We start from the raw sequence: 144,179 nt of genomic DNA, 5'->3' as shown, positions 1-144,179 counted from the left end.
AATTCTCTGCTGGTCTCATGTTTGCTATTGCTCCACTGACTAAAACAAGTCATATGGCTAAACTCGACATCAGAGTGGATGGAAACTCAGAATTACAAGGGAAGGTAAAATGGATACAGAGAGGGCAATAATTTGTGGCTATTTTTATAACTTCTCATACGTGTTAAACATGTCAGTTTAACACGCAGAACAGAGTACTGACTGGGTTTACTGGATGTTTACTAGAAACATGGCTAAAAGCTCAATTTTCAATAAGTTAAAGATTTAGATAAGTGCTTTAATATACAAATTTAACACTTACATTTATTGAGCTTTTCTGTGTACTATATATCAGCATTTTACCTGCATTATTTCATTTGACTGGGAAAACACCCAACGAGGTAGCTGAGTATGTTATTCACCAGTGTAGACTTGAAGTCAGCTAGCCTCTGTTCACTCCCTGTGTGTGGACTACCTATTACTTGTGGGATTTTGGTTAAATAATCAACCTCACAGGACTTTTGTGTTTTCATGTATTACTAGATACAGAGTCCCCTGGAACTGTGCCTAACATACCACAAGTGCTATATGAGTTATCACTATTATTATAAATTAGGTACCATTAACATCTCCATTTCAGTAATCACACAGCCTAGAGAAATTGATTAACTCACCGAAATAACATAGAGTCTACATTCAACTTGAAGACAGTTTGATTCAAAATTCCTTGGTTAATCTACTTAACTCTATCTTGTGCAATGGGAAAACAAATACAGGAAAGGTTTTTACACATAACATTTTTAGGATTGTTAAAGGACTTTAACAATCCAAATCATGGTTTTTCTTTTTCTTATTAACATGACAAATATTTTGACCTGAAGAATTTTGAATAATTGTCTCTATTCCAACATAGGAATTCATAATTAATAACTCCTGGGTTATATTTGTTTAATTAAATTACTATCTCAGAAAATAACATTAGTTTTTAACTTTCTTTCTGGTAGTTACACTATATAAATAGTAGTTATATATATAACTATTTTATATTTATGTATATATATATTTTATATATATATATAAAACTTTGCTGTGTTCCAATATTAAGGACTAACTAGCTTATTGAAAGGATGCTGAATATAACAATGGCTAAGAACATTTGAGTTTAATTTTCAAATCGTCCATTTATATGAAGCCTAGACAAGCTATTTGCCTTCTCTAGGTCTTGTTTACATACATAAAAGATAAAAATATGATCTATACCACAGAGAATCAAATGAAATAAAGGACTTTTAAAAGCCAGAACAGTGGGTAGTATATAGTGAAAGTTTGATACATGCTGTGATTATCAAGAGTTCTAATACTAATTATTTTATTAATATAAACAACTTTTTGAGTGAACTTTATATAATTCACAAATAAAATAACATTTGAATATTAGATTATGTTATTATTTCAATTCTAATAGTTCTGATGAAGCTGTTATGAAAACATGTTTTAATGAAGCAAGGAACATTTTAAAATCACTTGTTTAAAAAATAAATAAATAAAATAAAATCACTTGTTTAAAGAATAAATAACTTTCTGAGAAGGCATTAGTAATGGAGAGTGATTTCACAGTGCCTGTATATTATGAGCATCAACTTACTGGTACCAGGTTACTAGAGGAGGTATTTAAAAGCCTGGAATTATAATGGTTAGGGACATGAACTCTTGAGATAGGCCGCCTAGATCCAAACACCATTTCTATCACTTTCCCTGACTATGTTATTTTGGACGAAGACCAAACTAGTCTTAGTTTCCTTATCTGTAAAATGGAATTAATACCCAACACATAGTTTATTGTAAGAATCAAGTGAGATCACTTAAAGTGGAATTATATGAAATCGTTAGTATTTCCCCCCTTTCTGACCTACAGATGTGATTTCATGTAACTTAACTTAGTACAGGAACTTAACATTGAAAGCTGAATAAATTCTAGCTATTATTATAATTATTATTTTTTAAAAGATTTTATTTATTTATTCATGAGAGACACACAGAGAGAGAGGCAGAGACACAGGCAGAGGGAGAAGCAGGCTCCATGCAGGGAGCCTTATGCAGGACTCGATCCCAGGACTCCTGGATCATGCTCTGGGCTGAAGGCGGGCACTAAACCGCTGAGCCACCCAGGGATACCCCTATTATTATAATAATAATAATTATTATTACTATTTCTGGAAAGGATGCAGTTTTTTGGTTTATATAACCAGATATCTCCTTAATCCATTAAACACATGTGGATTTTAATTAATGTAACAACAAAGTACAAATTAATTGTAATTAGTAGAACTCAACTTATGGGACGCCTGGGTGGCTCAGTGGTTGAAGCATCTGCCTTTGGCTCAGGTCGTGATCCCAGAATCCTGGGATCAAGTCTTGCATCACGCTCCCCACAGGAAGCCTGCTTCTCCCTCCGCCTATGTCTCTATCTCCTTCTCTATGTCTCTCATGAATAAATAAATAAAATCTTCTAAAAAGATAGAACTCAACTTATGCACAACATGGAAATATTCTAAAAGAAAAACTATACCAGTGGATGATACAAATGGAGATACATTATCTTCTTCTTCAATATGCCATAGTATGATATCAACTTCTTGCTCTGAGCTGATCTTGTTTTACTTTGAGAAGGCTGTTGTTTCTATCAAATAATATGTTAACCTTTTTTTTTTTCCTAAAGAGGGACAGAAATTCAACAAAAAATAACCAAAGAGGCCTATTCTTAAAGTTAGTATCTGTTAAATCACAGTTCAAAGAAGCCAAAAATTTATCTTAAACTGGACTTCTCCATAGAGTAATCAAAACAGTTCTTATGTTTATATAGTCTATATTAGCAAAATTCTACATTTTCCACATGACATAATAAAATTTCATCCTATATTGTCTCTATGTGTTTCAATATCAAAACTTTTTCTTGGCTGTCACACTTCTGAATTGTTGCCTTCTTTGTTATTCAGCTTCTGTGACCTCTTATTATCTACTCCTGGCATTGCAACTATACCTCTTTAATCCTCCTGACCACCACACTGATACCAGTGTCCTCCAATGAGTGGAGCTCGGTGAGATAACATCCCTGCTTTTAGTTATTTATATCTGCCAATTTATACTGGGACTGATGATTCTGCTGGATAAATAACTTGAGCTAATGTGACTACTATGATATAAATCTATTAAAATATTTTCAAGGACTGGTTTTAGATCCGTGGAGTTCAGATTGCCTGGAGCAAGAAAAGGGCTTCCTAAAGAAAACTCAACCAGAGGAAGGAATCAAGATAGCGAGCTAGCTGCAGACACAGGAATGGCGGGAGACCAGAAGAAGTCCAAGTATAGGTTCACGAGATATGCTAATTCCAACTCAGCTGCCTTGAGTTATATTTCAGAGCTAGAAGACAGGTTCTCTGCATATTTGAACAATCTGCACAGAGCTATAATCTTTTGAAATAGAAGCAAGTTTGTTTTATTATGCTATCCATCACCTTGAGTGTTACATAGGAGGGCTGTTTCCTTACCTCATTAGGGCAGAGATATTGCTTATCTGTATTAAGGTCCAAAGGTAGTTTTCCAAATCCATTCTGGAATGACACATTTCCAACTTTACCCACTTCTAGGTGGTAGCAATGGCCTCAGAAGATGCCTGGAAACCATGAACATTAGTTTGTAAAACTAGAGTGCCTGTGCAGTTCTGGCTCAGACTTCCAAGCAACCATTGAAAGAACAGTTTTAATAATTACTGCAATTTAGTTTTTTTTTTTTAAGATTTTATTTATTTATTCATGAGAGACAGAGAGAGAGAGAGAGGCAGAGACACAGGCAGAGGGAGTAGTAGGCTCCATGCAGGGAGCCTGATGCGAGATTCGATCCCGGGTCCCCAGGATCATGCCCCGGGCCAGAGGCAGGTGCCAAACCGCTGAGCCACCCAGAGATCCCCTAATTTAGTTTTCTTAAGCAAGCTTTTGTTGGGTGTCTTAAATGGGCATAACATGAAAAAAAAAATATGCTCTTTTTTATTTTGTAAGACTAGAAAGAAGTCAGGAGAGTGGTTCCCCACAAATGACCAATACCCAATATCATCTTGGGGATACTCTTAAAGAAGCACCTTACCTCTGGTTCTATATGGGACTTGTGCCTCCCAATCTCAGTTCTGCTGCTTCCAAGGGCAAACTGCAATTCAAAGTGATGGATTCATGGAACCAGTATTCTTGCAGGCAAATGAGGTGGATCTTAGAGAGTGGACATTTGTGTATTAATGTCAACATACTATATTTGTGGTGCCTAGATAGTGAGGCCTGACCCCATGTTCCACGGGGATCAAGAAACAGATCCATGTCACAGTCCAAAATTAAAAATTATATTCATAAAATTTTATAAAACAACTAAAAACCTGACATTAAATGTATAAAGTATTACTGTATTATTATGTAGTATCACTCCAAATTAACTAACACTCTTAGAGATGGGTATCTAAATGTCAGTGTAAATTGTTACCAGATTTTTCTTCTTTCTACCTGGAAGAAATAACATAAAATATGCTTTTTAAATGCATACAATATGGCTTAATAATTTTTTATTCTTCCTCTATTCTTTCCCTTCCCTTTAGCCCTTGGCTGACCTACTCAGGACTGGAGCCACTCCCTTCATTTTTCAGCAGAGAATGTATTCACGCTTCTCACTTACAGTAGCCTGATGTTTCTAATCAAGTCTAAGGACTTGGGATTTAGCTTAAAACATCAGCATAACACATTTAAGTATAGATAAGTAACTACGAGTGTTACTCTCTGGTTCTTAAAATACATTAATAATAACTAGGCTATCTTATCCAAGTTCAGATTGTTTTAGCAGTTTCGACTAATTTAATCAGCCAAATACTATTTTTAAAATTAGGGGTTTTTTTTCTATTATTTAGTATTCATTTTTATCCTTTTTAAAGTTAGCATGTACAAAGATAAAATTCCTTCCACATGGCATAAAATCAACTCAATTTGTTGAACAAATATGGAGACTCCATTTTAGAGGAGACAGTGTCAAACACCACCAAGAGGGAATTGTGTTGACTTCCCATTTCTCTGCACTAGAATGTCTTTTACATACAGATGCCCAGTAAGCAGTTACTGAACTAAACTGAAGCATATGTTTTATGTTTTAAAATCGTGAAACCAGTAGATAAGTTTAAATAGGCTGATAATTTATATAGCAATAGTACAGGCTCCAAAGGAGGTGTCATACTAGAGATTCAGTGGCTGTAAAAAAGAGAATTTCAGGATTTTCCTCCTCCTGTCAGACAAGAGAGGGCACATGCTAGACATAAAGAAACAGCTAGTGATTCATTGCTCTGGTGACAGATTCATGGATGTTGGAATACAACATGTAAATCTGGGACCAGATGACTCCTCAAGAACTGTACAGATGGTACAGAAATTTTGTTAGCTAGATTAGCCAATATTTAAATATTTAATATATCATATTTAATACTGGAGGAATTTGAACTGACAATCAGAAGTGAACAGGTAAATGGTACTAGGAAGTTGTGAGACTGGTTGCAAGGGTAGGTGATTCAATTACTATTTAAGATTACAAGGCAAGGGATGCCTGGGTGGCCCAGCAGTTGAGCATCTGCCTTCAGCTCAGGGCATGATCCTGGGGTCCGGGGATCGAGTCCTGCATAGGGCTCCCTGCAGGGAGCCTGCTTCTCCCTCTGCCTGTGTCTCTGCCTCTCTCTCTGTCTCCCATGAATAAATCAATAAATCTTAAAAAAAAAAAAAAAAAAAAAAGCCTACAAGGCAAAAACCAGGCTACCATAGCTAACATTAACGCCCAGTTTCCGAAGGAATCATGGTAAAGGAAAACCCTAAACATAAAAATTGTGAAAAGAGCACAAGCATTAGAATTAGGCAGATTTGGAATCTAATCTTGGCTGTGGCTTTCAGTACATTCCTTAATATACTTAATCCTCAACTTATCCTGACAGTGAGAATAATATATTAAATATATGAAATATCGAGGACAGTGCCTGCTACATAGTAAAGGCTTGATGAGTGTTAACATATGTGCCCTCGTGAATCCATAACGCATACATGCCGCAACTATGACACTGCTCCACAGAGAATCGAGGTAAAAGAAAACTCTTCTCTGACACACAAGTGCAGAACAATTTGTATCCTATTTGCCCCAAGACTGACTTGAATTCTAAAGAACCAGGAGCAGCAAGGCCTATTCACTGCTGAGATAGAGATCGATCAGTCATCCTTTCAGACAGTTTAGGATGGTATATAAGTTTAGGATGGTATTTATTCCTCCCCCTCTTTAAATATATCTTTTTATATATCCTTTTATATAGCTTATTACAATTACAATTATTTCTTTTCATATTTATGATAGCCTGTGAATTTATACCCTCTTTTCTTATTCTCTTTTCCCGAGGAGGAAGGTAAAGTTCAAAGCATCTAACCTTCCCAAGGGTACCTGCAATCTGTTGATTTTTCTTCATTTCATTGTTAATACCCTCATCCAGTCCACTCTCATTGCTTGCCTAGACTACTCATGGACCCCCCAGTTAGAAGCCTAAAATCTATCATCTCTTCCTCTAACTAACCTTTCACACTATTTAGTAGCACTGTATTACTTGATGTTGAGATTTATATTTAATAAGTTTTCAATTTTGAAACCTTCCAGTAGCTTCCCATGCCTTTAAAGCAGATACCTACCCACCATCACGAATCAAATGACCATGGGGCACCTGGGTGGTTCCTTTGGTTAAGTATGCAACTTGTCCTTTGGTTCAGGTCATGGGATCAAGCCTGTGTGTCAGGCTCCATGCTCATTGAGGAGCCTGCTTGGGATTCTTCTTCTCCCCTTTCCCTGCTCACATGTGTGTGCACATTCTCTCTCTCAAATACATAAATAAATCTGTTAAGGAAAATAATCATATGACCCCTTCCAAACCCATGTCTCCATTTGACCCACAGTCATCATGCCTCAGCCAGACTGCTTCTCTTTCAATTTCCTACTACAAGAACTTGGTTAATGAAAAGTCTGAATTCTTGTTCTTTACCTTCTCATCCCCCAAATATCAATCTAAATTCACTTCCCCAGAAAGAACTACCTTAACTGTTCAATTTAAATTAGATCTCTGATTGTCTCTTTTACAATATATTCATTTTAATTTTAGATCTTTATTTTTTAAGACTTTATTTATTTATTCACGAGAGACATGGAGAGAGAGGCAGAGACATAGGCAGAGGGAGAAGCAGACGCCCCCTGGGAAGCCCAGTGTGGGACTCGATCCCAAGACCCTGGGATCAGAACCTGGGCCAAAGGCAGATGCTCAACCACTGAGCCACCCAGGTATCCTCAATTATAGATCTTTAAATTTCAGTTTGCAATTATGTATTTATTTGGGTGATTACTACTTATTGTATACCCTGTCCTCTAAAACTTTAAATGCTGTAAAAGTCATGACTCTATCTGTATTCACAATTGTCTATCTGTCCAGTGGCTAGCACTGGACATGAAGCAAAGAGGTACTTGATAAATATTTTTCAGTAGAAGAATAAATGAAAGATCACATTTAAACAAATAGGATGACTGAAATTCTGAAAATCATTATACTATGCATATACATGAGATCATACCATAGCCAGTTTTTCTGGTAAAACCAAGATGGTGGCTTCAAATAACAAAGTGCTGGCTGTAGTAAGTTAAATAGTGAAGCTGTATATTTCCTCTTTGGAGTTACCATGAATATCAAGCTTTTTTAGATACCATACCATACCATACCATGGTATCTAAAGTTCAAATTCCATTTTTATTTTAGTTCAAGAGGTTACATTCCTCTTGAATTTCTTTCATGCGTTTTTTTGTTTTAAATTTTCATAATGGTTTAATCATTTTTCTTCCCATAATCCACTTGAAGTCATTATAAAAATGAAAAGCAAAAACTAGCTTCAAATATTTAGCTAAAACTAAAATATGTCCTTAAAAGAGTGCAAAGGTTCTTTTTTTTTACATCTCTCAATATGCTTCTTACAAATGGTACTTTAATATATCAATGTGTTTACTGATTTTATCAAAAGATAAGAATCATCACATAAAGCTCTTAAGGTGCTTACATTTTGACATTAAAAATAGCTTGTTCAGGGACACGTGGGTGGCTCAGCAGTTGAGCGTCTGCCTTTGGCTCAGGTTGTGATCCCAGGATCCGGGATCAAGTCTTGCATCCGGCTCCCTGCATGGAGCCTGCTTCTCCCTCTGCCTGTGTTTCTGCCTCTCTGTGTGTGCATCTCTCATGAATAAATAAATAAAGTCTTTTTAAAAAATAGCTTATGCAGGATCTTCTAGACTTTTATTGAAATCTGACATAGACACAGAAAAGTGCACAGATCATAATTATGCACTCCAATGAATTATTATAAAATGAATATACTTATGTAACCATCAGCACCTCTTAATCATTACTGCTTGCACCAAAGATAAGCACTATTCTAACTTCTATCAATATAAAGTTATTTTTTACCAGGGGTACCTGGATGGCTCAGTCGCTTAAGTGGCCCATTTTTTATTTTTGGCTTAGGTGGTGATCTCGGGGTCCTGGGATGGAGCCCTGGGAAGGGCTCTGTGCTCAGTGGGGAGTCTACTTCAGGATTCTTTCTCTCCCTCTGCTACCCTCACATCTAAAATAAATAAGTAAATAGATCTTTAAAAAAATAAAATGATTTTGCCCTTGTTTGAACTTAATGTAAAATAAATCAGAGAGTATATACACTTTTGGTTCTGTTCTGGCTTATTCCACCCAACAGTATGCTAGATCCTACCTTGCCCTTGGGTGGAAACTTGGAGTTTTGTCTTTCTTTCTTTCTTTTATTTTTACTTTCAACTGCTATATTTGCTACAATTTATTTATTAATACTAGTATTGATGAGCATTACTTTTTTCCCAGTTTGGGGCTGTTATGAATAATGCTTCTATTAGCATCTTTGAATACGTCTTGCAATGTGCATATATATGCAGTTCTGCAGAGTATACATCTGGGCATGAAATTCTTGGGTGTGCACATGTCTAGTATTATAAAATATTGCCAGTTTTTTAGAGTGATAGTGTTCCTTTATATTCTCATTGGCAGTGTATAAAAAGTCCTGTAGTTTTGAATTTGCATCAACACCTGATATCGTCTTTCAATTTTAGCCATTCTTTTAGATGCCTAGTGGTGATTTATAGTTTAAAATTATCAGATGAATAATAATGTTAAGCACTTTTAAAATATTTCATTTTTAAAGATCTTATTTATTTATTTTAGAGAGAGAGAGAGAGAGAGTGCACACAGGCGGAGGGAGGAGCAGATGGAAAGGGAGAGAGTCTGCTGAGTGTGGAGACAAATAACGGTCTGCATCACAGGACCCTGATCATGACTTGCCCCGAAATCAAGAGCTGGACGCCTAACCAGCAGAGCTCCCCAGGCGCCTCGTTTTTAAATATTTTAAAGGGCATTTGAATATCATCTTTTATGATGTTACCTATTCAATTTTTTATCTTTTCTTCTTTTTTTTTTTAAACTGGGATTCTATCTTTTTTTATTTGATCGTAATTTTTTTTCTGCTTGTTTATGTGCATTCTGGATACACGTTCTTTGTCAGATTTTTCCATTACGAATATCTTCAACTCTGAGACTTGCTTTTTCATTGCTTAATGTTACCTTTTGACAAACAGAAATATTTAATTTTAATGAGGTTGAGTTTATTTTTTCTTGTTAGTGCTTTCTATGTCCTGCTTAAGAAACATTTGCTTTTTTCAAAGTCAAGAAGCAATTCTCCTATCTCATCTTTCAGAAAATTTATTCTTTATCTTTTACATTTAGGTATACAATCTATTTGGCACTGATTTTTATATATAGTATAAGTTGGATATACAGTTTATTTATTTAACTTTCCACATAAACATCCAAATATATGGATGTCATGTATTGAAAAAAGACCTCTTTCTTACTGAATTGCAAATGGCACATTTTCAACCGAATCCATATATATACGTCTCTTTCTGAATTTTATATACTGATCTATTTGTCTTGCATGTACCAATAACATGCTATATTATATTATCTGCCTAGATATCCAGTGTATCATTGAACTTTATTCTACTTCAAGTAGAATTCTACTATCCTTGACTCTGAGTTTTCATGTAAATTTTAGAATAATCTTGTCAATTTCCATTCATATATATATATATTATATATAATCTTTTGGGGTTTTGATTGAAATTGATTATCTTTTTCAATTTTGGAAGAACAAATATTTTGACAATAATGAGTCTCCAAAATGCATGGTATATACATTCTCTTGTTTAAGCCTTCCTTTAATTTGTCAGTGATATTTTTTAGTTTTCTCTTTAGATTCTTATATATCTAGCATTAACTTATTCTATGTTATTTGATTTTTTCATCTTATCATAAATGGCATTTTTAAAAAATTTCATTCACTATTGTTATAAATATATACACATTAATTTTTGTACATTGACAATGTCAATATACTTTGTTATGTTTATTTGTTAGCTCTAATTTCCTTACCTATGGATAATTTAGAATTTTCTATATCTTATCACCTGCAAATTATGACAGTTTTAGTATTTTCACACTTTTTATACCTTTTATTCATTTGTATTGTCATATTAAACTGTCTAGGACTTCCCATAAATGGTTTAATAGAAATGATAGTATTTTACTTCTGATCTCAAGAGGAAATCTTTCAACATTTCACAATACATATGATGTATGCTTTTATTTCTGTAGATGTCTTTTATCAGGTTAAGAAAGTTCTGTTCTGGTTATTAGTTTCTTAGATTTTATTATTATTTTTTCAGAAATTTTTTCTGTATCTCTTAACATTATCCTTTGATTTTTCCTCTTTACTAATATGCTGATTTGCTTGAGGTCTATTTGGATCTTTGGCTTAATTACTTTTGAGTATTAGATACCAGCTTTTCAAATATTGTTTTGCCTTATGTTTTCTCCTCTACTTTTGGGACTGCAAACATACAATATATTTTTTTCTTTTTATAATGTCTCATATTTTTCTGATCTTCCTTTCTTTCCCTTTCTTCTCTTCCTCCTCCTCTTCCTCATCTCCTCCCTTTTTCCTCTTCCTTCTCCCCTTCTTCTCCTTCTCCTTCCACTGGTGCTGCTACTGCTGCTGCTTTTCTTTCTTTTTCTTTCTTGTCCTCTTTGTACTTCACCTTGGATATTTTCCAAGAACTTATTTTTCAGTTTACTATTCCTCTTTCTGTGTCTAACAGATGTTAAAAATCAACAATTAAGTTTTTCATTTTAATTACTGCATTTTTATTTATTATTATTTTTTTAAGATTTTATTTATTTATTCATGAAAGACACATAGAAAGAGACACAGAAACATAGGCAGAGGGAAAAGCAGGCTCCATGCAGTGAGGCCATTGTGGGACTCGATTCCAGGACCATGCCCTGGGCCAAAGGCAGATGCTCAACCACTGAGCCACCCAGGTGTCCCTAATTACTGCATTTTTAAATTCTAGACTTTCCTATCTGATTCTTTTCTCAGATATTCCATTTACAGAAACTAGATTCACATCTTTTTTCTTTTCTTTCCTTTTTCTTTTTCTTTCTTTTCTTTTTTCTTTTTTCTTTTCTTTTTTTCTTTTTTTTTTTTTTTTTTGCATATTAATACAATCTGTGGCTGCCAACTTGAATAACAGGGTATTCTCTGAGTTGTTTCTGATTGAACACTGGCGCTCTCTAATGAAAATATTATAGACATTCTAGGTCATGTTATCTCCAGAAAGGGTTTATCCTATCTTCTGGTGGAGACTCAGTTGGGAGGAAGATCATAGTAAATCAGAGCTTAGTTTATGTAGCCAGATTGCAATTTTTGTATGGCTCAGTATATATTTGTTTTATCCACTGCTCCTAGATTGTTATTCTTTGGAAGCACAACTCAGAATCTAGGGGTATCTATTGGAGTCCTTCCTCTTTAATGGGTTCTTATTTCCACACATTTTCTTGGCACTAAGAAGCTTCCAAACACCCATCTCAGCTTTTAAATGCTTTCTACTTTCTGCTTAGTTGTTTTTTTTTTGTTTTTTTTTTTTAGACTTTTTCTGTTATAGAATTGATCGAATGCTTCAAGGAGAAATACTGGTCAGTGTAAGTTTAATTATTTTTGCCTTCCTTACTTAGTAGATTTTACTTTTTTTTTTTAAGATTTATTTATTTATTTGAGAGAGAGAGCAGGGGGACGGTCAGAGGAGACAAAGAGAATCCTTGAGCAGACTCCCCACTGATTGTAGAGACCAACACGGGCTTGAACCCAGGACTCTGAGGTCATAACCAGAGCGGAAGTCACTCTAGAGTCAGATGCTTAACTGATTGAGCCACCCAAGTGCCCTTAGATTTTGCTTCTTAAATTCTGAATGCCTCATTCTAATTTTGTCTCTCAATCCTACCATATTTTCCTTACATACTTCTTATGTTAATCAAAACTTTCTTCTTATCTCTCAGCTATTATCGTCTGCCTGACTTGCCAGTCCCTCTCCCCATTCTAAGAATCAGCAAATGCTCTGAGAATGACAGTGGTTCATAGAATGTCAGCTTACATTTTTGTTCACTTCTCTTTGGTATCTTGGCCCCTCAAGTTCTGATAACCCCAGCAACTCTCTAATAACTCCATACAAATTCCTTCCTCCTTTGTAATTATTTTTAAAAGATTATTTATTTGAGAGAGAGAAAAGAGACAGAGCACAGGGCAGGGAGGGGTAGAGGGAGAGAGAGAAGTAGACTCCCCACTAAGTGGGGAGCCCCATGCGAGGCTTGATCCCAGAGTCCTGAGATCATGAACTGAGATGAAGGCGGACACTTAACTGACTGAGCCACTCGGGTGCACCCCCTCCCTGCTTTGCAATCTTATCTGTCTGTTCTAGCTCTTAGTAGGAGTGTTAGCCAAAGCTACTGTATTATAAGTATGGGGAAATTCCCAGTAACTTGGTTTTCATAGGTCAAGAGTTACATACATTGTTTTGAGTGTTAGAATCTGAGTGATTCAACAAGCATTGCATAAACTTAAATAGAAAAAACATTAAAAAACAGGAAAAGCATATTTGCTATGATATCTGTGAAACCCTTTAAATAATCAACCCAACTGGATAGAACTGAACATCAAAGGAATGGTTCTCCTCATTTCTAAAAGAAGAATTGAACTGGAAATAAATCTCAGTTTTTCAAAATCTGAGAACAGACTGTATTTGAATACAAAATGCTAAAAAAAATACACCCCCACATGTGACTATATAGTCACTTGGTATTTAGAATGGAAAGAATATACCAACTGCAGTACATAGGAATTTACTTTGCAATCCATAGGAGACCTGAAATATTATTACTCACTAGTTTTCCAACTAGAGCAAAGGTAAGAAACAGGGTTGTTCTGTAGTTAGATGAATAGTGAAAGCTTAAATGGCAAGAGCAGAATTCCAGAAGTTGAAATATTACAGATTATCAGGTTTAGAAACTGTTACCATTGGATAGACTGTTTCAATTTTATTCTACCTAGAGACATTAATATAATAACCAGCTGGTTGTTGCCTAAAAGATTAGGACAGTGAAAGGAACTTATTGAAATGATTTTAAAATCTTGTAAAATATCCGGATGCCTGGGTGGCTCAGCGGTTCAGCATCTGCCTTCAGCCCAGGGCATGATCCTGGAGTCCTGGGATTGAGTCCCACGTCAGGCTCCCTGCATGGAGCCTGCTTCTCCCTCTGCCTGTGTCTCTGCCTCTTTCTCTCTCTCTGTGTGTCTCTCATGAATAAATAAATAATATCTGTAAAAAAAAACCATTTTTTTAAGGAAATTACAGCTTATATTTTTGTTGTCCAGCTTAAAAACAAACAACAAAATGGTTTCAGGGGTGCCTGAGAGGTTCAGTTGGTTAAGCATCTGACTCTTAGATTCAGCTCAGGCCATGATCCCAGGGACCTGAGATCAAGCCACACTGGGGCCCATGATGAGTACAGAGACTGCTTGTCCCTCTCCCACTGCTCCTCCCCCTGCTCTCTCTCTCTTATAAATACATAAAATATTTTTAAAAAATGGTTTCATAAAGTATTTTCAGTGAGAGACACATTACTTTGAAATTGTGGAGAAGGGACGCCTGGGTGTCTCAGCAGTTGAGTGTCCGCCTTTGGATCACGGTGTGATCCTGGGTCCTGGGATCGAGTCCTGCATTGGGCTCACTGCATGGAGCCTGCTTCTCCCTCTGCCTGTGTCTCTGCCTCTGTCTGTGTCTCTCAGGAATAAATAAATAAAATCCTTAAAAAAAAAGAATGAAGTTGTGGAGTAAACATTTTTAAACTAAAAAATGTCTAGTATATAAAATCTCATATTGCTATAATATTTTTATTATGAAGAATGCATGTATTCATGCTCTAATAATTAAATGTTGGCCACAAAATCCTATATATCTTGGAGACATTGAGAGCTTTGTTAGCATTGTAGAAATTCATAGATGTATCTCAAATAAGAACACAAAATCTAAAAATAGCAACAATTGGGAGCATCTGGGGAGAGAAAGGATTATATTTCCAGACATGACAACTTGATTACTATTATGGTTTGTATATGTTGAGGCTGCTGACTCACTAGTGACTTACATACTCATGACAGAGTAAAATTATGACTCGATAATTACATTTCTTACTCACTCTTGTTTATAACTTGATGTAACTTACTCAAATCACTATTTTACATAGTTTATACACACTCTTCTTCAAGTCTTCCGTGGAATTAAATCTAATCTCTTATCGACTTCTTTATGTTTCCTGTACTATTTATTTGAACCTTTCTAATGTGCTAAACTATCATCATCTCTGTTATTCTACAATTAATTTCCTATAGATGTTGTATTGTGGTGGAGAGAATCTACATAAGAATAAGAAAACTCAAAATCTAATCCTTGCTGTCTCATTACTCCATGGTTTGGGCTGGGTAAGACAAGTCTAGTCTTTATTAGTTCTTAGAATGAATGGGTTACTATATATAGTCTCTGATTTTCATCAAATTATTTGATTTGATCCTACTTTTCTTCCTTTCATTTAGGGTAAACTTAAATTATAACTTTCTATTATTCTCAACTGGGTAGAGTTGTACATTTATTTCATTTAAGTTTTCATTATATCTAAAATTTTCTAACCTCTTAAAATCTGATCACCTATTTTAAAGATTTTGGACATTATCATCGCCCTCATCCTCATGTGTATTTCTGGTGAGTTGAATGTCCAATAAAACATATATATTTCTCAAAGAAAACTCACTTTCAAAAATCTTATTAAATGGACGGCTAAAAGCATCATTTAAAATGATCTGCAATGATCTTCAACTTCAGCTCTGTCAAAAACCAAGTTTCTATACTTGTGCCCGCCTGTTTTAGGGCATGATACTCTGTTCTATTTTTTCCACTGTTTCACTGACTTAATTATTATAGTTTCAAATGAAGTCTTGATATCTGGTAACACAAATCCAGGCAGTTTTCTTGTCTTACAGGAGTGTCTTGACTTCTCTTGACCTTTAAAATTCTGCATACATTTCAGAATTTACATCTAAGTTCCATTCAAAACATTTTCATCTTGATTGGGATGGCACTGAATTTATAGATCAAAGTAGGGAAAATGACATCTTTATAACATTGAGTCTTCCAATCCACAAACATAATGTGCCTCTCCATTTATTTAGGTTTCTTAAATATTTTACTATAACTTTATTTTTTAAATTTTTACTTTTTTAAAGATTTTATTTTATTTATTTATTCATGAGAGACACAGAGAGAGGGAGAAAAAGAGAGAGGCAGAGACACAGGCAGAGGGAGAAGCAGCTCCATGCAGGGGGCCAGTCGTGGGATTCAATCCTGGGTCTCCAGGACCACGCCCTGGGCCCAAGGCGGTGCCAAACTGCTGAGCCACCCGGGCTGCCCTTTACTATGGCTTTATATGATGTTCCCACAAATACTGGGTGCAAATATTTTGTTGGCTTTAATTCTAGGTCCTTTACATTTGTTTATCTTATTATAAATTATACACACACACACACAATAGTATAATTCAATTGCATATATTTTCTACTGATTCTTGCTCATGATGGGTTATATCTTTGTATGTATATATTGTGACTTTTGAATACAATCTGTTCATTGGAACTGTGTCTATGAAAATACATTTAGCCTAGGATAATGTTGGACTCGTTCAGAGAGAATTTGTATTTACTTCTGTCAGTTATCTGGGAGCACCTAGTTTATGATATTTTAAACTAAATTCTTGGCTTGAGGTTTTTTTGGACTACCTTATAATGTAAATTCAGGCTGTCAAACTTTATAATAGTCAATTTGTAGTTACAAATCATTCTCAAGAGTGATTTGTTTTTAATCCTTTGTGCCAAGTTTCAAATCTGTCAATTGCCTAGCAGTACTCAGTTTGAGTAAAGGGTATTTTTAGCTCATCCTTAAAAATCAGGTGAAAGCTTTTCGTGGGATATCAGCTTTATAGCAGTCTTCAATTATACCCATCGATTCAGGTTCTGAAGGTGAATTCTTATCCCAAGTTCTGCACATTTGCAAAAACCAATACTCAAACTCACTGAGTTCAAAAGAATTCCTCAAGGAAAGCCAAATTTAGTGCAACTTTTTAAACCCGAGTTATTTTCTTGCCAGATCATGGATGCATTTAAGATTTTTATATGCTAAACATTGGGCCAACAATCAAATATTTGTCAGTCCCTTTATTTTGTGTAAAAGGACATGGAGATCAATCTGAAAGAGATATTTTCCAAATATTAAATAATTTGAACATCAAAGAATGATCAACAGTAGTTACATGAAGCACACTAAAATTGTATTCTGAGTTTGAGAGAATTGTGAAAGAGAGGTAAAAAGAGAGAAAGAGAGATTGCAAGGGTAAAGAAACCCACTGAACACCCCTAAAAGTTTAAATGACAACAAAAGATGCAAATTAGAGAATTTGGAGACATTATTCTAACCAAACTGTCTCAAGTTTTTTTTCAACAAGCAAAAGGTAGAAAATAAATGGATAGAGGTGCTTTGTAGAAGATAACTTAGGGGGTATACAAAATTAATATCACATATGAATATTGTTTGGAGACTTACTCAAACAACCTGTTGTACAAAATATATTTTTGAACCAACAGGAAAATAGGATTACATATTTGAATATTAAATTTCAAATATTCAGATGTATGCTAAACACTTTAGAATCTTTTTAAAACTGAAGATTCTTTTTTTCCCCAAAGATTTCATTTATTTATTTATTTGATATACATATATAGAGAGAGTCCAGGGAAGGAGAGAGAGAGAGAGAGAGAGAGAGAGAATCTTGAGCAGACTCTATGCCAAGCAGAGAGCCCAATGCAGGGCTCGATCACATGACCCCAAGATCAAGACCTGAGCCAAAATCAAGAGTTGGGCCTTCAACCAACTGAGTCACCCCTAAAACTGAAGATTCTGATTCAGTAGTTCTCAGTGAAGCTGAAGTATCCCATTTCTAACAAAACTATCAAATTCTGCTGCTAGTTTGCAGACTATGCTTTGATAAGCAAGATATTAAATAATATTAAGGAGTAATTCTTAAGTTTCTTAGATGTGATCATTTTATTTTAACTATATAAGAAATTATCCACTTTTAAAAGGGTTGTTTTATGTGATTAGATATGGATACTAGAATGCATACATTTGAATGAAAGATGCTTAAATTTGCCTTAAAATAATTCAGCAAGGAAAGAAGTAAAAGATGGAAAACTAAGAAGATGCAAGTGGTCAAAATTTTTATGATTGCTAAATCTGACTAATGGCCATGAAAGTCACTGAATAATTTTCCTTATTCTTTTGGGTATTATAACATCAAAAATAACAAAGTAAAATACTGTGTTTTTAAATGTACTGAATAAATTTAAGAAAAAGTCACTTTCTGTATTTATACCATGATCAGCTGATGACTATATCAGATAATATGTATGACACATATTTTTTTATATCATACAAGTTAAAAGTCATAGCATCCCCCCCCACATACACACACATTTAGAACTATTGTCTGGAGAGGTCAAATCACTACACAGAAAGGTGTCTGCAGGGTTATATTATCCTGGTATCATGTCATTGCTCATACCAGTAAAATAAATAAAACAGAGGTTCATCTCAATTGGTTCAAGAAAAAAATATATTTGACAAAACTCAATACTCATAATAAGAAACTCTCAGTAAATGAAATATAAAAAGAAGCTTGTCATAAGGCATCTATATTAAGAACACATAAGGCAATTTTAAAGCTAACAATATTTATAGGTAAAAACCTGAATGCTTTCCCTCTAAATTATGAATAAAGTGAGGATATATATTCTCATCTCTTCTTGTATTAGAGATTTAGCCAGTGCAATATAGCAAGAAAAAAATAATTAAAGGCAAACAAGTTAAAAAGGAAGAGATATTGTTTATATTTGTAGACAACATAATCATTTACATAGGAAGTCCTAAAAAATTAACAAATGGTAACTAGAACTAATGACTGAGCTGAGCAATTTCACAGCATATAAAGCCAATCAATAAAAATCAATTACAGATTAAAGTTTAAGGACCTCAACTACTTGACTTCAAGTCTCTATCTATATAAAGCTACAGTAATCAATATGTGTTGTTTTTGGCATGGTGACAAACACATAACATAACAAAATAGGATACATACACACATGTGGCCTATTGAATCTTGACCAAGTTTCCAAGACAATTCAGTGGGAAAGGATCATCTTTTCAACAAATGGGACTAGAACAATTGACTATAAACTTAGACCTTTCAGATCATTTTGTTAATTTTAACCAAAAATATCTAGAAATTGAACATAGGATGAAATTTGAAAACTGAAACTATAAAATATCTAGATAAAAACATAGGAGAAAATCTTGGTGATCTTAAATTAGATGAATAATTTTAATAGGACAAAGTACCCCAAAAACTACAAAATAAAATTGGATAAATTGGTCTTTGTCAAAAAACATGTCATGTTCAAAAAGCACTGTTAAGAGGAAATGGAAAGGCAAAGACTAAGAGAAAATTATTTTCAAAAAGTAGTTCTGATAAGAAATTGTGTCCAGAATTTATGAAACAAACAAAAACTTCTTTTAATTCAATATCAAGAAGGCAGATAACCTAATTAGAACACAGGCAAAGAATGAACAGATGTTTAACCAAAGAAAATATGGACTGTGAATAAGCACATGAAAAGATGTTCAAGATCGTTAGTGCCAGGGGAATGCAAATCAAAACCATAGTAAAATGCTTCTACATACCCATTAGAATGACTAAAATTCAAAGTGATAATATCAAGTATCAGCAAGAATGTGGATCAACTGGACATCTTGTACATTTCTAGTGGGAACTGGCATAGCAGTTTTGAAAAATAATTTGGAAATCTTTAGAAAATAAAGCAAATAAGAGAGAGATATTAGATTATTTAGTTATGTCAGATTGCTATTTAATTATATAAATATTTAATTATGTTGTGAGGACTTCGAAAGCCACATCAAAGTGAATACAACCTACTATTCAGTAAGAATAGCTTCCAGTAATAGATAATAAAATTCATACCCAATATACTACATATTTAAGTAATTCCCAAGTGATTGTATGCTAATTAATACCATAAAACAATCAGGTCTGTTTCCACAAGTCAATTCGTGTAAAAGTCAGGATATCACTGGTTTTAATAATGCCAAACATTTGGCTAAAAAAGAAAATGAAATTATCTACTTATTTTTAAATATTCAGATGTCATTCACATCAAACACATAGATGCATGATGAAATTTATTCTTCTTTAATACTAGATAAATACATCTGAATGCAACTAATTAGACTTCTGTACATCAAACTCCATAGTTAAAATATGAAAATATTACTATCTGGAAAAGAAAAATATATTTTAAAGTTTGCAGTAATGCAGATGAAGGACATATCACTAAAATTAGTATTTTCAAAAATTGTTTTGAACATTTTTTTTTATATTTATTTATTTATTTATTTATTTATTTATTTATTTATGACAGTCACACACAGAGAGAGAGAGAGAGAGAGGCAGAGACACAGGCAGAGGGAGAAGCAGGCTCCATGCACCGGGAGCCCGATGTGGGATTAGATCCCGGGTCTCCAGGATCGCGCCCTGGGCCAAAGGCAGGCGCCAAACCGCTGCGCCACCCAGGGATCCCTGTTTTGAACATTTTTAAAAAATATTTTTAATTATTTATTTGAGAGAGGAGATAGCATGAGCAGGGGAGGGGCGGATAGAAAGGGAGAAGTAGACTCTCCACTGATCAGGGAGTCCTAGGTGGAATTTAATCCCAAGACCTCAGGATCATGACCTGAGCCAAAGACAGATGCTCAACCAACTGAGCCACCCGGGCGCCCCTCAAGAGTTCCTTTAAATATCATTTCAATCACATGATCTCAATCAACTAAAATACTTTGATCTGGATCCTATTAATGTATGTTTAAAGGTGTAGAAAAATAGCAGTACATTATTCTAATCTAATTCTCAATTCATCAACGTGTTATTCACATATTATATGCTTCTTTTCTATCAAATTGGATCAAAAGGTTATATTTATAAATTAAAATATTATCTTAGCTTATTCAAAAGATATTTTGCTAATCCCCACATGAATAAAAATAAGATATAAATAAATAAATATGTAATTAAATTCACCAATTATTTGTGCTCTTTCACATTATTCTCATTCTCTTCACCTTTCTACTTACTGAAAATGAAGTAATTACTATTTAAGGTCTTAAAATGCAAACATGGATACAACTAAGAAATAAAATAATCCTTATGCCAAAAAGTTCAACCTTTGGTTAGAACTTCCTAAAATTTGGACATAACTATTTGTACTTCCAAGTTAACAAAATATGGAATATAAATATTCATAATAAATGGATACAGAATATATCTACCATAGGTTCAAATTTAAGCGACCATCACCTTAATATAGACCACTATAGGGATCCCTGTGGGGCTCAGTGGTTTAACGCCTGCCTTTAGCTCAGAGCATGATCCTGGAGACCCGGGATCAAGTCCCACATCAGGTTCCCTGCTTGGAAACTGCTTCTCCCTCTACCTGTGTCTCTGCCTCTCTCTCTCTCTCATGAATAAATAAATAAAATCTTAAAAATATATATTTATAGACTGCTATATGCAGATGTTATATACAAATATAATATACAAACCACAAATCAAAAACCACTAATAACTATGCAAGAAATAAAGAGAAAGAAATCTAAGTATATCACTAAAGAAAGCCAGCAAACCATGAAAGAGAATAAGAGAAGATCAAAGAATAACTACAAAAACAACTTAAAACAAGTAATAAAATGGCAATAAATACATATCTATTAATAATTACTTTGGATATAAATGGACTAAATGCTCTAATAAAAAGAGACGGGGTAACAAAGTGGTTAAAAAAATAAGACCCATAAATGTGCTGCCTACAAGAGATTCATTTAGACTTAAAGACACCTGCAACTGAAAGTGAGGGGATGGAGAAACATTCAACATGCAAATAGATATCAAAAGAAAGCCAGAGTAGCAATACTTATATTGGACAAAATAGACTTTAAAACAAAGGCTGTGGGAAGCCTGGGTGGCTCAGCAGTTTACACTGCCTTCAGCCCAGGGTGTGATCCTGGGGTCCCAGAATCGAGTCTCACGTTGGGCTCCCTGCGTGGAGCCTGCTTCTCTCTCTGCCTCTGTGTGTGTGTATGTGTGTGTGTGTGTGTGTGTGTGTGTGTGTGTGTGTGTCTCATGAATAAATAAATAAAATCTTAAAAAAAAAAAACAAAGGCTGTAACAAGAGTCAAAGAAGGATACTATAGAGTAAGAAAGGGGAAAATTCAACAAGATGGTAAAATATTTATAAATGTTTATGCACCCAACATGGAAGCATCCAAATACATAAAATGTTAATAACAAAGTGATAGTAATACAGTAATAGTAGAGGACTTTACCATCACACGTACATCAGTGGACGGATCATCCAAATAGAAATTCAACAAGGAAACAATGGCTTTGAATGATACAATGTACCAGATGGACTTAACAGATACATTCAGAACATTCCATCCTAAAACAGCAGAACACACATTCTTTTCAAGGGCACATGGAACATTCTCCAGAACAGATCACATATTAGGCTATAAAACTAGACTCATTGAACTCAAAAAGATCAAAGTCATACCATGCATCTTTTCTGACCACAATTAAATTAGAAATCAATATCAAGAAAAATTCTGGGAGCACCTGGGTGGCTCAGTTGGTTAAGCATTTGATTCTTGGTTCTAGTTCAGGTTTTGATCTCAGGATTGTGAGACTGCATCCTGCATCCAGCTCTGCACTCAGTATGGAGTCTGCTTGAAATTTTTTCCTCTCCCTCTACCCCTGCCTTTGTTCCTCCACCTTTTCATGCTTTTTCTCTCTCTCAAATAAATAAATAAAATCATAAAAAAAGGAAAATTCTGGAAATATCACAAATACGTGGAGGTTAAATAATATCTTACTAAGCAATGAATGTCTCATCCAAGAAATCAAAGAGGAAACAAAAACTAATGGAAACAAGTGGAAATAAAAACATAAGGGCCCGAAATCCTTCAAATGCAGCAAAGAAGTTCTAATAGGGAAATTTATAGCAATATAGGCCTACATAAAGAAGCAAGAAAAAAATATCTCAAATAAACAACCTAAGATCACACCTAAAAGCAATCTACAGATTTAGTGCAATCCCTATCAAAATATCAACAGCATTTTTCATAGGACTAACACACACAATGCTAAAATTTGTATGGGACCATAAGGACCTGAATAGCCAAAGCAATCTTGAAAAAGAAAAACGAAGTTGGAGGTAGCACAATTCCAGACTTCACATTATACTACAAAGCTGTAGTCATCAAAACTGTATGGTACTGGCATAAAAATAGATACATAGATCAATAGACCAGAATGGAAAACTCAGAAATAAACCCACAATTATATGGTCAATTGATCTTTGAAGAAGGAGGAAAGAGGATATAATGAGAAAAAGACTGTTTGTTTAATACATAGTGTTGGTAAAACTGGACAGCTATATGCAACATAATGAAACTGGATTGCTTTCTACATCATTCACAAAAATAAATTAAAGAAGGATTGAAGACTTAAATATGAGACCTGAAGCTATAAAAATCATGGAAGAAAGCACAGGCTGTAATTGTTCTGATATCAGTTGTAGCAACATTTTTCTAGAATGTCTTGTGGGGTTAGGTAAATAAAAGCAAAAATAAAATATTGGGACTAGATCAAAATAAAAATCTTCTGCACAAGAAGGAAACAATATTAAAAGGCAACTTAGTTAATGGGAGAAGATATTTGCAAATGATATATCAGATAAAGGGTTGGTATCCAAAATATATAAAGAAGTTAAAAACAAATATTCCCATTAAAAAATGGTCAGAAGACATGAAAAGACATTTCTCCAAAGAAGATACCAGATATACAACAGACACATGAAATGATGCTCAACATCCCTCATTAGCAGGGAAATTCAAATAAAAACACCAATGAGATATCACCTTACAACTGTCAGAATGGCTAAAATCAAAACAATGTGGATGGAACTAGAGGGTATAATGCTAAATGAAATAAATTAGTCAAAGAAAGAAAAATACCATACGATTTCACTAATATGTAGAATTTAAGAAACAAAACAGATGAACATGGGACAAGGGAAGGAAAAATAAAATAAGATGAAAATAGAGAAAGAGGCAAACCATAAAAGACTCTTAATTGCAGGAAATGAACTGAGGGTTGGTGGAGGGATGTGGGTGAGGGGAAAAGGTAACTGGGTGATAGGTATTAAAGAGGGAACTTGATGTAATGAGCACTAGGTGTTATATGCAACTGATGAATCACTAAACTCTACCCCTGAAACTAATAATACAATATATGTTAACTAAATTGAATTTAAATAAAAAAAATTTAAAAACCCCTCAAGAAACAAATGTTGACAAGAATATGGAGAAAAAGAAATCCTTACGCACTGTTGGTGGCAAAGTAGTGTAGTCACTGTGGAAAACACTATGGAGCTACTTCAAAAAGTTAAAAATAGAACTATCCTATGGTCCAGTAATCACACTAGGAGGTATCTACCCAGAAAGTACAAAAACACTAATTCAAAAGGATATATGCACCCCTAATGCTTACTGCAGCATTATTTACAATAGCTAAATTATGGAAGCAGCCCAAGCATATCTCAATAGATGAATGGATAAAGGATATATTATATATATATTAATATCATTTAGCCATAAAAAGAATGAAATCTTGCCATCTGTACCAACATTGATGCATCTAGACCTAAAGAGTATAATGCTAAGCAAAACAAGTCAGTCAGAGAAAGACAAAAATCATATGATTTCATTCATATATGGAATTTAAGAAACAGACCAAACAAGCAAAGGAATGAGAGAGAGAGAGAGAGAAAGAGAGAGAGAGAGAAACCAAGAAACACATTCTTAACTATAGAGAACAAACTGATGGTTACCAGAGGGGAGGTGGGTGGGAAGATGGGTTAAACAGGTGATGGGGATTAAGGAGGGCACTGTGATGAGCAACAAATGATGTACAGAATTGTTGAGTCACTATATTGTACACCTGAAACTAATATAGCACTGTATATTAACTACACCTGATTTTAGAAACTTGATAAAAAAGAAGCTATCCACCCAACATCAATAGTAATAGATTTAAGATAAGAATTTTTGCATTGGTCATAAGATGACAGAAATTATTGAACAATGGGTTTTAGTTTTCAGTGTCTGAAGTTCAAAAGAAGAAAGGTCAACTTGTATCACAAATCATGTGTTTCTACCCAAATCATCTTTATACTTTATTTGGAGTTCATGAGTGAGAGGATATATTTTCCTGTCAGTAACTAATTAACTCCCCAAAGATCGAGGTTGTGGGTATTTTTATAAAAATCTTGTCTAGCTTTTATTTAATGAAATATTTTGACCTAGGATTTGACCTATTCATTCTCAAATGCAGACTCTTCCCACCACCACACCCTTTCACCACCAAGGCTCCAGTCAGATTCACATTGAATATCAAATTGTTTTCTTTTAAAAATATTTTCTTAATATGGTTTAAGATAAATTTGATACTAAATGATTATTCAATTTTTATATTTTTCAGGCTCTTGTTCTGTGTATCCCCGAGAATAAAGTATGTGAGAGCAATAAGACAAAAATAATAAAGTATTAAAATAAATGCATTCAATTCCTATTAATATCCTATAAAATATTTATAAACAATATTAAAACCTATAGTCAAATTATCATTCAAAAATCATCTTTCATTGTCCTCATGATTAATATCTATAATATGGACAAGGGTAGATATTGCTGACGGCGAATCAATTACAATTCTTGGGACCAAGTAGATTTTTTTACTTCATCTGAAATGGTATCAGATTTCAGTGATTTTCTTCACTGATTTTTCTTCTTGGATTTCCACAGGTAACCAAACAAATCAAATTATTTAAGGGAACAAGCCCAGAAGATAGTATAATTTATTCATTTATTCGTTCAACAAATATTTACTGATTGCCTATTACATACAAAGCACAATTATAAGTATGGGAAATATTACAAGAAGCTAAAGCCCAATCCCATGGATCACATATGATCCAGTTGTAAGGTACAGACAATAGACAAAATATAATGTGTTGGAAAATGTGAATTAATATGAAGAAAAAATAAGGCGGGTGAGGAGTTAGGAAATATTGAGGCATATTGCAATGTCATATAGGATAGAGAATGAAGGCCTTTGTAACAGATGGTATTTCAGGAAATAGGTAAAGTAAGTTTTTGGATAATCTGTTCAGGTGCCCTGTCAGGGAGAGCAACGTAATGGACAAAAGGGAGCAATTTACACAAGAATCCTGAGGAGGAAGCATGCCTGGCACCTATGAGGAATGTGCAAGAGTCCTGAGCGAGAAGGGCAGAAAGACAAAGGGGTGAGTCATAAGAGAGATGACCAGAGATGTACTGCTTGAAAGCCGAGTGAGTAGGGATATAGTAATTTTAAAGGTATTGAAAAGTTCTCTATGAACGTTATTCATGGTAAAGATAGTGATTTTAAAACTGAATTGCACTCAGCGAGAATTAATTAATGCTTCAGTATCAACTTGGAAAATGAGCATTATCTCTATTCTTTCACTCAAGCTATCATCTTTCCACTTAATGCCATTTCCAGGCAATGGAATTCCACAGTGCTCTGTTCTTGTCCCTCTTATAAAAAAATGTATTGATAATTTGAGTGAAAGCATAAACTAATACATATTACATTTAAAGTTTAAATACAACCAGAAAATGGCTACTACGAAACACTGAGCTAAAAACACTAGGATAAAATTTAGAAGGATCAATACGAGATTTGCATTTAATTTCAAAATAACAAACTACATAATTTAGGAAACTTCTGTTAACAAATCCAGTAAAATTTCCAAAGTATTTAACTTGATCAAAACCTTCCAAAGATGTGACCAATTAAAAATATCTATCAAAGTCTTAAAATGTAGCATTAGAAAAACAGTATTCATATTGTGAGAGCTAATTGTCTCCTGTACTTCTTTTGTTGCATCATCTGGGGTATTGTGTTCTATTTTTGGAGCCACATTTTAAGAGGGATACTTGTAAACAGGATCATGCCAAGTAGAGGATACAGTGAAAACTTAGGATGATAAGGGTCAGGAAACAATTGTATAAACCATACAAAGTAATGACTATAACTCCATGCTTTTATCCTACACTCTACCCCATCCCCTGCTAAATCTATTCTCAATATTTCAGGGGAATTTAGCTTTGAAAATGTCAGAAAATTTCACTTCTCAGGCTCTGCAATTGCTCCCCAAAATCTTCTAAGGGTATACAAAGCTGTGTCCATCCTTCTCCCTCACTGCCTCGATCTCCTTGTCTTCAGCTCTACCCTTCCTTGCTTACTTTGCTCCAGTCACTCTGGCTGCTTTGTGGTACCCTTTGCCCAACCTGTTCTTTTTCCCTGGAACACACCTCTAAACAGCCACATGGCTAATTCCTTTACCTGTTTCAAGTCCTTGCTCAAATATCACCTCAGTAAAGCCCACTGATCAATTCTATTCAAATTACAAACCACCCTTATGCTTGAATCCCAATCCCCTTACCCTGTGTTTCTTGTTTCTACAGGACTTATCAATGTTTACAACCAAATATTTTTCTTGTTTAATTACAATTACTGTTTTGTTTGATTGGTTTTTGGCTATATATCTCTGCTAGGATGAAAGCTCCATGGGGACAAGAATCTTTGTTTGAGGGGTTTCCTGGGTGGCTCCGTTGGTTGGGCATCTGCCTTCTGCTCTGGTCCTGATCCCAGTGTTCTGGGATTGAGCCCTGCATTGAGCTCCCTGCTCAGTGGGGAGCCTGCTTCTCCCTCTCCCTCTGCCCTTGTGCTCTCTTGCTCTTTCTCTGTCAAATAAATAAATAAAATCCTTAACAACAACAAAAAAAGAATCTTTTTGGTTCACTAGTCTACCCTGAATTCTTAGATCAAATAGATCATGATGTTGATATGTTTTAATTAATTAAAGTGATTTTAAACCTGACCACTCTTTTTTTAAAAATCTATTCATTTATTTGAGAGGGAGAGAGTGCAAGTGGGGGAGGGTCACAAAGGAGAGAAACTGAAGCAGACTCTCCCCTGAGCATGGAGCCCCACATGGAACATGATCCCACAACCCTACTAAGATCATGACCTGAGCCAAAACCAAGAGTCAGATGACCAATTGACTGAGCCATCCAGGTGATGCAGAAACCTGACCACTCTTAAAACAAACAAAAAGCCAAAGTATCATGACGTTAGAAGGGTAAGTAATAACTATAATAGATTCACTCTGTTTTGCCTTGGATATGGTACTGTCCAATTGAACTTTTTGTAATAATGAAAATATTCTCTACAGTATCAAGTATTGTAGCCACTAGACATATATGGCTATTGAATACTTGAAATGTGCTCATAGTGGGGCCACAAAAACTGAATTTTCAATTTTGTTTAATTTTAATTAATTTAAATTAAATTTATATAGCCACTTGAGTGTAGCAGCAATCATACAGGGCAGCACAGCTCTGAAAGGCATAAACTAAAGCTACTACTTAAATGTTAATGGGAACACCTTCCTTTATTTAATTAAGGAAGAACGTCTGAATCAGAGCAATCCAGCAATGGAATGGATGGCCTCCTGAATAGAGCATGCTCTACCTCAAGAAGTAATGTTTCAACAATGGAGAGGAAATTCCTTACCAGAACTGTGACAGCAGGGATTCTTGCTGTATAGGCCAGTTGTACTACTAACTTCATATAACTTCCAAATCCAATATTCAATTTTTTAAAAATATTTTATTGGGATCCCTGGGTGGCGCAGCGGTTTGGCGCCTGCCTTTGGCCCAGGGCGCGATCCTGGAGATGCGGGATCGAGTCCCACGTCAGGCTCCCGGTGCATGGAGCCTGCTTCTCCCTCTGCCTATGTCTCTGCCTCTCTCTCTCTCTCTCTGTGACTATCATAAATAAATAAAATCTTTAAAAAAATATATATATATATATTTTATTTATTTATTCATGAGAGACAGAGAGAGACAGAGAGAGAGAGAGAGAGGCAGAGACACAGGCAGAGGGAGAAGCAGGCTCCATGCAGGGAGCCCGAAGTGGGACTCGATCCCAGGACTCCAGAATCACGCCCTGGGCCAAAGGCAGACGCTAAACCACTGAGCCACCCAGGCATCCCCAATATTCAATTATTATATGTTTGCTACCAAAAATTTATGTCTACTATAACTTATTTAGTATTCCTATAGAGGGAAATCTGTTATTCCAAAAGTAATGAATTTTGTACTAGAAACAGGTAACTTTTTAAACCTGGGTTTGTGGAGGGCTATTCAGAAGAAAAAATATTTTTAAAGGTGACAAAATAAAATATATCTGATGTCAGTGTATTTGGATATGAAACTAGGTTCTACGATGCAACATGAGAGTATGGTCTTTGTAGTCTACAAGCTCCAGAGACTCCAGGAAATAGGCGTTCCCTAGAGGCTGAAGGCTACCAGATGTCCATCAATATCATTCTTTTCTACTTCCATGGTAATGGGATTCGGTCTACGTCACGGCTGCCCACCTAGGAAGGATATGACCCTAAGCCTCTGAAGTGGCTGGAGATCTGTGACTCAGCACGGAAATATAAACAGAAGTGATGTGTGCAGCTTCTGCTTTGCTGAATTAAGAGGAAAACTCTGGCTCTGGACATTTGTTCTTTTCTTCTCTCTAGTGGCTGAAATGGCAATGATCAAAGTGATCTTAGATTTTTGAACGATGTGAATATATTATCCATTCAATAAATTAAGATAAATGATGCAGATTAAAGTTTTAATCTATAGAAACACTAGTTAATAAGACAGGAAACATAAGGTGTGTCCCCAAAAGTAAAATGAGAAATGTTTCGTGTATCTACTTAGATTTGGAAGAACAAGTTTCAGTAATTGTCACAAACAGTGGTCACTGTGACAGGTAAGGTTTTATGACTGCAACGAGAGCTGATAACCTTGCATTTTAACTTAAAACCCTTTAATATAAAAAAAAACCCTTAATATAAAGCAGTAAAAGGCTATTTAAAGCAATGACAAAGAAACTGGTGGGCAGGCACCTTTGCTTTTTCTTCCTATATGGTATTTAGTGTTTAACAACAAATACACTAAAAAAAAAACAAAAAACAAAAAAAAAAAACAACAAATACACTTAGATTTTAGGCTACAATTTTAGATGGCATTCATAGGATGTGAATCAATTTCCTGATATAAACATGTAATTAAAATCAAACAATGTCAATAGTTAAACATGGCATTGCCCAACAGATTGTTTATTGATGGAGTTCCTGTTTCCCTAGTTGAAAGGTAGAGGTTCATTGCAACTATTTGGTAGTCTAAAGACTGTTTGTGTCTTAAAATATCTTTCGACAAAAGCCACAGTCCTCTGATTGTATATTTTCTCGTGGGCAAATGTTAATTTTAATATGTATCTTATTTTTTTTTTAATATGTATCTTATTAAGCAAAATTGTTCTACCCACCAAGATTTGTCAAAAGTCAAAGTTTAACTAGAAAGACTCACTGTTTTACTCTTTGTTTTATTTCTGATATAATGAACTGTAATTAGAGTACCTGATATGTATCAAAATAAATAGGTCATTCCATTTATAATATAATCAGATGGATGAGCTTACCCAACTTCTCTCACAAGGTCGTGTTAAGTTTTAGAACAAGAAATTTCATTGCTGCTATTTTCTCTTATTAGGTGTATTCTCCTAGTTTGAGCAAAACATATTTAACTTGAGCATTCATCAGAAATTCAAGTTGAAGCAAGTTATTGAAATGATGTATGATCAGGTCTGTTTTGAAGAGTACTGTGATCCTTATGACTTTCTCATAGGTAAAAATAGTCTACTGCTTCCAAGAGAATATTTAATATCCATTAAATTACAAGGTTGTAAATTAATATATTGCAATATGTTAGTACACTACAACTTTCTGCAATGTATTCTTTTAAGGTTTTTTTTTTTAATTTTTTTTTTTTTCAATTTTTATTTATTTATGATAGTCACAGAGAGAGAGAGAGAGGCAGAGACACAGGCCGAGGGAGAAGCAGGCTCCATGCACCGGGAGCCCTATGTGGGACTCGATCCCGGGTCTCCAGGATCGCGCCCTGGGCCAAAGGCAGGCGCCAAACCGCTGCGCCACCCAGGGATCCCCTTCTTTTAAGTTTTTAAAAATTTATTTATTCATGAGAGACATAGAAAGAGAGAGGCAGAGGCACAGGCAGAGGGAGAAGCAGGCTCCATGCAGGAAGCCTGATGTGGGACTCGATCCTGGGTCTCCAGGATCACATCCTGGGCTGAAGGCAGGTATTAAACTGCTGAGCCACCCAGGTGTCCCATATAATGTATTCTTAAGGTGATTTCCACATAATGCAAAGTTACTACAAACATAGGAAGTAAAGAAGAGAAAGATAATCATTTAGATTTTTAATCCCCATATTTATTTAAACAAGTCTTTGCTTTAAACTTCAAAATCCCCCAATAAAATGAAGACATACAGGGACGCCTGGGGGGCTCAGCAGTTGACCATCTGCCTTCGGCTTAGGGCGTCCTGGTCCTGATCCTGGGGTCCTGGGATCCAGTCCCACATCGGGCTCCCTGCATGGAGCCTGCTTCTCCCTCTGCCTGTGTCTCTGCCTCTCTCTCTGTCTCTCACAAATAAATAAATAAAATCTTTTTTAAAAATGAATACATTATTTCTTTCTCAAAATCACTTTATCTCATTCCTAACACTTTTCAGTAAATCAGCCACATCATAGACCACGCTCTAATTTTCCACTTTAAAAAATTTGCTTTATAATCCCATGGTATCAGCTCCATGGTCAAGAAAGAAAGAATGGAAGCAAACTGAACTGTACAATAATTATGCAGTAAAAGTGGGAAACAGATTCAGGAATGATAGTTTATTCCATTTTAATTTGTTATACTTTTTTTTCCTTTGCTTTCATTTTTAGACACATTTTTTTCCTGTTGGTACAAAAAAAAAAAGTAGTTTTCTTATGTTTAAGTATTTTTAAATTACCACTACATTTTCATCTGTATCCATTGACAATATTACTTTAAACAAAGGTCATTACAGTTCTGTCTTCCTGTGATATGTACTAAGTACATAATGAGCAAATAAATAAGTCATTTTTATACTATATGTTTGTTTATTTATTTATTAAAAGATTTATTTATTTATTTATGGTGATGGACATTAAGGAGGGCATGTGAAGTACTGACAAAGATTTTAAAGCAGCCCATCACAAAAATGCTTCAGCAAGCAATTATGTATGATAAACCAAATGAAAAACCAAACCGAACCAAAACAAAACAAAAAACAGAATGTCTCAGCAAGGAAAGAGGAGGTACAAAGCAGAGAAAAGCGGAAACTTTAGGACTGAAAAGATAGTAATTGAAATTAAAAAACCTCATGAGATTGTAACATGTTAGTCATTAGGGAAAGCTGATGATAAAGGTGAAAAAGAATTAACATGATTAACCTTGAAGATTAATGGTAAAATAAGCTGAAATCTTTCTTGACAATTTGTGACAATAATTATAATTTATTTGATATTTAAACACCCAGCTAAATTTTTGGAAGTAAAAAATAAAAAATACATCTTGGTTAAAAAAAATAATGAGCTCAGTATCAATGATGTAATAATAAAGATTACATTTTCCTAAAACCCATCTGGCTTTAAGAGAAAACATTTGCAGAATGTGTTTGTAATTCTTTTTAAACTACCTATAGAGAAATAACATGCTCTACTCATTGAATCCTAATTGAAGACATATTCACTGATTCGTTTTGATATTATAAAAATTCAGACGATATTTCCTAGTAATTCATCTTGTGGAATTGCAAAAGAATCTGACTTATATGCATGCTAGATTTAAGATAATTAAAATTATTTTGTTAAGACTGTCATTGGACAGTTAGGTAGTCAGGGCCAGGGTCTCCAACAATAAAATATTGAATCAGGACAGCTAAAATAAAACAGCACTAACATCCTGTTTTGCAGCTTAGACAAGACTCCACTACAAATATGTTTTGCTGCCTTTAAAGAAATGACTTCAACAAAATGTCTTAAAATAAGACAATTAACCACAAAGGATTTGTTACTGTCGGGGGCAAGGGGCACTTAAGACGTAAGCCCCCAGATGTCAGCAAAAAAGACCATCAGCAATGTAGATATCAACCTACTAGGTAGACAGATACGTGACCAAAGCCCTGATAAGCACAACTCAGCACACCCTGATCGCTAAAGATAGTTCCGCAAAAGAGCTCATAAAAACCCCTAAACTTAGAAACTGCAAGGGCAACCCTCTCGGCCCCCTCCCTCCCTCTCCGGGGGTTTATAATATTGCTCAATACACTTTGCTTTGCTGCCCACCTCTCTTCCTGCTCGACCTCTTCATTCTTTGAAGTGGTCTGACCAAGAGCTGCGGGCACTAAAAGAAGAGAATTCCTACAACTATTTGAAGATAATTGTCTGTCTTTATTGAATGAAGTAAGATAACTCACTATGCAGACTACAGTTCTTTTAAAGGGCAAAATGCAGGCATTCCATCATAAAGCAGCTTTTCAATTGTCTGAATCCTTTGGTATAGAAACTACAAAATGCAAACTACTTAGTTTTGTGATGAACAACATTTGAGGTCAAAAGAAAAGAAAATGAGGATTTTGAAAAAAAATTATATTAAGCTAATTGAAAGAGTTTGAAATGAATTAATTATTATATGAAAAGAAATTTGATGGGCATTTCCTTGCCTTCATCAAAGAAAACCGACACCATTTTCCTTTTTTAAACTCTCTTTACACTCTGAAGTAAACACACCAATGAAATCAGAACGTCCATCTAACAGCCTTAGCCTGATTCCTTCCTCTATACATGAAGGAAAGGAAGCAACTCGAAATATCCATCTGTTCGGAGACTGAGTTAGGTGATTCTGTTTGCATTATATCCTTCTCCCAACAACACTATGTGCCTACTGTTACCTGAATTTGAAAGATGATGAATGGAGACATCAGATTAAATAACTTCTCTTCAGTTCACACACTTAAGATAGCCGTTGAGCCTGCAGAAAAAGAAAATTTTGCTTTCATCCACAATGCCTTCTCTATCAACTCCATCAAGTATCAAAGTATTGCCAAGTGTAATTTGGTTGTTCAGAGTCCAGGTGGAGAAGAGTGAAGAGAGATTTTTATCCATACAGCTGAGTGTTATTGTGCTCAGAGCAGACCTGTCTTCTTTCTCACTGCATATTCATTCCATATCAAAGAAGAAAATGGAGGAGAAAGTGTCGACAACTCATGGTCTAGACACAGTGTGTGCACAGCAGTACTCCCCTGTCAAAAGGCAATAGACAAAAGTAAGGAAACACTTTTGATCAAAACCCAGTTGTTTTTCTAACTGCTTTTCTCCTTTTCCAGCTGCTCGGGCCCTTCACTCAGCAGCAGGAACTTAATGACAGCTGTTACAAGGATTATGACGAGAGACTTCCCACTTTAACTGATCTTCTGGACTGGTTAATAGCTTTGATCTCTCATTGTTAGGTCCAATCTAGTGCTGGCAGTAGGAAAACTAGTCTTATTTCCACCCAACTAAAAGCTGATCCAAAATTAGCTATGGAAATAGAATTATATTGTTCCATTTTGTTTAGACACAGTGCAATCTGAAAGGACCAAGTTAATAAGATTGTTTATAAATGGAATTTTTTAAAATTAATGGTCTTGGCTTTCTAAGAATAGAAAAGTATTGTATTACAAGTAAAAGTAATTGGAGTGAAAGTAATTGGGCATTATCTTTCCAAATTCTAGAAGTTATTGGCAGGTAGAATGAGTCCTAAGTGATAAGCATTTCTTCAAAAGAACATCAATAATATGAAATATTAATAAATCCAGAGTGATTTTGAAAAAAATGATGTTATCACAAAGATCTGTCAAAAGCATAAGCAGTTTAGTCCGAGTTTATTGACTGAAGTGTTGTATTTCATTTGGAACAGTCAGTGCTTCTTAGAATTGGCTCTTCTAACACTGTTTAGTTCTCCACAAGGTTCAAGTCAAAAATCTGCTCCCATCATTCTCCCACCCTTATCCTCATTACTTATGCTCACAAAATATCTGCCTCCTACTTTGCTGACATTTTCTGTTTTATGAAATTCCTCTATATTCTCTGTCCTTTCTTACGCCCCAGACTGTTTTTACAAGTTTACTCTTGCTTTTATCATTTTCTGTGGTTTCAGAAGGTCTAACCTCTCCCATTGAGTACAGTATTTCTGTTTTGGTCTAACCTTTCCCATTGTGCTCATTAACTCGAAAACCTTTTAATCCACTTCTGTTCTGCGCCAGAAATTATGCTAGGAATTAGGAATTCAAAGATGAGCAATTTCCCTCTAAAGGCACTTATTGCCATGTCCTCCACTATCAATTACATCCCATCACGCTTGCATCAGCAGGCTTACCCTTTCCACTGACTTGTTTTCCTCCCATAAAATCAAGTACCGTGGGAGAAAATAAAACGAAGCAAACAAAAAACAAACAACCTCTCCATATTAAACTACTGTCCTATCTCTTGCCTCCCTGTTACCTTTCCATTTCTTAGTAACATTCATGTCTATAAAATGTTTTCGTGTACTCAGCACCAAGTAATTCCTGGCTTCCATTACATCACTTTTCTGTAATTTGCTTAAAAAGCATCTATGGTCTCTCAATGGTCTTCTTTGCAATCCCTTTTAAAATCCGACTTATCTTCAACATTTTGATAGCTTTGAAACAGGCCCCTTCTTTTTTGGCTTTATATTGCTAATTATTATTGTCCTTCCATCTTCTTTCTTCTCTCTCTCTCTCTTTCTGTTTTATTTGCTGACACTTGGGCTTCTCTTAACTCCTAAGTAGAGGTATTTTCCAAGGGTCTTTCCTTGAAAAGGAAAAGTCTTTCCTTGAAAATAATTTTCCTTATTTTATTTTGACAAAATTGTCTGCTATCATGTCTTCAACTAATGCCTCTCTGCATAATAATTGCCTACCAAATTTTTTTTTCTTTTTTTTCTTTTCTTTTCTTTTCTTTCTTTCTTTTCTTTGTTTTGTTTAGTGAAGGAAGGCTTAGAAGTAGCTTGCTTCCATCGGAGTTTGGGATGTATTTACCTAAACACAAAGTGGAAGGAAGAATTTGGATAGAGCTCTAGCAGTTTTGTTTTTATTTTTATTTATATTTTTAGTTTTTCGGTGTAACCTAGTGGTAGCCTCTTGGTTATATTATCCCAAAGGTCTACTAGACTAACACTAACTTCTTATTAGTGAAGATATTTATATATGTGATGTTAGCATTGATAAAGAAGAAACCATTGAACGATATGTTATGTCCCTATAATGACAAATACTGCAGTTTTATTTTGTAGAAAAAGAACCTTCCCGTCAATACTCAGATAAAATTTACTCAAGAGATAGGTCATGTCTGCAGCAAAGCATTGAATTGCCTGAGTCATTGTTTTGCAAACCTCCAACAAGTTGTGTTTATTGCTAGAGAACAGCCTAAGAGTTTGGGGAAGATACAGTGCGGATTTATTCTATGTTCCAGTATGGTTAGGTCAAGTTTAGACTTTTCCATCAGACTTTTTCTTCTATATCAAAAGCATGAGAATAATTTGATATCTCATTTTGAGATAGGATATTCACATTTTGGTTAGCCATAATTTTGTGGCTAAACCCACAAAGTTTTAGGGTATCATTCTAAGACTGAGAAATTATACGTCAAATGGTGTGTCAATTTACATGTGTTGCTGTTAATATATTTTTAAATCCTCTTGCTATAATAATTCAAGATTTATCTGGTTCTTTCTTAGGATAATAGGGAAAAAGTATTTGACTGCTTCAGGTTATCTCAGAAAACCTGTCATAAACTTAGTTTCTTTGTTCCATTGTCAAATATAAAGACAACTAGAAATTATAATCCTATATTATTATTTTTTAATTTATTTTTATTTATTTATGATAGTCAGAGAGAGAGAGAGAGAGAGGCAGAGACACAGGCAGAGGGAGAAGCAGGCTCCATGCACCGGGAGCCCGATGTGGGATTCGATCCCGGGTCTCCAGGATCGCGCCCTGGGCCAAAGACAGGTGCCAAACCGCTGCGCCACCCAGGGATCCCTTAATCCTATATTATTTTTTATGTGGAATCCTGCCACTTGAACTTCATGAGATGATTGTTAATGTGAATACAGGCCCTATAGGCATACTACCAAGGAATATAAACAAATCAAGTTATCACATCAACACAGTAGTTAAATTTTCTATTACATTATTGTAGTTGTGGGTTCTATTTATTTAAGTATCAACTACTAATAATCTTGTGCCTAGAAATGCTTTAGTAAATTGTTTAATTTATCCAGAAATGTTAAATGCAAATGTTTCTGCCTTTCATGTATTTATAACTTTATCTAAAATTTTGTGAGGAATATTGGAAATTTTAGTTTGTTAGCTGTGGCTAGGTAGTCTTTACTTAAATATGTACTCACCATTTTTTTTTTCTTTTTTTGGAATTGCTTGTTAAACCGGGACAACAGTAAAATATGATAGTGTTCTCGAAAAATAAACAGCTTGGTTGCAAAATGTCTTTTTCTTCTGAGAAACCTATCCTAATAGTAATTTATATGTTATATGTACTTGAGTGACCCTGAAATATTAGGTCATCTTGTTGATTTTCTCCTGCTCATAGAATATCTGGAACTCCAACCCTTTTGGCTATCTGATTAATAGCTATCATTTATCAGATAAATCAGTAAATCAAAAAACGGATTCTCTTTTTTTTTAAACCTTATGACCATACAAAAAGTAGGAGACATTTAAACTAAACATTTGCTCTTTAGAATTTCTTTTTTTTTTTTTAAGATTTTATTTATTTATTCATGAGAGACAGAGAGGCAGAGGGAGAAGCAGGCTTCATGCAGAGAGCCCGATGTGGGACTCAATCCCGGGTCTCCAGGGTCATGCCCTGGGCTGAAGGCGGAGCTAAACCGCTGAGCCACCCGGGCTGCCCTGCTCTTTAGAATTTCTTAGGTGGAAGATGTCTTTAAAGACAAACTGCTGTAATACCCTTTGTGTTGCCTGCCCTTGCATAAAGAATATACAAGACAGGAACCTTAGAAAGACTGGCATACTAGAGCATGGGCCTGTGGTCCTAAAATTATATGAATAATGCTTACTGTCATGGGATCCAAATACTCCTTGCTTAAAGGATGTATGATACATTAAAGTCTTGAGACAAAGCAGAAAGTCAGCAGATGGCTAAATAGAGAAATATGGTTACTGGAGAGGTCACTGTAATAATGACCTCATGTTGGCCAATGACAATACCTATCATTTTAGATGACACTTATGTTGAATTTAGCTTTCAAATGTGAAAAACAATGGTATGGAGAGTTATGGGGAGACTATTACGGGCAGGAAAAATGGTATGTTTAAAAGGTAGAGGGGCAGCCCAGGTGGCTCAGAGGTTTAGTGCCACCTTCAGCCCAGGGCGTGATCCTGGAGACCCGGGATCGAGTCCCACGTCGGGCTCCCTGCATGGAGCCTGCTTCTGCCTCTGCCTGTGTCTCTGCCTCTCTCTCTCTCTCTCTCTCTCTCTGTGTGTGTCTCTCATGAATAAATAAATAAAATCTTTAAAAGGTAGAAGACTGGATAACACATAGAACATTCAAGATACGATAGTACTTCAGATGAGCTGAATGTAGATGCAGGTTTGTGGAGAACAGCCATATGGAAAGCTAAGGTGGTGGTAGATTATGTGGGGTTTGAATGTCATGTCACTGAGATTTGTACTTTATTTGGCAGGCTCAATCATTGGCAGCAGAGAGACTAATAATTTCCCCTCCCCCCACCTTTCTAAGAGGGTGATGTGAAAATAGCTTTGTTTAAGAAGATCAACCAAGCAGCTACTTGAAAAATATTGACAGGTTATGTACTAGGGACAAGGAGACCAATTTGTCTGTCTTCTTTCCTTTCTTCCCTCCATTCCCCTCTCCCCTTCCTCTATTTTCTTATTAAAGTAGTAGGGTAATGATAGTCCATATTAGAGTAATTATCATTGAGATGCGTAAGAAAGACTAGAGGGAAAAACCCTGGCAACTCCCCTCAACAAAAAAAAATCACAAGAACATAGCAGTTGGATTGAAAATGGAGGAAACGAAGAGGTTTTTGAAGCAGAATAAAAGGGACAACAATGCTGAACAGAAACGGCAAATCTGGGGGTGGTGCAGATCAGAGGTGGAGGGCAGGAATTGTGGGTTTGTTTTCAGGCGTGATAAATTAGGGCAAAAGGATAACAACCAGATGAGAATGCTCAGGGCACATGTGGAAATTCAGGAGGGAGATGGGAACAAGAGATAGAGATTTGAGAATCATCCACAACAAAGTAAAACAAAACAAAACAAAGAACCCAAAACAATTCAGGGAGGACTTTTATGTTTTAAAGTGGGTGCTGTGCTGAGGGAGTCTATCTTCTGCCACAGGAGTTCTGGACTTCATCTCTTTTGCACAAGTGCCCTTCTACACAAGTCAGGGCAATAATTATTGTGTGCATGTCATGCTGCAGCGCGAGGGCTGTTCTTAAGAATAAGCCAATATAGAAATGCTTTCATCTGCTAATTGTTTAGTATTTTCCATAACCAGCTTTATCTGTACAAGGTTTCTGCTTGTACTTGAACTTCCCGTGCTAGCTTTCACCATAACAAGTTGAAGAATGCAGAACACTCCTCCAAATCCTGTTTTGGCAGTAGAGCCTTCCATGAGGTTTTAAGCTTGAACTCAGTTGAGTTTGTGATCTCTCAGAGCAGCATCACACTTGACTAGATGTAATCATTTCTGGTTTTGTTTTTTTTTTGTTTTTTTTTTAATGACTAACAACATGAAATCCAAACAATCTGTTAACATAAACGCAACCAGTACTGAGGGCAGAGTCATACAATATTAATAGAATTTTTAGGATATATTTCAGAAAGATGGGAACCAGGATTACGGAGCAACAGACTGAGGCTTTTGTGAGAATCATATATTTTAAATTTAATAGTGAAGATATATAACAGCTAATTGTCAAAAAATGTGAATTAAAATGAGATCATGTGTAATCCTATCAGTCTGGTGAAGCAAGTAAATGCAATGAAAAAATAAATTCATCCTATTATTACAGGGAAAATAATCCTCTCCAATGTTGTTGCAGGGATTGAAACTGGTTACATTTTATAGGGAAAACTGTATGTGTAAAAACATAACATGATTATACCTAATAGGAACCCGAGACCACAAATAAATGGACATTAATGGAGGTTGGTCTGTTAAAAATTGGGGAGAAAAGACAAACAACCTTATAGGAAGGGATAAATAAATTTTGGGACAGCCATATAATTAACTAATTTGCATTCATTAAAACTAATAATATAAAATGTAATATTTATCACATAAATATTTAATATTTATTAAATTTAAAAACTACAGAAAAACACAGATGATCATGTGTATGTGTGTGTATATGTATACACAACAGGTATAATATTATATGTATGTATCACACTAACTAGAACAAAAATGGTCAAGTATTTACAGACTTGGTCTTATACCCATCCAACCAAAGGAAATCTGTCTCATGAAAAGGCTTTTCCCATCCCCTGAATCCTGGCCTTTTCCAGGTACTTTAGGAAGTGGAAGTGGCTCAGTCATTTAAAAAGGAGTCTAGGAGAATTTCTACACTAAGAAGAGTAGAGAGCAAGACACAGGAGAAAGCAGAGGATAGATCCAAGAACAAAATGAGGAAGGTATGGGAAGAAAGAGCTTGTAAAAAGATTTACAAGGTGAGTATTGGAGATTTAAGAAATTGGTAGGGGAGAAGGGAGGGAGAGGTGCTACTATCACATAGGTTGAGACACTGAGATGATCAGGACAAATTTTAAAAAGGTTTTCTGTGAAATACAACTGTACTCTACCAGCAGTGTGTTCTGGAGAAGTTCCGGTGAATAACTGGATCTCAAAGTTTATTTTTGTAGGACACTATTTCTTTTGGTGTAACTTACTGACCATGTTAACTCACTTTCATGCAAGTTAGGTAACTGGGCAGTTTAAATAAAACAGAATTTAAAAGTATTGAAATATTTATTTTTTCTTTTCTAAAAGCGAGGTAAAATTAGATGTAGTTTCATTCTTCTAAAGAGATTTCTAAATTTCTTTGCATGCTATTTTATACATTCACATACACACACAAATACATAGGTGGTGTCAAGTTGGTGTTGAGTGTTTAACTAAGCTACACTATGGTATTGTTGCCTTGGCATCCATTTTGTTTGGCCAAGTGGACAGCAGGGGCATTGAACTGACACTAGGCCCTCATACAAGCATGCCATAGATAGCAAGCAACCTGCAGAACCACAAAGAAATTGAAGATCCTAATATGACTTCCTTAAGGGCCCTTATGGTCAACAATCTTGCCTCCCAGGTCATTTCCTTTGTGCGTCCCTGAGATAAGACCCCTGTGGAACTTGCCAAGCCCTACTTTTTTTGGTTTGAATTGACCACTCTGGCCTTAGTCTGGGAACCCCAAAGCACTCCATCCATGGAGCCTTTAGGAAGGCATGTTCCTAGGTCCTGTTTCTCTGTCTGCCAACACTCTGCCTGAACTCCATGTGGCCCCTTGAGGCATTCTGTATATTTCCTCCAGGGCTTAGTGAGTAATAAACCTTTCTATTTCAATTTCCCTCGTGGTCTTTTGTTGAACCACATCTCACTATCCAATACCCCAGGGCTCTCCTTAACAAATGTTGATTTAACAAAGTCTTACCAATTGGTTTCTTTATATTTATCACATAAGCAACAGTATTTCTAGATTTTAGAAGAAGAATAGGTCTTCTGATAGAAGTAGTAAAATCAGCACAAATTCTGGACAGTGAACAGGCCCTCAGAAGATACATGCTTACAGATCTTGATTGTGTTACAATTACAGTAAGCACCCTTTATTTCTTTCTTCCATTGGATCATGGGAGTTTAAAACATGAGCTCTAAAGCTCAATAGACTAAGGTGTAAAAATATGACTTTATAACTGGGGAAACTAAAAGTATTACTGAGTACTTTTAAAGTTCAGTCTTCTCAAATATAAAGAAAAAAAAAAGCAATAGGCTTAGGAGTTATATACTAGCTATTTTTTTTTTCTTTTTATATACTTTTCTACCCAATTACTTTGACATACATCTGTTTGGCCAAAACAATACATGCCCAATCCTAGTTGCAAAACAATCTGAGAAATCCAGCTCTTTAATCTGAGTTCATAGCCACTCAAAACAAAATAGCACACTTTTTTTTTTTTTTTTAGTGAGGAAGAAGAGAATATATATTTATAGAAATTCAGGCTTTTATATGGGAATAATAATATCTACCTCACAAATTATTGTTATAAGTACAAAATGTGATTACGCCTATGTACACACACACAACCAAGCTGACCATCATGCCTTGTAAAGAGTACACATGCATAGAATATTATGTAAAAAAATCTTCCTGTTTTCCTTGATTAAACCAAATATGTATAAATCTATTTACTTCAAAATCACTTGGTTAAGCATTTTTTTTTTCTTTTTTAGATTTTATTTATTTATTTATTCGTGCGAGACACACAGAGAGAGAAAGAGAGAGGCAGAGACACAGGCAGAGGGAGAAGCAGGCTCCATGCAGGGAGCATAACGTGGGACTTGATCCTGCGTCTCCAGAATCAGGCCCTGGGCCAAAAGCGGCGCTAAACTGCTGAGCCACCCGGACTGCTTTGGTTAAGCATTTTTATAGAACATACTTATATGTTTACATTATATATATTTTTTTTCCAACCAGGTCACAGAAATCTTGGTAACGATGCCAGTAAAAACTTTTCTATAATTTCATACATGTTTTAATTTAATCATGGGTTTCTCTCATGTGCTTAATATAAATAAGAAAATCTAGCAGTGTTCTTGATTTTAAATACAACATTTTTAAGTTTTACATTGTGTACAGTATGCTGTTGGATAGCAATGAGGATATACATGAAATTCTTGAAATTCTCTAAATAAAAAAAAATTTTAAAGTATTTATTTATTTATTCATGAGAGACACACAGAGAAGGAGGCAGAAACACAGGCAGAGAGAGAAGCAGGCTCCACACAGGGAGCCTGATGTGGGACTCGATCCTTGGAACTCCAGGATCACACCCTGAGCCAAAGGTAGACGCTCAACTGCTAAGCCACTCAGGTGTCCCTCTAAATAGAAAATTTAAGTTACATTGGATACCATTTGAAGAAGCAAATAGAGGTTTAGCTCTAGGAACTTTCCTGGCCTATGGTACCAACTTTCAAACTGTTATGAAATTCCTTTATAATATTTGTACACTCAGAGAACATTTTTGTTCCAGAGAACCTCCCAATCCATACCCACCACCCTAGTTTGTTGCAAATGGATTGCAGATATGGCTAGAAGTGGGCTCTTCAACCTTCGGTTTCACTGTAGTCCTTGGGCTGGCCTGCACCTGGAGCAGTTCTTGTCTCTTTACCCCAGCATCCAATAAAATATTATAATTCTCTAGATGTACAGACACTGCTCATATATTTATGCTTCATCTCCCTAGCTAGATTGAATGTCTTAGCAGTAAGGACTAAGTCTTCTATAAGAACCTATGTGATTACATAGAATTAATGCTTACTGAGATTTTTATTTATAATCAATATAAATACATTATTTTTGGCATTTATGATCTAAGCAATATGCATTAATAAATGTCTGTTCTATTTTCTATTTCTATTTCTAAAAGATAGTTAAGATCTTTCCTTTTCTCTTGATGAAACTGTATAGAACAATTTCATGAGTCATTTATATGATCAACTTGTGCTCATATTAAATCTCTCTTTTCCATGATCTCTATTTTATAATGATTATGTGTTAAATTTTATCCTCTGAGATGAGATCAGAACTAATCAACCCCACCCTCTGCTTACTAATAGAACTTCCAGAGCTTGGGATGATCTTGGAAGTCAAGTGTTCCAGCATTCTCATTTCACAAATGAGGAATCCGTAATCAGAAAGGTTGGAGTTTTCATTCAACATTTGTTGAACATCTGTCATATGCTTAGCCCCAGGCTACGTCCTGGGGATAAACAGGCAAATTAGAAATAATCATATAAGGATTATATGTGATATTATATATAATGAATGGAACACAGCACTTAGCATGCTATACTCATTCATAAAACAATATTTGAATATTTTACATTTGATACTGTAGCTTCTAATTTTCCTAGATCGGGGTGGAGAGAGGCCTGAAAATTGAGTGGCAGATGAGAATTCCTTAAGGATTTCACTCTGGGTCAAGTAAGGCACACTAATATTATGGCTGTCCTACAATTACACAGCAAGTGAATTAAACAGGAATTTAGATGAAGTGTCTTGACTCCTGTTTAGTGTTTTTTTTTTTTTCTTTTTTATCTCCAGTTACAGCTCTTCTTAAAGCTACATTATGACTTGCACATTCTTACTGTTAGGTATGAATATCACCATGTTAGAAAGCAGGGAGAAAAAAATAATAGAAGAAAACTAAGGAGATTGTTTTTCAATACCATAATACAGAATATAGAAAACATACTACATTAAATAAAAAAATATGTGTGTCATAGGAATGATCAATTATAGAAAACAGAATCCTACTCCAGATGCTTCTAGTGCCTTCTAGTCAAAGGGTTTTTGGGTAAAGATAGAGGCTATCCATGGTCTCAGTGGCCTGTTTTTTCTCGAACTATTTTTAATTCAGATTAATGATATGCATTCAATTGTAAATAAATTCTATTGATAACACATCAGAAATGACTTTAGGATCTGATTTTTTTTTTTTCTGTATCCCCATTTCACTCATTGTATTTTTACCCTCACCTAACCAGTGAAACTGTCACTTATTTGGCTATACCTTCAAATCTCTGTCTACCTTCTCCATACACATTTCTGTTCTTCACATTACCATTAGTTACTTTCATTTAAACTATATCCAAAAGACATCCTTCACTCCTGAAAACATTTATAGGCTTTTTGTGGTACATAGGTAAAAACTCAGATTTCTTCAGCAGGCATGAAATAAACCACTTTCTCCATAAACTCTCAAAAGCTTGAAGTTCCTTGCTACCTACCATGCAGTTAGAAAGTTTACCGATGTAATTTGAATAAGTAAATGGCTTAGCTTGGGCTACTATAACAAAATGCAATATACTGGGTAGCTTAAACAAATGACATTTATTTTCTCAGAGTTCTGGAGGCTCTAAGTCCAAGACCAAGGTTTGAGCATGGTTGGGTCCTGGCGACTCTCTCTTCCTGGCTTGCAGACTACCTTCTTGCTGTATGGCATGGCAGATAGAGAGCAAGAGCAAGCTCTTTCATGTCTCTTCCTGTAAGGGCACTAATCCCATCATCGGGCCCCATGTGGGCTCATGACCTCATCTCAACTTAACTACCTCCCAAAAGCCCATTTTCAAAATACCATCACATTGGAGGTTAAAGCTTCAACATAGGAATTGAAGGGTAAACAATTTAGTCTAAAGGACATAACTTAAATTATTCTAAGGTACTCTTGGTCTCTTCCAGTGACTACTGCTAGGAAAGAATTAACATTGTGTTAAATCATACATAGAGATATTTCGTTATTAATTTTTAGCTCTTTCTCTAATCAAATAATCCAGTCAACACAATGATCCCACATGGAAAAAATATCAACACTACAAAGAATGTGTTATAGTTATGTGTTATAGTCTGATTTCTTATCAATTCTCCCACAAAGATTCTGTACCAATTCAAAAATAAATATAAGAGTTAGATAAGGAAGAAAATATAATTTCAGTTAGAGGTAGGGTTCAATTGCAGGATTGAATTTAGAGCCAGATTGGATTTTCTGCTTTTTTCCCTCCTTAATGGGACTAAACCGCCATCCGCAGGTTGAGGAGATAGATGATGGTAACATTCCACAACAAGAAGAGGGTGTCTTGGTGAGATTACATCACAGAAGTAGCATGGAGAAGAACTGGTGGGGCTTGTGGGTAACCTGGTTCTAAGAATTTCAAGCTGGCTCAGATGTCTACCCAGAAACTCCTCCCAGTTTTCCAGGTTAAAGAAGTAATTGCTCCTTCCTTGTAAAAGAGATAATAAGAGGTAATGAAAGGTAGGGGAAAGGGCAGATACTTATCCACTACTAAAGCTTTCTCAATTAATGAGCTGAGGCAGAAATGTGAAAAGGTGAAGAATTGTATCATTTTGTTTTGATTTTTGGTTTACTGGTTCATTTGTTTTCCCTCCAGAATGTACACATAAAACTCTCAAGCAGAGAATGAAAAGCTGGAGCAGTATGTAGCTCAGACAACATTTTGTTAATTATAGAGAATAATTACTTATTCTTTCATAATTACCAAGAAATGAAACATCAATACTTATAGGTTATGCGTTAAGCAAATTAATAAGACAAGTTCACTAAGAGTAAAAAGAGAAAATCATCACAGCTAAATTCAAGATTTCTTTTAGAAATGAGCTTTGTTTAGCAAAATAAACTGATGGACTGTTTAGACTGAAAAGTGAGACTCTAATAGCATGGTTTGCAATAGGAGAAAAAAAGAACTTTGAACTACTCTGCTTGAAAATGAGTAAGAATGGGATGGAGGCATCAGAGAGGAGAGGATAGAGAGGACAATCTCACAAAAACAATGTGTTACAGTCTGGATAAACTTATTTCTCATCTTACCTACCAGTTAGATTTTAAACCAATTGAGAAATTGATACAGGAGTAAGATAAGAACCAACATATTAACTTCAACAGAGGGAAAGCTCAATTGGAGAATGTGACTTGAATGAGGAGCCGAGTGGGATTTTCCCTTTTTTCCCTCTTTGTTGAACTAAAGCCCAAACAAACCAGGGAACAGGGTACAGGAATAGATATGAACAGAGAAAATCTTGGATTTACCCAACTTTTATCGCTGTTCATAGAGAGTGGCAATCATCAACATGTCTTAGATACTGACCTGGCTGCTAAGTGAATGGTGCTTCATAGTTAAACTACGAGAATCCTAGAAAAGCAGATGCAATGGGCAACACTCTGAGGATAGAACATGTCTCTTGCCAAATACACAAATAATCTTAGGGTGGTGGTGATTCTTAATAGCTGGGATCTACTTTGTAATGGAGGCCCTAAGGTAAAAACATGTATTTCAGTTTAGATGTCATGAGATCATAACCAGTCTATTAGACCTCCACATAACTAAGCCTCTAGAAGGAGAGAAGAGTATGATTTTCAAAAACGTACTAAGGCTGCATTATTCATCATTGAGGAGAAGGAGCCAACAGAGTCACATTCATAAATACCCCAGAGTTGGAGGAGATGAGTAAATTGAACTGGCTACCCTGAACATAGCTAGAGCTGGTAGGTGTCTGTCCAATTCTAAGGCAAAAGGTGAGTGAGTGGCTTCAGTATACTTTCCTCAGTGCCATGTTCATATCTGTCTCTAGTAGCCAATCTGAGGTATCTTGATTTTGTTATCAGTATAGGAAGCTAAAAATATAGTGTTTGGTCACAGTCACCTCCAGTGATTTGCAGATTTAGGGGCACCAGCAGAATAAAGTCTAGCCATGGCATTCACCCTTCTAGATGGTACTGCTATCATGACAATGGTGAAGCATCTTCCTTACATGTTTTAAAACTCAGGATTATAGATGAAACAACACATCAAGAACACTTGGAAAGGGGATGATGAAGTCACCAACTATAGAAGACAAACTAGTAAAGTCTGGGTAATAATGTCACTGTGACTTCAGTTTGTACCCATAGTGTTGTTTGGCTGCATTATTGGGTTACACTTGACTTTCTTTATTCATTGTTTTCCTTTTAATCCCCCTTCCTGATACTCTTTCTCTGCCTTTAATGGCTATGAAATTATATGATTTTTACCCTTCATTCAACTTTTAGTAGAGACGCCCATAATGGTGCCAGGAAAGCTAACAGAGGCAGCACAAAGAGGGGAAAAGTGGCAGTCTTAGCAGTGCTGGGGTTCATGTGACAGCCTCAGGAGCAGCAGTCATTCATTCATTCCTCAGTGGTTTACAGATGCAGCACACACAGATGAAAACATGTGCTTTTAACAATCAATTTCTTAATGGGTGCTAATGACTTAGTTTCTCTTCTATAGGGCAAGATGTGTTTATAAAAATAATCATATAAGACCTACCCAGTCTTGGGGTACGTATGTGTGTTGGGGGTGCACACATGTGCATGTACTAAGTTCTTATATCGATCTATAACTCTTCTTTATAGATTGCCATTTAGCTAACATGGATCATGAAATTATTCTGATTAGTCTTGCTGTAGTTTAGAAGATCATTCTCATTTACTCCTAGGAAGCCTACGAAAGGAAGGAAAGAAGGCTCCTTTTTACTACACTCTGTTACCAACTACCATATACTCTAGTTATGCCATTCATTGTCATTTTTTTCAAAAAAAAAACAAAACTCACTTTAAAAGGTGTACTAATTTTTTGGGACGCCTTGGTGGCACAATTGGTTAAGCGTATGATTGTAGGTTTTAGCTCAGGTCATGATCTCGAATCGTGAGATCAAGTCCCTCATGGAGCTCTGTGATCAGTGCAGCATCTGCTTAAGACTCTCTTCCCCCTCCTCTGCTCTCTCAATATAAAATAAATGAAAACATCTTTTAAAAATGAATAAAGGGTTTACTAATTTTTTTTTTGGTTTACTAATTTTTTAGGTAGGTTTGAGAAGACCTTATATTATTTAAGATAGTAATATATTTCTACCCTCACATAAAATATAAACATCTTTAAACATCTTAAGTTTCCATGAAAAGCATTCAAATGACAAACACGTCCATAACTCTTGAAGGGCCTCAGGCAAGCATGTCAATAATCCCTCTGTGTAGTCAATGTTGTTTAGATCATGCCACATTGATTTTTTCAGAATTAAAGTTCATCTCTCACATTATATCAAGATGACCATAGAAAAGAAAATACAAAAAGGAAAACAACATGTGCCTATGTGGAAATAATAAGGAAATAATAAGAGCAATGACATATTGAGGATGACTTATAATACCAAGGACTACAAAGCAAAATTAACTCATCTCTTTTGAATTTACTCAAAGAATCTAAAAGTGTGTTTTCACAGTTGTCAGAAGCTCTAGTCAACAAGGAGTCCAGCTGAATAAAGCAAAAGAAAAAGTGGCTGGTAATATGAGTTGACATCAAAAGTTTTATGGAATTCCAAACTTGACTAGATAATCTTGACAAAGGAAAGTGTAGAAAATGAAACAGAACACGATTCCTTCTTTTGTGCTTAAATGAAGTACATTTTCAAGTTTAAATAGACATTTTAACCATTAAACTCACACTTAATGAAAAGTTAGCTTGCCCTGAAGTACTAAGCTAAACAAAAAGTTGAATATGATGAAAATAATCTATTTAATCAAGGAACCTGTTGTAGGAACAGGCAAAGTTTCATCAGTAATTAAGGCTATGCCCCCCCCCAAAAAAAACCCCAAAAAACAAAAAAACACTATAACATACAAAATGATATTTATACATAACAGTATAAAGTGAAGTAGAAGCTTAGGATCATCAGGACAGGAATAAAACAGAAAGCACAAGGATATGAAAGCTGAATTTTGTAATATATTGCTTAAGTATTCCAATATTCTGGTTGATTTGGCAAAGCTCTATAGTAAGCAGTTTCCCCATTATTTTGGCTAAAATGTTTCCATCAACAGACTTTTATATTCATATAATTGGCAAAGTTATTTATACAGTGGGAAAGAACTTTAACATTTTGTAACGATGGCAGATAGATGATACAGATAGCTAGAAACACATACCATATATATATATACACACATATATGTGTGTGTGTGTATTTTCGTTCATTTTTAAAATTTAAACCTATTAAAATACACTACTGATGTCTGATTTCCCATGTAGCATGACTCAGGGAAAGAATGCTCTGGTAATATGTACTTCAATTAATCTGGGTAATGTCACAGTTGTTTCTCATCATAAATTAATAAACTCTCACTTGTTCGGTTCCCTAAAGACCTCTTTATTCCTGAGCACCGTAAGCTGTTTTTTTAAGGCATGGGGCCAGATCCGAAAATCAATGTTTTACTTGGTAAGGCCCAGCCATACTTCAGCAGACTTTCCTGTGGATATCAGTACTGGCATCCATCTGCTTGTTTGCTACACATTTCTTTATTTATATGTATAATTTATGGTAACTATAGGCTTTTGCCACCTTACATTATTATAAAAAGGTTGTCATATTGAAACACTAAACTGATGATTCCAATACTTTTTCTCCTCAAAGGTAACATAAGCTGAAAGAAAGGACACTTTTAAACAGAACTTACATGTTTTGTATCCCTCCTTTATTCCTTTAGTCAGCACTTATATAGAGAATACCTTCTGTAGAAATAATACTCAAGATTGTCAATACAACAGTGACCAAGTTAGAAAGGGAGATCAACATCTTAAATATGGCCTTGTGATAGACAGAGATTATTAAATATACTATTATTCTGTACTGCTGTGTGATACCAAATTTGGTAGGTAAGTAATATTTTAGTAGAGAAAGTGATGTCAAGGTCAAGACCATAAGAATGAATGGAATTTCGCTAGGAAAAAAGCACAAGTGGAATAGTAGAGTGACCTTTATTTTGACAGCAGAAATTTATTAATATGCCATGTGTCAAACTTAGTCTCTGAGGATGCAGCAAGGGACCAACTGTACCAGATCCCTGTTCTTGTGGGCTTGGGGGAAATGAAGAAAATTAACTAAAAAACCTATAAATAAACCACTTTAGGTGGCAACAGTGCTATGAGAACTAGCGCTGGGTGGTAGTGCTCATTATATTTGCCTCCCCAGCATCTATTTGCTCGGGTGTAACGGATTTACTCTTTCTCTACATAGCTCATATACTTCTGGGCAAGCTGATGTCTCCCCTAGTAGTAGGTATGAAACAATTGTTCTGAAAATAATTTCATTTTTTTTTTGCAAGCGATGAACGGACTGAGAGGTAATAAGAAGTCAGCCATGCTATGCCCTGAGAGCAGACCCTTCCAGGAAGTACGAGGAACAATTTTATAGTCACAAGGTTCAACTGAGAATATAGAAATGAGTGATTCTGATGTTATTTAGTTTGTGAGTCATGTGAACAGATTAAAGATTGATTTTAAGAGCCATTAGGCATTTGAAGTTTGGGGATGACAAATTATTGTCTTTTTTCTTCTATGTAATTTGATGTTTTCAATGACTATTATAATGTGTTATATATTTTATAGCAACCACATTTCATCTGACAGTATTGACAAAATTAAAATGAAATTGGCATCATCCTTGTGGAATGTGAACTTGTCTTATTTTAAAAGTATTTGATCACAGGAATTTCTTATAGAACACAATGACTCTTGGTAAAATCAATTAACAAGAAAGAAAATTTTTAATTTTTGCAGAAGTCAAAATAAAGTTGCAGGATATAACTGCCAAAGAATATCTGTAATCTAAAAGAATCCCTTTTCAAGATAGTATTGTACTAAGAATACAGATACTGAGATAATTATGGAGGCCTGGCTTAAAGAGGTGAAATTCTAAAATTTGTTTAGAGGTTAAGTTTGCTGAGCAAGTTTAAATGGCTTTTCTACACTTTCATATTATTATTCTTAAGAAGTTATACGTCATAAATAGTTTTCTTTAATCATGCATATCTTCACTAAGATATTCACTAGGAAAGCCTATTGACTAATTTCCACAAATATTTACTGGATTTCTCTGTATACAAGCACTATGTTAGGTCGGACTTTGAAGAGAAATACAAAAAATAGATATTCTCTCCCTACCATAGAATATTAATTTAAAAGAGGAGAAAAAATATATTTAAAGTAGAAAATCATATAAAACAGAATGAGACAATTTTGAAAAGTATTAAAAAGAATTTGAGAAAGATCACTTTTGCTAAAGAATCAGGAAAGATGCCTCGGACAGGCATTTCAGAAGAGTCTTCACACATAAGCTAGGTACTTATGGGTGGGCCAGAAAGTTTCAGAGTAACTTTTAATTAAATAATGGCCTTTTTTATATGTAGGTCACACCTCTAGGATTACTCATTTCTGATTCACCAACTGCTAATCTCAGGAAGACAATTCATATTTAGATTCACCACAGGGAGTTAGAATTGCCCATATATAACCTAATGCACTGTATACATGAAGGTTAAATAACAGACATGATGAAAGCCTAGAGAAGAAGAGAATTTTGCTGACTTTCAAAGCATTCCTTTTTCTGAGAATAACTGATAGGAAAAGGAGACAATGGAGACCATGCACTAGCCAGGGAAGCTGTGAGGTGTATTGTAAAGAATTAAAAATTACAATTTCGTCAAGTGGATCTTGCTCAAATCCCTTTGCCACTCTCAACTTTTGCTTTAACGTTTGTAAACTGGAAGTAACGTGCAGATTTGTTTTAAAACATGAAAACAATATATGAAATTATTTTTTTAAGCTCTAGAATTGTGCTGCTCAACACGGTAGCCACTAGCCATATGTGCTATGTAAATTTAAATTCATTAAATTTAAATAAATTTAAAAATAAGTTTCCCAGTGACACTAACTACATTAGTACTTGTACTTATAGTCACATATGGCTAGTGGCTACTATACTGGACAGCAAGGACGTAGACAATATCTATCATCCCAGGAAGTTTCATTGGGCTGCACTGCTCTAGAATGGAATACCATTCATTGATTGCTTTTCTTCTTGTCTTCGTGGTCACAGAATAAGTTATTCTAGTTAATAAATTAATCTTTTTAGGTGGAAAAAACCTTGCCATAGGACAGATAAGGAAAACGGGTATAAAATCTATCTTTAAATGAAAATATCTTCTTTTTTAAAAGATTTATTTATTTACTTGAGAGAGAAAATGGAAGCACACCCTTGTGAGTTGGGGGAGGGGCAGAGAATATTTAAGCAGACTCTCCACAGAGCTCGGAGCCCTACTCCTGGCTCAATTGTATGAACTGAGATGGTAACCTGAGCCACAACCAAGATTCAGATGCTTAACTGACTGAGCCATCCAGAGCCCCATAAGAAGATATCTTATTAGTAAATTATACACTATCTATACAGTGGTATGTGTTAATTTTCTGAAGAATCTCTATTTTTCTTGGGGCTCCAAGAAGAAAATAATCACAGGCTCAGAAAATGCAATCAGGAGTAAAAATCATTCTGTAGTCATTATGTAAAAGTAGAAATCATACCATATTTTAGAAGATGTTCCAAATACTATGATATGTATTTTTAAATTTTGTAATATATAACATACACAATACTAAAGTGCGTAGATCTTAAATTTATAGCTTGATGAATTTTTTAACTTATGTACACACTTGAGTAACTACCACACTTCTAGTCCCCAGAAGGCTCCCTTGCGGGCCTCCCACTCAATAAATCCCTCTCCACAAAGATAACCACTCTCCTGACTTCAATCACTAAGACATTAGTTTCTTTGGTTCTTGGCTTCATTCATGTAAATAGCACTATACTCCATACTCTCTTCCCTCTGCTCTTTCACTCAATATTATGTCTGTGACATGCAGCCATGTTCTTCAAAGTAACACTAATTCTTTACAAAAAATAAAATACATTTTGATACTAAGCTCTCCTGTTCCAAGAGGTCACCACTCAGGGAGGCAAGTGTAGTTGACCAATTGCTTTTGATATTTAGCAAAATATCTTCCCACAGTTCTGTCTAGTAGTCACAAATATTGTTAAGAACTTCCTTAAGGGAACAGATTTGTTTCCTGACTTTCCTTTCCCTTGTTAAGTGCAGAAGATTTCCAAATATCATTGTTCATATCTTTTGAAAACTGTACTGAAAGATTATTCTCCCAGGTGGCCACCATCTTTTCTGAATATGGTGATTCCCTATAACTTCAAGCCTTCTGTGAATTTCCAGTTCCCCAAAGTGAAGGGATTCTCTTCACATCGGTATCATTTGGGCATGGCAATTACGGCAAAGGATGAGAGAGGTCTACAAGTCTAGGTGTCTCAGGTCTTCTTGTCTTTTATATAAAAGTAGTTATGAATAACATTGTTTTTCCAATAGGATTTACAGTCCTATTTAAAGATTAAACAATCACACTATTGTCCTTGAGAATATCCAACGATCTAAACATTAGATCTGGATAGGTTTGGGCTTTAAAAAATTTCCTATGTGAGCACTGTACACAAATAGAGCTACCATTTCTTAGTATGTGCCAACTACCATGATACTTTTTATGTATCAATTATGTAAAATGTCATAAATCATATGAATAATGTGTGTAATCATTATTTTGTATACTCTTTCCATCCCTCTTGCACACCTATGAGATTTTGATGTAAGAATTATTTTCTCCATTTATAGATGGAGAAACAAAGCTCAGAGAACTTAAGTAATCTCCCTCAATGAGATCAACAACAGAGCCTTGCTTCAAACTCCATCTGACACCAAGACATGACTGTAAATGTCTTTTTTATTTTGTATTTTACTAAGGATATGGAAATAATATGGATTTAAAAACATTATAGATTCTGTGCATCTTCATATCCAGGTTCATACACAAAACCAGTTTCTCTGAAACTAGAATAAATTTGAAAATGAGAGAATTTATTTAATTGTAAAAAGCTAAAGACTAATGCTGGCAAAATGGAAATAATCTTAGAAATAATGTAACAACAACAAAAAAGAAATAATGTAACCAAAACAGACCAAGAATAGAAAATTTAAAATGTTGTAGATCCCAAGTGATGTTTACACATTTTTATAATCTGTAAACTATTTAAATAGTTATAAAATGTGAAATTGTATTCTATAAAGCTACATAGTAATGGAGACTTCCAAATTTCCTTTTTATAATCATAGAAAAAAGAATTTCCCTTATTATAGCACAAATAAATGGTAAAGTCATGGACATAAAGACTTTTCATCATATTCAATGAATGTTGTTTTGTTGCATATTGGAAGGTAAAATTTAAGATTAACATAGGTGTTATTGCTATTATCATATTAGCCAGATAAATTCTGATCCAAAGGTGGGGAAATGGGTTAATTTGGGGTGGAAAAGTCAAAATAATTAATGTAGAACATGCAAAATTGGATGCTGTTAATAAGTTGACACAATTTAGACCTCTAGTTCAAGAAAAAAATAAAAACCTTTAAAAATGTTTTTAAAGATAAATGCATAATGGATTCTCTTTTGTCATGTCAGCTTCTCAGCAAATTTAAGAATTTTAGATGCACAATGTTGTACATGGTGACTAGAAACATATGAAATAATAACTGAGCCATTGTCTTGATCTCTAGGATTCACTTACAGCAAACTGTGAGAACAAAATATAGAAGCAGTTATATTTCAGTATTTAATACAATTTTCCCCTCCATTTCTGAACTTTTAGCTGTTGTCTAAGGTTTTGCTTCCTTAGCTTCTTTTAAATAGATGAAGTATCAAGAAACAATTAGGTCCTCATTGATTCATGGAGTGATTTAAAAGTGTGCTGTTGACAGTGCCTGGGTGGCTCCGCTGGTTAAGCATCTGACTCTGGGTCTCAGCTCAGGGTGTGAACCCAGGGACCTGAGATAAAGCCTCACCTCCGGCTCAGTATAGAGTCTGCTTGTCCCTCTCCCTCTGCTCCTCCCCGACTCACTCATTGTTTCTCTCTAGAATAAACACAATCTTAAAAAAGTAAAATAAAAATGTGCTGTTGAATGTGGGAATGAAGAGAAGTCTGTCAACAGTAAAGCTGCTAATGAAGTTTGTCTTCCTTGCAAAATACCCACTTTCTATAATCCCAGAGCACTGAATCGGTGAATCTGATATAGAAATGTTTTTAGTAATCAAAGTAGTTGTCTGTGATATTTGCATAGTAACTAAATTTTCTAGATAAGTTCAGCAAATAATGAATGAGAAGGGGGTTCTCCCCTTTAATATTTCAAGAGGAGAATAAAGGCTAGAGTAATGTTGTAAGAAATTGGCTTTAGATAATTGCCCTGATAAATGACTGGATTTCCACTTGTCGGTCTTGTTTGGCTGCCTTGTTTGACTGTGGAAAGGATTTTTGTTTCTGAGATTTAGAAAGGCGATTTTCACAAAAGACAGTTCTTGTGACTTAATTGATTTCTCACAGGGAGTGTGTTCCAGCTAAAGAGGCCAGAGTGTATTTTCCGTTGGATCAAGCTCTAAAGCAGACATTTATGGGGCAATTCTTCCATTCTGCTCTCAACTGCTAGCCTAGTTGGTTGGAGTTTGCTGCCAGTGAGTGAAAGGTCATGAGTTCAGTACTTGAACAGATCACTGCTTCACACAGAGAAAGCTCTGTAACAGGCAGCGATTACAGGGCCAGCTGAGCTCCAAGTGTGAGGCTCTTCCCATTGGAGGGACCAGGTTCTCTAAAGACCCGATGGGTCCCCCAGTGAACAACGCATAAATTCTCTTCTACATCAAATAATTTCTGCTAAAATGTAAAGAGAACCCATCACAAAGAGAATGGATTTGATTTTTTTTAAGTGTTTTCTCAAAAAAAAGTAATTGCTACTAATGAAAATTAACTCTGAAAAAAGTAGTGTCCAAAATTTTAACTAGAACTATGTTTTAGAGAGAGAGAGAGGGAGAGAGAGAGAAAGAGAGAGACCACACAGTGGGGACAGAGAGGCAAAGGTAAAGGGAGAGAGAATCCTAAGCAGGCTCCACTCCAGGTGAAGAGCCCGTCACAGGGCTTGAACCCACGACCTTGAGATCATGACTTGAGCTGAAATCAAGAATCAGAAGCTCAACAAACTGAGTTGCTCAAGCACCCCTAGAATGCACATTTTTAAAGTTGTGGTTTTTCTAAATAAAGTAGACTAGAATTTTAGGGGTGATAATAAATATTTCTGGTCTAAGACATTAAAAGTGAGGATGCTTAACAAAGTTTTAGAAGAATATTTTGAAATTATATCCATATGTGGGAAATTTCAGAAATTTGCCACTTAGGCTGCAAACTTTAAATGCATTTGTCAGGATCCCTGGGTGGCACAGCGGTTTGGCGCCTGCCTTTGGCCCGGGGCGCAATCCTGGAGATCCGGGATCGAATCCCACGTCAGGCTCCCGGTGCATGGAGCCTGCTTCTCCCTCTGCCTGTGTCTCTGCCTCTCTCTCTCTCACTGTGTGCCTATCATGAATAAATAAAAAAATTAAAAAAAAAAATAAATAAATGCATTTGTCTATTATCATCTTTGAAACTATCTCACTTAATTTAAATCAGTATTTTCTCAGTTTTACATAAAAGAATTGTTTTCTTACCTCTTACTATACATTTTTAATGTACTGAATAAAGAGAACTGAATATTATTTGATATCAGTCTTGACTTAACTACTACCCCTCCCACCAAGTAATTGTTAACTAAATCCTATTAATTTTATCTCTCAAGTATCTCTGGAACCAGACATTTTTGTAACTGCTTGAATTAATAATTTAGCCTAATATAGTCCTACAACTGATCTTCATAAATGATAAGAAAATTAATCTCGTAGATGAAGATAAATGATGGTTTTATGTGCTTTAGTGGTATTTAACCATGAAACACCAAATCTATTGGGGGGAAAATCACATTATAAGATAGTATTGATTATACTACATAATTTTGAAATTTATTATAATATCTTACACTAATTAAAAAAAAAAACTTTGCCCTTCAAAGCTTTTCAAATACTAAATACACTTTGTTTCCACAATACCTTCAAAAGTAGGGAAGAGCAGAGGCATCTGGGTGGCTCAGTTTCTTGGTCGAGCATCTGACTCTTGATTTTGGCTCAGGTCATGATAGCAGGGTCCTGAGATTGAGCCCCGCATCAAGGCTTGCACTCAGCAGAGTCTGCTTGTCTTTCTCCCTCTTCCTGCTTGCACGTGCATGCTCTCAAGTAAAAATATTTTTAAAGATCTTTTGGGTCACCTGGGTGGCTTACTGGTTGAGTGTCTGCCTTAGGCTCAGGGCATGATCTTGGGGTCCTGGGATCGAGTGTCTGCCTTGGGCTCAGGGCATGATTCTGGGGTCCTGGGATCGAGTCTTGCATTGGGCCCCCTTCAGGGAGCCTGCTCCTCCCTCTGCTTATCTCTCTACCTCTCTCTGTGTGTCTCTCATGAATAAATAAATCAAATCTGAAAAAAATATATATCTTTTTTTTTAAAAAGTAAGAGACAGCAGTGTTTTCATATGCATTGTTCAAGTAGGAGTTCCTTAGTTATAGAGAGGATAATTTCTTTACCCAGAGTATTAATCACCAGAGAGCCTCCTTTCCCCAAGCATCTTAGGTTTACACCCTTTTCTCTTGTCAGTTCTCTTTCTATCTCACTCTACCTGGGTATAATGCTGCATTGATAAGATGCCACCAATGGAAGAGACTCATAGCTCAGCTAGAGTGCTGCTCAAATTGTGGTCCCTAGACACCTGCATCACAATCACCTGACGTTCCTGTTAAAGATGCTAGTTCCTGTGCCTCATCCTGCGCCCTCTTAGTCACACAGATTGGGTTTGCTTAGAGCTGAAGAAACTGATTTTTAAAGTGTGTTAAGTGATGGGGACATAAGTCTTAGCACCATGACTCTGGGGCTTCATTCATACATGCTTTAGCTTTTTCACAGCTGCTGTCACTCTGATCTTTATTATTTTCTCAGTCCACGGCTGTTGTCAGAGTAAGGCTTACATTTATCCCTTTTGCTGCCTGTCCATCAAGACACGTCCTTTTCAATGGGAGGCATTCTGTGCAGTACTGGTTCAGCAGACAAGATACATGCAAGCATGCTCTGGGAGGTTCCCTTCCGCAATCCATACTGAAACATGCGGAGCAAGGTTGCTCTCACTGCCTACTTTTTGTTTTGGCGGATGCTGTGATAGTTGCTATCTCCTCACATACAGGTGTTCTATTGTGATGATTTTATTTTCTGGAACTCAATTCTCCTTACTTGACAAGAGAAACATTCTTTACTGTGTTGTGCTTTAACCTATTCACTTGCTGTGTAGTGAGTATTCAGTTGTATTCATTTTTTATAATTGCATAAAAAATGATGAGACTTAGCAACTGAAAACCACACAAACGTATTTTATCACAGTTTTCATGGGCCAAGAGTCTAGCATAGCCTACCTGGGTCCCCTGCTCAGAGCCTCACAAGGGTGCAATCAAGCTGTCAGCCAGAGATCACTCTCAGCTAATAAAGACCGTCCTCAAATTTCTGCTGCATAGGCCCCCTCACAACATGGCAGCTTACTTTTTCAGGGCCATCAGGAATATTTTAATGACCTCTACAGCCCCTTTTAAAGGGCACACTTGATTAAGTTGAGCTCACCCAGGAAATCTCACTTTTGATTAAATTTAACTGATTAGGGCCTTTTATTACATTTGCAAACCCCTTCACCGTAATCTAATGTAATCTAATGTAATCAGGAGGGAAAACCTATCGTGTTGATAGGCTCCACTTATACTCAAGAATTGGGGATTATATGGGGCATGTATACCAGGAGGCAGGAAATCTTAGAGGCCATTTAGGAATCCTCACTGTTACCAAAATAAATATTTGTTCATTTTGAATATTTTTTGCATTGGCTATTATTTTTTATTAAAATACATGTAAATGTAAAAAAGGTGAAAGAAGACAAAATATATGTAATGAAAATATGTCTATATGTCACCACTGGCTTTTGGTCTCCTTCCCTGTTTGTTGGCAACAGTATTTTAAAAGATTTTTATATAAACTTCCATTTTATTCTAGGCATCTATGTTCTAAAACACATTTTCACCTTGCTTTGCTTTATCAGTCTCCAAGACATTCGCAGCATACATCTGTCCACCACATATTTGGTGGTGGACACCAAATATATATATATATATTTTTTTTGTAGTATTTTTCCATTGCACACATATACTATAAATTATTCAACTTGTATTGATAGAAATATATATATATATATATATATATATATTTATATATATATATTATTGTAACTATTTTCATTATGTCATTTTGCATGTGTTCATATTTTATGGGATAAATTCCCGAAGTAGAATTCAAATAGGAAGTGCTCTTAATGTTCTGATAAATGTTGCCAATTTTTTTCAAAGATGTATGAAGTTCCACTCACAATTACCTTATATTATTGCCAATACTCCATTAAAAACTTTAGTTTTCTCAATCTGGTAGGTGAACAATGACACTCCATTACTGCTATAATTTGTAAGAACTTGGCTGAAAAGCATTCGATACATTTAAAAGCCATTGTATTTCTTTTTTGGTAAACTGCTTGTTTATGTCCTTTACTAACTTGTACCCTATGGCATTTTTTGTCCCCTAGCAGAAAGTGGAATACTTAAGGAAGAGGACTTACTCCAGTCTGGGAAGCAGAAAATACACTCTTCTGACACCTTCAAATCATCACTGGGAAATTCTGTGATTAGGGCTTTCATCCCATGGGATGCCTATTCTCTACTATTTCCTTCTTCACTCCTTTTTGCTTCACCTGAACACAATGTTAGGTCATTTTCTATCCAAGGTATTGTAGGGAGGTAACTTTAAAAATGCTTAAGCTGCAACAAATAATAGACCCAGACTGAGAAGTTCTGCCTTTAAACTTCAGTTATATTTGCTAACCATAGATCCTTGTATAAAACATGTAACCTAGATGAAGCTCAGTGGTTGAGGTTTAAATGCTATAAAATATGAGTGAATTAAATAATTTAAATAATTTTTTAAAAGATTTTATTTATTCATTTATGATAGACATAGAAAGAAAGAGAGAGAGGGGCAGAGACACAGGCAGAAGGAGAAGCAGGCTCCATGCCAGGAACCTGACGTGGGACTCGATCCTGGGGCTCCAGGATCACGCCCCGGGCCAAAGACAGGTGCCAAACCACTGAGCCACCCAGAGATCCCCTAATTTAAATAATTTAAAGAAAATATGTCTTCAATTTTTGTTCCTGGTTTATTATATGATGCCAGCATGTTGTGAAAATTCTAATTAATTTTAATCTAAAAAAAATTTAATCTAAAAATGCAACACATGCTACATGAGGTAGCATAAATAAGCATATACAAACGTCAGTCTCTTGTTACTTACCCGGAGGTAAAATACATGCCATACCACAAAAGACTGTCTTGGGAGTCTGAGGTCCACAATGCTATTACAATGCAAGATTTTCAAGATTTATTTTCTTAAACTATTTAAAACACTCATCAATCAGGGTTTTAAAAAATGCTTATTCTGAAAAATTTCAAAATAACTAGGTACTTTGAAAATATAAAGAAAAACAATCTTCTGGTCTATGAGATAATGACAAATAAAAGTAAGTTTTCAAAGAAGAGATGACACCTGAAGAAATAAATTGGTCCAACGGACAAAAGCAAAGGAAACTATGCATTTGAAAACCTTGAGCCAAAGAGGATAAAATTATACTTTCACTATTCTCATGCTATTACTAAGAACTAAAGTAAGATAGGTAACACCTTCACACTTTCCTAAAACGTCCGTTCTATAAAATATTTTATTTAAATGCATAAATTGTTATAAGCAAATCACAATTGAAAAAAAATTCTCTATGTGTTAATTTGGAAAGAAACCCTTAGCAACTGAAGCTTTACATTGGAAAACTGTGTGTAGGATCATAGATATAATGGCTAGCCTGGCTTCCTGCCCCTTTAGCCCTCTGGCCTTCACATCTGGGAGTACTTGAATTTTCCCTGCAGATTTGGTCCCACTTCAGGCCATTCCAAGCTGGAAATACAAATGAGGGAAGATTCATGTCTCAGCATTGAGGCAGGCTTTCTGCTGGCCCCTTCCAATAGAGTAAAGAAATGTTCACAGAGTCATTTTTATGGGGGTTCGATGGGGTGCAGAGGCCTTGTGAAAGGTTAATCCCCACTAGGCTTGGATTAGAGGTTCTCATTGATGTCAATGAGCTAGTTGTGAGCCTAACTCTTCCCTCATACCTTGCTTTGCTCTTTCAGTCCAGGAAATGAGGAGAGGCTGTGATAGCCCTTATTAAAAGTCAGTTTACAAGGAGAGGAGATGTTTGAAATATCCCATTCAAGAGTAAAAACAGAATGTAGGATGCTCACACATACCTTATGAAAACATTCAGGAAATATACAGACTTTAAGAACTCCACAGGATATGTAACTTGGCCATGATTGCTCTTCCATCTGTTTCTCTTACAGTAAGACTCTACAATGGAAGGAGCTTATATGCATACTTAAAAAGTAGCATAGACTTTGGAGGGATGGGAGAGAAGAGAGGAAAGCTGAGGAGAATTTCTCTCTACTTAGCCTGAGGTACCCTGCCAGAAAATGACCTCCTTAAGGGCAGAAGATGAGCCACTCTTATGCATATTTGTACCTTGAATGAATTCATGAATGAGGAAAGATGTCAATTTTATATAACAGTGTCTGAAACCTGATGTCAGGAGAAAAGAATGAGGCTAGCTGGCTGGCAAATTAACCTAAAAGATGCTTAGTAGAAAGGGCTTTAGAGTTTATGACATTTCCCCTACCACTTTGTATTTCATATTTCACATCCCTATCCTATATCTTTATACTTAAATATCTCACTTACTTTCATGCCTGATATTCTAGTCCCTTTGAGTCTGCAACCCAGTCTTCCAAAAGGTCAGATTAAACTAGACCTGTAAGCCCCATCATTGACTATTTGTGTCTATTAAGCCAGTTGCTTACGTTCTGAGCCTCAATTTCCTCAACTATAAGATGGTAATAATTATACAAACTTCATCAGTTTTTGATAATTTCAGAAGGACTTGCACATAGTAAGAGAAATTATTACTATTGTTATTTTCTGTTACTCATGGGGGTATCTAGTCTGGGCCTCTGAAACTGCTTGCTTTGCCTTCCACCACTTGACACTTCTGTTACTTCCATCTCATCCTCCCAGACCCTGCTGAACACTAAGGTGTGGGTCTCTCTGACAGAACATGCTTTTCTTGTTGGAATTCCTTGCACTTGCTGCTGTTGAAACCTGTCCTGACCACCTGTAGCCACCATCAGCTCCCAAGGGATCTATTAATAGCCAGCACCTGGCCATTACAAGTCTGGCTACCTCAGTGACTCAAGGTTCCGTCACTGGCTTTGCTCAGTGAACACGTTATTGAATTTAGCAAAAACCAGCGATAAATCTAACACACATTCGAGTGAAATTCAACTCAGGTACTCTATGTAAAACTTCTTCACTTCAGCCACTCCCCTATTTCTAGATAACTTATTAACACACTTTAAAGCTTCCACACTGCAAAGTTGGAAATTGCTAAAGAAATTGCCACAGATTAATACTACAAAAGAACTCAAAAAACGTTAACCATTTTGATTCACATGTCTAGTATATTCTCACATTCTTGCTTTCACATTTAATTTGAAGCTTATACTGAGTTGTGTCATGGAACTGGACTTACTTGTTTGGCAGACTCTCAAAAAATTCAAAATCCTAATTACAGACATAGCGTTTTCCAAGCCCCAAAACACACACCCACATACACTGCAAGAAAAACCTATTTCAAGTCTTTTTTTTTCTACTCTTTAGCAGCTTTGTTATTTAATGGAGTGTAATGCTGTTATTGTTATTATCAATGTAGGGAATATAACTGACGTTTTCTTATTAGCCAAGAAAATATTCTTACACCCAACTCCATGCACCTGAGTCCTCAGGTAGAAGCTATTTGTGTCTGTGGCTAAATAGGGAGAGAGCCCCCTGAAGATATCCTTCCCAGCTCTCTAATTTAGAAGGTCTAAGCTTTTGAGGCTACAGTGTTGGATAAAGTCTACAGGGGTTGGAGGCCATTTGATCTCAGAAAGGGAAAAGATTAATCAGATCCCTGGTGGTTACTGAGATGGTCGCACTTTAATGTAGCCATTTCTACAGAAAGAGTGTGGGCCCCTGCAGGTGCTTGAGAGGAACCTGAACAGGTAGTCTCTGAGGACTCTAGCTGTGGAATTTCAGCTAATGACTCTTTAGACCAACCCTGTGGTCAGTGAAGAGGGATACTATAAGAGAATCGCTAAGAACATACAAATGATTGACTCATAGGAAGCCACAAAGAACAATGGTGGTGATGGTGAACAGCAAAGACTGAAAATCAGACATTTTCTTCATTGTGTTACCCAAGTAAAACTGTAAATTTTGTAATATACTAACAAAGAGAGAATAAGAAGTTTGCAATCGTGAGCCGATATTGGCCTTAGGAAGCAAAGTCACAAGTTTCCCTTATCTGTAGGAAATATTTACTGCTATAATTTGGCATATGATTTCCTGTGTTCCATAGAGCCATGTGTTCCATTTACATGCTTATTTGGATGTACATCCAGGAGACTGAAGGGATTATCTCAGAATTGCATTTTTCTGCTTTTGTCTGAAGCAAGACTCAACAAAAGGCTTCTGACTGAAGTCACCATAATGAGTACCTGTGAACATAGGATATTTGTACCTGGCAGGAAGTATAAAGAATAAGTCAGATATTAGCCACTCTGACTCAACCAACCAATTTAACACTGTTGGTTTTATACATTCCAAATTACGGAGTCAGAGGCAACTTGGTCTGACCTGGCTACAGAGCCTTGCTTAACTGCTTCTCTCTGGCACCTCTTCCAGATGGCTACAGAACACAAAGGCACATCTTGGGGTCAGTACAGAAATTTTTGATAGCAAAAAACTATACCACTTCTCCCACCATGTGGCTGTGACCTCCTGGTAAAGTTCTAGGGCTTGGTAAATGGCAGGGAGGCTGAATTCGAGCTACTAATTTCCCCCTTGGGCTAGATGCTCTTGTATAGGAGATGACTGACTGTACAGTCCTGTGTGGAGCCCTGATCCCTTGTCCAGCTTTCTAAAATTGCAATAGCAATCTATAAGCAATCAATAAACCTTTGTGATAATTTTTAAAATAATTGCCCTCCCTTACCCATAATTTCTCTGTTAAAGATGCCAAAACACATAGGTAAGCAGTGGAAAACTATTTCAATCAAAGTAAGAATCACTTGCATATATTTCTCAAGGCATATTCATCAACAAAAGATAAATGATTTTACTATGGGAATTTAAAAGTAAAAATAGAATTGAGTACTTGGAATCAACCTTAGGCATAGAAAAGCAGATTTTGATGGAAAAGGAAGTGACACATTAGAAAGAAGTAGAATGTTGATTGTAGGGATCTGAAGGAAGAAAATGGAGACTGGACAAAAAATGAAGGGTAAGGAGTAAATGCTACAGTAAAGGAATGCCTCATCTAATGTCTTTAAGATATCCTTGAACATAAACTAAGGTGTCTGATTATGGTCATGAATGTGATAGAAGAGTTTTCACATCTCTGAAAGGTTATATTATCTTTTGGCAATATCAGAGTAAGAGAACGTTGTTGGAATTAGGAAATATTGAAGAGGTTGACATGAGTTGTGATAAAGAAGGGAAGACTGGGAAATTATTAATCCACTTCACTCACATAAGGGCCTGTTGTCCTGAGAATGCAGAGTATTCATCTCCCTAGAGAACTTAAACAGAAAAGCAATATTTAATTACAAGAAACACCTTTCTCTAGTTAAACAATAATCATGAGAAAATCAAAAGAAAAAAAGGCAAGAGTGGGTAAAATATCCAAAGTTCATTATGTGCATTATCTTTTACTTTTGGCTGATCATGTACATTCTCATTCACAAACAACTCTAAAATGTCAATGGTTTGTGACATTTATTTTTTGCTCACATTATGTGAGGACCACAGGCTGGCTGCAGTTCTGCTGGGCTCAGCTTAAGTTTGGCTTGACTTGGTCAGGCTTGGCTGTATTTGACTATGCTTTTCTGGCCTTGAGTCTATGTGTTTCTTCTGGAACCTAGGCTGAAGGAGTAGCCGGTATCTAGGATACAGCGTAAGGAAGGATGACAGTGGTGAGGAGACAACAAGAGCATGCATTTAAAGCTTCTGTTTGAACGTGATGCCTACAACGTCTGCTCATATTCCATTGCCCAAAGCAAGTTACATGGAAAAGTACAAAATGAATGAGACAGAGAAATAAAGTTTATGTATTAGTTTTCTATCACTGATGTAGCAAATTACCACAAACTAAGTGGCTTAAAACAAAAATCTATTTTCTCAAAAGTCTGGATGCCAGAAACCTGAAGCCAGTGTGACTGGGATAAAATAAAAATGCTGACTTAGATGGCAGTCCCTTGAGAGGCTCTGAGAGAAAATCTGTTCCTTGCCTTCTCCAGTTTTTGATGGCTTCCAGGGTTTCTTGACTTGTGGCCATATGACTCCAGTCTTTGCCTCAGTCTTCACGTTGACTCGTCTTCCGTATGCATGTGTCAAATCTCTCTCTGCCACCTTCTTATAAGGATATGTGACAGGTAGGGCCAGAACAGATAATCCAGGATAATCTCCCCATCTCAAGATCCTTAATGCAATTACATCTTTAAAGAACATGTTTCCCCTCAAATAATATAATGTTAAAGGTCCCAGAGAATGGGGGTTGATATCTTTGAGAACCATACAACCTGCTCCAATTTATCTCTAAAGAAGCATGACAACAAAGAAGGAAACGAATAGCACTAAGCAAATTAAACAATCTGCCATGCATGCCATACGTTAGGAAAAACTGTCTGCTTTAGCAATTAGTCAATACTGGTAGAGGCAGCCATTGTATACTGCATATCCTTAACCTGGAAAAACTTAAAACACAATCCAAAGCTACCCAATTTCCTGGTTTAGGAAAAGCTTGCTTAGAGATAGTAGACATTGGTCCTCTGGTATAATTTTCTGTCCCCTAATTTGGGGATCTTTAGGTTCATTTTCTAATTCTAATATAATTTAATATAACTATAGTTACTAGCATTTAAGGTCATATACTTTTTAAGAATTTGCAGTTTCATGTCTTTTCAAAAATCAAATCATTTGACTCCTTAAAAGTGCAAAAAAAAAAAAGGAAAAGTAAGTGCTGATGAGTGTTAGATCGTGCCAGACTTGGCTTTAGGCTTCAAGGAGGAGTCATTTTAAGATCTTGAGAGCCAAAGGGCTTCGTATTTGGATATAGATTAATAGAAACTTTAAAACAATTTTTATGGGAGATCTTTTATCTACCCGAAGTAGAGTTTCATCTCCCTTTTATCTTACTCAACAGCTTCTAAGATTATGAAGGTCAGTTATCGCCTACGATCTTCCTTTTACAAAGGAGGAAACTGAAAGAAAGCAAGATAAAATTAGTTTCCTAACATAGTGGAGAATGTGTGGTGTAGTCAGTCTTCTTTTATGACCACAGCCACGCAGTTATTCAGGATTCTGACTGTTCAAAATAAAGAAAACAATGTAAGTCAGCAAAGAAAGAAAGAAAGATCTCAGGTACTTACATTGACAGAACTTTTTAGAAATAAAGAGGTTACCAGAGGAAAGGCAAGGAGTGCATTGGACACACTGGGTGGTAATGCAACTGATGAATCACTAAATTCTTACCCCTGGGGCAGCCCAGGGGGCTCAGCGGCTTAGCGCCTGCCTCCCCCTCAGGGCCTGATCCTGGAGACGCGGGATTGAGTCCCATGTCCCTACTTCTCCCTCTGCCTGTGTCTCTGCCTCTCTCTCTTTCTGTGTGTGTCTCTCATGAATAAATAAAATCTTAAAAAAAAAAAAAATCTCACCCCTGAAACTAATAATACAGTATAGGTTACTGACATTGAATTTAAATAAAAAAATAGAAAATAAATTTTTCTTAAGGATTAAGTTAAATAAAATTTTTAAGGCAATAAAGTCACCCAGTGAATCTGAAAATTATATAGAATGTTAGAAAGCTATCTGAAAGACATCATCTTGTTTTTTTTTTTTTTTTTTTTTTTTTTTTACATTTTATTTATTTATTCATGAGAGACAGAGAGAGGCAGAGACACAGGCAGAGGGAGAAGCAGGCTCCATGCCGGGAACCCCATGTGGGACTCGATCCTAGGACTCTGGGATCATGCCCTGAGCCAAAGGCAGATGCTCAACCATGGAGCCTCACAGGCATCCCATCTTGGTTGGTTTGAACTGTTAGCTAATGCTCTTTAGTTTTCTTTCAGCTGTGCAATTTTCTTACCGAAAAAAACTGTCAAAGGATTAATGTTAACATAACACATACCAACATTTTCTGTATTGGCTCTTGCAGTAGAGATGGATTACTGTATTTCTGGACCCCATGTTTCTACCTTAGTATGTAATTCCCATGACGTTGAGAGCGGATGTTGTTGCTTGGCAATCATGCTCCACACAACTTGTAAATCTGCATATCGCCTTTTCTGTCTTCATGTGAACTCAGTAGAAAAATATGTATATACAACTTGTTCCATTTCACCTCCCAACCCCCGAACTATAGAAAATAACAAGTGTTATATGTAACACTTGTGGAGAGCTCATGGACAGAGTAATGCAGAGAAACTACAAACTCAAGGGAGAGATAAACCATGACCTAATAATTCTGGATGCTTTTGCACTGGTAGTGGGGGTGATAGTGAGATTAAAATTTAAAGATGAAAGGTCATAAAATTTAAGTTCAGTGGGTCACTTTATATAAAACAAATTAACAGCTCTATAAAACCATGAATTCCTCAAAGGCAGGAATATGACTTATTGTTATATGAATATTACTTAATATAGTAGGATTAATGAATAAAATAAAATATAAATGTTTTACAGTTTAAATTTTACAAGAAATGAATTTCAATTCCAAATATGGAAATTGCATATGTTCAATTTATAATTAAATTGTGAGGAGTAATCTTTCCAATTATCTTGGTTTAAGATGTCTAATATGACTTTCAAGATTAGTAAAATAATATAAATGACTTTAAATATACAATTTTAATAACGACTTGATCTTTAATGATATTTCTATTAATGAAAACTAATCCTTTCTTATAACTCAGAATTGAACTGATCATTTTATTTCAATGTAGATTAAATTCAGCCAAACAACCAGTTTGGCATATATTTCACTGAAGTTTATAGTTGCTATCTGCAAAGTGGCTTGGCATCATGGAGATAAACTTCAAACTCCATTTTGACAGTCTAAGTGAGGAAGCAGATTGAGATAGAGCTTTAGATCAAAAACTCCAAATATACCCACAATCACTTATGTCTGGACTACCCAGATATTTATTATATGCAGAGCTGTCTTAAATGTTGTTTTCTACATCTGTTCCTGGACAGTAAAACCCTAGAAGCATCGGGTTTTTTTTTTTTTTTTTTCCAGAAACTATAAATTGGTTATTTTTCAAGTAGTTTTTTGTAATGTTAGATCCTTTTCATTCTTTGCTGTTTTTGGAAATAAAGCCAAGAGAATATGTCTGCTATGGATATTATATATAGAATCCATTTAAAGTAAGGTCAAATGTTTTATATGAACATAAGAATTTAGGGATGATCAGCAACACCATTGAGATTTTGTAAAATGATTATTGATGAAATTAAAAGTCCTTTCCTATATATACAATTTTTTTTTATTTTGGAATACCTAAAAAGTCACAGTACTTTACACATATGTATTATGAGTTTTTATCTATCTATACATCAATTATATAATATTTGTATATTGTATTTATATATTATATTCATATAATATGCATTAATATTTAGCAGATAGATCTTTAAAATGACTGAATCTTAGGTTGGGAAGTGATTTTAAAAGTTAACTGGTCAGGGGCACCTGGGTGGCTCAATGGTTGAGCACCTGCTTTTTCAGCTCAGGGTGTGATCCTAGGGTCCTGGGATCGAGTCCCACATCTGGCTCCATGTGGGGAGCCTGCTTCCCCCTCAGCCTGTGTCTATCTCTCATGAATAAATAAATAAAATCTTAAAAAAAAAGTTAACTTTTTTTTGAGCACCTGGGTAGCTCATCTGGTTAAGCATCCAACTTATGATTTGAGCTCAAGTCATGATCTCAGGATTGTGGGACAAACCCTGAGTTGGGCTATGGGCTTAGCAGGGAGTTCGATAGAGATTCTCTCCCTCCCTCTCTGCCCCTCCCCATTATGTCCCCTCGCCCTCTCTCTCTCTGTAAATTGATAAATCTTTTACATAAATCTTAACTTCCATTTGGTAGAGAAATTCCCTGAAAGAGGTCATTTGATGACTGAATTGGGCAGGAATCTTACTTCTTCCAAGGAATTTAATGTTATTGTTGCATAACTGACCTGTTGTACACATAAAATATGCTGTCCTCACATTATAGCAGTTTCTCAATAAATGCATAATAAATTGAAAGATTCAAACTCACTTCATCTTTAACTTTTATCCATTAACCCTACTTTTGCCTCTGTAATTACACAAATTCATCTTACCCTCCTCCGTAATGCTGGAGTAGCTATTTTGAGCTTCCAAGTCTTCACCTTTTCAGTTTTAACATACCAGCGAATAACCTTTCCCAGGGCAAAATCTATTTCACAAAGGATATTTATTAGTCTATTTCTATTTCTTCAAATATAAAGCATACAGTGAAACAGTTGATATGCAAATGAAACACCTGAATATACTCTAGAGTTGTATTTCTATTAATACAAAATGAGATTTTATTTATTTTGTGAGCCCCATCAGACTGTTAAATTTTTCATAGTCCTTGTGGTTAAAATTATTTCTGTTGTCTTAATTGGTCTTGCTTTTGCTTATATATTTGATTAACTTTTTTTTTCAATATTTACTATTGAGTTTTACACATCCTGTACTTCAAAATGATGGAAATATAGCATGCTTCCATCATTGCGTCCTACCAGCCCTTATCGTCGACATTGCCAATTAATTATAGCACCGTCTCTTTTTTTGCAAGGTCCAGATGCAGGCTCAGAATTTTCCTTCAGTTGTTTGATATTGACTCATACATTTGTCTTCATTTCTAATCTTGACTTCAGGATGTACATTAAGATGTATTACACTTAACCATGTTAGTTTATATTTGAGATATTTTTGACTGGAAGTTCTTCCAACTAACCTGTAAGTTATAGTTCTTAATTCACTCTGAAAATTTGATGAAGCAATCAAAAGGAATGATAAAGTCAGATATGCATCTTGTAATCTTGAGTGGGGACAAGCTTGGAGCAAGCGGTACAGCTCACTTTCTGATGGCTTCAAGTGAGAGCTGTAATTCAAGTGAGAGTTACTGCTACAGACAGGGTAGGCCCTGGTTATGGAGCAGAGTAAGTAGACAGGAGAGCTGTTCCGAGGGCAGAATTTACATGACTTGATGATTCACATGATTGGGTATGGAAAGTGAGAGAGAGAGGAGTCTGGGATTATTCCCGGGAATTTGGCTACTACTGCTGGATTAAAATATTCCACTTACAAGACTTATCATAAGGATATGGACAGGTCATGAGTTTCAAGAACAATAGGGACACAACTGGAAAGAAGGCATGAAATGAGATTAAAGTATATTTAAGGCAAAAGTAGAAGTTTCCCTGAGACCTACCTAGTTAGTTATCATTATCTCTTTCTCAATCCAATCTCCTCCCCAAACTGGCCACATTAATGTTTCGAAGGACACATTCCATGTTTTTTGTTTTGTTTTGTTGCCAAAAGATTTCATTTTTAGGTATCAAAAATTAATTTTAAAATCATAACAGAATTCACAGATAGTAAGATCACATCTGCATACTTAGTAACAATCAAGTAAGCAAAAAAAAAAAAAATAGAAAAGCATGACTCTAGTGATGTTATTTTGTACACAGACCATTTAAGGCTCACTTAAATAAACACCAGGATTTAGATGGTACAAATAATGTATGAGATAAAAGAAATCAAGAAATATTGCTCTGTAGATGGATTTTTTTTCACTAGATACTAAAATTTGATTATGCAGGGCAGAATTGATAACAAAAAAGCTAAAGGCAAGTTTCAAGATTTAAAAAATTCTAGTACCAGATGAGCAGTTTAAGTATCCAATAGACTATAAATAATAATGAAATCAATTTTTTAAAATTTCAAATTAAAAGATCTATGATATCATATTTCTGTAATACTACAAACAGAATAATAACCTTTCCAGGAAAATTTTAGGAGCCAAGACTAATTGAGAGAATATAAACACATGCATTCATTTTCTGTTATAAGAATGTCCAGAGATGATTTATAATGCAAAGAAAATATAAGAAATGATCTCTGTCACTTTGTTTATTTAAACTTTGATATTGATGGAAACACTTTTAAATCAATATTGTTTTGCTAGTCCTCTTAACTCCAAAGGCATTTTATTGACACATTTATTTTAGGGCCTATTATAGTTAGTGATTTTATATTTTTTCATATATCTCTGTTAGAGATCTAAAATCCTTTGAAAACAAGAACTCCATTTTGTATTTCTATACTCCAGACTAGCACAATATTGTTAATGAAACAAAACAGCATTCTAATTTGCTACAACTTCACAATTACCATTTTACTTAGAAGAGTTAGATTCAAGAACAAAATACTTTTGCTGAAACGTGGTTGGTTCTTGAATCAGATAATTAAAAATTTATGGCACAATTTCATCGGTGGAAAAAATATTGGGACGGATTGATAAAATGATTTTTCCTTTTGAGTTTCACGATTAAGAGATTTTCAACAGCATACCAACAATAACATTCTAGATTCTTATGTTCTGTATTTTCGGTCCTCTGGAGACATTTAATAGATTCTTTAGGTGAAGTAAAGTTTAAGTAAGTAAAAGCTTGTTTACCCAAACAATCTTTGCTTAGTAACACAAGTGTTCATATCCAATGTACTCTTGCCAGACTGTAGACAATAAAAGACAATAAATGGGATGAAGACATTTCTCCTTTAAAAAGTCTGTTTCCACTTTAAAACATTGCTAAGGAAGTCTCAACAGTAAGATATATTTGCAGTTGGCCTTTTTCATTCTTCTTTAATTTGAGAAAGGAGAACAGGGATGGGAATATTTTATTTGACTTTGGAGAAAGTTGGAAAGAAGAGTATGATTGAATCCCTATATTCAATAATTTTATAGTCCAATGAGAGATGGTGAAAAAATAAACACTTCAAATATTAAAAATTACAGAACAAAGAAACAAACAATATGAATGAAATTTTCCCAAATGAAAATTATATCTCTCCCTGAAAAAAATATATACATATAATCATATACTCTTATATAGGTTATTTATTTGTAGTTCTTTCATTTATTTTTAAATATTTTATTTATTTATTTATGAGAGACACAGAGAGAGCGTCAGAGGCACAGGGAGAGGAAGAAGCAGGCTCCCTGTAGGGAGCCTGATGCAGGTCTTGATCCTACGACCCCAGGCAGACACTCAACCACTGGTGCACCCAGCTGCCCCTATCCGTACTTCTTTCAATCTCATGCATTTCTTTTTAATCAAACTAAGATTGTCTTTGCTTTCTTCAAGTTTCAGATATCAACTGCTAAAGTTCTTATTTGTAGGTTCTTGGTATAGTTTTACATTCTTTTGTCATGAAACAGATACACTGCTCAATGTTACCTTTTACCTGAGTTACTTTGGTTTCTGTAATATTATCCCACACCTATTCCCACCCCAGGTTTAAAATATCCTGATATCTGAAAGCTTTTGCTTCCATTTGCAGAATAATTCTTATCTTTAACTTATTTTATATATGTGTCCATGTAACTACTAGTCCTGTGTTTTAAATCACATTGGGAGGGGTAGCTTGAGAGTGGAGGGGGTCTCTAACAATCTGTTGAGATGACCAGGTCTTACCTAGACAACTATTTATTGGCCTATTTACAAAGTCTGTATGCACAGCAATATGAAATTTTCATCTAGATAAATTAACATGAACTGCAAGAATTATCTTTGCCATGACATTTAAAAAAATAGGTAGATGGATTCTTATTCACAATATATAGATGAAAAAGCAATGACAGCCACTAAATATTACAGATACTTATTTAAAAATCTAGAATACTTAGGAGAGCCCTGAAGCTTTTTTTTTTCTAATTGCTTTTCCAATATTCTTTATTATGTATCAGAATTTTTATAAACAGTAAAGCTCACTGGCACACTATCTATCTTTATTTTCTTCTATAACCTGGCTTTTGCTAAATTGTAAGCACCTTGAGAGCAAACATTTTATTTTCTCATCATTTCCTAAAAACTTACTTGTTTAATGGACCTCATGGGAGTACCATAAATATTAAAAACTATAGAAGAGTAGCTAAAATTTGGGCTCCCATCTAATATTAAGAAAATCTTCGTATTAAATCAGGCTTTTATAACTGTACAGTTATATTCTCATGCCATTGAGATTTTTAATAACCTGATTTGTTACTTGTACTACAAATTCCAAGTAATGTATTTTCTGTTTTCAAGAAAAATGATGTATACTGTTGAGAACATAGAAGAATTTTGTCCTTAAAAAATGTATATACCCATGAAGGCAATTTTCCAGTCTATTAAATTAATAGTATTGAGTTATCATGGTAGAGCTACAATTCAAATCAATCACAGAACCGTTGTGTTGCTAAAATTCCAATTCAAACTTTGTTAAGTTTGCAAAATATGAGAAGTCAAGCTTCAGTCGTTCTAAAGGATATTAAGCAATTTAGGTAGATGGTATTATGTATTATTATTATATTATTATTATATATGTATTATGACTAATACATATGTAAGGAAAATTTATTCACTCATTAATTTATAAAAATTTTCATTGTAAAATAATATATTTTTAATTAAAGAATAAAATTTTTCAGGCTCATTTGTGAAACATAGTATAGATTAATGCCCTTCACCCCCACAAAGAAAGGTTTTGGTATTGCCAACAAATTGAAATAGAATTCAGTAAAAGTGTAGTCTATTAATCTTAAATGGTGCCATAGGACATGAAAACATTTTCCTCTTTTAATTAGGATAAGATATTTCTAAATGATAGTGTATTACGAAAGTCTCCTTTTAAATGATAGGTCTGAGAAATGAAAGAATGTCTGAAAAAGTGAAGCTCCTTATTAATTTCCATGTCTCTGTGGCCACAAACTCTAGGGTAAGGGATGCTGTAGTTGTTGAGTAACTTATTTATGTGAGATAAATTCTATAATGTGAAATACCATATTTAAAATTTTTAATATGTAGAAGTATCCATTTTAGAATGTATTGGTGTTTAAAAAAATAATTTCCAATTTTATATTGTAAGAAATGCAAAGTCATCTATATTTAGTTTATTTACAGACAGAAAAAAATGGAACACAAGTATACTTTCTTTCCTAAAATTTTTGAAACATAATTCCTTATAAATATACCTGCTTTTCTATTTTATGCTGTTAAAATAGCATTTGCCTCATTTTTATACATAGGGGTGCTGACACTCAGATCATAACTGAGTATAAAAATGACTGATATAAAGAAAGCCATTGTCATTCAACCACAGGACTGAAAAGGACCTTCACAGAGCACCCAGCCTGGCACTTTTTTCCCCAAGTGTTGAATGAATCCCATGGACAGGATGGGAGTGACTTCAGGTTGTTCTTTGGTATATTAGTTTGCTAAGACTGCAGAAATTACCACCAAGTTGATGGCTTAAAACAACATAAAATATTTTTGCATAGTTCTGGAGGCTAGAAGTCTGAAATTAAAATGTCAGCGGGGTACTACTCTCTCTTTACAGGCACTAGGGGAGGAGGCTTCCTTGCCTCTGTGTAGCTTCTGGCGGTAGCCCACAAACCTTGGTGTACCTTCACGGTAGGCACAGTACTCCAATATCTGCCTCTTTTGTCACATGGTGTTTTTCCTGTATATCTATGTCTGTGTCCAAATTTCTCTTTTCTTATAAGGATAGTAGTCATTGGATTAGAACCCATAATCTAGTATGACCTTATTTTAACTTGATTACATCTGCAAAAACTCTATTTCCAAAGCTGGTCCCATTCACAGGTACTGAAGATTATAATGAACATTTATCATTTTTGGTGGACACAGAAAGATGAACGTCATTTTTCTATAATGACATATTTTAGTGTACACCAGTAAAATATAATTAGCTCATCAAACTATAATTTCATTGATATGATATCATTGCTTGAGATGACCAAAGGCTAGAGTTAAAGGAAATGAATGAATTTAAAGGAATATCTTGAGTAAATAGATCTGGAGGTGTTACTCAGACAATTGATGCATTCACATTTGAAACTGATTGAGCTACCTTCAACCCCTCTCTTCAGGTAAAGTGTTACCTAGCAAGGAAAATAAGTAACTGAGCTCTTAAAAAAAGCTTCCCAGAAGACATTTTATCATTTACCTCCCAATTAGGTCATTGTGCTAAAATCTCATTGCCTGAAAGTCCTTCCTTGCATCTAACCCCAATGACTCTTGCTTAAGTTAAAAAAGACTGCTGTAGACAAACTTTTTATACAATTAAAAACCATTATTCGTCCAACAGACAGGCAGATGAATTATGGGAATGCAGAACTTCTAGTAGCTTAAGAATTTAATGGAACTATGGCACGTGAATTATGTGTTATCTTTTTTAAAATGTTAAGATTTAAGAACAAATAGTTATAATTTTTAAATTAAAAATTCATTCCAAACAGGTTGTGTTATAGATTTTTAATTTTCTGACAATAAAAATATATAACATTAAAATTGAATTTTAGGGCACCTGGATGGCTCAGTGGTTGAGCCTTTGGGGTAATCCCGGGGTCCTAGAATTGAGTTCCACATAAGGCTCCCCACAGAGAGTCTGCTTTTCTCCCTCTGTCCATGTCTCTGCCTCTCTCTGTGTCTCTCATGAATAAATAAGTAGGATCTTAAAAAAAAAAAGGGACTGAGTTTTAATCACATTCATGCTAAAACTATTTATATAAATCTTGTCAAATCAAGAAAGATTAAACAAAAAAGAAAGATTAAACATATTAGTGTGATAGTACAATCTCATTCTAGAAGTTCTAGAATGGAATTTTATGGTTCAAATGGATTTATATATTTAGTTTTAATTGAATTTTCAGTTTCGCAGGTACAGAAATATTCTTTGTTATGCAATATCCATTCAAAATTTCTCACTATAAATATAATTTGAGTTTAATAATTCTCACTTCTCATTGTCTTTCATTCTCATATTCTTTTTTTTACTCTCTGCAAAAGAACAATGGTTTTAATTTTGATTATTGGTTATTATGGCCTTGTGTCTAAAATCTTATGATACTGTTTCTTAATATAACAATTGTGTCTTAATATTGAAAAATTTGATATTTTGCAGAGCTTTGTAGCATAGAATGGAATTATTTTAAGAGTTTCACAATAATTTTAGAAATCTTGAAGTTTTAGAAGTTTTTACTAATATTTATATTAAAATTATTTTAAAAACCTTCTTGGATCAAAGAAATTATTTGGTAATACGATTTAAAACAACATAACTGAGCTTTAAATCAAATTTTTCCTTAACATCCCATTTCATTTTGGAGGCTTTTGGTATTTAGGACAATAAAGAAAGTCATACATTTCTAGTGAAAAATATTGTTGGCACAAATTCATGAGATTTGAGTAATATAAACTGATTGAATACGAGAAATGGCAGAAGAATGTCATTTATGTAATGAGTAAGTATGTTAGAACACACTTTTTAATGATTGTCAACTTTCCAGGATTTATGAATTATTATTTAGGCATTTAACTTAGATCTTTACATGGCTAAATTGATACAATGATCAGTTTACAACATATTCCATCTTCTAAGATGAAAAGAGTAAATAGGAAGCAAAATATCTTAATAATACTTAAAATTAATTTTTTAAGACATGTAGATAATCATTCATATCTAAAAACTATCATTTTGTTCAGCAACACCTTCATAAAGCCAGCTTTATGCTGGCTTGGACAATTTTGAGAAACTCTATCAAAGGTGGGTACCTTTGGTACTATCTAGCTGAAAAGTAGAATCAGGCACTCAGAGTGTCCAGGAAGTTCCATTACTAAAAAGGAGTGGTGTTTATTCATACTATCTACTTGAATCTACTTGACACCCTAGTTTCTTATAGTATGTGAGAATCAGAGAAGAAAGGTATACTTTCCTTATGTGCATAATATTTTACTATTGAAAACTGAGTATTTGCTGAAGTATATTAAAAAGCATCATACATTTCAGCTCAGTTCATGATCTCAGAGTTGTGAGACTGAGCTCCACATTGAGCTCTGAGTTAAGTGTAGAGTCAGCTTGAGACTCTCTCTCTCCCTCTCCCTCCGCCCTATCCCCCACCCACACTCATGCTCACTCTCTCTAAAATTAATAAATAAATCTTAAAAAAAAATAAAAAGCATAATATAGTATGCTTTACCAATACTGTATGACCCAAAAGTTTTTACAGGTTAGATGGAGAATCACCTTATAGACTAGAGACTCAGTGGACACTGGTTTCTAAATTTCTTGCAGTAGTTCTGATAAATCCCCTCCTGATTCATTAATGCCAAAATAATGGTTTTAACATATCCTTGTTTATTAAATGAGTGTCTAGTTTAAGATGTCAAACAGTTTTGGCTTTGGAATATTATAATCTGGATTTTTCAATATGGGATACATACTGGTTGTAAACTATAAATATATATATATATTCATATAGTGCTTCAAAATCTTCATCTCTCAAGGGGTATAATTATGCTAAACTTGCAAGTATTCATATTGGTAAACTGAGAACACAAATGTAAAATGCTTAATGAGTGGCTGGCATATTAATACAAATTCCACATGAAATTTAGTACTTAATACTATATACCTAATTCTATATACTGTTTTTTCCCTCAAATCAGAAGTTCTAGAATATTTTACTCTCAAGACCTGTTTGTAGTGCTAAAAATTTCTAAACACTAAAGAATTTTATTTATATGGATGATAATTGCTGACATATTTAAAGTTGATGAACCTTTATATGTATTAATTCATTTGAAACAATAAACTGCTTAAATACGAACAGAAATAATGTGCTAAAAACTATATTTCCAAAACAATTTTAAGAATGCAATCTTCTGTGATATGTTTTATTTTTGAAGGCAATGAAGAAAATCTGGCCTCACACATATGCATAGTTGGAAAAGGAAGACACCTTAATAACCTTTTAGGTAACGGTGGATATTTTCTTGATATCACAAAATACATCCATAGTTATAACATATTTTCTAAAATTTTAGTTGAAATTCAGCTAAAGTTTAGTTTCCTGGTAGTAAAAAAAAAAAACAAAACAAAACACTGAAACAATAGTAAAGTTTTACCTTAAAATCTCCTGGCCTATCCTTGGATTTCATCGGAAAACAAACCTGCAATTGATATATTTCACTACTGTATTGGTTTGTTGGGGCTGCCACAACAAAGTATCACAGCCCAGGTGGCTTAAACAGCAGAAATATATTTTCTCACAATTTTGGAAGTCAGAAGTTCAAGATCAAGATAAGGGCAGGAAAGGTTTCTTCTAGGGGCTCTATCTTTGGCTTTTAGATGGCTGTCTTCTCCCTGTGGCTGCACATGGTCTTTCCTCTTTCAAGTTAGATATTATCAAGAAAAAAATATTTAAAATTATTTTTAAAACCACAGGAAATTCTTGAATTCCTGAAATATATGAACCAGTGGTTCATGGTAATGATTATTTTAGGAAAAGTAAAAGAGAATAAACATTTTTAGTTAGCACAATACATCAAAGTTGAATTCAGTCAAATAAAACACCCTCTAGGTATTTCCATCACAAAAAAAAATATTAAAGGCTTTGATCTCAAACATTCATGTTCAACTTTGGATCAGACTTCATCAGTTTTTGCTAATCAACAACTTTGTGAAGTGTGTGCAAGCAGTGGGAGGGGTAGAGGGAGAGGGAGAAAGAGAAGTCCACGCAGGCTCTCTGCTCAGCATGGAGACTGATGTGGGGTTCAGTCTCCAAACCCTGAGCTGAAATCAAGGGTTGAACACTTAAGTGATTGAGCCAATTCAGGTGACCCAAAGTATATGCATAGATAGGTTTTGCTCAGTTTTAGTCTGAAGGCATTAGTTTTGACTAATGAACACCTAGAAATCAGCTTTATAAATATAAAATAAGCTATAATAGGCTATTTGTTCCCTATAGCTACTGAATAAAAAAAGGAAAACAAGTGTTTTACCTAGATCCTCCCCCTCTGTTTTTACTCTTTATTCCTTATTTACTTCAGACTGTGCGTGTAGTAAGGGTAGGTGGATGGAGGCAGAGACTAAATTTTTTGGCAACCAGAGCATCTCTCATCATAAAACCCCTAGTTTGAAATTTGTACCACAAAGGGCCTTGTGTCCTGAGAGAACTTCTGGACATTAGCAACATTTAGCTGTCAATAATTAGTCAGGTACTGTTTATTTTCTATTTTATTGTGTCATAAAAAGGCATCTTTTATCACGTCAGCATTAAAAGTGTCTTTTTTCTTATTAACTAATTTGGTGGGGCTGAATAACTGGCAATTTAATTTACTGAAATGATTTTTCAGCTGCTTTCTCCCTTTTGCAGAATTGCATGTGCAGTGCACCCCCTCCCCCAACTGCTACCCTCTCCTCTTCAGCTGGCACTAAAAAGAAAAGGGGCACGACTGTAACAACAACTTGAGAATGGTCAATATTCCCTTCCATGTAATGATTTGAAAAGGGAAGAAATAATTTGTAAAGGAAAAAAAATAAATTCTTATCAGTTTGAGATAGGAAACTCATGCATATGTCTGTGTATTTAAATCTGCAATATATAAAAGGAGGAGCAGAGTAACCAACCAATCAGTATACCGAAAATTTATAATTGTATTAGAGACAAGAACAGTGGTTCAATAAAGACCTACTAAACTTATTTTAAAATTGAACTATTAGTGTGTTTTTCATACTTGGCATTGCCTTTTTTCTCTCAATGATATAATTACCTTTAGCTCTTCCACATTAAAGTATGCTTCCAGAAATGGGAATGAAACAGTTGCAAAATTTTGGTGTTGTCAATACAGACCATGCCAAAAAATCATATGAGGAAAAACAAGACTATAAAATAAACTAAAAAATAATAGTTTTTATCCAATGTAAAAGTGAAGGATGTGAAAAAATAATAATAATCAAGAAGCATCTTAATTTTCTTTGTAGAAAGTAAAGTGGTAAATTTTTAATTAAAATATTTCTACATACTCTTAAATTCATAAAGTGACCTTATGATGTCATGGGATATGCTAAAAGATTTTGCAGTAAAATGTATATATAATAATAAACTATATTCCATGAAGGACATTTTAAAAAAACTAAGGTAAATACATGGTGCTATACATGTATAGAAAGTTAACACTGTTTTATAAAGAACAATACCATGTTTTTTTTTTACCTTACCAGTTAATCTTAATGCATATTTTTGCACCATGAAAAATATAACCACTCAAAATAACCCCCGTTTTTATTCAGAGATATTTGTTATTATAAAGTAATATCATTATGAATGTCAAGCTAAATGGTAGACCTAGTTACTGGAGGTAGTGGATTTTTTTTTTCCTATTTCCACAAAGATTGTCATTTAATGGAAAATTAAAGAATTCTGAAGGATCAAGGTGTTTGGAGTATCAAATATATATGAAGATTCTTTAGAATGCATTCAATGCCACTTTCTCTTTTAGTATCAGGCAATTTTCCTTCTTTTCCCAATTGCTAAAATGAATCAAAGAATGTATCTAATTACTAACTCTACACACTAAACTATATAAGGTTTCAGTTGGCTTTTTTGTGTTGTACAGTCTTAGGATCCTGATCAAATTATTTCTTTCTTACAGCCATTTAAGCCATCATTTGACATATATATATATATATATATATATATATATATATATACATATATACATTTTCCATTTCCTAATATCCATTTTCCATACTTTCTGAAAATTCTACTCACAAAATGAAGAGCTTTTCAGAAGTGTTATATTTTGTGAAGTGGCAAGAAACCAACAAGAATGCATATAAATTCTAAGATTTATAAGTGATAAAGTTAATCATGTGAGACTGTTTGGACCTTTTAATATTTAGAAATATCCATATTATTGATTTAAATCTACTCTCTTTACAGCCATTTTCTTAATATAAGTGTAGCCTCTTTTAATTCTTATATAATAAAAGTTATAAGAAAAACATGTTTTAATTTAAATTACAGTAACTTTTTTGGCAAACTTAATGCTGAAAAAACCTTTAAACATGTCTCATAAAAGTAAGTTGAACCTACTCCATATCTGCTGAGTAAATGTAGCAAGTGTTATATAATGATTTTTTATAGAAATGACATTTTAACTGATCAAAAGAATTTTATTAAAAATTAGACAATTTATTCTCACGAAAAATGTGTAACAGACTTGGACTTGTTTTTCTATTTTTATTTTTTAATGTCATTTCATTTGTACGTGTGTAGACAAACCTGCTAATGATCTCCATCTATTGATGTGATAAAAGAAAGTATATACCCGGAAAGGCTGGTAAGAACAAACACAGAAAGTGCAATGTACATATCATCAACCAAATAAAAATTCTGCATTTCTAAACACTCTTTAAACTATTTTTATTTTTATTTTTTTAATATTTATTCATTTGAGAAAGAGCACAAGTGGGAGGGGAGAGAGAGGGAGAGACGATCTCCAGCATATGCTGTGTGAGCCCAGTCCAAGGCGGGGCTGGATCTCACATGCTGAGATCATGACCTGGGCTCAAATCAAGAGTTCAGTGCTTAACTGAGCTATCCAAGTGCCCCTAAAGTATTTTTAAAAACCAGAGCACAGCATAATGAAATGTTTAAAAGTTCAAAGCTCTACTGAATTTCAAGTGATATTCATTGTAAAAATTAGTAATATCAATGCTTTTTGACATATTGGCTACTCAAAAGCCCATACTTCTCCAGAGAAAATTTTACATGAGAGGGTGTAAATATGGCATTTTCAAAGTGCAGACCAATGTTTTCCACTTACTTTTATATACAGTTCATATCTATGATTTGAGGTGACTAAGTTTTAAGAATTTACTCTGCATATTTTCAATTCCTGACTAACTCATCATGCTTAATTGTGACTTAGTTTTTAATTATTAAAGAGAATGTAGGGAAAAAAACAAAAATACAGTTTATATAGATGTGGTTGGTCTATGTAAGTTTCTCTAAGATAAGTAAAGAATTCTCAGATATTTTTGTTTGACCTGCTTCATTTTTTCATTCTTTAATTCATTCATCAAACCTACAGAAAATATTTATTGAACAAACTATGTAGCAGTCAAGTTCTGAAAAGAATTTCAATTAGAACTTGCTTTGTTTTCTTAAATTGATTTTTTACTTTAATCTGTTAAATCACTAATTTTTGACTATGCAAACTCTCAAGTTAATTTATGTAGTTAAACATGACAAATCATGTAGCTTTTAGAGAAGTGACTATCACATTTATATTTAGGGATATGACTTTTTTCTTTTCTAAAACCTTTTGCTATTTTAGTGACTTTGACAACTGAGAAGAGTGTTAATCCAGTCTTTATTTAAACTTTGGTTGTTTATTTGATCTCTTTCCTTTCTTAGACATTATACTGAATTCCATACTAGATTTTTTTTCATGAGGCAGGATGTAATCATCATAACAAAAATATATTAGAATTTCATTTTACAATCCCCGCCCTAAATAGAACTTTTATTTGAAGCTCTGTTTAGAAGTCTAAGAGCACATAAAATGAAAATCAAGCCTATGTGGAGATTACATTTCATTATTAATATGTGTGAACTTTATTATCTTGAAATAATCTAAATGTCTAAGAAATCACTTATAATATTTGTACTTTTAATTTGTAGTGTCATCCAAAATTAGAAAAAAATAATGCTGTTCTTACTTTGGAGTCTAATTTCTTGATAATTTCTGCCTATGAAATGGCAAGGAAAGGAATATTGGAAGCTGCAGAAAGTCATCCTATCACATGCAGAAACAGTTCAGGTGCAATGAAATCTTACTAACTAATGGAGGAGCAAATGTAGTTAACGATAAAATCAATGTTGTGGAAGTATAGTCAAGGGCACATTCTTTTAACTTTTTAACTTTTCCTTTAATCATTTCACAAGATAATATCAGAAGTATAATTATATGAAAAATAATTTGATACCTTACTGCTTCTTGGAATTAGTGGTATCCTTTTAACCTTAATCTAAAAAAAATAAATCATAATTTATTTGCTATCAACTTATTTATTTTTTTGTCTCAAATATTTGTTCTACTTAAGAAGGCCACCTGTTTCAAGCAAGGAATAGTGTTGATTTCTCAAAGCACTTGACAAAAAGCTCTTTATAATTTGATCACTAGCTCTGATTTCTTGAGGACAAGTCACAAGTAGTTTAAAGTAGTCTTTAAATATAAGGAAAAGAAAATAAAGAAAAGCAAAAAGGGAAGTAAAGAAAAAGAATGAAATGAGGAGAAAAGAAATCTAGACTTGTATTATTTATCTACTACAATGATTTACTTCTTACTTCAAAAGAGTTTACCAGGTAGACAAGATAAGTCAACCTAGTGGCATAAAAGATAAAATATATAAATAAATAGTTCGAACAATAAACATTTCACAATAGGAAACTGGAAAAGCAAAGCTTAGAGTCATAATAAGCCCTTATGAAATATGTAATAATTTATTGTTCTCCAAACAAAACAACATATAAATGAGAAAAAATATTTTCCTCAAATTATTCAAAGATGTGATAATTTTTTTTCTTCAGTAACTAAAGCGTATAATTTTCACCCACATATAAAATAATGTCCTCCTCCATTTTTTAGTGGGCTTTAAAAAATATACAAATTTGGAAGTTTAGTTATTACTATAATAATGGCCAAAGATAAACATTTTAAATAATTCTCTCATATTTCTGCTTTTGGCTTCTAGATTTTTTTTTTTTGGTCTTTACAGTTATATCTTGACTTTTAACACATTTTATTTGGAAAAGTGTGAATTTTTCATTGAAAACATGTATGTTGACTCATTCAGTAGTGTGCTTATTTTCCTGAGGTTTTCTCACTATAGATTTAACTCTCATTCTAGTCTGTTACTTAGGAATTGGTATAACTAATGCAGTGGTCAGAAAAAGTCATGTGCATGGTACCAATTAATTAACACAACTAATATATCAAAGGACCTGATTACATATAAAGGCATTAAGTCTACAAAAGCAATTTACTCTAAAGGGCACTTCAAAAGATAAATGACAGCACCTAAAATGCTGCTTTGAATATGAATGATTAATATAAAAGAAGCCGTCTTAGCAATAATATCATGAATGTGTTGAGACGCCTGAGTGACGCCGTGGTTGAGCTGCTGCCTTTGGCTCAGGTCGTGATCCTGGGGTCCTGGGATGGAGTCCTGTATCGGGCTTCCTGCAGGGTGCCTGCTTCTCCCTCTGCCTCCCTCTCTCTGCCTGTCTTTCTGTGTCTCTTATAAATAAAAATCTTTTTTAAAAAAATCATGAATATATTAAAACAGTGCATCTCAAACATTAATGTGCATATGAACCAGTTGGAGTTAAAATGTATATACCAGGGTGGGGCATGAGTTTCTGCATTCCTAACAAGTTTTCAGGTCCTGCAGTGGCTGCTAGTTCATGGATTACATTTGAGCACCAAAAATCTAATGGATCTCCTATGGATCCACTACAAACCCCATCCTAATGAAATTAATGTAAAAATAAAACCAATCCATTATACTTAGATCGAGCACAGAATTCAAGAGATTTCATAAATATTGTATTATTTAGCAATTATTTTTAAGATAGCAAAAAAGTGACTCACAGAGTTTAAGTGACCTATCCAAAGCAACAGATAATAGTTGAAGAGATAAATCTGAAATCCATGTCTCCTAGATGTGAATCCTTTCCATTGCATTCACCAGTTTTAAAATAATTTAGCTCTCTTCTAAGAAGCCAATGACCTTTTATTGGAAGGGGTTAGTGAAGTTACAGTCCTATTTTTACTTTGTGCGATAGTGACTTGCAGTGTTTATTTAATTCCACTATTTCTAAGAAACCCCACTATATTCAGTGTAGTTACCTGCTATGAGTAGATAAATCAAAGTTTTTTCAACAGATATGATAAATTCATTTTTGATCCTCTTATTCTTACATTGGCATCTTGATCAATCAATAAAATATTTGACACCAATTCTTTGCCCAAACCCATTTCTGCAATTGAAAATTCCTAAAGATAAATTCTAGAGGAAGTTCACAAATTCTATCACTTAATGAAGGGCCAAAATTTTACTTCTTGAGTTTGCTATTTCCCATCTAGACAACTACAGAATGGTAGTTTTTGGATAACTTTGCTGTTCTTTCAGTTCTGTTTTCAAACTTTACAAATGTTTCATTTTCTTTTTTAGAATGGTAGATTTTGTAGAATAAAACTTAAATAATTACACATGTTCATGTCGGAGTCTTGGTCATCCTTTCCCCTAGTTGTCTGTCTATAGTTCCTCTATCCTTCCCTGTCAGGATATATTGTTATAGATTTCATATTCTTTCCACAATTTACACTAAATTTTTGGTACTTTTTATATCAAGGAGGAGTCAAACTAATATGTAGTATTTGAAACCAGCATATTTTTTGGGTGTATATTTTGTCCAGTGATATAAAAACTATCTTAGCCTCTTTATTCCATTAAAGAAGACATTATACTAAGTGTAAAAAAGCTATTGTTTGTTGGCTCTTTTTCAAATATCTCTCTCTCTTAAAAATGCAGTGAACATATATAAGAAAGAACTTTGTAAAAAAAAAAAAAATGATCACAGTAACCTAAATAAATACTTCACTCTACTACCAAAGTCAGGAATGACCTGATGACATTATTAGAATCAGTAGCATGGACCAGTAAAGATCGATTTCCTAGATTCACATGCTGTCAGAGCATAACTCTAGATAGAAGTTTGTTATACACATCTAAAGTACTTCCTTTTAGAACGGTGTAAATTTAGATATGGCAGGAAAGGGTGACGATGTTTAATTACACAGCTAGCTTGGACTCCATGAGCAGCTTCCTTAGGTGGTATATCTATCATGATCCTCACAGAGGTATTTGTGTCTTTGTTCTAATCAGTTCTACTTTAGCTGCTTACTACTAAATGAAATATGTATTTCTGATATGTCTCAGTTAATAAACATTTCTTTCCTTTTAGTTAAAATTTATTGTAGGCCTATAATTGAGAATTTTATTTCTCTTATTTAGAACTTTGCCATATGTGGACCAATTTTTTTTCTCAGATCACACGATATTATAAAAGAATATCAAAGAAGAAAGCTTATAGGACTTTAAAATGTTGGCTATAAAAATAATAAAATCTTGGTTACTTTAATATAAATGTCATCTGGTATACAAATAGTGATCCATCTTAGCAGACCTGAAAATATATTAAAGTGTGATTAAAAGTAAACTGTGAACATTTGTTAATTTTTTTGAATGGCATCTCTCCCATGAACTGATTGCTCACAGTTCTGTATTGTTATGCTTGTTACGGTAACTTTGAATGGTATTACTCATGTTATCTATGGAATGCTAATTATGTTTTAAAGAGGAAACCAATTAAATGTAGTCTACACATCATTATTCTTATTTTGTGCTTTACTTTAAAAATTAATCTGTACATCATACAGGTTTTGTTAATATTACCTATAAAAACTATTTTAATACTTTCTAATAACTAAAGTGATTTTAAAATGCAATTAAAATAGATTTATTATTTTCTAAAACATTACTTCATAAGTCTCTAATTAAATGGTAAATGTACATATTTGTATTTGATTATAAAGATCATTGTTAATCCCAGCTTTCTAGGACATGAAAAAAAAAGCCAATAAACTTAATGTAGCTGGATTTCCATGGGATAAATTCAAATCTTTGGAAATTTTTCAGGATAGAATTTTAAAATAGACATTTCTTATTTTTCAGATAGATGTATTAGTATTTCTCATTTTTAGTAACATAAATTTGATTGAGTACCTGTAATAAGAGAGTAGTAATATGACAAATATTCAACATCCCTTGGTATAAGCTCTTACTAATCAGGATAAATATTAGTCTTCTCAGAACAAAGTTCAGGAGTAGATAACTTGTGGGGATCGGAATTACAACTCTGTCTATAATGTAAAATATGATTTTAGAATGTGATGGCCTATTCCTGAAGGAGACTAAAGTAAAATGAATTTTTTCATTAATTTATACGTATTGTAATACCCATCAACCAACTATATGTGCATGCCTGTTCATATTTTCATACTTCCTCTAGGATTTACCCATCTTGCAAAGAACTTACTATATTTAGCTCAAATTTCTTCATGTGCAACATTGAAATTCTTGAAGTGATGTGATTTGGTTACGTACTGATATGTATAAGAACCATATTATTTCTCATTTTCTACTCTACAGTTGGTATACTTTAGAAGCAATACAGTTGGTTCTTTACATCTAACTTGTAAATCATATTTGGTTTTGATTAGTGGTATCATTTTATTAAGACAGGTGTCTTACACTGGTGAAGACATGCATTCAATAAATACTGATGAAGGGTTGACTGTGGGTTAGGAAAAGTAATGGTAAATAGGACAGATAATGCAAATAATTAACATAGCACATAGCAATTAGCTATGCTATAAACATAAATTTACCAGTTTATATACGGAAAATTCCATTACTATATAGTAAATAGTAAATTCACTGAATCCTATTAATTCTATGAGGTTAGCACATATTCTGGAAAGTTACTATTATTGTCTTCCCTGTTTCTAAAGAGTAAACTCACTAAGACACAGGTTGATTAACTTGACCAAGGTCACATGCCTAGTAATGATGGAGCTGGACTTTGATCCCAGTTGGTTTGGTACAAGAGTCTTACTATTAACCATTTTGCCATACTGGCTTTCTGGCTTTAAATGGACTATTTTCTGATGCCTTAGAATGTGATCGATGTAGAGACACTGGAAATTATAAATGACCCTTCACATTACACACATTCTAGATACAACCAAGTTAGACTTATTAAGTAGTGAACACAGCTCACCCATGTCCACAGCATTTAAGAGGGCGCTAGGAACTTGAATGGGTGACTTAATGAGGTAGTGAGTAATCAGGGTAGTCTAAGAGCTATGATATTTCTCTTTCTTCCTCCACCTGTCACCTCAATCAAAATGATCCCTAGAAGGGAGTTCCAGAAAGGGTATCATGCTACTCACTCCACCTTTGGATGTTCTCTAAATAGCAGAAACTCATTAGGCCACCTCTGGGCCTTCTATGCTAGAACACATTTAGAGAATTCTTGAGTAAGCTTGACATGCATCTCCATAATTTGGGGGAATATTTATGAAGAAAGCATCTGATGTGATTTTGTTGTCTGGGTCCATAGGACAGGGTACGGAGAAAGCCATGCAATGTAAGCACCCTGAGTCCTACAAATGGCACATGGCAAGGATGTAGCAGTTATCAGTTGACCTCGTAAAAATGCTGCACAAGCGGGCGGCCTCACACCAGCTTGACAGCATCCTATGCAAGAGGGTGTTCTGAGGGGGAAAAAGACTAACAGTAACTGACCTCTATGGAGTGTACTTCCAGAAGATGGGAAACGGAATAGAAGCATGAAGTAGGAGGTATTCACAGGAGCCTTAGAAGAACTCATAAATACAATCAACGAAAGCCCTAGCATTTGAGACGCGACACACAGAGTGCTCGGATGATAACAAAACCGGTCACAAAAGAGATTTCCCCATCTTTTCGCAAAATACGCTGGAACAAGTGGTGAGAAGGAGAGAAGAGAGAAAGAAAAAAACACCACCAGTCTGGAAGCCAAATGAGGTCATAGTCGCATTGGCAAGTGCGAGAAGCTTTGCCTTGTGAGATTTAAGTCTTAAATTAAAATGGACTGGACTTTTTAATACCAAAAGGAGTCAATTACTAAAATGAGACTAGTTCTGACGTCTGAAATGTATAGCCAAGGATTCCATCCCAGTGTGGGAAGGAGCAACAGAACAGTTTTAAGACCCTGGTTGGGAGGAAGAATGAGAGGAGAGCGGGCCATTTTTTATCTGTAACCTCCCTTGATTCCGTTGGCTTCTCCAGCTCACAATCCCACGGGGACTGATCGCCCCACAAGCTGTTTCAATATAACGCAAGGAGTGAAAAGAAGCACGTTTATGCACCCGTTTACTAGTGGGAGCGTGTCAGAGATACTGATCTCCAGACTGGACCCCTGGGTGGGACGCTGTCAGCCACGGAGAACCCGGCAGAGATGCAGGCGTGGGTGTAATTAGTGTCGAGAGCAAGGGAATTCTGGAAGATTCCAGATGACGGAGAACACGGCACCGAGGCCTCAGCTCCTGAGGGACACATCCTCCGGAGGATGTCCCGAGACGGGCGGGAAAGCCCCGCGCGCAGGACGGCTTGGCAGGCCGGCTCCGAGCCGGCTTCGGGTTCGTCTCCGCAAAGACCTTTACTAACCAGGGAGACGGTCCCCGGAGAGCTCTCCCGGGCCCCGAAGGCGCCCAAGGGCTATGGGGGGGGGGGACACCAGGGGAGGGAGGTCAGGCAATAGCCCAGTGCGAATCGCACCTGCTGGATCCACCTCTCCCAGCGCAGTCCAGGATTCGGCCCCGGGGAGCCCCCTGCCCCCCCATCCAGGCCCCGAGTCCCCGGAGCACCCCCCCGTCCAGGCCCGAGCCCCGGGAGCTACCCCCCTCGTCCAGGCCCGAGCCCCGGGAGCCCCCCCCCCACCCCGTCCAGGCCCGAGCCCCGGGAGCCCCACCCCGTCCAGGCCCGAGCCCTGGGAGCTGCCCCCCCGTCCAGGCCCTGAGCACCAGGAGCCCCCCACCCCGTCCAGGCCCGAGTCCCCGGAGCCCCCACCCCGTCCAGGCCCGAGCCCCGGGAGCCCCACCCCGTCCAGGCCCGAGCCCTGGGAGCTGCCCCCCCCGTCCAGGCCCTGAGCACCAGGAGCCCCCCACCCCGTCCAGGCCCGAGCCCCGGGAACCCCCCACCCGCGTCCAGGCCTGAGCCCCAGGAGCTACCCCCCTCGTCCAGGCCCGAGCCCCGGGAGTTCCCCCCCCCCCCCCCCCCCCGTCCCCGCCGTCCAGGCCCTGACCTCGGGAGCCACTGCCCTCTGTGCCCGGGCCCCCGCTGCGCGCCGTGGGGCAGGCCGAGCTGTGGGCAGGCCGGGTGTGGGGGGGGGACGCTCGCGGGGACCCACGGGGCCTCCCGGGGCGCGACACCGAGGCCAGCTCAGGGCGCAGGACGGACCGTGGCGCTTGGCTCTGGTCGGCTCGTTCCCGCGGGGGAGGGCGTGTGCTGGGGCGCCCACCTCGCGGAGGAACTGGGCGCCGGGGTCCCCGAGCGGGCGTCGAAGGGGCGCCCCACACTGCGCTGAGCCTGCGGGCGCTGCTGGGTGTGCCCGCCGGGGCGGGAGGGGTCGAGGGGCGGTGGTCGGGGGGGAGGGGGGGCGGGGGCAGCCGAGGGGCCGGGGGGAGCTGGGGACTGGGGGAGCGGGGAAGCGGGGGGGGGGGCGGGGAGGCTCGGGAAGGGGGCCGGGGGATCGGGGGCTGAGGGCAGCCGAGGGGGCATGGCGGCGGGGGCCACGGGGTGCCGGAGGGGGTCCCGCAGCCCGCCCCTCTGAATGCCTGCGGCTGCTGCGTGTCCCACGGGGTCCCCGGCCGCGGCCCCGCTTGGCCCTCCTGCGGGGGGTGCAGCCGACGGCGCCCAAGGCCCGAAGCGACACTGTCCGAGCTGAGCGACAGCGCGGGCGCCTCCCCGGCCCGGCCCGTCGGTGCAGCCGGACGGCGACTCGGGGCACCTCCGGGCGCCCTGCGTCGTCCTGGGGGGTGCGGGGCGGGGGGAACTGCCGAGGAGCCCGGAGCCTCCGGGCGCTGCCCTCCCACCGCGCTCCGTGCGTCTTCAGGCGCCGTCGGGAAGCTTCTCCTCCGGGCCCGCACGCGCACCGGAGCATACTGGCCGTGGGCCCAGGGGAGCCCCCACCGCGGCTGCGGGACCCCCAATGCCTCCCGCGGCTGCACCCCCTCCCGACGGCTGCGCCCCCCCTCACGGCAGCTGCACACCCCCCCGACAGCTGTGCCCCCCTCACTGCAGCTGCGGACTCCCCCGACGGCTGCGCTCCCCCCGACAGCTGTGCCCCCCCAGGGCTGCGCCCCCCCCACCGCGGCTGTGCCCCCCCGACAGCTGTGCCCCCCCCCGACGGCTGCGCCCCCCCACCGCAGCTGCGGACCCCCGGACGGTTGCTCCCCCCTCCACAGCTGCGCCCCCCGGACGGCTGCGGACCCCTCCGACGGCTCCCCGCCCCCCACGGCTGCGGGCCTCTCCCGACAGCTCCCCCCTCCACGACGACTGCGCGCGCCCTTCGCAGGGTCCCCAGGGCGCCGGCGGCAGGGGCAAGGGCCCTTCCCTTCCTTGCGCCTGCTCTCCTTGTGGCCTTGGGGGACTGGGGCCCGGGGGCTCCCTCAACACCACTCGCCCGCCCGACCTGGAGGCAGTGGGGTCCTGCGCTCCCTCCACACGGTGTGGGGCCGGCCTGCAGCTGGGGCGGGGGGACCTACCGAGGTTCCTGATGAGGCGCAACTTCCCCTCCTGCCCGGGCCTGGGCCCTGCGACCCCAGGGGGCCTGGGCCCTAGCTTAGGGCCTTTTTATTTATTTTTATTTATTTTTTTAATTTTAGATTTTGATCACTTTATCTACATTTGAAGGATGTTTTAGCTCTCCCATCATTGCCATTAGCTTTCTACCTTAAGCACCCCCAAAACATCATAAAAGTGGTGTACTTGCTGTTCTAATGAATCCTCAAGCCGAACCCCCCCTTCCCAACCAAATAGTTCTCCCTGAGCTGGTTTCTTAGAGAAAATTTGAAGCCACTGTGTAAATATTATCAATCTTCAAATTGTATATACATATATATTTACAGTACACTAATACAACTTGCATTTCACGGAATCATACCGCTTTTGCATTTTCTCAAGATTATTTCTTGGTTTCCTGTTTTGTTTTAATGGAAATACAAGTGCGGTAAAAAGGACTTGATAGACCTGGGTAAATGATGTGAATTAATAAAAGCCTGTAATATGTTTACTAAGAGATGTAAACACCAGATGCTTAACTTTCTTATTTCTACATAAAATGTTCATTAATAGCTACTTTTGCGTCTATCCTCCAGACTTATGAATAAGAAGCAGTTACCTCATTTTGTTTAGCATGTAATGTTTGGCTTTTTGGGGATTTGATTCACATTATGCAAGCTTTAGGATATTATAGAAGATTTACATTGAATGAATACTCAAGGGTCTAGGCAAACCAGTATCTAGGTTGAGTTGTTACCTACCTGTTATTTAACAAGATTACACTTGAAACACGTGGGAATATTTTGAACCGTGGTTTGATATAGAAGCAGCTTCTATCCTGCTACTCCAACTTATTCAAAGCAGAATCAAGTTATATAAGGGGTGGGGAGATTTTCTGCATCCAGATAACCATTCCCACTAACTGGTGATACAGTGAACCTTCTTTCCTACACAGAATTATTGATGTGGGAAGGACAGTTCTTCATTGTTGTATAAGAAAATTAGACTCTCAAGGCTATATGGGTATGTTGACCACATTTATACATTTCATAGGAAAGGACTGGATCATTGCCTTTTATTCACAGGTAAAAAGAGAAGGTAAATTTTTCTACAGAGTATATATATTTTATACCAAATTATATTTTCAAAATATGCACAGATTTTTAAAATACTAACTATAGCCAGGTCATTTTATGATCACTGACCATTTTACTTTTTAAAAATATAATGATCTCATTTAAGGGTTACAATATTAACTTTTCATTCTAGCTGTCACATAATGGGAAAGTGGCTGAACAGGACATGTTTTTCTCTTGGAATACCCTAGGAAGGATCTACTAGTTCCTTTCCTAGGTGTTCTTTTATAAAGACTGATTAGGATCAGAAAGACAAGTTTCCCCTGTGATATATTTACCTACTGAAAAAAAAAAGAAGGATGAGTACCCTAGTTGTTTAAATATGATTTATCATTGATAAGGAATATTTTGTGATTCAAATTATTTGAAAAATGTTTAGATACATTTATAGAAATAGACATTTTTTTGCAAAGCCAAAATAGATCTCTAGCAACTAGGTGTGACATATGCCAAATAATTTGGCAAGTGTAGCCAGTGGTCATACCATTTAGATCTGGGAGGTTCGTTTCTTTTGGATGATGAAAGATTCAAACTGCAAGGAGGGCGTGTGGAAGAAGATGAGGATGAATTTAGAACATCACCATGTGACAATATGGATTGAGCATCCACTCTGTGTAAAGGACTCCATAGATATTGTGAAGGAGGAGACACACACACACATAAAAGAAGATGTTGCTTTTTCCATCTTTTTTGTTTGTTTGTTTGATTTTTTTTATTTTTGTTTTTTGAGAGTGATCTAGAGCTACATTAGAATGAGGAGTAAAGGTAAAAGGAAAAAACCATCCGCAACATAATATACTTTTCTTAAGTGCCTGATGCTTTTCAGATGCAATTTTAATTATTAGAGCAAGGGCCTTTTTAAGTTTTGTAAGGAAGACCTAAGTCTAACCTTTGACTGACTCATCGTAGCATGCTTTGCACCATTCTGTATTCCCTAGACCCCTGTGATTTCAGAGATCTTGGAAGCAAATGTTGCTGTTATTTTGTTCTCCTTCACGTAAACTATGTTAACCGCACAGCGATGCATATTTATACTAGTCTGTTTCCTGCCACACAAGTCCGCTCTGTTCTCTTTCCTCTACCCCCGCTGCTGACATACAGATGCACATGGGCACACACAGGCACACACACTAAAGAAGGATTTATGTTTGTTTGATGACTAGCTAGTAAGTATAGTCTTCGGCTATGTGAGGATCACTAAAACATTCACAGGTAGACACATTTATATAAAGAGGAGCAGCATCAAGTACAGGAAGTTAATGTTAGAAAGTAGCCATCAAATAGGATTAGCTTAGCTTCACTGGAGAGTTTTCCTTCAGATATTAAACTTTCTTTCCTCCTGTGAAGATTATTATTTTGTATTCCAAACATCCAGAGCTAACTGAACAAAATGAGCTTCTTGTCTAGACGTTGCCTAATAGACCATGGGGAAGGGGGAGGGAGGACGAGGAAAGTTTGCAGCAGAAGAAATATCTGGACAATCAGTTAAATGTGTTTTCATGATGAAATATTTTCAGAATAAAAATATTGATTGGACTCCACACGTACTTTCTGTGGAAGAGGATTGACAAAGTATATTCAAAATAGAGCACATGGGACTCAAAACTTTTTTAATGAAAATAACACATTTCTAATTTTAGAGAAACGACTAATTTTGGCATAATTAAATAAGCAGTAGGCATGTAACATAGTGGGTTTACAGAAAATTAAAAAAAAGAAATTGATACTTTATTTTGCTATTATATATCCACTCTAAGTAGAATAAAATAGAATTTGCAAGGGATACAGAGATTCACTGAAACGAACTCCATTTTTAAATAAATATTGTTCCAAAAACCTTAATGTGATTAAAAAGATTTTGAGAACGCAACACTTGTATGTACCTCATTGGATTTTAAATTCCCATGAAAAGCCCCTTTGTTCTCCACTCCGCCCCCATCCTTTTCGACCATAACATAAACTACAACTACTCTCATATTCTATGCATAGGCTTTTTTTGTGTGTCATTTATATGAAAGAAAAGTATATACTCATGAATAGACACAGCATCACACCTCTGATTTCAACACAGAATTGTGTACTAGATTAAGTGGAGGAATTTTGTTGTGGAAAACTGGTAAAAAGTGACATATAGTAGTGTGAAAAACAGAGAACCAACGTTCAAAAAATATAGTAAAGTGCAGATAAGAGAATATAACCTAAAAGGAGAGGGATAAAGGAGTGAAACAAGAAATAGTGGGTGGGCATAGGAGAGTTTGGAGAGTGGATGAAGAATTAATTGGGAGGTGATAGCAGTTGTTTCCCTCTTTCTCAGTGTGTGTGTGTGTGTGTGTGTGTGTGTGTGTAAGAAAGAGAAAATAGACTTACGGGATTGTGTTATTATCTCCATTTGGCATTTTCAAGAAAATTCATAAAGGTAATGTGACTTTATGTTGGCTACATCTGTAAATACTATATTTTGGTTTTATAAAAGATATTTTTAAAAAACAAAATCATTACTCTCTTACAAATATAAAATGAACATGTATGTGCTAAATATTTTATTTAAATTATTAATTAATGAGGGATATATTAAGATGCTATAACTGGTTCAAAGGACACTTCAAAGTACTACATTTCTGTAGGTAATTCAGGAATGCCAAAATTAACTTCTAAATAGAGGTAAAATTGGCTTTTTTTTTTTTTTTTCATAAGAAGGAAGGGAAATCAATAGCCCCTTCCCTAGAAAGAATTCATTAGCACGTGGAAGATAATAATGTGCAATGCTGTGAATTGATGGAGACGTAAGTTAGGACATCCACCAATCATTTTTGCCTCTTTCACAAAGTCTTTCATGATTTTTCCTGGTTGTATGTACCAGGTTCATATTGGTTTTAACGTTAGAATATAGAAACTATGTTTTAAAGTTGCCATATATATATATATAGATAGAGAGAGAGAGAGGAGAAAATAAGAGCAAAGCCAATACTGATTCAGCTACCTTTTTAAATTTTACAATAGTTGTGTGGTATAATAACTCCTCAGAGTCTGTGAGTTATCTAACTTTCCATCTAAACAAATGCTTTAATTATTATACTGAAAACTCATATTGGTAAATCTTCATGTGCACATTCTTACCACATCAACACTCTCTTCATCTTCCCAAAGGTTAAGCGAAATGTCATGCAGGTGATCTGTCTTCTGTTGTTCTTGTCCCATTAGAATGGAGATGGAAGTGACAAAAACACAATCCTGATAAAGTAAAAATAGAGAACATCAATTATAGGGATTCAGAGTGAATTTGTTTAAAGTGAAATTCTCAATTCCAAGTCCTCAGTTTCAACATATAAAAAAAAAAAAAACACACACATTAGTTTGCATATTGATAGGGTATTGAGTTAACACTCAATAAGGCAAAATAAGAATATGAGTAATATTAGCACTTGTGTAACACATCAGGTTAAAACTATACAGTTACTTTTCTTCTATTCTAAGAAGCACTTTCACAACCTGGAACTAATTCATTTGTAAGTTAAATATCATTCGAAGCGTTTTATAGATTCACAAGTACAATACCATAAATATATTTGTGGAGCTGGCCAGTATTTACTAATTTTCAATTTTGATGTAAGGGGCTTAAAATTTAAAATTGTAAACATTTTAATTAAAGGTAAAGGGTGACTATACCTCTAAGAAAATCAAAAGACACAATATTTTAACATTGTCTGATTCAAGACTGAGCACTGTCATTTAACATAAAAACCAGTATAAACACATACCACACCATATCATGAGAATGGGTTACCAAATTGCTTCTGGTTTGCTTCATCTATGTTAATAACACTTTCAGTTCAAGTATGATGTATATCCCTGTTAAAGTGATGTAAACGTAGGAAGTTTAGTCTGAGAATTATTTGTGTAATTTTTCTTGTTTTGTATTTTGGTGGTACCTAGAAAATGAGATTAGTCACTTCAAAATAGTTTTGTGCCATTTCCTAGGCAATTTACTGCATGTAGATATTAAGCTTTAGTTCAAGGTTTGTACCGAATAAATCACTAAGAGTCAATAGGAACGCATTTCCAGAAAATGATTTAGTATGTTTAACAAAAACAAAAAATAATTTGAAGTGTTACTTTTAATTAGGTTTCTGGATAAGACATATTATTTAACATTCTGGCTTCAAATTATCCATGGAGAACATAAATTTTATGACTAGCTAAGAACAAATTACTATGATTTTTCCCAGCAAACACCAAGCACAGCAAGATTATACGGGAAACACAAATTTAGTAGCCTGTTAACAACAAAATATAATACCAAGGGTTTTTATACTTAGTCCTACAATGAGGGGTAAAAAAGCAATAAAATGGTGCAAGTAATAAAATAGCTGCTGTTAAACATCAAATTTAGGCTCAAAGAAACATGCAAGCTTAGTAGTCATCATTAAAGTTATAACTAGACCTACAGGCTGGAGAAGTTTATAGTTTAAACTCTTTGGTTTTAAACTAGATAGATACCGGTTAAAATTATAGCTGCAGTATAATGTGGTACTTCTGAAAACACTCTCTCCTTGACCAAACTTCAGTCAGACTCTTCTGAGTCCTTTTTAAGAGTAGGCCTCATCTTGGGCCTTGCTGCCAAACCTTACTAGCCTAATTGCTCCAAGAATTATGCTAAGATATACCTTTAATATCTGATCATCTTGGCCTGCTTACACCATGAATCCTGTTAAGTAGGTTTAGCAAAAATCTCCCCCACCCTTAATGTCATGTCATAATTTCCATCCACTGATACCTTGTACTGAGTCTGTTCATTACCTATTATTCTCCATTTGTCCTTATATTTAAAGTTGAGCTAGAATTCTCTCTTCTGTTGAGATAATCTTGACACCTCAATAGCAGTGGCCTTTAATAAAGTCTTCCTTTCTCCTGTCTTAATGTTCAAATTTTATGTAAATGCATGACTTTAAAATTGTAAAGACAATTTTCTTTTCATGCTTATTTTATGAGATAACTGTATCAGTATTTGGTGGAGGTTATTTTACATGTTTTTTCTTGGAATATTTGTTTTAAAGCATTAATTGAAATCTTCAAAATACCATTGTTTTCTCTCCATAACTGAGTTACAAATGTGTTCACATTTTATATAGCATTTACTATATATATATATATATATATATATATATATATATATACATAATATATAGAGGGACAGTAATTGTGTTGGTAAAACTAAACAAGCACAAGGTGATGCTATAAAGAATATAGTAGAATATATTCTATATAAAATATAGAATCCAAGCAATGCACAAAATCATTAAATGCGAAGATTCCTGACAGCTTATGTGTGTGTTTGGTGGTGGTGGTGGTGGTGGTAAGGAAAAGATTGGGTAGCATTCATATTTTATTTTGTTTTAATTTGATTTTTATTTTTTTAAGTCACTTTTATAATAAAAATAATGCTTTTATAATAAAAGCTTAGTGCTTAGTATGTATTTGATCAATAATTGCTGCAATAATGATGATAGGGTTGATACTTATTGCCTGACCCATTGTGTCCTATCTCTAGAAAAGGCTCTTCGGTTGTGTGATAATAAGATTGAACAAAATTAATTGGTTTTCTTCCACTCGTTTGAAGCTTAAATGAAGATATTGTGCTATTTCTTTTCTGGCACCACTTTTGAACTAGTCTCTAGCCTCTCTTTTGTTTTCATTCGAATGCTATATATTTTGAGTCTACAGTCTTAGTGAAGTCATCACTGTGTTACATTGTACCTCGTACAATTTACTTTTGTCTCTGGGATAACTTAAGTTGACCGTACATGTATATGTTTTTCAACCAACTTTAGCTGACCTCACTTTCATAATTTCTAATTTGATGACATTTTACCCCTTTCAATAATCCTGACTTTACTTATCTTAGCTCTAGATTGACCACCCAGAAATATAACCAAACTCTGGACTTCATCAGCACATCCACGTCCAACAACTCAAACTTTGTACTTGGCTTGTATAATCAAAACTTCCTGTCTTGTTTTCTCTCTCATTTCCCCACACCCACTAAATGTCTTCTGTAAGTTGACTGAGGGCTAATTGCTCAGTTTCTCTTTTTAACTCTCTCCTTTCTTTTAAATATGTATGTTGACTTCCTATGCATCTTTCTTCAGGAATTCAAGAAACGTTTTCATATTCCTGGATTCTCTAGTACTGATGTAGTTACTTCTGCTGACTAGATTCATGCGGGATATCATGGGTGAACCATCTAGGGTTCCCTTGTTGATGCCTGCATTCTAAGTTTCATTCTCTAGCTTTCTATTAGATATATGACCCCAAATATCTACTGGATAATTTTGCTTTTTGTTTAAGTTAGTTTTCTTTTTACAAAATTTCTTTGCCACTATGAATTCTGATAAATGCAACTGATAAAACCCAAGGGCCCAATAAACAGCTTAGCTTGGCCAGAGCACAGGGCATATATGTGCCAGTAGGGAAGATAAGATTTGAAAAGAGGTTTGGGAGCTCTCTAAACTAATCTTTTATTTATGTCAGTGATTCTTAAATTGGAGTTCAAAATTACTCAAAGAATCTGTGGATAGATATGTATTTAATAGAATTGATTTTCTTGGGAGACAACCAAAGATAACATTCAGTGAATAAATACAGCTCAAAGTCCAGAATCTCAAGTTGAAAAGCAGCATTCACTTTGCTAGGAATCTGTGTGGCTCCTTTTGGCCTCAAAACCTAAGAAATGAGAGGATAGGTTATCTGTCCTATACACACGCAATATGCTATAGTAGAACAGGGGCAGGAAAACACCCACACAAAAATAGTCCCACTTGAAAGGGAAGAATGGAAGTCAAAAAAAGCAGTCAATAGTTTATAGCTATTCTGAGATTACGCTGAAGGCTTCTTACCATTGAGGTCAAGAGGTTCCTTAAATAAGATATGATTCTCCTGGCAGAGCTTTTATTCATCTTCTTTATTTTCCACTATCCTCTTGATCAGGTCTATACTTTTTTCTAGCTCACATCCTGCACATTGATGCTTGGGGATCCATAGGTTACTTTGATTCTCCGAGTCACACACTTTTCCAACTCAGGTTCAGGGCTTTTTTGGCAGTTAATATCCTTTTCAGTTTCTTTGCATCTGGTCTATTTTTGTGGCAGGACCATCTATTTGCTAATTAAAACTGAAGACTCCTATACTCAATCATAATCCAAGAGGTAAGGTAGGAGTCAGGGTCTGGGAATATGCATTTTAGCAAACCTGTTAAATAATTTTGGTTCTTTGTAAGTTTTGGGAGCTATACTGAAGGTGGTTCTTTGAGGTATGGGGCCTATTTGAGTAGTTCATAGGTAAAAAGATAGGGGTTAGGAGTCTGAACTAGGGTGATGATAGAGCAGTTTGACAAAAATGGATTCCAGAAACATTATAGAAGTAGAATCCACAATTTTTTTTTAAAAAGATTTTATTTATTTATTCATGAGAGACACAGAGAGAGGCAGAGACATAGGGAGAGGGAAAAGCAGGCTTCTCACAGGATGTGGGACTCAATCCCAGGACCCCAGGATCACACCCTGAGCCAAGGGCAGATGCCAAACCGCTGAGCCACCCAGGAGTCCCAGAATCCACAAAAAATTGACACATTATGTAGGAGATGTCAAAAAAAAAATCAGGATGAACTTTCAAGTATTGCGTGTAAGAGTATACAGATAGAGGTCCTCGTCAAGGTAAAGTTACAAAAGAAAGTTTCTTGTTGATTTGGAGGTATCTGTGGAACATGGGCAGGGAAGGAGTGTTAACTGATGGTCATCAAAATGAGAATGTAAAAGAAAAAAGTGGAATTTATAGTCTTTGGGAAGAAAGACTATAAATTGTTCTGTTCTGGTACTATGCAACTAAGGTCTGATTAGCATGCTGCATTTTCCTGATGTCCTATGTGAAACACAAACTCATTGTAGTCTTTTATGCATTGGAAAGTGACAAATGGTCCTTTTCTTTTAAATTACGAGATATCCTTGAAAGTGAGATGTTCTTTTTTTTTTTTTTTTTGAAGATTTTATTTATTTATTCAGGAGAGACACACACACACACAGAGGTAGAGACACAGGCAGAGGGAGCAGCAGGCTCCATGCAGGGAGCCCCACGTGGGACTTGATCCCGGGTGTCCAGGCACTCAAACCGCTGGGCCACCCAGGCTGCCCGATCTTTTAAAAAAGATTTTATTTATTTATTCATGAGAGATGCACACACAGAGAGAGGTAGAAACACAGGCAGAGGGAGAAGCAGGCTCCATGCAGGGAGCCCGACATGGGACTCAATTCCGGGTCTCCAGGATCAGGCCCTGAAATGAGGGCAGATGCTCAACCGCTGAAAGTGAGATATTCTATGATATATCTGTAATACAAGAAAAAGGGACTTCTGCTTGACAAATTAGTTTTAAGCCTTAAATTATCCATTAACAACAACCCAAAATGTTATGGACACTCAAGGCATATAATTCTGTCTTCTACCTTGTCTGAGACCTTGAAAACATTATCACTTTCAGCACTTGATGTTAGTGTACATAAAATAAAACTAGGAATCTGTTCAAGGAAAAAATAAATGTGCCCATGCCATAGGAAGATAGAGCCAAAGTGTCCCTGGAGGCTCCCAAATGACTCTGGAAATTCTAGCAGGGTTCTCTGGGGACGTATCAATGTGTCCGTGTGTTTTCAAGGAGCACCAGATCAGCTTTCATTCCCTAGGTGGGATCCCTTGGCCTGGCCAGAATTGTGTGGCTTGTTATCAGCTCCACTGCTTTGTTGTGCTTTCTGCCATTCCACCTACCGTGGCTGTGCTTCAAGACAACCTCCAATTTTATAAGACACCTGCACTCTCATTCTAGGTAAGAGCTTAAAAAATCAATGAAAAACATATTTCAGCAAATTTTTGTCTGCAGAAAAATATACATTTAGAAACATTTTCAAAGGTATTATTCTTACTTTTCTTCTTACATCTGTTTCTACTATACATTAGGCAATTATGAGTTTTTCATTCCCTACAGTTTTTTGTATGTTAAATAGAAAATAATTTATATATAGAGAGTGTATTTCTTAGTATAAAACAAGCTGTACCTAGGGTTGTCTGTTTTTTTTTTTTTTTTTTTTTTTTAATGTCTGTGTGACAGTAGAATGAAAGAGAGGCAGGTATTTATTTACATTTTTAAAACCTTAAGATCCACTTAAATCTCTTCTTTATATTAGAGGCCCTGAAACCTGATCTTGTAGTTAAGATTTATGAGATATCTCTCAGTTTCTGGCTCTGACATTCTCCAAAAGGAGGGAGAGAATATCCTGTTTTTACAACACATTAAGAGCAAATAACTTGAAGCTATATTGAATGATCTGTAATCAGTAGAATAGTGATGTGATTAAAAATGATAAATCAGTGGAAAAATTCTTCAGAGGAGTAGTAGTAATTGTCTTCTTGGGAATTATTTGATATGAATAATCTCAGTTTTCCAATATTATAGGTATTTGCCTTAAACACAGGTCTCATTAATCTCCTGAGAATAAAATGATACATTTTGAGACAGAAAAGTCTTCTTTGTTGGTATAATACATGTATCTTTACTTTATCCAAATAAAGTGCAGAATATTTTAAAACTATTTGGAGAAATATGGGTGACTTATTTGGTTAAGCGTCTGACTCTTGGCTTTGGTTCAGGTCATGATCTCATGAGTTCTCAACTAGGGTAATATCATAGAACTGCTTTTCTCCCAACTTTAGACATGTGGGGGCGGTTTTGGTTGTCAATAATTGAGAGATATATCTAACATTTAGTAGGTAAGGGTCATGAGGAATAAACATCTCACAATACAGAGAGATTTCCATACAACAAAGGACTATCCTGTCCACAATGCCATCAATAATCCTTTGGAGTAATAATAAAAACCAGCTCAAAACCAGAAAGCCAAAAAACAAAAAACAAAAAACAAAAACAAAAAAACAAAAACAAAACAAACAAACAAAAAAAAACCAGAAAGCCCTGCCCAAAACTTAAATATTTGCACTAGTGTCACGCACTATCATTGTGATCTTACTCATTGAGAATTATTCTATGCAATATTTTTAAATTTCGGGTCTGATAAATTCATTATTGGGTCATGAAATCAATGTAAAAGATTTCACGTGAAATCAATGTATCTTTTACATTGAGACTTGTTTAAATAGACAATATCAGTTTGTACTGCATATAGTTTGGGTATTATTACATGAATCTTTTGTTTCAATTATATATTTAGGTATAAATGTCTGTGCATACTGGATTGCCATGAAAAATTACTGTTTGCTGAGAGTAAGCATTAAAACAAAACAAAACAAGAAATTTTAAAAAATCACTTAATCTATATAGTTGGCTTTTTTATTTCACACTATACAACTTTACTTGGAGATATTAGATAAATCAGCCCCAGCTCAGTGAATCAGGTACCAATTATCATTGCAAGATATAAATTTAAGCCAAAATATCAACCTGACATTATTGAGAACTAGCTTTAGTGAGGAGATAACACTACATCAACAATTAAAGAACAGTGAGGGCAGCCCTGGTGGCTCAGTGGTTTAGCGTGGCCTTCAGCTCAGGGCGTGATCCTGGAGACCCGGAATCGAGTCCCACATCAGGCTCCCTGTGTGGGGCCTGCTTCTCCCTCTGCCTCTGTCTCTCTGTCTCCTCTCTGTGTATTCTCATGAATAAATAAATAAAATCTTAAAAAAAAAGAATAGTGAAAGTAGAAATATATATTATATATTATATATTTCAGGTCCAAGAATTCTAAAAAAAAGAAAGATCAATATAGACTTGAATAGTCAGAATTTCAAAGTAGATGTCAGACGAATTATATTTTCAGAAAGTGTGGCATTTGAAATGAACAGGAGTAGGATGATGGAATTTCTCCTTTGTTGAGAGACTAAGTGGAAGATTGTGAGTGTATAGTTTATTTGAAAAATTATCTTGCCTATCTTGTTTTTTAAAACCAATTATCTTTGAATTTTTAAAACTTCCAAGTTCATACATAAATAAGTTAAAAAATAATTGGAAGCTAATACTCCAGTGACTTTTAGTGGAACTAGAATCTGAAATAGCAAGTGATGTAAATTCTCCAAATAATGTGACAGAGGTGACCTAGTGTATATGCCAAATATAAATCTCCAACATTTTTCAATAAATAGTCTGTGAGCTTTGACATAACATTAGCATAATATTTCAAGCTTGGTATGTTTGCAAATATTTGTGGAATAAATAGAAGAATGAATGAAATGGGCCACAGAAATTAAATAATTCTTCAGTGTATTATATTCTTTATGTGACAATAAACTCGTTAGAACTCCATTAGTGTAATAAACAATGAAACATGGATTACTATTTCCTTTATTATCTTCTTAAAATATATGAACTTTTTATTTGTTGGTCAATGGTTATTTCATTTGTGTTTAAACAAGTCCATGTGGTGTTTTCTGAAACAAGTTTATTTTCATGAGTGAAGTGAAGCCATGAGTAGCATTTACTATAACTATTTCACAATGTATTAATCTTTGTGTATATAATGCCAGTAATATTTCAGTTTATATGCATTGTTATTTATGAAACAATATTCTGGAAGGGCATATATGTATCAACTGTCAGAATTCCTACATCACGAGACAGTTACAAATATAAACTCTTCTCTGCAAGACTCTTGCTTCCATAATCCACATGCAATCACTTTAGAGCCAACAGCTGAATTACATTCTAGTTTTTGTGGTTTAAAAAAAAATAGAAAGAAAATGAGCTAAGTCTTTAATTATAAGTCTGTGATATATCTGTGGAGCTGAAGAAATATGTGTCTTTGCATGTAATGATTAATGAAAAAATTGATCATCGTGATGGCTATTTCCATATATAATTTGTAGGCTTACAAAATTATCATTTTAAGAAATAGCTATTTGTTATGCTTGGACATACTGAGAATTATATTTATTCTAGTTAGATTTATATTTGGATATTTATTTTCCAAATAATATATTTTATATCACAAAAGATGCCTCAAATAAAAATTTATATATATTTTAGAATTGTATGGCAATAGTGTGATTTTGCGCACTCATTTTACGTGTTTCTTTTGGAGAAGCAAAAAACATAAGACTGTTATTCTGATTTTTACATTGAATTTTTGCTGTTTTTCTCTTATTTAAAATCTATTATAGAAATTATATTTCTAGAACTGTAAATGGATGTAAATCCCTCACATGCCAGATTCATTCATACAAGCTTGATATATATGCATGCTCATTAATCTTCCAGACGTGTTCATTTGTTGAGGAACAGGATTCCATGCCCACAGGTGTGTGCATGTTTTTCATGCATACCCAGATCTCCCTTTATAAAAGTCTAGGTGGTTATATTTGTATCATATCAACTATTTCCTGGCCAAAGCTAATTGGGTCAGGATGAGCACCTGACTTGAAGAAACTCATTCAATTAAAGGTGAAAGGAATAATCTGTTTCTTTGTTAAGAATTTTAAATAAAGGGATGCCTACGTGGCTCCGCAGTTGAGCATCTGCCTTCAGCTCACGGCGTGATCTCGGAGTTCCAGGTTCAAGTCCCACATCAGGCTCCCTGCAGGGAGCCTGCTTCTCCCTCTGTCTATATCTCTGCCTCTCTCTCTGTGTGTGTGTCTCTCATGAATAAATAAATAAATAAGATCTTATGAAAAAAAAAGAATTTTAAATAAGTTGGCAGTGGACTTTGAAGTTAAATGGTCATGAACATCATTTGGTGTTAGGACAGAAGAAAACCAGGGCCTACCTGAATTATAGGGATGCGAAACTGAATTAGATAGGAAAACTATACTGTTGATAAGTAAATAGTATTAACAGGCTGAAGCATCAGAAATCAAAAGCTGTATAAACCAGAAGAGAGAATGAAGAAATGTGTTGTTTCCCATACATCGTGCATACCACATGACCACACTTTCTGCAGTTTGACTTCAAAGTTGTATTCTTTAATACCTTTCTATTATTGTTCTGTGTAGGTTTCAGTTCTTTGTAACGAAAGAGCTTTGATACTCAGTATGGATAGTAAACCATCTTGCTACCCAATATTTTCACTGCAATGAAGGACAAGGGATCTATATGTAGATTGCAGATCGTATACTCACTGGTTATAACTATTTGTGTGTATAGAAGAGTAATACATTCTGAAGATTTTCACAAAACAGCTGCATTCCTTGATTGCAATGGGATATAATAACCTCCAATTTGTAAGAAATTACATTCACAGTATTTAGATAGTTGTGAAATAACCTGATGCGCAGATTCCTCAGAATAAATTAGGAATAAAAGTGCTTATTTGAACAATTCTATGGCTGAATGTGTGTGGTCCCCTGCCCCCATTTCCTATGTTAAAAAACTAATGCCGGATGGTGATATTACTGGGAGATGGGAGATGACTGGTCATAAAGGCCGAATGCTCATGGCTGGGATAGAAACCTCCCACTCAGCAGCATTAACTTCTCTCCTGGAAGATGAGATTATAAATGCAAAGTAGAATTATTTTATTTTATTTTATTTTATTTTATTTTATTTTATTTTATTTTATTTTATTTTATTTTATTATTATTATTTTTTACCCATTCCCTAACCCACCTGCTTCGACTTCAATTGATTTTCTCTTTATCTCTTAAATTCCTCCTCTCTCTTTCTACCTATGCCTTACAGAAAGGATTTTACTGGAAGAGATTTTTTTAAATTCTGAGATGAAAGAAGCCTTTTCCCTTGAATTCATTTGATACAATATCTCTTCAGAAGCAAATGCTGAGATTGCTAATTGCAGAATTAGGTCATTGATGGGAGAGGGGAACTTGATAAATTTAAGGCATTAAAAAAAAAGACATTTTCAGGCAGAGTACATATGGACTTCATATTTATCCTTTCTCTTACTGAGAGTAATAAAAGCTGATACCTTTGTACCATTTATGGTAAATGTAATGGTATATAATATTTAAATTTCACAAAACTCACGACAACTGGTTATAGTAGGTGACATTTTTATCTCAATTTTACCACCAAGGAAACTTCAAAACTGTGACTTCAAGAAATTAAATAATATTTTGGTAATGTTATTCAATTAATAAGTGATGAAGACCTAATTACAAACCTCAGTTCTTCTCATCCAATAATACTGTCATCCTTTTAGAAAAATACTTCATAATATAATGAGTACCACATACATTTTTAAAAATTCTGTATAAAATAACATTGATCTCATCTGATCAGTACAAAATATATGGAAAGAGCAATTTTTTTATTATCAATAGAAGGAAATTCTGAAGTTGTACTTTCAGATTAAAAAAAAGAAGAAATATGCTTTGCACTCCAAGATGGAGCAACTAGTCACATGACTATGTAAATGTAAATTAATTAAAATAAAATTTAATTGTCTTCACTCTCACCAGGCACATCTCAAGTGTTCTATAGCCACTGTGACTGGTGGTTACCAATTTAGACAGATGAAGGACATTTCCTTCAAAGTGGAAAGTTCTCTCTGAAAGTACTGGGCTATGATCTTAGCATTATAATTTAGAGCAAAGCCTGAGGACCAAATTAGTCTTCCAACTGTTTTTATAAGTACAGTTTTATTGGAATATAGCAACATTCATGTGTTTGCATGTTGTTAATGACTTTCTCCTCATTGAAATAGCAGAGTTGAATAGTTGGGCGAGAGACAGTATGGATCCTAAAATCTATTTCTTATGTTACTGTTTAAGGAAAAGGTTTGTCAGACTTTGACCTAAAACCTCTCTTTTAAGCTCCCAATAATTAGCATGATTTTCTGGCTAAATTACTATTATTACATAAGTATTTATAATCCTTTGCCCTCTTCACTGTCCTCTTCCTTCTTCCTCCTCTCTTCTTTCCTTGATATTATTTCAACCACATATTCTTTTACTTGAATTGGAAAGCTTGAAAATCTCTTCAGGAATTTCTTATTAACTTGATAATGAAAATATTTCTTGGACCTAGATTCCCACATACTTCTATATGTTTTCAGCCACCATGACATTGAAGTAAAAATAAAATGGTGTTTTTAATAAAAGTCACGAAAAATATCATTATCCTGACGTCTGGATATGGGATGTGGAAATGAAGTAATCTTTCAGTTTTATGGGCCTAAATAGAGAAGAAGGTTCCCTAGTGTTAGAGTCTTATCCATCTCTCTTTTTGTTTATATCTTTGTAAGAGCAAGTTCATATTTTCATTATAGTACATATTATCATTTGTTCCAATCCAGATAGATTTTTTAAGAGAAAAATCCAAAGACAGGATAAAAAATTGTCTACTTTTCTTATTTCATTCTTATCTAAAAACATACTAAGACCTTACTTGGCTGATTCATATAATAAAATGAAAGAGAAAGAATTTTCTCTGGCTGCTCTCATATAGGACAATAATATCTACATAAAAAGTAATTTATTTCCAAAAAATATCCCCTGTCACCATACTGTGATTGCAGTTGAAATTTGAATTCAACTGTTGAGCTATGTAGTAACTATAAATAAAGCTTTATCTGTGTTTATTAGCAGTAATATTAGCCTGATGAGAAAATCTCTTGGGCTTTCTCCACAAGTTAATCACTTTGACTCTTGGTGGATCAAACGATTTACCTGATATTTGATCAGACGCCTTACTGTGCACCATTTTTACTCATTTTACCCAAGTGTTAAGAAATAACGGAGATGTGATAGAGTGAGTTATTTTCTCCATCTTAATACCATGAACATCTAGCCAGCATATTATATAGCGTTATACAGGGGAGCATTCATGACACAGTGTATCCCAGCTCTGCCTCTTGCTGGCTGTGTAATCACCCACATGTTACATAACCTCTCTGTTCTTCAGATTCTTCGTCTATTGAACAGGGATAAAAGACGTACCTATCCCATGGGTTGTTGGAGAGTCAAATAAATTAATATCTGTACAACCTTTAGAATAAGTCCCCAGTAAACTCTTACTAAATGTTAGAGAGTTTTTGGAAAGTGAAGTGGAAAGATAGCATATATTAGAACCAGCCATATTTTCCCTTAAATCCCACTTGTGCATTTCTTGTCATGTTAAATTCTCTGACCCTCAGTTTCTTCATTTATAAAGACTAGATCCAACTATACTCATTTTATAAATGATTAGTAGCTGTAGTAAAGGTCAGTGACAAAATATGGAGGATGCTTGGCATATGTATGACAGTTAGTAAGACCATTTATATTAACATAATTGTGTAAATATGAGGACTCCAAATGAGCTGACTCATTAAGTCATTCTGGTCAGCCAACAAATGTATAATTCTCGGCTCATTGACTCGAATCTCCTCAGAGAGCTGTCTTGTAAAAATCTGTTGAACAAATGCTTAACTAGTAAGCTTTGTGCCTGCTCTTAAGAAAACCTACTCTTTCTCTTTGCCAATACGTGTCTTCTTCTCCTGGAGTTAAGATAAGAATCATGATTTCACAGACTGTGAGAACTGGAAACCAACTGAAATATACGTGAGGTCCAAAATGGTCAAAGTATCCTCCCCAGAATTGTACAACTATTTTGCCAAATTTTTTACAGGAAACTATGCTGACCCCATTCCTCGCTTTTTCTTACATCACTTTGCATTTAATATATATATATATATATATATATATATATATATATATATATACACACACATATATATGTATATATATCTTCTGTATACTTGTTTGTATAATTTCAGAATGTCTGCAAGTACATGTATAATTTTTCTTCAAGTTCTAAGGTTCTTGAAAACAAGAATCTTGAGGTTTTCTCCTTTTAGATGCTTCCAAACAAATATATTAGTGTTATGAAAAAAAAGTGATGAATGGTTAATTAGTGAAAGAATTGTTACCAGCTTCACAGTAAAGTAGAAATTCTCGCATGTAAAGTGTCTGCGGGTTTCCATAACAAAATTTCATAAACTGAATGGCTTATACAACAGAAATTAAATTCTTAATGTTCTGGAGGCTTGGGAAGTCCAGGATCAGGGTAGGGTTCTTCAAGGGCATATTTCTTAGCTTGGAGATGACCACCTTTTTGCTGCATACTCAGTGGTCAGAGAGAACCAACAAGCTCACTGGTACCTCTTTTTAAAAATACATTAATTCTGGGCACCTGCGTGGCTCAGTTAGTTAAACATCTGCCTTTGGCTCAGGTCATGATCCCAGGACCGCACTGGGCTCCCTGCTCAATGAGGAGCCTTCTCCCTCTACCAGCCACTCCCCCTGCTTTTGCCCCCCCCCCCCCCTCAAATAAATAAATAAAATATTACAAAAATCAATAAAAATACACTAGTTCCATTATGAGGTTCCCACTTTATGACTATCATCTAAACCTAATTGTATCCCAAAGGTGCATCTCCAAATTCTACCACATTGGAGGTGAGGGCTTCAACAAATGAATTTCAAGGGGTCACAATCCTGTCTATAGTACAGGGGCAAGTTTTCTAATGCAATTTATATAAGTATTCCCATTCAGATCAGTGTTCCTGTGTCTGACATTTCGGACACTGAAATACAGCAGATGCATAGATACATGTATGCAACATTCAGAGCTCGCTCCATGTCACTGTTCATATTGTTACCCATTCTTGGAATGCTTTAAGTCACAATGGTTTGGATGGAGAAAGGCTTTTACAACACATCATATCTTCTCCTAAAATGGTTGATATGCTCCAGTAGGTTTCCTTGCCTCCCATTCTGCAATTATTGTAAGCATAAGCCAAGATGTATGTCACACTGCAATTTTGACATGGTAATTTTTATTAAATATTAAAAAATAATGCAAAACTTTTAAATTACTAAATAATGTGTGAAATAGACTTCCTCAGTCCTTTCTTTAATCATATAACCTTTCTGACCCTAAGCAATGATGCCATTTCTTGGAATCATAGATATGTTAAGACTCATGCTATCTGGGTTGGAAGCCAGGGATTAGGGGGCCAGAACTAACGTCAAGGTAACGGAATGAGCTAATGCCATGTATGTCTATTATTCATGCATTACTAGGTAAAAACAAAACAAAACAAAACAAAAAGAATATTATTATATTATATTAATTATATTATATTATATATAATAGATTCATATCAATCATACCAAAACAACTGTATCAAATAGACCTCAACAAAATATCTTACTTTTGGCCATTGTTATTAATAGGAATAGTCAGTTTCCTCACTTGTATTGGGTTAGAAAAAAAAAAGATTGAGAATACTGCAGTTTATCCTCTCTTGTAGTTTGTTTTATGTATTCTCAATGACATGCACATAATGCCACTTAAATTAAGATTATATACTTAATGTATTCTTGATATGCATATTTCTATATTCTGAGAATAAGAATGAAAAAAATGATGAGTTTTCCTTCCCCAAATCAAGGAACTTTTATGAGCAGCAATATATTAAGGTATTATTCTGAAGAATTCAGAAATATGGAATTCTCCAAATTATTTAGATTAGTTTACTTTCTTTTCTCTTAATACCTGTTGTATTAATATACAAATGCTCTGTAGATTCCAAGTATGCTTTAAGACTTCTGATTTCTTTATTAAAATATTAGACTAATTTAGATTATATAAAACATTGGATATCTTTTTTAATTTATAAGGATTACAAATGAAGATTAAAGTCATGCTACCATTGGTATCATTAATGTAATCAAGGAGAGAAGGGTTATTAATTTCAAACAAGTAAAACCACCTTTGGTTAGTTTAACTGAAAAATTATTTATTAAAAAGATTACTTGTATCTTCCAGAATCAAAAAGGAAGGCTGCTGAACTGGGCTGAGAAAAAAGAGCAGGACAGAAGGGAGACCAGGCAGCCAAGAACACAGCTAACATCACATCATGCACTGGGTCTGGTTAGAAAATTGCCTCTTGCTGAGACCACTGGGCATGCCCTTCTGAGTTGTTGGAATTCAGTGCAGCTGCCACTGTGGTCACTGGACTCTGGCTATCTTAACTGCCACCACAATGTCCCAGAGGATTTATAAACTGTCATACAGAAACACTGTCTAGGACAGGTGAATCTGACTCGTAGAGAAGAGATCTCAAGTTCAGGCTGAGTCACATGACTGTATGAGCTTTTGACTATGGATTTGGCTCTTTAGGTTATAGGGGAAAGACTTCACCAGGTCTTGCAAGGTGTCAGACTGCCCAACCATAGGAAGACCATTTCAATGCTAATCAGCCAAAAAACAAGCAATACTGTCTCACTGTTTGTCTCTTGTTAATTTTGATGCCTGTCTCTATTGTGAGTCTAGTCTTTGGTCACATAGAAGCTTCAAATAATTATATTTTTCCTAAATTAAATAATAAAAATTTCTGAATCGCCACCTAAATTTCTTATGCACTACTGATGCTCTTTATTATCAATAATTTTGATTTGCAAAATTATTCTTCCTAAATATTTCAGGGATTAATTTTAGCTTCTTATTCAGCTTTGGTTCCTTATCAATAATAAAACTAGTGTTCAGTTATTAGATGGTCTCTCTTTTGTTGGACATTAGGTTTGATATTTACTTGGTACTAGCGAATCCTGACTGAGAATGTATTATTGGTACACAGAAGAAAATTTTCATTTGTTCTCCGATGAGTTTGCTCTCTCTATGGCATTAATACTAGCATATGAGTGAATGCAACACATAATTATTACTTTCCTTTCCTTGATGTGATTCCTAGATAATTGTCTGTTGGTGCCTAAATGCATTTATGCAGCTGTTAATACAGGCATGCAAGACTCCCTCCCTCGGTCCCACCACATACTCACACATACACACACAATGCTGCTATTTCTGCTACTCATCTGCTAGTTACAAAGGAAGCTATGTGCAGGGAACCTAGAGGCAGTGATAGACCTGAGCTCACCATTTCACAAAAGACAAAAAAAAATTATGGATGTGAGTTGTATACATGAATATTAACATTTAAATTTTTTATGCAGGATATATATCAAGATGTATTATGTTTAATATACTTACATCCTGAATCATTATCTTAAGAGCTAAAAGTATTTTGAATTACTGAGCTAGAAGCTACTCAGATGATATGACCAGGTCTTTTCTGCATTATCAAGCACAACAAAATAGTCTAAATTACTAGACACAGTTCTGTTACTCAATAAGGGAATCTATAATATTAATTCTACCCAAATAGGCTCATTTATCTCTTTTTGTTGATCATATCTATTATTAGTAAAAAAAAGTATGTCTTTTGAGTAAAAGAAGTTGGATTTATGAGCATTAGCAATTAGCAATCAAGGGAAAAATTTAAAAATAAGACAAATACATGTGCAAATAATCAAATTTAGAGAGAAGAAACGTAATGTAAAAACTAAGTTATTTTAAATTCATTGAAGAGTCTTATCATATGTGAGTTAAATTCAATAAACTAGGATATCATAATAAAAGTATGGCAGTTAGGGCCTACAGTTTATCCCCAAAATTGAAAAGGTCAAGTGTTGTTACTTCCTAAGACTTAAGTTTCAGGTTGGTATTTTGTATATATGTAGAAAGAGAAGAGAGAAGGCAGAGATGGAAATGGTAATTCTGTTTTATAAACTTAAGATTTTGTTTTGTCAACATATGCACATATTTACATAAAATAAATTAAACAAAACGTACAATATAAAAGCATTAACCAATCTTTTGGAAATAATTTTAATGAACAAAAAATGCAGAGATAATAAAGTACATTAAAATTTTTGATATTGGAGAAATGGAAACAGAATAATGGTGACACAATAAAAAGGATTAGATGAGTAAATGGTAATATAACTGTATACCAAATTCCTTAGCCATTATGGAAAATGATGTTTAAGTTTAATTGATTACAAAGGGTACGCAGGCTTACTGACTATGATAAAGAGTCTTTGGGTCCATAAACACAGATGTGGCCTGGCCCTCTTCTCATAGCCCTGTTGAAAGGCTTGGAATTGACTCTTGGGCAACTAGGAAAATAAAATGCTGATATTCTGACTACTGCTATTGCTATGAGGAAATAAAGTCCTTCATCTCTGACCCATGAATCTTCTATCTTCTTCTAGCTTCTAAGAGACTTTGCCAATTTATTGGCTTGATTGCAGGGACTATAAAACTGCAGAAATTTTGCAATTATTTGACAGTCTTCCACACCATTTCTTCTAATATCCCTTAGTTCAGAATTTAGACAAATAAATACACCTAGTCCCAAGGGAGCCTGGGGAATGTTATCATTTAGCTTAGCATTAAATTTGGTATATTGCTACCAGTAGGAGAGAGTACTAGATTTCAGGGTAGGACACAGAAACTTACTGCCAAAGCCTAAAAAAAAACCTGCTTCACAATTTATTTTTATGTGGAAAAAAAAAAAAACAAACATACTAACAAATGGAAATATTTACAGATTACGTATTTTATAACACATTTTTATAAAGATTATCTCTGGGTAATAAGGATGTGTTAGTTTGCTAGGGTAGCTATAGCAAAGTACCACAACATAAGTGGCTTCAACGATGGAAATTTATAGTCTTATAGTTTTGGAGGCTTGAAGTCCAAGATCAAAGTGTCAATTAGGTTGGTTCATTCTGAGAGTTGTGAGGGAAGGAGATGTTCCAGGTCTCTTTCCCTGGCTTATAGATTGCCATTTTCTTTTTTGTCTCTTCACTTTTGTGTTCTCCCTGTTTGCATGCCCCTGCGTCCAAAATTCCTTTTCTTTTTTCTTTTTTTAAAAGGACACCAGTCATATTGGATTAGGACTCACTCTAATGACCTCATCTTAGTTAACAAATTAGATTTTAAACTGATCTGTTTCCAAATAAGGTCACATTCTGAGGTACTGGCAGTTCGGACTTCAAAATCTGAATTTTTAGGGCACATAACCCATAACAGAATACATAGATGATATTTTTTTCCTGTTTATTTATTTATATCCAAGTATTGCTATATTGCTTTTTTATTATTTTGATAACTTAAAAGGGATACATTTTTTAAAACAAAAGGTCAAAGTGTCTTGTGCATTCATTATGTTTATACAATCTTGTGAATAGTCTCAAACTTTAGTTTATTGCCACCCACATATTTTTAATCTTCAGTAAAAAATGTTTAGTAGCTGAATCAATAGATAAACGTCTCCAGATTTGCCACAACATGTTGTTACATTTCTCTTCCAGCATACTTGAATAATTTTTGTTTTCTTTTGCTTTGCCTCCTTGCTTAAATCTTCAAGCCTCCATATACTCACAAAATTACTGCATCTATATTTAATCTTTGGCCTTATATCCTTCAATAGGAGTGGCTGAAAGTCTGAAACCATGAACTATATTTTAAACCATGCAATACATTTCTGACTTCAATATTGAATTGGTGGGAAATCATATCAACTGAGCTTCATTCCCACTGATTTAGAGACTTTGAGTGGGAGTTTTTGAGTGATGACTGTTCCAGTAGAATGTGAAGGTAATTGTAACAGTTTGACATACAAGAACAGTGACTGCTTCAAGCATGAGGACATAGAGAACAAACCAAGATAAAAGGAAGACTTGGAAACAAAGACTACATTCTGAACTACTTCTTTCCAAGTACTTTACTCTGGAAGAGAACTTGTTAATGAATAACCACTATTGAATAGCTGCCACAGAAAGCAAACAGAGAGCTATTCTACTATTAGTTACATTTTCATGCAAAGGTTACTCATTTGTGTCTGAAAACTCAAATATTCCATATCACCCCGGAAGTATATGGTGGAAAGGAATGTTTAGGTAACCACCTTAGACCAAAGGAAGAGGCAAGGGACAGGAATAATGAAGAAAGAAAAGTTGACCACAAATAAAGGAGCCTTAAACCAAGAAAAAGAAAGGAATGGAGGCTGACAGTTGATGTGGGGAAATGTGTGGCTCATATTACTAAGCCCCAGAATAAACTACGAGCTAACATGTTGGTTAAGGTCATGGAAAGATAGATCGTATATTCTTAGATGTACTACTCTCATATAGCAATATTTATTGTTTTAAAATCCTGGTTACCATAAGATACCAGAGGTTTATATAAGCATTATTACTTGTTAACATCAACAATGTGTTGGGAACCTTAAACATCTAAGATTTTCAATCTCATTTTAACAAAAATACTGTATTCATTGTTCTATTCATGATTTTTTTTTCAGAAACAAATCCTAATTTTTTATTTTAAAACAGAGCATCTCTCATAAGTCACTTTTATTTTCTTATTCTTCAATCAATATCTAGGTTTCTTTTCTGCTTCTTACAACATCTTCTAATCACAACCACCACCACCCTCCTGTGAGAGATCCAGAAAACTTACTGGATTGATTCCACAAGACATGTCATTGTAGTTAATAATGTGTTGGATAAATAAATTGCAATTAACAGTGACATTAACTAAGAGTTCATATTTTTAATTCATTTTTTTTCTTATTGGATTTTCTGATAATGAAAGATTCAGTATCAGTTTCTTAATGATTCCTCTCAAATTTCAAAGAAACTTCAAAAAGCCCTATAGAATCTTCACCTCAGGGGTTGATGTATGGAACTACACAGCACTATTTATATTTAAAATATTGAGCAAATTGGATGTTAAATCAGCATGGCTTTATTTTCTATTGGCTTCTAAGAAATATAGCTCATAAAAACTCTGAATGTATCTTTTATAATCTAAAGATATAGTTCAATCTTAATAATTCAAGCAGGAGAAATTTATCATTTTCAAAGCCTTGAAACAAGTGTATCTGAGTAAATAAAACATTTTAGTCAGGCCTCGTGAATAATAATTTAAGTCTGAATGAGATGCTATAATCATGGAAAAAAGAAGAAGACAAATGACAATTTAAAAATTCTAAAGAAATAAAAATGTTCTGACATGATAGAAACTGATAGTTTATCACTTCCACAGTTTTTATTCCAACTTCTCTGCTTTTGATTTAAGCAAAAGCACATCTTGCGCATCTGATACCCAGAGCAGATAATTTTTTATATATCTTATATTTGTATAACAAAATATATTTGATAATAATCTTGCAATGATCAATTATGATCACTTTTTAAGTTACTCTTTAAAATCGACAATTTGGGGCCTCTGGGTGGTACAGTTAGTTAAGTGTCCACTCTTGGTTTCTACTCAGATCATGATCTTGCCATTGTGAGATTAAGCCCTGCATCAGGCCCCATGCTCAGTGAGGAGTCTACTTCAGATTCTCTCTCTTTCTTAAATAAATCTTTAAAAAATAACTAAAATCAACAATTTAAAAGAAAAATTCAAACTTTAAAGACATTTGTATGTAATAAAATTTATATTGTATTATTTTAAATATATACTTTACTGCTACCGCCAATGCACATTATGCCTTTCATGTTCACAGTTTGTTTCACTTTAAATATTTTAAATGTAAGTAAAAACTCTAAGGAGTCACGTAGAACAGTATAATTCAAGTTACTCAAGTTATTTCTTCATTTTTAAAGTCATTGTGCTTTTACCATTTACGTAGAATCTACTATTTAAAAACAAGGTAATGTAATACTGTGGGGGATGGGGACAAGATCTGTACCTAGAATGAACTTGAATGATTCTGAGTCATTCAGAACTTAATGAAGGACCAAACATGTATCACTTGAGTGTGTATATGTATTTTGAAGAATATAAATATATAAGATGTGGTTAAAAAACACTTGGGAAGACTCAAAATTACTTTTCCAATAAACATGGTTTACATGCTTATATGGTGTGAAACATTAATATTTAATGAGAACACTTGATTTGGTAGGACTGTTTTAAATGTTTTTCAGATCTGTTCAGCATTAAAAACACAGACATAAAACATTTTTCTTTTCAACCATGAAAAAATGATCTACTGAATTTGTATTAGGTTAGTCACAAAAATAGATCAGAGGATGCTAATCCATGAGAAATGTGTCTCCTCCCCCTATTCTTCCCTTCCTTTAAAACCAAGAGATGCGTGTAATTTAACCATGCTTGCTTTGGGTAACAACCAGCATGGGGTTGAAATGCATTGAGTCTGCTTTCTAAGGAAGTATAATACTTCACATTTACAATGCATCACTGAACAGAGGTCAAATAGAGTAGTTCTAACATCATACAGCACATCAAACTACCCACAGTAAAGTAACTCTATATACCCTGTGAATATTTCTCCCACATTAACAAGTGTGTCATCAATCTCTCAGCCAACTTAAGCCCAGTTGTAAATTTATGGTATCATGCTTCCCAACATGTTCCCACTCAGCTTTCATGATTGTCTCTAAGATATAATCACTGGGAAAAAAGTAAAGGTATTTATTTTTGATTGACAGATTAATCTAAAATGATTATCATTCCCTACTGAGAATTTTGGGTGTTATATAAACTATTAAAAAATTGTAAGTGTGTATCTAATACAAGAATTATAGAATTATTCATCTGGTTTCTTTTTAAATTTCTTTGTAGCTATCCAACTGAACTAGCAGTTAGGACCATCACCTTGAAGAGACATAATGAATGTCAGAAGAGTTTACATAATTCCTAAATTACAAATTAAAAATGGCATGAGAGTAAAAGAGATCATTAGAAATTCTATAACTGTGAAGGTAAACATTTTACTTAAAGTGGATGATAATCTATGTATAAATCATATGTGAATGCACAAGCTTTTTTAAAGTTAGTGTATTTTCCTTGCTGTTTACTACTTGTTTGTGGACATTTTCAGGGTGTGTGTGTGTGTATATATATAAAATTTTAAGTAACAGAGCAATATTAATATCACATTTCAACCACGAAGAAAAATTGAAGAAATTATGGCTTCTTTGGACAATTCTTTCATTATATGGTTATATGATCATATTTATATACAGGAAAACAGAGATTCAGGTTTAGAAGATTTTTATTCCATTTTCCTTCAAGTAAGAAATCTAAGCATTTATCATGTGTATATATACACCTACTTTTAAAATGCCTCCATGAAGCATTTATTTAATACACATTTGAGCATTGTGCATATTTCAAGGGTATAAAATGAGTGAGGTTAAGTTTCCTGGTTTGAAGAGACTGTAGTCTAATGAGAAAAATATATATTATTGGACAGGGTGTTTTGTTTCTGTTTTTAAAGAACACACTAGGGAAGTATGAAATTCAGATCCTTCAAAACTCGTATTCTTTACCAATGAAATATCGTTCAAATTGTTTAGACACATGTTCTTTTAAAGATCCATGATGGAGACCTGACCTGTGCCACTGCAGATAATAAAAGTGATGCTATCTCTTGGAAAGAAGAGTCTTCTTTCAGAGCAGGTGACTCATCTTCCATGGCTGTCTAGGCTGGGATCTGGGAATCAAAGGTGAATAAACAGAGCACAGAGCCTAAGATTGTTTTTTTTTTTAAGATAAAGTTACAAAGTCATTCTGCATAGAGAATAGAAGGGGGGAACATTGCTTTTTTTATTTGTCAAAAAAGAAATGCGTGTGTGCATTTTTTGTATACAGACATGTATATGTGTTTTTGGATATATGAATTTACATTCTCAAAATTAATTATCAGATTGTTTCCTCATGCTGCTTTTATTTTTTATTTTTTATTTTTTTTTTAAATATTTTATTTATTTATGACAGATACAGAGAGAGAGAGAGAGAGGCAGAGACACAGGCAGAGGGAGAAGCAGGCTCCATGCACCGGGAGCCCGATGTGGGATTCGATCCCGGGTCTCCAGGATCACGCCCTGGGCCAAAGGCAGGCGCCAAACCGCTGCGCCACCCAGGGATCCCCCTCATGCTGCTTTTAAAGGCAGAATGGGAATTCTTTCTAAGGGTATTCAATAATTAGCAACTACAAATGATAGTGCTTTAATTTTTGAAAAAGATAATGATAAAATGTCTTAGATAAAGAATAACCAAAACTCTAATTGAGTATAAAACTAGTTCTTTAGAGAAAAGATATGTTTTTTTGAAAAAAAATGGAAATGACTTGAATATTTAGTAGTGGGGATTCAGTTAAATAAATCATACAACATCTGTATAAAATAAAATTAGACCATTCAAAGGAGGTTTTATGTACAAAAGTACTGAAATGGAAAAGTATTCATGATATAAGTGAGTAGAGCAGACATCAATGAGGTTCATAAAGGTCCACAAACATAGGGGACAAAAATTATAAGGTAAGATATATGTACTAATATCCAACATTATTTTTTTATTAAAAGTAATTAAAATTTTAATATAGTAACATCTCTTTCAAATTCTTCCAGTTTAAATAATTAATACAGAAGTATGTACTATCTAAATATTGTCCTTTATAATAAAAATAGCTGATTTTCATGGGGCACTTTTTTAAAAAGATTTTATTTATCTATTCATGAAAGACAACAAAGAGAGGCAGAGACACAGGCGGAGGGAAAAGCAGATTCCTTGTGGGAACCCCGATGTGGGACTCGATCCTGCACCCCGGGATCATGCCCTGAACCAAAGGCAGATGCTTAACCACTGAGCCACCCAAGTGTCCCCTCATAGTGTATTTATAATTCATCTAAGTGTGTTATTGTATATTAATTCACAACAATGAGGTAGAAACTATTCTTATTTCCAGACTGTAGAAGAGGGTGCTGATGTTCACAGAGGTTATTAGCCCTGAGTCCATCACGGGGCTAATAAATGGCAGAGCTGGAATTTGAACCCTGTTACCATTACCATTGCTCCAGAATCTATTCTCTAAATTCAATGTGCCATTAAGAAATGTAATCACTAAAAAATTCATAGAATTTTTCTTCTGTCGGGTTTTAAGAGATTTATGTGCTTTTTTAAAAAAAAATCATTTAAAAACTTCATACAACAAATTTCTTTCTCTTTTTTTATTATACAGTTCTGTGAGTTTTAACATATTCACAGATTGGTGTAACCACTCCTCAGAGACAGGCTACAGGACAATTCTGTTATCCCCAAAGCTACCTCTTGCTGCCCTTCATAGTCATACATTCCCCCAATTTCCTGGCAAGCACTAATTTTTCTCTATTCCTATAGTTTTAAAGCTTAAGAAGATGTCATATAAAGCATCATACATCATGTAATCTTTTGAGACTAGCATCTTCGCACTTAGCATAATGCATTTGAGACTCATTCATGTAGTTTCATGTATCAGTAGTTCATTCTTGTTTATTGCTAAGTACTATTCTATTATATGGATGTACTGCAATTTGTTTATCCTTTCACCAATTATAAGGTATTTGGCTCTTTTTTTTTTTCTGTTTGGGGTCAGTTACGAATAATAATGCTATTTCTATTTAGGTTTTCACATAACAAACCTTTTCCTTTTTCTAAGACAGGTTTGTCAGCCTCAGCACTATTGATAATTTACACTGTGTACTTTTTTTAATTATAAAGGGGACTGTCCTGGGCACTGTAGGATGTTTTGTAGCATCCCTGGCCTATAGCAACTAGATGCCAGTAGCATCCATGGATTTAAGAAGCAAAAGTATCTCAAAATTTTAACAAACCTCCCCTGGGTGAAAAGTCATCTACCAATAAAGACCTTTATTCTAAAACCTAAAAGTGTATTGTAGGATCATATGAATGTATATTTAACTTAATGAAAAGTGGCATAACTGTAGCACAGGGTGGTTGTATTAATTTGCATTCCCATCAGCAAAATGCATCCTCAGTAGCACATGTTATTGTTAACCTTATTATTTTATTTTTTTCCACTTGTTTAGCATTTAAAAAAATTGCTATTCTAATAGGTATGTATTGGTACCTCATTGTTTTTTTAATTTGCAATTTTTAAATAACTGTTGTTATTGGACATCTTTTCCATGTATATACCTTACCATCTGCATATCTTCCTTGTAAAGAATTTGTTCAGGTCTTTCACCCATTTGATTTTAATTTTTCTTTTTATTATTAAGTTTACATATTCTAGCTACAACTCCCTTGTCAGATACTTAATTTGGAAATTTTGTTCCACTATTATGTCTAGTTTTTAAATCTTTTGGAGGGAAAATATTTTAAATATTGATTAACTTCACTTTAACCAATGACTTCTTTTACAAATCATGCTTTTGGTGTCTTATATAAGAATTATTTGAAAAATCCAAGGTTATAAAGATTTCCCCTACATTTTCTTCTAAGAATTTCATAGTTTTTGATCCATTTTGAAGTAATGTTTTTATACTGAATAAGATACGGGTTGAGGTTCTATTGTTTTGAATTAATTCATACTCAGAGGTTCAATTGTTACAGTACAATTTATTGAAAAAAAATCCTTTCTCCATTGGATTATCTATGTATCTTGATAAAAATCAATTGATTTTATTTGCATACGTCTAATTCAGCACTATTTGTTCTGTCTCTTCCATCTGTGTGTCTCCTATTTTACGAATGGCTTAATCTTTTAATAACTGTAGGTCAAGGCTGCCTGGGTGGCTCAGCGATTTAGTGCTGCCTTCAGCCCAGGGTGTGATCCTGGAGTCCCAGGATTGAGTCCCACGTCAGGTTCCCTGCATGGAGCCTGCTTCTCCCTCTGCCTGTGTCTCTGCCTCTGTGTGTGTGTGTGTGTGTCTCATGAATAAATAAATAAAATCTTTAAAAAAAATAACTGTAGGTCAGGAGTCAGTCTTAAAATGCATAATGTTATGCCTCCAACTTTGCTCCTTTATTGGAAAATTGTTTGGGCATTTCTTGTGTGTCTCTTTTTCCATATACATTTTAGAACTAGTTTGATAATATCTATAAAACAACTACAGATTTTGGTTGGGTGGTATGAAATCTATGGATCAATTTAGAGAGAATTGGCATATTTTTCCCCTTCACTTATCACAGTGTCTACAACAACCAATATGATGTAGAGTTTTAGTATTATAAACAGATATTCTTGCCTTATTTCTGATGTTTGGTAAGGAACAATTCATGTTTTCATCATTAAGATTAAGCATGATGACAGGTTTAAGTTTTTGGTAGACAACCTTTATTAAGTTCAGAAAGCTTTTATTTACAACTAATTTCCAGACTAATTGTTAAAACAATTGTTTTAACAATTGTTAAATTAGTTAAAAACTAATTGTTTTTATCATAAATAGGAATTGAATTTTATCAATCTCTGTTGTTTAATCTGTTAATATGGTGATTTAAATATGTCTTTTTATTTTTGAATGTTGGAAGCATACTTGCATTCCTGAGATATCCTGAGAAAAACTCCACATGATCATGATGTGTAAATTCATTCTTTTTATAAATTGCTGTAATCATTGGCTAATATTTTGTCAGAAATTTTTATAAATTCTTTTTATAAATTGCTGTAATCATTGGCTAATATTTTGTCAGAAATTTTTGTGTTCATGAGAGATATTGGAGTGCCCTATTTTCTTTTATTGTCTTTATCTAGTAATGCTATTAAAGTAATGGTTGCCTCATATAATTATTTTTTCTGTTCTCTTTGCTGAAAGAGATTTTATAGATTTGGTGATATTTTAAAATTAGTTAAAAATTACTTTTATTTTTAGATTTTTAAAAGATTTATAATTATGAATTCGATTTATTTGATAGAAAACAATGCCAGTTTTTTACATTTTCTTGAAATTGTTTTTTTTAATTGTGTCTTTTAAGGAATTAATCCAATTCATAGAATTTTTTTTTCTGATGGTGCTCACTGAGTCATCATATTTTTAATCCCTCATTTTGATTATCTCTTTTATTGATCTTTTTGGTCAAGCAGCTTTTGATTTGATATATTTTTCTCTATGATGTTCTGTTTTCAATTAATCAATTTCTGCTCTTTATTTCCTTCCTTCTTCATGAATTGCATTTTGCTTGCTCTTTATTTCTAGTTTCTTCAGACAGAAACTTAAATTATTGATTTTTTTCTTCTTTCTAAAATATACATTTATTGTATAAATTTCCCTCTATGTGCTGCTTTATCTGCATCTGTCAATTTTTGATATATTATATTTATAATTTTATTCACTTTAAATTTTTAAAAAGCCTCCTTATGATATTCTTCGACCTGGGTATTATTTTGAAATATATTGTTAATTTTAAAATTATTTGAGTTTTAGCAAATACCTTTTTAAAAAATTATTTTTATTTTTTAATGAAAAAAATATACTTAATTTTTTTACTTTAATAAATTTATTTTCTGGTCAAGAATATGATCTTGGTGAATATTCTATGTCTACTTGAAACGAATATATATTGTAACTGATTTGAGTGGAACATTCTGTAATAGGTTGGCTGATGATGTTTATTCGGTCTTCTAAATTCTTACTTGTCTTTTGTCTACCTATTTTATCAATTACTCAGAAATGAGTGTTAAAATCTCTTGGCTTTTTTTTTTTATTTTTTTTATTTTTTTTATTTATGATAATCACAGAGAGAGAGAAGAGGCAGAGACATAGGCAGAGGGAGTGCTTCTCCATGCACTGGGAGAGCAATGTGGGATTCGATCTCAGGTCTCCAGGATCGCGCCCTGGGCCAAAGGCAGGCGCCAAACCGCTGCGCCACCCAGGGATCCCATGATATACCTTTTTCCATTTTTTCTTTCAACCTCTCTAATCATTGTATTTTAAGTTCTTATGTGAAGTTCTTATGTATATATCAGCATATATTTTTGTTTTTTAAAATAAAACAGTTTCAAAATGTCTTTTGATAAAGTGTATTAGGCTACTTATATTTTATGTAATAGCTGATATGGTTGGATGTAGGTTCACCATTTTATTATTAATTTTCTGTCAGTATCATCTGTCATTTTTAAAAATTCCTTTTTTGGTCTTTTTTGATTATTTAAATTAATAGTTCATTAATTTATGTGTTGAACTTTTTACTGTGTTTCCTCTACAGTTTTTTTTTTTTTTTTTGTATTGCTGTGGTGGATTACAATATACTCACCAAACTTTTACATTCTACTTAAAGATAATCGTTTAAATAAAATACAGACTTTCAACCATATGGATACCTTTACCAATCTTTCTTTATGATGCAGTTGTGATATATATATTACATCTATATAATACTTCAGGTATAAAACTACTGGAGACCTTCTGGGAAGACTTTCCTCACCCTTAAAAGGTAACAAATACGTATCAATTTTACTTTCTTCAGTGGTTCCTGGAAACATTTTCAGATTATGAAGAAAAATTGCCTAAGAGGACATATTAAGATGCTGACAGTGGTCGAAGAGAAAGATGTAAGGGTAAGGAATCTGTCTTTTTGAGAACGAGGATATTCTTCCCAGGGAGTCTTCAGCATACTTTCTTTTATAACTTATTAGCTGGAATTAGGACACATTCACTTCCAAAAGTAATCATCTGACCCTCATTCTTGTAAGTTATCTCATCTTTATACTATCCAGTCCCATACTTTGTTAAGTAAAATTATGAATGATCTTAATGTTTAAGCCACCCTTATGACTTTTCTTGAATCTTAAAACATCCTACAAAAAAAAAAAAAAATCCTACAGTCTGAGAACTTAGCTAAAGTCAAGGATGCTGTCATTAATTAGGCAAACTATTAGGTTGACACTGACCAATATAATTATTTATATTAACAGAAAAGTAGAATTTGATATAGCAAAACTATTGTTAGAAATGGAAGTACAGGTTCAGAGACTTCTCTTCAGGAAGAAATATATAGAGAAATGTGGGGAAAAGGGAAAGGGAAGGGGGGGAGAGAGAAAGAAGATAATTTTGTTTGCCTTCTATGTTTGAAGAAGTTTGGGTATGTAACTATTAAAAATAAAGGCATTGCATCAATGTATTAAACATTATTTATTTGACATTCATTGCCAATATATTCATAATTTCTAAAGTCTTTTTTGAAGTATTTCCTTATTTCTAAAAATTTTCAAGAATCATTCTAGTATATTAACAAACAATTCCTCTCAGCCTACAGCAGAACAGATCCTGCCCCAAACTGCTTGTTAATAAAATACTATCCAAATACAACCACACCCATTCGTGTCTCTGATCACTTGTGGATGCTTAGTCACTGCACTGGTATTTGAATAGGTGTGATAAAGTTGAGTAGTTATGATAGAAACTGAATGGCCCACAAAACCAAACATATTCATTGTCTGGCCCTTTAATAGAGAAAGTTTGCAGACCCTTGACCTAGGAGTACCCAGTAGTCATTTTCTTGTGTCTTATTTTACACTTATTTAGTGACGTGATTCCTCTGCATGGATATCACCTCTGTGGCTAGTACTCAGTTTAAACTCCCAATTCAGGGGGATCCTTGGGTGGCTCAGTGGTTTAGCACCTGCCTTCGGCCCAGGGCATGATCCTGGAGAACTGGGATCGAGTTCCACATCGGGCTCCCTGCATGGTGCCTGCTTCTCCCTCTGCCTGTGTCACTCATGAATAAATAAAAATAAAATAAAATAAACTCCCAATTCAGGTATTGATATTGCTTATAGTTTTGAAGCCACTAAAATAGAGGCTTTTGGAGTTTTATAGTTACAGTCACTGCTGTCAGGATTCTAGATATCTGTGGTTGTCACTGGCATGGATGTCTGTAGTCCACTGATACTCTTCATATGGCAGAGCTGAGTGGTACCCACAGGCCCTAAATGTGCATAGCCATGCCAAGTTCCACGTGTAAGCAGAAACTATTCAGATCTCTCACTTTTGTGCTATAGCTTTTAAATGACTAGTTTTGTTGTCTGGTATCTTGAGAATCATAATGAAACAGTTTATTATCAGATTGGGATTTTTTCTTTTGTGCAGTATCTTTTTAGGATTTGTTCATGAGTTCATTGGTTGGAGCAGAAAATAGATTTGAGTGACCATCATTGTATTGGGCTCAAAATTACCTTTCTTTTCGGAAAACTGAGACTTTGTTGTTGTTGTTGTTGTTGTTGTTGTTTTTTGTTAAAACTGAGACTTTTCATTTGCATCTTTTGGGGCTTTCTCTAGCTTTCTTTAAAAAATGTGTTTCTTCCCAGAAAGTTGCTTGTGTGTTAGGTAAATAAACTGCTGGTAGATCATTTTTACCAATCCTCTAAAGACTTGTCTGGATATGTCTGCATTTCAGCTGGGCATAACCTAAGCTCTGATTTTTAATCTTTTAACCATGAATCCACTAGTCCATTCAATCCCTACAACAACTCTCAAGGAAGGTAATACCCATCACATCAATGAGAAAATTAATAATTAGAATGATTCATATTTAAGGAGTATAAACCCAGTAAAAACCAGACTCCTAACTTGTGTTCTTGCCACCAGACCAGGGTGTCAACATCTGGGGTAAATAATTGTACATTTCTTTTATATGTAATAATCACTTTAGTTCTATATTTAAAACTAGTGGAGAAAGAAAAAAAAAACTAGTGGAGAAATATAGAAAAGTAGCTTCAAAATTGAGGAAACATCAAAAAAGGGCAGCTTTGGAATTGTAAAAGAGCAGTTTCAAGATTTACCTTTTGTGACTTAGCATATTAATTGGCTGATTTATGTGAAAGAGATACAGATTTTTCTTTTCTCAAGCACCATCTGGCTAGATTGCTTTCCTTCCCCCTGAAGACTTTTTGAACCAATGATTAAGTCCTAAGTGCTTAATTCCATAATAACATAGCCTCCCCCAACCAGTACCTTAGTCTATTATACCAAACATTGAATTTCACTGAATTTCAGCCATTTAGAGTACTTGTAATGAGCAGAAGTAAGAACAAAACACAGTGATGACATCATCTATTGTTCTGGTCTCCATATATGATATCAGTCCAGACAGAGAAGACCATGAAAGGGCTGACACTGGCACGCCACCAGACCATCCATGATTAGTTTGTCATTCTCCATAGAAAAACGTAGTAGTGGTGGAATATTTATTTTATGGTTAAAGATCTCTTATCTTTTGATTGAAATTTAAAAAAACAAAAACATAAACCTACAACCAAACAGCCAAAACAACTATGAGCAAAGAGGAAAATAACCTGCCAAGGTAGTAATATTTTGAAATGGTATTTAAAAATATCACTTTAGAAAACTTGCAATATTCATATAAAGCAGCAATAAAATCTAGAATTAGTTAGAATTTCCTTCTAAATACCTTACATGGTACACAAACTAATAAAGTTTACATCTTCCTTCTATTAATAGCAAATGAAACTAAATGAGAATATATCAACCAGGCTGATAATTTTTATTGTCTTAAATAACACAAGATTTTAAGCATTTAATGTATTCTCATGAATTATATGAAAATGTGAATAGTGCTTTTTTATAATCTGTGTTTCTGTCCATGAACTGGTAGGCTGGTTCGTAGCGTATTAATCTTTCTTTATCTGATCTATATTATTTATGTTCTGCTTTGTCACATTTCGTTGTTGTTGTTGTTCTTATTTTCTTTTATCTTTTCCTTTTCCTTTTCTCTTCTTTTTTTTTAAACCAAGATGATTTCATTTGTAGGGCCCAAGAGTTGTTTGTTTCTGATTGATTATTGAGCTCGATATGCAAATTAAATTCACCTTTTAGTACAGAAATTTCCCTGGGATATTTAACGCATACAGAATTTTCCCTGTGCAAACTTTATCTATGTGTCTGCCATCAATTAACTTTTTTCCTCTTCTTAAAATGATCTGTAAACTCATCCAGAATATTTGAGAAATGAGGTCTTTAGTTCGGCTGAGTAGCTACAATGGTGTAGAATCACTGATTTTTCAATAGACTGATATTTTCTCAACTGTAGTTCAAGATCTCAGCTTATTTATCTTTTGATGATTTCAAAAGCACTTGAAGATGAAAAACAGTTTACACCACTATCGTTATGTGACAGAGCATCTATTCAGATTCAAATGTGTATGCTTTTAAAGCTGTTGTTTTATCATAATATGAATTGAGAATTAATTACATGTAGCATATTCATTTTTAGATTATAAATCTAGGTTTCAGTTTTACCTCAAATCTTTTTATATACTTTATTACTTTTTATTACGTTGCCCCCACTCTGAAGTCATACGATAATCCAAAATTTCTAAGAACTCTAATAAAACACTAAAACAAAATTCCAAATCTCAATTCACAGATTCTTATATTCTGTGTTTCCTTCATAGACATATATGCAACAACATCAAAGTTTATCAAACTAGATGATTCAGATAGAAAAATTACAAAGTGCTTAAGAAACACTGAACAGTCTGATGTAGGGTTTCTGATTTTTGTTTTCTGATCTGTTTTAGTCATTCAAAATGTTACTGTGAGGAATCTCTGCTAGTGATACTGAAAAAAACAAATGAACCAACAAACCCAGAAGATTGTATTTGGAAAGCGTATGGGTCTAATAACAGAAGCTTCTAGTATAGACTTCTTCATATAAATACTCCTGCAGCAATTATTTCATGTCTCACTTTCAGCTCCTCCCTGGTCAACCATAGTGTGGATTTGTTGCCATGCTTAAGGAGCTTCCCTGTAACATGTGTCTAGTTTCCTCTCTTAATTAAATAGTTTATGTTATTGGGTGACGATATTATACTGAGAGTAAGTGCATAGTTTGTGAACTCATCCAGAGTTCATGATTTGGATACATAGTTGATAGTAATTTTTTAAATAAATACATTAATAAATAAGAAAATCCTTGAGTATTACTTTAGAAAGTCTGTTCTTTTTTTATCACAGAAACATCATTTGTTAATGATTATACAATATTAATTATTATACAATATGAATTTCCTGAAGGTACTAAAATAGTCTGCAAGCATATTTATTTTGTATGAGAAACTGTGTTCAGACACATTCAAAGATCAGCAAACAAAATACGTTCTCCTACTATCATAAAGTTTTCATTCTGATGGAGGAGACTACCATATTTTATAACAGAGAAAATATAATGGGCATAAGGAAGTCAGAAGATTTAATATGTAAATAATAACAATCACTAACATATTCTGAATACATACTATGTACCAAAACCCATGATTAATGCATATATATATATGCATATACATATATACATGTATGTATATATATGTTCATTGCATCTTTACAAAAAGTGAGTTAGTATTGTTATTCCTTTTTACAAAGGAGGAAACAGGTTAAGAGATATCAGCCACTTGCTCAAGATTCAGATAACAAATAGGAGGTATAAATACAAATTCAGATCTATTTGACACAGCATCTTTTCCAAGGAAACACATTCTAGCATACTTTTCTTATTCAGCAGTTAAAACAGCTGATAGTTCAATAAGTTTTCCTACTACAGATTGAAAAACTTCAGTAGTCTTTGGGGTACCATAAAATACAGAAGCCAAAAGTCATCATCTGAAGCTTTGCTGTATAACTTTGCTGAAACTCATGTCAAGCAGCAGACATTTTGTGAACACTACAACAATGGAAGGGACTCTGTGAGACTCTCCTGAGAAGACCAAAAACCTCTCTAAAATCCCGTTAAATTTCTAGATTCTTCAAGGCTTCCTGTGGCCAAATTTCCTATTTGTACTACCAATTTATTTTTATTTTTATTTTATTTTTATTTTTATTTTTTTTGTACTACCAATTTAAATGTGAACAGGGAAGATATTCTAAAATATTAGAACTTTCTTTCTTATACAAAGGAAAAGTGTTTACCATGTGAATAGTTATCATCACAATCAAAACCAGGGTTGAAAGCTATGGACTCCTTCTAACATGTACATTTTATTTTACCTTTTTTTTTTTTTTTAAAGATTTTATTTTGTTTATTCATGAGAGACACAGAGAGGCAGAGACACAGGCAGAGGGAGAAGCTGTCTCCCTGCACGGAGCCTGATGTGAGACTCGATTCCAGGTCTCCAGGCTCACGCCCTGCACCAAAGGCAGGTACTGAACCGCTGCGCCACCCGGCCTGCCCTATATTTTAACAAGGGACATAAATATCTACTTGAAATCTGTTTATATGTTGCCCAGGTTGTTTTGTTTTCTAAACCCACCCTGATTATTTTATAATAATGAAGACCATACAATGTGCCTCCCTTCCTATTCCTATGACTTGAAATACATTGTAAAATGAACTCTCTACATAAAAATAGTACTTAATGTATAAAAGGAAAATGTTACATAAAATGTTTATTATTAGATTAGTAAGCTTGTAATATATGAATGTCTTTTTTTACATTCATGGATAAGTTATTTTAAAAATAGTTTGGCTTTGTCTTCTTTTTCATTTTCATACCTATGTACAATCATACACACAAATTCATATGTGGATTTGTGATATTCAGAATGTTCTCTTCTTCATATACCTAATTTATAATGCATTTGGAATATTTCTATGGTTTCATTGCCACGTTGAGAGTTTGCTTTCCATATGAGGATACAGTTTATGAATCTAGAATTTTTTTTAGATCAATGAAACACTCTGGCGTCTTTTTTACTTTCACATGTCTCCTATTTTTACTATTTAAGCTTGTATATTATTTTTTGGGTTCATGATTAGTTCTAGCAGTAGCCGATATTACTTTTAAGACTTTAAGCAATGTAATGTGATTTATAGGGAAGGCACAAACTGAGGGAAAGTTGATTAAGGCAGTTCCGGATAAGCTTAACTTCCCTATGGTCCTTTCATATTCACTAATACCCGTGTCTTATCAAATACACTCTTGAATGAATTTTTGGACTGAGATTTACCAAGTTTCTGGGCAAGGATCCATGTCAAATGAAGTGACGCATTCCTGTGTGATGGATTTCGGCATGCATCACTGGTGAAACGCTGGGAAGGCCAGGAGAACCGATGGACCATGTTCTTTATGTTCAAGGTAAAGGCTGCTTAGGTTCAGCACACACTGGAACTCTTGATTTGGCTTGAACTTGCTTTGAGCCAAATAGTCCCACACACATACAAGAAACACAAACACTACCAAGGGATTTATTTTCCACAAGAAGCTGTGCACTACCAGCCAAAGAAAACAAACACCAGGAAAAAGAAAGCTCTTATGATGTAACCAGAACTGTCTCTCCAAATTCTATTTCTCCTTTTCCTAGAGAACAATGGAAGGCAGTTCAGTGGTCAAAGGTCAGCCTATGCCTAAAAGGATTTTCTGTGGAATTTCTTGACTTCTCTTTTACACATGTTTGAACAATAGGATAAAACTCCTTATTTGCCTGAAACAAAAAGTTTCTGCTCAATGAGGTCAATAATCTGTGTATTATTCTTTTCCTCCACATTCTTCCCAAGAGGGAAAAAGTTAGAAAAGCTACACTGTCTTTGGTACTGAGATTTCTTCCTTTGACATAGTCTCACATCTATAATAATGTGTTATAATTTTCTTATTTCTTATCAGAAATTCTTATTTCTTATCTTATTTCTTATTGATATGTATAGATATTAGAAAGGTAACTTTAGTCTGAATTAAAAATCATTACCATTTTACACTAAATTATAACATGAGCAGATTCTCCTGATATAGGTTTCAGAACTTTGCAGGTTATGACTACACAATTCCAGGGAGTGCAATGTATGTGGACTAGAATGTGAAGGCCCTCCCAGAAATTATGTGACTAATGCAGCAAATTAAATAGCACAACAGAAATGCCATTTTTTTTTATAGAATGAAAAAGAGAAAAGAGAGGAATGATGAAGGAAAGAAGGAAGGATAGATGGAAGGAAGAAAAGAGGAAGGAGAAAGTAGCTTTAAATTGTGTATATATGCATCAAAGTTTTGCTCCCTCCTCTAAGAATAAAAACAAACAAACAAAAAACCCCTCTTTCATTCAGATCAATGCATTGTTTTTAGTCTAGAACTTCCTTTAAGTAAATGCAATATAAGCCTCAAAACAAATTTTGTAAGATAATATATAACTTTAATTGAAAAAGCAAGATATATGCTGTTTGGATGATAGTTTTTTTCTGATAAAATACTTTGATGAGTTAAAGGCAAGTTATTTAGAAACATGTAGGTTAAATATTTTCCTCAAATGCAGGAAGATTTAAAGAACAGAGGTTAGACATTTGGCAAAATACTTGACAAATTTTTTTTTTAAATTATCTGGCTTAAAATAAGACTAGGTTTGCCCATCCCTTTAGGAGACCAGCTGTTGATGTGTCATGAAAGGAGAAAAAAAATAAAGGTCAGTTCAGCTGTGTCTGCCAGCAGGCACGTCAGATGTAGACACTAATACTGCAGAAGGTCACTTTATGTGTGTCTGCATTGATGTAAAAAAAAAAAAAGAAAGAAAGAAAGAAAGAAAGAAAAGAAAAAAAGCGTTCAAACTTTAGTAGCAAAGATATAAACTTATATCTGTAAGAGAGTTATTTACAGAACGTAGCACATTCTTTTCAAAGCATACATTTTTGGAATGGCAACAATGAAGAATTTCATCTCCATGGAGAACCCATTTGTACGTGTTATGGGGCTGCAAATGTGCCAAACATGCCACCATGAAATAATTGGCAGCAAGGGTGGGAAAAAGAAAAACCTCATTTTAATGGTGAATTTAAATTTCAGGAGTCCACAGACTGCTTCCTCCTTAGGGGAAATGCAAACAGTGAGGAACTTGTTGAATAGGAATTTTCAATGACTGTGATCAAAGCAAGCCTCAGCAATGTTGCCCAACAAGCAGGGCTGGCTCTGGGAATAGACACCAGCACAGCTGGTTGCTTAGGTGGTGAGTTTTGTGAAGCTACTGACTGCTTATCAGTCAACCATCATTATTTGTTATTGTCCTGAATGTTAATTCTGAAAAGATTAAACTTAAATCCTTATGAAACAACTTTTTAAAATTTTTCAGTTAAGGACTTAGCAAGGAAGAAAAGAATGAACTGCAGATGAGTGGGAACTCCCCATAGTACACCCACCCCAGCTGACAATTTTGCCAAGATTGGGTCTAGATACAGGATGGTAGATAGAGCCACTGATTGGCTCTGTACTTTAGAGCAAGTGAAAATTCAACAATAGTCAGTGTTTACTCAGGGAAACCTTGGTGGTGAAAGCAGAGTCAAGTGCTGAAGTGTGAAAGGGTAAGGGTCATTAGAAGAAAAGATAATAATATTATACCTTTTATTTGCAGGTTGATAGTTCTCCAAGAACTTTCAGATACATTCACAGATTTGATGTCTGATTGGTGAGCATACCATGTATCTATTCCTGGCTGCAGAAGGGTTTGAGATGTTAACAAGTGTGAAGCTGAATTGGAAATAATGGGGTCAGCCAACCGACAGCATCTGTCACAGAAGCAATTCTGAATTTCACCACAACAGTGAGAAGTGTAATCATGATCTTGTCTAGACTAGTGGTAACCATCCAGAAGCTATCAAATCCACCTAACTTTATGATATGACTGAAAGTGTTATTTCTGTCTTTTAGTCAATCAAATTTAAGAAATAGGAAAACACAACAAAAATATAAATAAAAAGTAAAAAGGAACCTCTATGGCAACCACATAGTTTTTTAGCAAGCTGACGTATTTCTAGCTGGAATAGGAACAACTCAAGGGGCAGAAGCTAAAGACTTGATGGAGGATAATATTTCATGGGAAGGATAGAAGCTCACTTCTTCTGGAGCTAGGACAAAAATTCACAGCAAAATAAGGCCTATGAAGTCCAGAAATGGCTGGGATTGGGCCTTATCGGTGCTTCTCCTGATTATCAATTTTGAACTCCTCTGAAATCCTCAGAGGAAGAACATTGTAGACAGCCTTAGGAGATGAAGGTGTGCCTTGGGTAAAGTAGATGGAATATCTGATCGAAGTGATCTAACTCTGTTTCTACAATATTCAGCAAAGTGTGCTAATGTGAGGTCAGTGAGGTCATGACATTTTTCTTGCCCAAACTCTGTTGGTAACACTGCATCATGTCCCTGAGTTTCGGTTTTCTCTACAATTTATTTCAATGATAAAAATATATAATGTGCATAAAGTCACTTTGACATTTCAAAATACAATGTGGATGTTATGAATATGCTACAAGGGCTACTTGTAGATGTATTATATACAAACATAAATATGCACAAATAAATACATGTATATATACGTATGTATGCATAATATATATATATATATTGCTGTTTCTCTCTTATACTGACATAATTAATGACTTTGCATATTCTCCTTGACATCTTCCCATAACATAAACATGTAAAAATATACTTCTATTTGTAAGGCTTAGTAAAATTAATTTTATTTTTAATTAAAAATGAGTTTTTACCATTTTTATATTTACTTAATTAGTATTTATAGAAGTGAAAGTTATTTATCAATGTCATAGACCAGGAGAAGAGCTTGCAAATCTTCTGAAATAATAATATAACAAATGCCAATGAGAAAAACAATCTTATTTTAATAGAGAATGATGTAATTTCAGCTATAATTTTTTAAAATATTTTATTTATTTATTCATGAGAGACACAGAGAAAGAGGCAGAGACATAGGCAGAGGGAGTAGCAAGCTCCTCGAGGGGAGCCCAATGGTAGACTTGTTCCAGGGACTCTGGGAGGACACCCTGAGCGGATGGCAGACATTCAACCACTGAGCCTAGCAGGCGTCCCTCAGCTATAATTTTGACACAGATATATTTTGCAAGCAATTGTCATTTTATTTATACTAGGCATCTGAAAAATTGTTCTGTTTTGGAGAGAATACTTTCCACTATGAGTCTTGGTGAGAAGAAATATTCCTTATGCAAATATATAAACCAAGGGAGACAAATACAGCTTCTCCCCACCTATGACAAACTAGGACATGAACATGTGCCCTAGACTTGGCCAATCAGATTCTCATTGGAGACTTTGGATATTTAATTTGTGATAGTAAGTTGTAGAAACAGTTTCAAAACCATTCATGGCAGTGGCAGTGATAACAGCCTATAGTTGCAAAACCAAACTGATGGTAGCCTTGTGAGCCCAGCAATGGCACTAAGTGCCTAGAGGCAGAAACATCACCTTTGCTGCTACTGGTAGCATATGGATTAGACTATTCCTGGGCCTGGTCTTGACTGTAATCCCAGCTCCTGCCTGTTTACTGAAACATTGCCAAGTCTATCAATTCTGCAAGCTACTTGTTATTGATATATTATTTTTTCTCTTGTTTGTGTTTGGTCGCTAGTCCTTAAAATAAGACTCCTGCTTACTCCATAGACAGATATTTGTGTGTGAGTATATATATACACACACACACAGGAATATATATATGTTTTTATATAACATATATATATATTTGTTAGCATTTAATGGCACAATTTCCTACCTTATTAATGATTACCTCCCATGTACTTTACTTACTATCTACTCTATGATTATTTTAAATCACTAGCAGGTGCTTGAATAGGTGACTAATGAGATCTGTAGCTATCATTCAAAGGTTAAAAATAATTATATGCTACTCACTGAATTATCTTAGTACTTTGGCAAAATCAAGCATAATTATTTAGTTATAACATTTGCTTCAAAGTAGTTAATTTTGACAAATAAGTAATACCATGACCTTTAGGAAAGTAATGGAGGATTGTTTAAACTGAAAATAAATGAACAGAGCCAGTAGGGATGTTTAGCATTTATAAGTATTTTTTCAAATATTATGTTACTTAAAAAATGATCATATTTTGCAGACTTTATGCCAACTTGGAATGAATGTTTTAAAAAATACAGAGTGTTACTGAAAAATTGAGACATTTTTAACAATTTCCATATTTTGATTATTTTTCCTTGATTTTTTTCCTAAGCAATTCTTATACAACAGTTTATAATTTAACTGCTGCAAAATAGGTTAATGAAACAAGGAGCATAAACAAAACAAAAAAATTATGAATTGAATCTTCATTTGAATCCAGTATTCACCTAATTACATATTTTATACATGTTTTCTTAACTATTTTTAAAATTTCTAAACTTTTGGGCACGCCTGGTGGCTCAGCGGTTTAGCGCTGCCATCAGCCCAGGGTGTGATCCTGGAGACCTGGGATCAGGTCTCATGTTGGGCTCCCTGCTTGGAGCCTGCTTCTCCCTCTGCCTGTGTCTCTTGCCTTTCTCTGTGTGTGTCTCTCATGAATAAATAAATAAAATCTTTAAAAAAATAAAAATAAAAATTTCTAATCTTTTGAAAGTTATAGCAAAATTGTTATTTTCCTCTCTTAAAAAATGGCTACCTATAATTTGATTACCATTTCTTGAATGAAATAATTACTAATTTATCTTTAGAAATCATCCATTATTAAATTACCAGTATCTTCATCTCTTTTGTAGCAGCCAGAATTGACATTTTAAGTTTATACTATAAACAGAAGAATATAATTCACAGATCACCTAGTCTGCTTTGATGTCAAGCTCATCAGTGGAGTAAATGAATTTTAGTTAAATCCAGGAAAAAAAAATTACATCAATGACTATAAAAACAAATGACTATAATGAGAACTAAAATTAGAAATCAGGTGATCCATTTCAAATATTAACTGTACACCTGAATCTTAATGTTTACATGGGAGATTTATTTTATTTTTCTGAGTGGACTGTGGTTACTTAATTTTAAAAAAAAGGTTTGAATTTAATGGTTTCTAAATTTCCTTTCAGTTTGGAAATTCTATTAATTTGATATATATAGGAAAAGTTTAGTGAAACAGCTATTTCTCTTATTTGAAGGACATGTATTAGAATTGACAGTACAGAAGTATATATATAAGAGGAAGACCTCAATGGCTCAGTTGGTTAAGGGACTGCCTTGGCTCAGGTCTTCATACCAAGGTCCTGGAATCGAGCCCCATATCCGGCTCCCTGGTCCTCCCTCTGCTTCTGCACCTCTCCCCCGGCTTGTGCTCTCTCTTAAATAAATAAATAAATAAAATCTTTTTAAAAAGTCTATATAAGAATGTAATTACATAAAAGTGATCCTACTAGAAAGCAGCAGTCATCCATGTGGACAAGCTAGGATCAATTCATTGTGGTGTGATTTGTGAGGAGTGGGACAGTTCCACCTGGCCAAAGTAAGTTTCTTCCCTTCATCTCCCCAACTGCAACTGCTGACTTGAAACCCTCACAATAAAAGTAATGACAATAAACACCAGTTAAGGCACCTTTTACCAAGATTGGGCTTTGTTAAAATGCAAATTTAGAATCCTATTGAAGATTTGGGGTTCTTGTCTTTATCTTTTTTTTTTTTTTTTTTTTTTTTTTATTCATGAGAGAAACAGAGATAGAGAGGCAGACGTAGGCAGAGGGAGAAGCAGGCTCCTCTCAGGAAGCCCCATGTGAGACTTGATCCTGGGACTCCAGGATCATGCCCTCATCCAAAGGCAGACACTCAACCCCTAAGCCACCCAGGCATCCCATGGGGTTCTTGTCTTTAAAACATGGCCATTCATTACTGGTTAATTAGTAGTAATTACATTACTATTTCTGTGAAAATATCATAAATTAGGTATGAATATTATTAGATATTAATTCTCAATAATTATAATGCTTCACATTCTAGGGCTAGAAAATATGCACAGAGATGAAAGAGGTCAAGTACTTGTTCACAGGAAAGGTATAGTTTAAGTTGCACACAAAGAATAATGTGTAGAACATTACAGAGCAATATAAGATGGTAAATTACTTCTGAGGTCAATATTTGGGTTTTTGTCAAGGACCAAAAATCTTCAGAACTAAATATTCACTTGTGAAAATAAAAAAGAAACTTCATAATGTGATATCAGCAATTCTCATTTAATCTTCATTAAGGAAAAAAAAACACATTGTTTGCCTCCTAAACTCTTAGTAACTTAGTGAAATTGGCAGATGCTGGAGGTGTTGGACCTTGGAGCTCAGAGTGAAGTCAGAGTTCAAATTCCTATTATCTGATTTTGGCCTTAAGTGTTGGATGCAGGAGCAGCCTCAGAGGTGGAAGAAAAAACAACCTCCTTTAGCTCAGAAAATCTCCACCCTTCTTCAGTGAGTCAAGATTTTTTGGGTGGATCTTTGGCAAATTAACCCAGAGCCATCTGTTAAAAGAGAAATTTAAAAGAACCTGTTCTTTGTAAATTATTATGTCTTAGCTGAAGCAATGGGAGAAAATAGAACACAAATATATTAAAGGAAAAATTAAGAAGTAGATACTGTAATAGTTCAACTTTTAAGGAACACCAAACCCCATGCTTTAGACCATAGCTCCTGCATTTGTCAACTATCCAGTTTAATTTTTTTTAAGATTTTATTTATTTATTCATGAGAGACAGAGAGAGAGAGAGACAGAGAGAGGCAGAGACACAGGCAGAGGGAGAAGCAGGCTCCACGCAGGGAGCCCGACGTGGGACTCCATCCTGGGTCTCCAGGATTACACCCTGGGCCAAAGGTAGGCGCCAAACTGCTGAGCCACCCGGTCATCCCCTCCAGTTTAATTTTTAATTAAAATCATGCATATGGGGATCCCTGGGTGGCGCAGCGGTTTGGCGCCTGCCTTTGCCCCAGGGCGTGATCCTGGAGACCCGGGATCGAATCCCACATCGGGCTCCCGGTGCATGGAGCCTGCTTCTCCCTCTGCCTGTGTCTCTGCCTCTCTCTCTCTCTGTATCTGTCATAAATAAATAAAATATTTAAAAAAAAATCATGCATATGCATAATTTAAAAGTCAAATTGCTCTTTGGAGTTTAAGTTAAAAAAACACAAGTTCCTTTCTTCTCAATATCTAACCCCTTAAGTACTATAATATAGTACTTCCATTTCTTCCAATTTCTTCCATATAATGTTCAACTCTTTTAGTTATTTCTTCTGGTCTCCACTTAACACATATCTATAAAATGCTGTAGCAGACACTTGTGAAGCACCATATCATATCTTTGTGGCCTGATGGACATTTCCATACGTATTTGCCAGTGTTCCACATCTAGCTACTCTGTTTCCACACAAAAAAGTCATTCACCCGTAAGCTTGCACAATCATGAAAGGCAGGAGTTAATTTCCGTGGGACAACCTTAATATAATGAAAGATGCAAAGCGGGACTTAGGTGCCCGGTGCCTTCATTTTCTCCTGGGTTAATTTTGTGGCAAGTTCTACATGATACTTCAGATGGTCACCAAGGGATAGTGTCTCTCAACAGCTCACAGTACTAGCCAACTTGGTAACACAGTCTTTATTGTCACTTAACTCTTCCTCAACTTACTTTTCCCATGTCCTCCCATTTTGTAAAATTACCTTTCCAATAAACTATATACTTCTACATCCTTGTCTCAACTTTGGTTTTTAGAAGGAACCCAAACCAAAACAGCTGTTTCTTCAGAGCCTAGAAAGCAGCCCTTTAAGTTAGGATTTTGGAATTGATCACCATCAGTTACATGGCAATAAGGATAACACTGCTGGTAAATGGAGTGATGATAACCCCTGATATGCTTCAGTTTCACATTTCTCATTTGGATTGAGTTGGGATGATATATATGTCGAAAAAGTAGCACTGATTACACCTGTGTTTCTCAAAGTATAACCTGCATTCCTAGGGGAAAAAGTTAAAAGCAAGATCCTAAACAGTTGAACTGTTTTAGTGTAATATACTTAGGGTATAGAACAACACTTCAGAATACAAAACAAAACAAAACAAACAACAACAACAAAAACATCTAACAAGGTAAAATTCACAATATCTGGCGTCCAGTAAAAATTATCAGACATTCAAAGAAGAAGGAAAATACAAGCCATAATGAAGAGAAAAATCAATTATTTGAAAGAGACTTGTGAATGAAACAGATGATAGAAAAATATTCAAGGACAAAATGACAGTTATAAATGTATTCCACATGTTCTAGAAGCTAGAGAAAAAGTTGAACTTGTTAAATAGATACATGGAATATATATAGGTGACATAAATCATATTTCTAAAATTATAATGTCTGAAATTTTAAAATACACTGAATCAGATTAATGGCATATTAGAACATATTAGACAAACAGAGAAAATGATCAGTAAACTTGAAGTCATAGCAGTAGAACCTATCCAAAACAAAACACAAAGAGAGAGGAAAAAGGAGAAAACAGAAAATGAAGTAGATATAATTAATTGCAGAAACGTTTTTATTTTTTTATTTTTTGAAGATTTTATTTATTTATTCATGAGAAACACAGAGAGAGGCAGACACAGGCAGAAAGAGCATCAGGCTCCCTATGGGTAGCCTGATGTAGGACTTGATTCCAAGAGCCTGGGATCATGACATGAGCCAAAGGCAGATGCTCAACCACTGAGCCACTCAGGCATCCCACTTTTCTAATTTTATCTAAACTCATAGATTGAAGATGTTAAATTAATCTTTAATAAATAAATATGATGATATCTGTATCTTTAATAAATATGACGATATCTGTATCAGGGCACATAATAATGAAATTACTTAAAATCAGTGATAAAGAGAAAAATGTAAAGCAACAAGAGGGGAAAAAAGACTGATTACATGCTAAGGAGCAGAGAAAAAGATTTTATAGCAGATATCTTGTTGAAATCAATGCAAACCAGAAATAGTGCAACATTTTTAAAGTACTAAAAGAAAAACAATGTTAATTTAGAATTCTAGACCCATTTCAAAATAAAGGCAAAATAGTAATCATAAAAAAGGTATCAAAAGGTAAAATAATTCACCAGAAAACCTAAACTAAAATCAGTACTAAAGGAAATTTTGGGGGGATAATGGAAATGATACTAGATGTGAATCTGGATCCACACAAAAGAATGAAGAACTCTGGTAACTACCTGGGTAAATGTAATCAACTTTTTTCTTAATATTTAAACATCTTTTAAAAAATGGATTAAAAAAATTAAAAATGGATTAAGTAAACAGTAACAGTGCACTATGGATTTTTAACATGACAATGGTAACATGGTAATAAATGTTAGGATGGAAGAAATGAAGTACACTCTCGGAAGCTTGTTAATACTGTTTGGAAGGGGTACAGTATCATTTTGAATGTAGAGTGTAATAAGTTAAATTTATATGTTATAAATCTTAAAGCAATAAAAAAAAACAAAAATAGTGCTAATAAACGAATAGTGGGATGAAGTAGAACCAATTAAGTTATTCATTAATCCAAAAGACAATAAGTAAAAAGGGAATTAGAAAGCAAAGAATAATATGGGATAAATAAAAAAGAAATATGAGATGGTAGATTATAACATACTATATTAATAGTTGCATTTTGTATATGTTCCAAATACTCCTATTCAAAACCAGGTATCATAGTATGGATTAAAAAAATCAGACTTAGCTGTATGCTTTTTACAATAAACTTAATTTAAATGACATCATTAAGTTCAAAGTAAAAGAATGGAGACAGATTTATTAGGCTAAATACACTATGAAAGAAAATGTAATAATGTCAGACAAAGTAGGTTTTATAGCAAAAATAATACCATTGATATAGAGTTGCATTTTTAATGTTAAATGGTCAATTTTTAAAGAGAACACAATTCCAAATGTTGATACACCTAATAACGATGCTGCAAAATATACCAAGAAAAAAATGATATGACCACAAGAGTAATAGACAAATATACAAGTATAGTTGGTGATATCAACTATCCTAAATAGTTGATAGAACAAGTAAAGAAATACTCAATAAGGATACAGAGAAAATGAATATATTGAAAATGAATAATGAAAAACATTATGAACCAACTTGAATTAATTGATGTTTATAGAACCTTCATTTCAAATAGAATGTACATTCTTTTCAATTGCATACACAACATATACCAAGAAGCACCACATCTTGAGCCATAAAACAAATCTAAATTAATTTGAAATAATTTAAGTAATAAAACATGCTGAGTGATCATGATGGAATTATTTTACAAGTCAATAACAAAAATCTTTGAAAACCACCCCAAATTTGGAAACTGAAAAAACATATTACTTAATAGTGTGGGCCAAAGAAGAATTCAAAAGGGATATTAGAAAATATTTTAAACTAAATGAGAATGAGAATGAAAATGCAAAATATCAGAATTTATGGCATAGGCCTAAAGGAGAATTTGAAGAAAATTTTACAGCATTGGATCATATGGAGAAGAGTATGAAGGTCTCAGAACAGTGATTTTAGTTTCTGCCTTAATTATGAGGTCAGAAAAATTAAACACAAAGTAAAAGGAAGGAAATAAAGGTGAGAGTGGAAAACAAGGAGTTAGAAAACAGAAAAAAATAAGAGAGAAAAATCAATGAAACCAAAAGCTATTTTTTGAGACTGATAAAGGAAAAATATTGGGAGAATACACAAATAACCAATGTGATGAATGAGGATTGTGACATCACTATAGATTTTACAGATATTAAAAGAATAATACAGCATATCAGGAATAACTTTTTGCCACTAAATTTAACAGCAAAAATTGAGAAATTACTCGAAATAAATTAAGAGAGCTCTCTGAAGTGATAACCTGAATATCTTTACATCTATTGAAGAAATGAATTTGAAGTTAAAACACATCCTCCAAAGAAAACTGCAGGCTCAGATGGTTTCACCAAGGAATTCTACATTTGAAGAAGAAATATTGTCAAATCTATAATAAGCCTTCCCAAAAGTTGGAGAGGAAGGCCTATTTTGCAACTTATACTATGAGATCAGCACTACTCTCAAACCAAACCCAGGCAAATACATTAGAAAAAACAACAACAATAGAACTACTTTTCATTAATTTAGACAAACACTTAACACAATTTTATCGAACTCAGTAAAGTTCTAGAAATGGAAAAAAAGAAGCCCAG

The 144,179-nt window shown here is 34.9% G+C and overlaps 1 protein-coding gene and 2 long non-coding RNA genes across 11 annotated transcripts; 2 read left to right on the top strand and 1 right to left on the bottom strand.

The window, feature by feature from the left end:
• The first annotated feature begins 45,828 nt into the window (after positions 1–45,828).
• LOC144292902 (uncharacterized) lies at positions 45,829–90,005 on the top strand. Of its 9 annotated transcripts, none has more exons than XR_013360305.1 (6): positions 45,829–45,960; positions 54,254–54,349; positions 60,212–60,409; positions 77,286–77,420; positions 78,865–78,933; positions 89,217–90,004. XR_013360305.1 is itself a non-coding variant. In XM_077863861.1 (5 exons), the coding sequence occupies exons 2-5, from the start codon at positions 54,295–54,297 to the stop codon at positions 80,393–80,395; spliced, it is 384 nt and encodes a 127-aa protein (XP_077719987.1). In that variant the 5' UTR covers positions 45,829–45,960; positions 54,254–54,294; the 3' UTR covers positions 80,396–80,668. The 9 variants fall into 9 exon arrangements, 3 of the variants coding, with proteins under 3 accessions (XP_077719987.1, XP_077719989.1, XP_077719988.1); XR_013360303.1 differs by lacking the exons at positions 77,286–77,420; positions 89,217–90,004 and adding exons at positions 77,662–77,722; positions 80,334–80,668; XR_013360302.1 differs by lacking the exon at positions 89,217–90,004 and adding an exon at positions 80,334–80,668.
• A 6,266-nt stretch (positions 90,006–96,271) lies between these two features.
• On the bottom strand, positions 96,272–132,675 carry LOC144293467 (uncharacterized). Its single transcript, XR_013360694.1, has 2 exons — positions 132,166–132,675; positions 96,272–96,786 (listed from the first exon to the last, which is right to left on the bottom strand). It is a non-coding gene; the product is annotated as an uncharacterized LOC144293467 (long non-coding RNA).
• LOC144293466 (uncharacterized) lies at positions 111,234–119,168 on the top strand. Its single transcript, XR_013360693.1, has 3 exons — positions 111,234–111,364; positions 112,367–112,633; positions 119,045–119,168. It is a non-coding gene; the product is annotated as an uncharacterized LOC144293466 (long non-coding RNA).
• Positions 132,676–144,179: the final 11,504 nt, after the last annotated feature.

Source organism: Canis aureus, chromosome 21 (genome assembly GCF_053574225.1).
Source record: "Canis aureus isolate CA01 chromosome 21, VMU_Caureus_v.1.0, whole genome shotgun sequence".
In the NCBI taxonomy this organism is placed as follows: domain Eukaryota; kingdom Metazoa; phylum Chordata; class Mammalia; order Carnivora; family Canidae; genus Canis; species Canis aureus.
This window is presented reverse-complemented; position numbering and strand designations above follow the sequence as displayed.

Excerpts from the sequence above, each read along its gene's own strand:
- LOC144292902 (XM_077863861.1), top strand. The coding sequence starts at position 54,295 with ATGAGATCAACAACAGAGCCTTGCTTCAAACTCCATCTGACACCAAGA. Across the intron at positions 60,410-78,864 it reads TAGGTCATTTTCTATCCAAG|GCAATGAAGAAAATCTGGCC; the intron begins GTATTGTAGGGA and ends TTATTTTTGAAG. Across the intron at positions 78,934-80,333 it reads ACACCTTAATAACCTTTTAG|AATTGCATGTGCAGTGCACC; the intron begins GTAACGGTGGAT and ends TCCCTTTTGCAG.